General features: G+C 43.8%; 3 protein-coding genes and 1 pseudogene across 3 annotated transcripts; 2 read left to right on the top strand and 2 right to left on the bottom strand.

The window, feature by feature from the left end:
* The first annotated feature begins 33,179 nt into the window (after positions 1 to 33,179).
* LOC116914315 lies at positions 33,180 to 34,384 on the top strand (annotated as a pseudogene).
* A 6,248-nt stretch (positions 34,385 to 40,632) lies between these two features.
* Casp3 (caspase 3) lies at positions 40,633 to 59,472 on the bottom strand. The gene is made up of 7 exons (XM_032918881.1): positions 59,387 to 59,472; positions 50,613 to 50,680; positions 47,837 to 47,961; positions 45,950 to 46,078; positions 44,784 to 44,959; positions 43,901 to 44,021; positions 40,633 to 42,480 (listed from the first exon to the last, which is right to left on the bottom strand). The coding sequence occupies exons 2-7, from the start codon at positions 50,663 to 50,665 to the stop codon at positions 42,251 to 42,253; spliced, it is 834 nt and encodes a 277-aa protein (XP_032774772.1). The 5' UTR covers positions 50,666 to 50,680; positions 59,387 to 59,472; the 3' UTR covers positions 40,633 to 42,250.
* Positions 59,473 to 59,639: 167 nt separating this feature from the next.
* On the top strand, positions 59,640 to 93,975 carry Primpol (primase and DNA directed polymerase). The gene is made up of 14 exons (XM_032919155.1): positions 59,640 to 59,710; positions 63,839 to 63,875; positions 65,609 to 65,846; positions 68,420 to 68,517; positions 71,460 to 71,589; positions 76,373 to 76,520; positions 82,610 to 82,843; positions 83,512 to 83,674; positions 85,763 to 85,851; positions 87,973 to 88,062; positions 88,211 to 88,319; positions 90,701 to 90,783; positions 90,867 to 90,913; positions 93,101 to 93,975. Exons 3-14 carry the CDS (start codon positions 65,667 to 65,669, stop codon positions 93,332 to 93,334), a joined length of 1,605 nt encoding a protein of 534 aa, XP_032775046.1. The 5' UTR covers positions 59,640 to 59,710; positions 63,839 to 63,875; positions 65,609 to 65,666; the 3' UTR covers positions 93,335 to 93,975.
* On the bottom strand, positions 93,689 to 116,312 carry Cenpu (centromere protein U). Its single transcript, XM_032918551.1, has 13 exons — positions 116,272 to 116,312; positions 114,685 to 114,733; positions 112,714 to 112,825; positions 111,757 to 111,859; positions 109,402 to 109,462; positions 108,398 to 108,625; positions 102,290 to 102,359; positions 101,302 to 101,410; positions 98,843 to 98,921; positions 98,172 to 98,219; positions 97,709 to 97,770; positions 95,865 to 96,021; positions 93,689 to 94,002 (listed from the first exon to the last, which is right to left on the bottom strand). The coding sequence occupies exons 1-13, from the start codon at positions 116,310 to 116,312 to the stop codon at positions 93,889 to 93,891; spliced, it is 1,233 nt and encodes a 410-aa protein (XP_032774442.1). The 3' UTR covers positions 93,689 to 93,888.
* Positions 116,313 to 131,329: the final 15,017 nt, after the last annotated feature.

The following is a 131,329-nucleotide window of genomic DNA, read 5'->3' on the forward strand; positions in this document are numbered from 1 at the left end:
CAAGATTGGTTGAATGTCAGGTGTGAAACCTGAGCATACAGAGGGCGGCCACAGTGTAACAGTCCAATGTAATTGACACTCAGTTTACAGAGGTATCTGCTCAAAGATAGGAAATCACCAGGAAGCATGGCTGAGCCTACTGTAAGGAGCCCGTAGCTGTGTTTCACTGAGCATCATCTCCGCTGGGATAACACTGAAGCAGGGACTGGAAGGGTAACAGATAGCTCTAAATGCAACAGTTGTTTTTTTGTTTGTTTTATATTTTCTTAGAGTCATCATGGTATAAAAACTGTCTCCCATTGCTAGGCCATTGGGGGCCGTCAAAGTTCCGTGAAGGTTTCTCACTAAATGTTTTATGTTGCCACCACATCAAAGCCAAGCAACTGCAAACACTCCTCTCGCTGTTGTGAAACTGGTTCAATAGATAAATTGGTGAAATTCTGCTTCTTTAAAGTCCTGAGTCACAAAACCTTTGCTACAGTGCTCGTGAGGATGAATGGACGTGAGTGATCTATCCAAAGATTCTATCCAAGATCATGCACAGAGAGAAACATTGGTTTTCCGGTCTCTCTTATGTGTTACTACTTAACGATGCCAAGATGTCACTCTGTACAGAGTGATGTATAGAAACAGCTACTAGAGGCATATGGGCAGAGGAAGCAGAAGATGGTGAAACGGACCTTCTGTCCTCTGCAGAGTACTGACTGTCCCTGGAGGAAGACAATTAAAAGAAATGATGTTCACCCACGCCCATTTCTCTGAAGTAGCCAAGAGGCCATTGGTAGATGTGCTCAGCAGAGAGATGGGTCAGAACAGCCCATGGGCCATGGGTGTGGAGACTGAAAGAAAGTTAATGTTAGCTTTACTTGCAAAGTAGAATTTACTAACTTTTATGCGGTTCTAATTCATTTGAATTTTGTTTTGTTTCTTGTCTGTTATTTTGTTTTGTTTTGCATTATGTACCCTGACCCACCTAGAACTCAGCATATAGATTAAGTTGACTTTGAACTCACAGAGTTCTTCCTCCCAAGTTCTGAGAATAGGGTGTGAGCTACAACACTCAGCCATAACTTTTTAAAAGCAACAATTTTTTAAAAAATTTAATGGTAAAATGCATATAGCATAAAGCTAAACGTCATGATTCCTTTAAGGGTGGTGCTTGACATTAAGTAAGACCACATTGTAGTAGAATCAATGCCAACATCCATCTCCTTCCTGTTAAACAGCGCTCTTCCCAGCACCCTTGCTCCCAAGACTCTCGTGACACATTCTGCTTCTTGCCTCTTATAAACAGATTTTATACAGTAATTGTCTCTTGTATCCGCTGTTACCATAATGTCTAAGTTCACCCATAATCGCTCATGAAAGTTGTATATATTATGGCCTACCATGTGATATATGGATACATGAATACATTGTAGAGTATTCAAATCAAGACAAATATGTCCCTATTCTCAATTCAAGACTCCAAGCTACGGAACCCTGTCACGCACTATCTTAGTTAGTGTTACTATTGCTGCAATGAAGCACCATGCCCAAAAGAAACTTGGGGAGGAAAGGGTTTATTTCACTCACAGTTTCCTATAACAGTTCATCTTCAAAAGCAGTAAAGGCAGGAACTCAAGCAGGGCAGGAACCTGGAAGCAGGAGCTGATACAGAACCCATGGGGGTGGGGTGCTGCTTACTGGCTTGCTCTCCATGGCTTGCTCAACTTGCTTTCTTAAAGAACCTAGAACCATAAGGCCAGGGATCCACCACCCTCAACAGACTGAGCCCTCCCACATCCATGGCTAACTAAGAAACTACTCTACAGGCTCGCCTACAGCCTGATCTGAAGGCATTTTCTCAGTTGAGGCTCCCGCCTCTCAATGACTCTGGCTTGTGCCACGTTGACATAAAACTAGAGCACACATTTAGGGTAGGTTTTTCCACCTTGATAGACCAGTCTAGAAAGCCTCTCACAGATGAGCCAAGAAGGTTGTTCTCCTGGTGACGCTGAATCTTATCAAATTGACGATCGATTAAGTATCATATCTTTCTCACACCCCTTTTCTCAGTTCAAGGCCACATGCATCAGAATATATGACAGAACTTAACCTTTTGCCGAGATTCATATTATCTAAATAATGAGCTAAAACATCACAATAATAAATAGTTACATAAAATGTGTCCTACAAGTATGCCCCAGTCACCACCTATATAGCTGAAACTGAACTTGGAATTCTCAGCCTCCTGGCGCCTGCTCTAGAACATGATGATAGGCAGAAAACCAGCTCCCACCCCCATCTCTTCTGTCCCCTCCCTGTCATTCATGCCATGATAACCCCATGTAGACACCCTTGGTCCCGTCCAAGCTCTACCCACGCATCCTGATAACCTCTAGATATCAGCACCCTGGCACATTTTGAACAGTCACAGTGTGCCCTGTGAAGAAGAACCCAGTAGGTCAGATTGTTTAGATAGAGGACCGGATGCCTGAAGCATGAGTCAGAAGCGTGTAGACCACAGAGGGAAGAACCAGGCAGACTGGAGGGCCAGACATGCACTTTGTAAAAACCTGAGATACAGAATAGGGCTCCCTGACCTGATCTGATGACACATACAGCAGATTTCTCTAGACAGTCTATGCTTCAAATTTTTGACCTGATATCTGTGAGCACATTATTATTAGTCGGACCTTTGTCAACATTTAAGCTTCATAAAATACAGTCACCATGAAATGGTAAGCAGAGAGGGTCCTGAAGGTTCTACCCCAGACTCTGGTTGAGTGTGAATGTGTCACATCCATCACCCCTGACCCGGAGATGAATCTAGTCATTTAATATTTACATCCACATTGTAAAAACTCAAGACTCGGGATGGTGTCAGAAAATGGCTCAACCATGGGAAAACATGAGTCTCAATGCTGGGAGGAATCTTAGACCAACCCATCAATCAATAGATGAGGCCTTACCATGGAGTTATAGACTAAGGTAATCTACAGAATAATAAATGTGGGAAGTCCAATGCTAAATCGTTTGGGTATATCATAATTATTTGCCATTTAATAGTACCTTAGTGTTTAATGTAAAACAAGGGGCTATTTTTTTTTGTTATGGACATGAAGCTTAAAGTTGATTTTGTTATCTATGGCTCCCCCTAGTGGTGGAGAGAAGATGCACATCCAGGTGGGCATCACAACCTGTGTCAGGCAGCTATATATCATAATCAATAACTTTATATATCTAGACATTAGAGTGTTATCCCTATAGTACAGAGTTGTCTCTATGCGCAGAGTTGTTAAAATATGTTTTAAACATATTACACATTATTCAGTGAGAATTTATTGAAATTAATCAAGTTAACTATGAACATCATGCTGGGACATTTGTATTCAGAGATCAGCAAGGCAGGAATTTTGACGGAAGATAGTCACATTCTTAGCCAACAAATCATAAAATTTATATATTGATTAATATATAATGATATAAAGTGTGTTATAGCATTTTCATGCTCTTTTCTACCCCTCCCCCCCAGATGACAAAATTTCAAAAGTTCACACAGGGAGCAGTAACTCCTGCCCTCAACCCTGCCTCTTAAGAAGCAGGGGCAGGTGGGTTTGGATTTCAAGGCCAACCTGGACTTCATAGTAAGTTTTCAAGTTTGGGCTGCACAGTTAGATACTACCTCAAAACCGTTTTAAAAAGAAAGGAAGGAAGAAAGGGAGGGAGGGAGAGAGAGAGAAAGAAGTGGTTTCAGGACACTCCATTCTTTCTTATAACAGCTAAATCAACACCATGTCTGTCACAATTTCTTCCCCGCCCTCCTCCTCTTTTTGGATGCAAAGGCTCTTCTCCCTCAGTTTGTGGAGAGTGACTCCAGGACCTCCTCCTCCAGTGCGTCTTATCTTGGGCTGGCTTGGTTCCTCACGTAAAATGGCATGGCATTTGCACAGGACCTTGAGATATCCTCCAGATACTTTAAACCATCTCTCCATTACTTACATATTACTTACACCTAATACAGAGTCGGTGCTGCATAACTCATTGTCCTATGTTTAGAGAATGGTGCCAGTTTTTTTAAAAGCCTGTGCATGCTCAGTACAGATGCAACTTCTACTTTCAACTATGTTGGTTATGATATAGACTGAATCTTGTAACTCAGAATGTGAAAACACAGAAAGTCCCCTGAACCTTACAAAGAACGTTGTTTTTTATCAAACACACCCTCGCTTGCCTGAGGTCAGTCTGAGGTGATAAGATGTAACTGTCACTGCAAAATTGCGCCATACCCTCCAAAAGTCGTTAAATTTACTCTATGAAGAACTTTAAACACACAACAACATAACCAAGGCAAATGGCTTCATCTTATTACTTGTGTATTCTTAAGATCCTGAAATAGCATCACTTTATTCACTTTTTGATGTCAGTGTCATAACAATAATATCATTAATATCATCAAACCCAAGAGACATTAGTAAGGAAACACTAACCCAGAAATGCTAGGGTTGGTCCTGTAAAACAGCAAAAGGAGTAAACTTTGAGGAGCTGGCGAGCTGGCTCAGCAGTTAAGAGTACTTGTTGTTCATGAGAACTTGTAACTCCAGATCCAGGGGACTGGACTCCCTCTTCCAGCTTTGATGAGCACCAGGAATTCTTGTAGTTTACACACATGCATGCAACAGTCATTCCCATAAATACATTTTAAAAGGGCAGTGGGGAGATGGGGTTGGTGGAGGTGGGGGAGGGAGAGAGCAAATGCTCAGAATGCCCAAAGCCAGAGAAACTGATCAGAAGTATAATAACGAGGGAAGGACTACAAGACAATCTAGGAGACAATATTATGAAGAGAAAATGGATGGGACGGGTGAGCTTTGCAAGTCCCATACAACACAAGAAAACAAAGAGACTGTGGTCTAAGATGAACACATCAACTCAGTATTAACAATAAGTCTCCCACCCAAGCACCGCCAGACTCAGACGTGCTTAGCTTCTACTCTATTTTAATTCTGTTGCTATGACAAATGCCATAATCAAAAGCCACTTAGGGGAAAAGAGTTCTATTTTCCAATGAACTTGAAGCCAGGATTGCTTGTTATTTTACACAGCATTATCTCAGATCAGGGAACCCACTCACACCCAAGGCAGTGCAACAGAAACCACAAACACAGGGTCACCCATAGTTAGATAAGGCCTTAGTTAGTAAGGGCTTCCTTACACAGCCCAGAACCACCTGCCCAGGGATTGATGCTGCCCACAGTGGGCTGAGCTCTCCTGGCTTAAAGAACAATCAAGATAATCCCTCAAAGACATGCTCTTAGGGCAATCTGACCCGAGCAACCCCTCAGCAGAGACTCCTTTGTCAGATGACTCCAGGCAGTGTCAAGGTGACAGTGAGTTTATGAGGACAACTGAGATCAGGTAAGATTGGGCATGTTCAGAGTGGCATGGGCGCAGATTCTAATAAGTTATCCAAAGCACTCGCATCTCTTGGGGATGCTGAAAAGGAAGAAAGTTTTGATTCCAGCAGCTTTGGTTAGGACGGTGGAAATAATTCAGAGCCTTTTAAGAAGAAACTAACTTGAACCTCACTGATCCCGGTCCACAGCTCCCTGCTCCCAAACCCCGTGGTAGAAAGAGCATCCAGAAGTGCAGGCAATCCCAAGGCTGCAGAGCAGGACAGACTGCTACTTCTGCCCACCTTTGCCCACATCCCTGGCCTGAGAGGAAACTGCATAGTGCTTCTGGACACAGGAATAAAGGAGCAGTCACGCTGCAGGAGCCCTGCAGTCCACACTGCACCTGGATCTGAACTAATCTAGTCAAATAGCTCCCGGCACCCAAATCCCATGGTGGGGAGAGCTAGACCTTCAGAGGGGCAGACACTCTTAGGAAACCAGAGGAGACTACTCTCTGCCCACATTCCTGACTCAAGAGGAAAATGCCTTGTGCCATCTGTGCCCCCTGTGCACAGGGACCTAGGAGAAGTAGGGGCAGGACCCTTCTGGTTCCTGCCCACATGGAGAGCTGAAAGCCAGCCAACAGGAATGACTACACACCTGAAAGCAGAACACTCTGTTCCCATAACTGGCTGAAAGAAAACAGAAAAACAGGTTTACAGCAGTGCTGACACACAGGCCTACAGGATGGTCAAGCCACTGTCAGAAACAGCAAGACAAGCTAACACCAGAGACAACCTGATGGTGAGAGGCAAGCACAGGAATCCAAGCAACAGAAACCAAGACTACTTGGCATCATCAGAACACAATTCTCCCACCAAAGCAAACACTAGACATCCAAACACACCAGAAAAGCATGATCTAGATTTAAAATCACATTTTATCATGATGGTAGAGGACTTTAAGAAGGTCATAAATAACTCCCTTAAGGAAATACAGGACAACACAAGTAAACAACTAGAAGTACTTAAAGAGGAAACACAAAAATCCCTTAAAGAATTACTGGAACAAAACAACAAAACAGGAAAAGGAAATGAACAAACCATCCAGGAGTTAAAATGGAAATAGAAACAATAAAGAATGCACAAAGGGAGACAACCCTGGAGATAGAAAACTTAGAGAAGAGATCAGGAGTCACAGATGCGAGCATCACCAACAGAATACAAGAGATAGAAGAGAGAATCTCAGGAGCAGAAGATTCCATAGAAAACGTTGACACAACTGTCAAAGATAATGTAAAACGGAAAAACTCCTAGCCCAAAACATACAGGAGATCCAGAACGCAATGAGAAGATCAAACCTAAGGATAGTAGGTATGGAAAAGAGTGAAGACTCCCAACTTAAAGGGCCAGTAAATATCTTCAACAAAATCATAGAAGAAAACGTCCCTAACCTAAAGAAAGAGATGCCCATAAACATACAAGAAGCCTACAGAACTCCAAATAGATTGGACCAGAAAAGAAACTCCTCCCGTCACATAATAGTCAAAACACCAAATGCACAAAACAAAGAAAGACTATTAAAAACAGTAAGGGAAAAAGGTCAAGTAACATATAAAGTCAGACCTATCAGAATTACACCAGACTTCTCACCAGAGACTATGAAAGCCAGAAGATCCTGGACAGATGACATCATAAGGTACAGACCCTAAGAGAACACAAATGCTAGCCCAGGTTACTGTATCCAGCAAAACTCTCAATTAACATAAATGGAGAAACCAAGATATTCCATGACAAAACCAAATTTACACAATATCTTTCTACAAATCCAGCCCTACAAAGGATAATAAATGCAAAGTCCAAAACATACAGGCAAGCTACACCCTAGAAAAAGCAAGAAACTAATCTTTTCTGCAACAAAACCAAACGAAGAGAAACACACAAACATAATCTCACCTCCAAATACAAAAATAACAGGAAGCAACAGTCACTATTCCTTAATATCTCTCAACATCAATGGACTCAATTCCCCAATAAAAAAGACACAGATTAACAGACTGGATATGTAATGAGGACCCAGCATTTTGTTGCCTACAGGAAACACACCTCAGAGACAAAGACAGACACGACCTCAGAGTGAAAGGCTGGAAATCAACTTTCCAAGCAAATGGTCGGAAGAAGCAAGCTGGAGTAGCCATTCTAATATCGAATAAAATCAATTTTCAACCAAAAGTCATCAAAAAAGATAAGGAAGTATACTTCATATTCATCAAATGAAAAATCCACCAAGATGAACTCTCAATCCTAAATATATATGCTCCAAATACAATGGCACCTACATACATAAAAGAAACCTTACTAAAGCTCAAAGCACACATTGCACCTCACACAATAATAGTAGGAGATTTCAACACCCCACTCTCATCAATGGACAGATCATGGAAACAGAAATTAAACAGAGACATAGACTAACAGAAGTTATGAACCAAATGGACTTAAATATTTATAGAATATTCTATACAAAAGGATATACCTTCTTCTCACCACCTCATGGTACTTTCTCCAAAATTGACCATATAATCGGTCACAAAACAGTCCTCAACAGATACAAAAAGATAGAAATAAACCCATGTGTCTTATCAGACCACCACAGACTAAGGCTGGTCTTCAATAAAAATAAGGAAAGAACGCCCACATATACATGGAAGCTGAACAATGCTCTACTCAATAATAACCTGGTCAAGGAAGAAATAAAGAAAGAAATTAAAAACTTCTTAGAATTTAATGAAAATGAAGGTACAACATACCCAAACTTATGGGACACAATAAAAGCTGTGCTAAGAGGAAAATTCATAGCTCTGAGTGCCTGCAGAAAGAAACAGGAGAGAGCATATATCAGCAGCTTGACAGCCCACCTAAAAGCTCTAGAACAAAAAGAAGCAAACACACCCAGGAGGAGTAGAAGGCAGGAAATAATCAAACTTAGGGCTGAAATCAACCAAGAGGAAACAAAAAGGACCATTGAAAGAATCAACAGAAGCAAAAGCTGATTCTTTAAGAAAATCAACAAGATAGATAAACCCTTAGCCAGACTAACCAGAGGGCACAGAGAGTGTGTTCAAATTAACAAAATCAGAAATGAAAAGGGAGACATAACAACAGAATCAGAGGAAATTAAAAAAATCATCAGATCCTACTACAAAAGCCTATATTCAACAAAACTTGAAAATCTGGAGGAAATGGACAATTTCCTAGACAGATACCAGGTAAATGAAGTTAAATCAGGAACAGATAAACCATTTAAACAACCCCATAACTCCTAAGGAAATAGAAGCAGTCATTAAAAGTCTCCCAACCAAAAAGAGCCCAGGTCCAGATGGGTTCAGTGCAGAATTCTATCAGACCTTCCTAGAAGACCTCATACCAATACTATCCAAACTATTCCACAAAAATTGAAACAGATGGAGCACTATCAAATTCCTTCTATGAAGCCACAATTACTCTTATACCTAAACCACACAAAGACCCAACAAAGTAAAAACTTCAGACCAATTTCCCTTATGAATAGTGACACAAAAATACTCAATAAAATTCTGGCAAATCGAATCCAAGAAGACATCAAAACCATCATCCACCATGATCAAGTAGTCTTCATCCCAGGCATGCAGGGATGATTTAATATATGGAAAACCATCAACGTAATCCACTATATAAACAAACTCAAAGATAAAAACCACATGATCATTTCATTAGATGTTGAGAAAGCATTTGACAAAATTTAACACCCCTTCATGATAAAAGTCCTGGAAAGAACAGGAATTCAAGGCCCATACTTAAACATAGTAAAAGTCATATACAGCAAACCAGTAGCAAACATCAAACTAAATGGAGAGAAACTTGAAGCAATCCCACTAAAATCAGGCAGTAGACAAGGCTGCCCACTCTCTCCCTACTTATTCAATATAGTTCTCGAAGTCCTAGCCAGAGCAGTCAGACAACAAAAGGAGATCAAAGGGATACAAATTGGAAAGGAAGAAGTCAAAATATCACTATTTGCAGATGATATGATAGTACACTTAAGTGACCCCAAAAGTTCCACCAGAGAACTACTAAGCCTGATAAACAGCTTCAGCAAAGTGGCTGGGTATAAAATTAACTCAAACAAATCAGTAGCCTTCCTCTACACAAAAGAGAAACAAGCCGAGAAAGAAATTAGGGAAACGACACCCTTCATAATAGTCCCAAGTAATATAAAATACCTTGGTGAGACTTTAAACAAGCAAATAAAAGATCTGTGTGATAAGAACTTCAAGTCTCTGAAGAAAGAAATTGAAGAAGATCTCAGAAGATGGAAAGATCTCCTGTGCTCATGGATTGGCAGAATTAATATAGTAAAAATGGCCATTTTACCAAAAGTGATCTACAGATTCAGTGCAATTCCCATCAAAATTCCAATCCAATTCTTCATAGAGTTAGACAGACCAATCTGCAAATTCATCTGGAATAACAAAAAAAAAAAAAACCCAGGATAGCAAAAACTATCCTCAACAATAAAAGGACTTCCGGGAGAATCACCATCCTTGACCTCAAGCAGTATTACAGAGCAATAGTGATAAAAACTGCATGGTATTGGTACAGAGACAGGCAGATAGACCAGTGGAATAGAATTGAAGACCCAGAAATGAACCCACACACCTATGGTCACTTGATTTTTGACAAAGGAGCCAAAACCATCAAATGGAAACAAGATAGCATTTTTAGTAAATGGTGCTGGATCACCTGGAGGTCAGTATGTAGAAGAATGCAGATCGATCCATGCTTATTACCCTGTACAAAGCTTAAGTCCAAGTGGGTCAAGGACCTCCACATCAAACCAGATACACTCAAACTAATAGAAGAAAAAGTGGGGAAGAATCTTGAATACATGGGCACTGGAGAAAATTTCCTGAACAGAACACCAATAGCTTATGCTCTAAAATCAAGAATCGACAAATGGGATCTCATAAAACTACAAAGCTTCTGTAAGGCAAAGGACACTGTCATTAGGACAAAACAGCAACCAACAGATTGGGAAAAGATCTTTACGAATCCTACAACTGATAGAGGGTTTATATCCAAAATATACAAAGAACTCAAGAAGTTAGACCACAGGGAGACAAATAACCCTATTAAGAAATGGGGTACAGAGCCAAACGAAGAATTCCCAGCTGAGGAATATTGAATGGCTGAGAAACACCTAAAGAAATGTTCAACATCTTTAGTCATAAGGGAAATGCAAATCAAAACAACCGTGAGATTCCACCTCACACCAGTCAGAATGGCTAAGATCAAAAACTCAGGTGATAGCAGATGCTGCCGAGGATGTGGAGAAAGAGTAACAGTCCTCCATTGTTGGTGGGATTGCAGACTGGTTCAACCACTCTGGAAATTAATCTGGAGGTTCCTCAGAAAATTGGACATTGAACTACCTGAGGACCCAGCTATACTTCTCTTGGGCATATACCCAAAAGATGTTCCAACATACAACAAAGACACATGCCCCACTATGTTCATAGCAGTCTTATTTATAATAGTCAGAAGCTTGAAAGATCCCAGATGCCCTTCAACAGAGGAATGGATATAGAAAATGTGGTACATCTATACAATGGAGTACTACTCAGCTATCAAAAGCAATGACTTCATGAAATTCATAGGCAAATGGATGGAACTGGAAAATATCATCCTGAGTGAGGTAACCCAATCACAGAAAAACACACATGGTATGCACTCATTGATAAGTGGATATTAGCCCAAATGTTCGAATTACCCAAGATGCACAGACCATATGAAACTCAAGAAGGATGACCAAAATGTGGATGCTTCATTCCTTCTTTAAAAGGGGAACAAAAATACCCATAAGAGGGGATAGGGAGGCAAAGTTTAGAACAGAGACTGAAGGAACGCCCATTCAGAGCCTGCCCCACATGTGGCCCATACATATACAGCCACCAAACTAGATAAGATGGATGAAGCTAAGAATTGCAGGCTGACAGGAACCGGATATAGACCTCTCCTGAGAGACACAGCCAGAATACAGAAAATACAGAAGCGAATGCCAGCAGCAAACACTGAACTGAGAATGGGAACCCCATTGGAGGAATCAGAAAAAGGACTGAAAGAGCTGAAGAGGCTTGAGACCCCATATGGACAACAATGCCAACCAACCAGAGCTTCCAAGGACTAAGCCACTACCCAAAGACTGACCCTGGGCTCCAACCTCATAGGTAGCAATGAATAATCTAGTAAGAGCACCAGTGGAAGGGGAAGCCCTTAGCCCTGCCAAGGCTCGACCCCCCAGTGTACAGGATTGTTGGAGGGAGGGCGGTAATGGGGGGAGGGTGGTGAGGGAAACACCCATAGACAAGGGGAGGGGGAGGGATTAGGTGGATGATCGCCTGGAAACCTGGAAAGGGAATAACATTTGAAATGTAAATAAGAAATACCCAATTTAATAAAAATGGAAGAAAAAGAAGAAACTCACTGAAATGAAAGATTATATTTAATTTGGCATTATTTAGAGAGTGATGACCAAAGGCTGGGGATATTCCTCTGTGGGAAAGCCCTTGCTTGGCATACACACAAGCCTCCTTGACTCTGAAAAATCATGTAGGGAAATTGTATTTAATGTGCTGTGTTTCATAACTTATATTTATGTGTTAAGGAGTAGAGGGTGGGTGTCTAGAAACATGAGCATTCTTGGCACACCATTAAATACTTTAAACAGTCTTTTTAATAATCACCGTGTTAAATAAAACTGTTACTCTGTAAATTTATCTTGTCGTGGAGCGAAGGGAAATGGAAAAGGCCACCAAAGAAGAAAAACAATAGTTTCTTAAAATAGCCACAAAGTATGCCTTGGTTTAAACGGACATCCCTGAGGAACCACTGAAGCGATAAAATGATATTTTATACTTTTTTAAATGTTAGGATTTTTTTGTAGTGTAGCTGATTGAAGAATAAAAATGACAGAAATAAAATAAAGGTGGAGAACAACTTCAGGAATTCCTGTCTTGATCATCAACCTCTACATACATGTACACCCAAATGCTCATGAGCACACATCCTGACTAACAAATATGTGTAGTGCATACACGTGTGCATGTGCACGCACACACACATACAATTATTTAGGGAAATTTTACTTGATATGGAATGTTTTGTCATTTTAATGTATTCGATATAATAAGAAGCATGAGAGGGTCTAAAAAGTATCTATAAGTGCATCGGGCCTACCATTAAATAATACAAATAATTCCAATAATTCCTGTCCTGGGAATTATTGAAAAGGAATTCTGGGAAGATTTGTCCTTCACAAAGTAAAATGAAAGAAAATCCCTGAAATAATGTCACCATTTATTGCATTTTTACTTATTTCATTTAAGTTGAACCTCTCACAGAAACAGATGTGCTTAATTATGCTGAATATATATATATATATATATATATATATATATATATATATATATATATATATATATCCTGTGGTTTAGGCAATTTGCTTTATAAAGGGACACAAATTCAACCAGATCTCAAGTGTGTGTGTGTGTGTGTGTGTGTGTGTGTGTGTAATTGAGTCAACTCCTCGTTTGAACAAAGGAGAGTGCCCCATCCATTTTCAGGGCCCATAATTGCTGGTGTTTGGAAGTGCAGCAGCCTTGGGCTGGCTCGCTTTGTGACAAACTAAAGTCATCTGGGGGACGGGGACTCTCAATTAAGAAAATGCCTCCATAGTATCCTGCTGTAGGGCATTTTCTTAACTAGTTATTGATGTGGGAAGGTCCAGCCCAGTGTGGGTGGTGCCATCCCTGGGCACTCTTGGCTTGCCCGGAAATCAACATGTAGGCTGGCTTGACTTTGAACTCAGAGAGAACCTTCTGTTCTTCCTCCCAAGTGCTGGGATTAAAGGTGTGAGCCACCACATTGCGCTCTAACTTTTTAAAAAATTATTTATTTATTTTACTTACTCACTTTACATCCCACTCACTGCCCCCTCCTGGCCACCCCCTCTCACAACCCTTACCCCATCCCCCATCCCCTCTTCTCTGAGCAGGTGCCCCCCACACCAACCTCCAGGTATCCCTCCACCCTGGCACTTCAAGTCTCTGTGAGACTAGGTGCTTCTTCTCCCACTGAGGCCAGACAAGGCAGCCCAGCTAGAACATATCCCATGTAGAGACAACAGCTTTTGGGATAGCCCCCACTCCCCAGTTGTTTGGGACTCACATGAAAACCAAGCTGCTCATCTGCTACATGTGTGCAGCGAGGCCTAGGTCCAGCCCGTGTATGTTCTTTGGTTGGTGGTTCAGTCTCTGAGAACACCAAGGGTCTAGGTTAGTTGACTCTTCTCTGTTGGTCTTTCTGGGGAGTTCCTATCCCCTCCAGGGCCAACAATCTTCCTCCTACTCTTCCATGAGAGTTCCCAAGCTCTATCCACTGTTTGGCTGTGGGTGTCTGTATCTGTCTGAGCTGGATGGAGCCTCTGAGAGGACAGCCATGTTAGACTCCTGTCTGCAAGCATAGCAGGGTATCATTAATAGAGTCAGGGACTGGTGCTTGCTCATGGGGTGGGTCTCAAGTTGGGCCGGTTATTGGTTACCCATTCCCTCGTCTCTGCTCCATCCACCATCCCTGCATTTTTTTTTAATTGGATATTTTGTTTATTTACATTTCATATGTTATCCCATTTCCTTGTTTCCTCTCTGGAAACCTCCATCCCATCTTCCCTCCTCCCTGCTTCTATGAAGGTGCTCCCACACCCACCCACTCACTTCCACCTCCCTGCCCTGGCACTCCCCTACACCAGGGTATCGAGCCTTCCCAGGACCAAGGAACTCTCCTCCTATTGACACCATCCTTTGCTACATATGTGGCAGGAGCCATGGGTCCCTCCATGTGTACTCTTTGGTTAATGGAGTCCCTGGGAGCTCTGGTTGGTTGATACTATTGTTCTTCCTATGGGTTGCAAACCCCTTCAGCTCCTTCAATCCTTTCTCTAACTCCTCCATTGGAACCCAGTGCTCAGTTCAATGGTTGGCTGTGAGCATCCACCTCTGTATTTGTCAGACTTTGGCAGAGCCTCTCAGGAGACAGCTATATCAGGCTCCTGTCAGCAAGCACTTCCTGGCATCAGCAATAGTGTCTGGGTTTGGTATTTGTATATGGGATGGATCCCCAGATGGGGCAGGCTCTGAAGAGTCTTCCCTTCAGTCTCTGCTCCACACTTTATTTCCTCCTGGGAGTATTTTGTTCCCCTTTCTAAGAAGGACTGAAGCATCCATGCTTTGGTCTTCCTTCTTTTTGAGCTTCATGCAGCCTACAAATTGTATTTTGGGTATTCTGAGCTTTTGAGCTAATATCCACTTACCAGTGAGTACATACCATGTACCTGCGTTTCTTATAGACAGGATAAATTTTGGATCAAAAGTTTTGTGTGTGGGTTGGTGTCTCTATTGCTCTTGCCTTGTTACAGGAAGACAACTCTAACATTTTAAAAATATAATTTAAAAAAGCTTATACTGCCTTTCAGAACTCCAGATTCTGGTCCACACCTCTCCCTGAAATCATGGATCTGCATTCCAATCCTCAGCCCACAGTTCTGCCTCCCTCCCAGGAGGTCTGCTGCCACATAGAACAACCAGGATCCAGGTGAGACACATATACTTCAATGCCCAGCAAACCCAGCAGCCATGAGGTCTTCCCAGTCCTTTATAAGTTCCAGTTTCACATCCAGACCTCTACCTGCAATTTTGCATCTACACTCCATTCTCCAGCCCACAGATCTGCCTACCTCCCTGGAAGCCTGCTGTCATCTGAGACAACCAGTCTCAGAGTTCTACTCCCAGAGATTACCATGCCAGCCAACACCAAAGACAACCACATGCCTAACGGCAAGCATAAGAACACAGTCAACAAAAGCCAGTCAACCAACCAGAACTCCCAGGGACTAAACCACCAACCAAAGAGTACACATGGAGGGACCCATGGCTCCAGCCACATATGTAGCAGAGGATGGTGTCAATATAACACCATCGGAGCCCAGCTCTCTTACTGTAGCAAGCCCTGGATATCCTATGACACCTAAAGAGTATGACTGTGACCTTAAAGCTCATCTTATGAATATGATAGAGGTCTTTAAAGTAGACATGAATAAATTCCTTATAGAAATACAGGAAAACACAAACAGGTAAAGAAAATAAAGAAAACTGTTTAAGATGTGAAAATGGAAATAGAAGAACTAAAGAAAACACAACAGGAAGGAACCCTGAAGGTGGAAAACCTAGGAAAGAGAACAGGAACTACAGATGCATGCATCATCAACAGAACACAGGAGATGGAAGAGAGAATCTCAGGCATAGGAGATAAAACAGAATAAATTGATGCATTGGTCAAAGAAACTGAAAATCTAAAAAGTACCTAATTCAATATATCCAGGAAATTTGGGACACTATATAAAGACCAAACCTAAGAATAAGAAGAGACGAGGGAGAAAGATTCCTCTCTTCAAAGGCCCAAAAAATATCTTCAACAAATCATAGAATAAAACTTCCCTAAAGAAAGAGATGGCTATAAACATACAAGAAGCTTACAGAACAGCAATCAGATTGGACCAGGCAAGAAAATTCTCCCACCACCTAATAATCAAAACACTGCATGTACAGAACAAAGAATAGTAAAAGCTGCAATGGGAAAAAGCCGAATAACAAATAAAGACAGACCTAGGAGAATTACAACTGATTTCTCAACAGAAACTCTGAAAGCCTAGGAGAACAGATGTCAGCATTGACTACTATTCTGAGCAAAACTTGATAGAGAAACCAAGATATTCCATGACAAGACCCGATTTGAACAATATCTTTTTACTAATCCAGCCCTAAGGAGGATAATAGAAGGAAAACTCCAACACAAAGAAGATAACTACACCCAAGAAAACACAAGAAATCAAACATCTCACAACAAAACTAGAAAGGTAACACACACACACACACACACACACACACACACACACAAAGTACCACCACCAACACCAAAATAACAGGAAATAACAATCATTGGTCATTAATAGCTCTCAACATCAGTGGACTCAATTCATCAATAAAAAGACACAGAGTAACAGAGTGAATGCAAAAACAAGATCCACCATTCTGCTGTATACAAGAAACACACCTCAGCAACAAAAATAGACCCGACCTCAGAATAAAAGACTGGAAAAAGATTTTCAAGCAAACAGACTAACGAAGCAAGCTGGAGTAGCCATTCTAATGTCTCATAAAATAGACTTCCAACCATAAGTAATCAAAAGTGGTGGGGAAGGATACATTATACTCATCAAAGGAAAAATCCACTAACATGACATCTCAGTTCTGAACATCTATGCCCCAAATGCACCCACATTCATAAACAAACAAACAAACAAAAAATCATTACCAAAGCTTAAATCTCACATCGAACCTCACACAATAATAGTGGAAGACTTCAACACTCCACTCTCACCAATGAACTAGTCATCAAAACAGAAACTAAACAAAGAAATAATGAAACGTATATAGATGTTATTAACCAAATGGACCTAGCAAATCTACAGAACCTTTCATCCAAACACAAAAGAACATACCTTCTCATCACTTCATGGACCCTTCTCCAAAATTGACCATATACTCGCTCACAAAGAAGAAAGCCTCAACAAACACAAGAAGATTGAAATAACCCCTTGCATCTTATCAGACCACACTGGATTAATGCTGGAGTTCAGCAACAGCAGAAATAGCAGAAACCCCACACTCATGACACTGAACAACTCTAACCAATGATCACTTGGTCATGGAAGAAATAAAGAAACAAATCAAAGACTCTGTACAATTCAATGACAATGAAGGCACAACATACCCAAATTTATGGGACACAATGAAAACAGTGCTAAGAGGAAAGTTCATGGCACTAAGTGCCTTCATAAAGAAATTGGAGAGATCTCACACTAGCAGCTTAACAGCACATCTGGAAGCTCTAGAACAAAATAAAGCAAACACACAACAGGAGTACACAGCAGAAAACAGTCAAATTTAGGGATGAAATCAGTCAATTAGAAACAAAGAATAATTCGAAGGATCGACAAGAACCAAGAACTGGTTCTTTGAGAAAATCAACAAGATACACAATCCCTTAGCCAAACTGACTAAAAGGCACAGAGACAGTATCCAAATTAACAATATAAGAAATTAATATAAAAACAGAACCTGGGAAAATTTAAAAAAATTCATTAGGTCTTACTTAAAAAACCTCTACTCCACAAAACTGGAAAATCTAAGCGAAATGGATGATTTTCTAGTCAGATACCACTTACCAAAGTTAAATCAAGATTAGGTAAACAATCTAAACAGTTCCATAACCCCTAAGGAAGTAAAAACAATCATTAAAATTCTCCCAACCTGTGATGGTTTGCATATGCTCGTCCTAGGGAGTGTCCTATTAGGAGGTATAGCCTTGTTGGAAGTGTGTCACTGTGGGGGTGGGCTTGGAGATCTTCCTCCTAGCTGCCTAAGGATGCTCAGTCTGTTCCTGGCTTCCTTTGGATGAAGATGTAGAACTCTCAGCTCCTTCTGCACCATTCCTGCCTAGATGCTGCCACGCTCCTGCCTTGATGATAATGGACTGAATCTCCAAACTTGTAAGCCAGCCCCAATTAAATGTTGTCCTTAGAAGAGTTACCTTGGTCATGGTATATATTCACAGCAGTAAACGCTAACTAAGACACCCAATGTTTGTTCTGTCTACAAGAAATGCAAGAACAAACATGGAGCAGAGACTGGGGAAATGGCCAACCAATAACCAACCGAACTTGAGACGCATCCCATGGGCAAGCCCCAATCCCTGACCATATTAATGATACTCTGTTATGCTTGCAGACAGGATTGTATTGTTCTCTGAGAGGCTCCACCCAGCAGCTGACTGAAACAAATGCAGAGACCCATAGCTGTTACCATAGTGTCTAGGTTCACCCATAACTGATACTGAAAAGTGTACATATTATGGGTTACTCTGTGATACTTTGACACATGAATACATTGTATAGTATTCAAATCAAAACAAATGTGTCCATGTTCTCAACTCAAGACTCCAACCTATGGAACCCTGTCACCCATTGTCTTAGTGTTACTATTGCTGTGATGAAGCACCATGCCCAAAAGAAACTTGGGGAGGAAAGGGTTTATTTCACTCACAGTTCCATATAACTGTCCACCTTCAGTGAGGGCAGGAGCTCACACAGGGCAAAGAACCTGTACACAGAAACTGAGGCAGAGGTCACGATTGGGTGCAGCTTACTGGTTTGCTCAGCCTGCTTTCTTATACTATTCAGGGCCATAAACCCAGGGATGGTACCACCCACAATAGGCTGAACTCTCCCACATCAATTAACTAATTAAGAAAATTCCCTACAACTGGATATTATGGAGGCATTTTCTTTATTGAGATTTCCTCCTCTCAGATGACTTTAGCGCATGTCAAGTTGACATAAAGCCAGCCAGGCCAGGGCTGCAGCACTTCCACAGACCAGCCAATTGTGAGGCACCAGAAAATGTATTCTCCTTTGTCCAAATGAGGAGCAGAATCAATGATATATATCTCAGAAGTATATATATCCATGCTTGAGATCTTTTAATGACTTCCTTTGAATGAACTGTGTTATGATTTGGATGTGCATGGCCCACGGGAAGTAGCACTATTAGGTGTGGCCCTGTTGGAAGAATTGTATCACTGTGGGGGTGGGCTCCGAAGCTCCACCCAGGACAGTTTCTCTTGCAGTCAGGTCAAGAAGCAGAACCCTCAGCTCCTTCTCCAGCACCATGTCTGCCTGGATGCTACCATGTTTCCTGCCTTGATGATAATGGACTGAACCTCTGAACCTGTAAGCCAGCCCCAATTAAATGTTGTCCCTACAAGAATTGCCGTGGTTATGGTCTGTCTTCACAAGAATGGAAACCCTAACTAAAAATAATCTAAACACACTGTGGTGTGGAATCATAAACTGAATAAACCCTTCACCCTTGACCTTCATTTGGTCATGGTGTTTCGGTGCAGCAATAGAAGTCGTGACTAAGACAAGCCCTCAGTCATCAAAGGAGCTCCTTGGAGGATCGGAGAGCATGGGAACCACTGGTCATTCACCGCTAGCTACAAGGATCATTGTTTCTTCCCATCAGTCATAGAAACTGTTTCCTTGCACACTATATTCTGAATGAAAAGGGCCAGGAATCGGGGTAGGGTTCCTATGTCTATGCAGAAGTCATGCTCTTAAAGCTCTCAGAAATACTCCTTGTGGGACCTAGAGGTGCCAATTCCAATATTATGAAACAGTCAAACAATTACTGAGAAAGTTGAATGGCAGTATTGTAGGATTCTGTTGCATTTTATAGACTAACGTTTCATAGCAATAATAATAAATGTATCTGTGTTGAAATGTCATAGAAGTTATGTCAAAATTAATGCCAAATTAGTACCATTGCAGTTGTCATCTAGAACCAATGTATGTTTACAGTCTGAACATCCTTGGTCCCGTCTCTTATACAGCTTAGCATTAAGGCTGTGTCGCTTTCCAGCTACATGGAAATGTCAGTTCCATTAGTACACTAAGATGTGCACTAATGTTTGTCTCTACTTTTTTCCACTGAGTTAGTTAGAAAGGAAAAGTATAACCTTTGTGAGTTGGTTGTTATACTCCCTAGTACACAAGGGGGATACTTGTGCATTTCTACCCAATATACTCCCTAATACTTGGGGAGGGTTGGGGTTCCGTTCGTTTTTGTTTTTAACTTTGGACTGTTTAACTGTCACACATAACACCTCAGGTGAAGGACGTATGTGTGAGGGAGGGTTTCCTTTGGGGACTGTCACACATAGAGCAGAGTCCCACTCAGAAGCCCTTAAGTACTTTGTAAATCAACACAACAATTAAAGGGACCAACGAGGTTTCCTTCCTGAAGTCAAGGCCCAGGGAGAGTGTGTAGGTTCGGAGATAAGTACAGAAAAGTCTGGTTTGGACCTGGAAAGGAAATCCCCTTCCTCTCAGTGTTGTGTGTGACTCATTGCCTAAACCTGAGAGCCCACGTCCTGATGTTGCTATGATCAAACACTGTTGGCAGCTGTGGTGGTTGACGCATCTGTCTTCTGGATCAGAACAGGTGGGTAGGCAAGTGCCTCCTGGGAGATTTCTGGTACTTTCCTACTTGCTTGGGGTGCTGAGGAAGATGACTGAGCAGGCCAGGAGGAGGAATAGAATCCCAGTGAGGAAGCAAATCTGTTATGACCCCTGACTTAGTAATGATGTGTGCGTGTGCATGTGCGTGCCTGTGCATGTGTATTAGATCAGCTTGAGCAATGTATTTGAAATAACAACAATGAGAGGCCAAGAACCTGATAGTTGCCTTGTGGCTCTGGGAATTGAGTCTCAGAGCTTGTCCATGCTAGGTAGGTGCTCTACCATTGAGCGCTATCTTCAGCCTTGTAATCCCTCTTGGGACACATTGATGGGTTGTGGTGGCCACTTTTGTATCAACTTGATACAAGCGGGGGCCATTTGGTAAGTCAATTGAGAAAAAATGCCTCCATAGAATTGATCTAGAGGAAAGTCTGTGGGGCATTTTCTTCCTTAGAGGTTGATATCCCATTGTGGATAGTGCCATCCTTTGGTGGTATTTGATGCTATTAGAAAGCAGGGGAGCAAGTCAGGAGAGAGCGAGATAGGAAGCAGCAATCCTCATGACCTCTGCACTGGTTCCTGCCTCCAGATTCCTGTCCTGGCTTTCCTTGGGCTTCTAAGTTATAGGGTGAAACAAACCCTTTCTCCCCAAACTACATTTGGTCTTATGTTTTTATCACAGCAACAGAAACAGTAGCCAAGATATAACTCATCACTGTTTTAGAATGTGGTAGAGAATCAATCACTAATCCCTGGTCTAGGACTAAAAGAAACAATAGCAAAAAGTAACAATATGAATAGGGTTGACACCCCGGTTAGGGAAGACAAGAGTTAAGAGTCAAGTATCTTAGTACTTGATAGCCATCTTAGCAGTTAGCAGGCCTTGAACAAATTCCCTCTCCAGTGAGTTGACCAAGCCAGCTCAGGGTCTCAAGGGAGGGAGGGAGGATTGAAAAGGAAGAAAAATAATCAGACAAAAGTATAGCATGACTTTAGCTCGTGCTGAGGCTAAAGCAGCTTTATTTCTCTCCAGCCTACTTTTATATCATTCTAGGTACATCCAAAAACCATGGTCAGGTCTTAGATCAAAGACAAAGTAATCAAGCGAAGTAGTAAACAAGGAGATCACACAAGATAGTAATTAAATAAAGTAGTAATCAAAGAAATCACACAACGTAATAATTCAGCAAAGTAGTAAACAAAGCCCCATGGTCACGGTTTCTGATATTCTTATCTGGGCCTACTTCCTTGACCGAACCCAGTGACAAAGAAGCAGCACCCAACGCTCTTAACAGTAAGTGAAGCAGACCTTTCCGTGAATAGTCTCCATATTCAACCACCTTATTTGATGATTATGCAGGTCCACTAGAAGAAACTATCACACTTGTAAACAAAACATCACACTCTGCATCACAACCCAACCTGATATTCCTTAGCTCATGCGTCTTCTTCCAAAACTACCCAGAGGACCGAACGTGCTACGGACTAATAATCCCTATGCAAAGATTGCCAGTCTTATAAGCTGTGTGGATTTGGTGCTATAAGCAGGGCTGCTGTTTTGTCTGATCGGCTGGCTGGTTTGCGTTCATCTTGGTTTACTGGGTTTTCACTGAGACAGAGTCTGCCTATGGTATCCCAAGCTGGCCTAGAACTTAGACTCTTCCTACTCCCTCCTCAAGCCGGAAGGTGTCCTACCATGGTCAAGCTTGGTGATTTTTAATAACACCATAAGTTTCTTTTTTCTGGATGACATTTTTATATCTTGTCATTCCTGTTAAGTTTAAAAATTGTGGGGTTGGGGATTTAGTTCAGTGGTAGAGCGCTTGCCTAGAAAGTGCAAGGCCCTGGGTTCGGTCCTCAGCTCCGAAAAAAAAGAAAGAAAAAAAAATGTGGGTAGAAGAAGCATTGTTGATAGGAAAGGCTCTGACAAATCTGTCCCCACTGTCCTGAAAAGCCCACTTATTGGACAAGGCATTTATAAAAGTTTTATTTATTAACGTATTTCTTTATTTAATGTGTGGATATGATTTATGTGGGTGGTGTGTGTCTGTGTGTGCGTGCGTGTGTGTGTGTGTGTGTGTGTGTGTGTGTGTGCGTGCGTGTGTGCATGTGTGTGTTGTGTCCATGGAGGCCAAGGGAAGGGATCTCTTGGACCCAGTGCTATAGGCAGTTGCAAACTGCTCACTGTGGGTGCTAGGAAGTGAGACATGACTTAAACGACGTCTTTTCCAATGTCTGCTGCCAATTATCTGTCTGAGATGCTTCTCTCTGACCTGAAAAGATGCAACTACTACGGCATAGGTTTACATCCACGGCCACAACTGAGACAAATCAAGTCCGAATAGCTATAAATACCTTTCAAGAGGAAGCAACTGTCTTTGTTTTCTGACTTTTTTCTCGTCTTAAGTTGGGAAAACAGGGCAGTTCTGAGACACTGGTGTACCACCCTGCAGTCACGGGAGCGTGTGACTCACATCCCAGTCATTGTTCTTGGAATACATCTCTGATCTCTGTGACAGGGCGTGCGTGAGTCGAGTGATTGGAAATGGAAACAAGTCATTGGCAAAGCCGAGTGGCCATCCAAGCAGTGCCGAAGACAAACTGGGTGCTGGTGCTTCTGATATTTCGCTAAGTATTTTTCCTACTGCATTTGGGACTGTCAGAAGATTGCTTTTGCTTTTTAAAAACAAGGGTTGAGGGCTGGTGAAGAACCTCACTCAGTTGCTGGGCTTAGTGCTAGTCTGGTCTGGTCTGGCCAAAACCCTGGACCATATAACCTGGATACAGTGGTGTATGTCTGTAATCCCAGCACTGAAGGGCTAAAGGAAGGAAGATCAGAAGTTCAAAGTCATTGTCAGCTACATAGAGAGGAGTTTGAGGATAGCCTGAGCTGCATGAGACCTTTTCTCAAAAAATTAAGCACCCCTTTGATCCCAGCATTCAGAGGCAGTGGTAATGGGTTGAAGGCCAGCCTGGTCTACAGATCAAGTTCCAGGATAGCCAAGGCTACACAGAGAACCCTTGTGACAAAAAAACAAAATAAAACAAAAGACAAAGAATACATAAATATTAAATTAAGATTAAAATCAAGGGTACAGTCTAAGAACGAGGATAAGCAAAGGATAGCGTTACAGAGCCAAGAATATCATAGTAGTTGCAGAAGACAGATGTTTTGATATGTCATCTCTTCTAGGAAGAACCACCCTTAATATTTTGTAATTGCCATTAGTCATCAATTGTCCCAAAGAAGAGTCAGCATTCCTGAACACATAGCGGTTTTTCCTTTTGTTTTGAAGAAACAATGTCCAGTTGAAGATGAGCAAATATTCAGCCGAGGAATGCCTTTGCTGACACAGCAGGGTCCGGTGGCTGTCTGATGCTGTTTGCCTGGGTAACTGTTGTCTACAAATTCCTGTCTTGCTAGACCATCTCATTCTGGGTCCTTTGACTAGACACAGGCTTTCCATGGAGGGTCAGCAAAGACACACTGCAGTCTTTGTCCATTGACATAGGTTGCTGGCTTCCCCAAAATTTACTCCAACACGGGAGGCAAAAAGAAAGCTAGGTTGGGGTTGGCGCAGTGAGACAATTAAGTTAGTAATGTGCTTGTCTTGCAAGCAGAAGTACCTGCGCTCAATCCTTAGAATTCAAGGAGAAGCCAGGCATGTCGGCCAGAGTTTATAATCCCAGATCTAAGGGAGCAGACATAGGCAGATCCCTGGGGTTCACTCCCACAAAGCCTACCTAAGTAAGCGAGCCCCAGGCCAGTGAGAGAGACCCTGTCTCAAAAACAAGGTGAGTGGCACCTGAGAAACAACAGCCAAGGTTGTCCTCTGGAAGTGCATGTGTATGGGTGTGCATGTGGGCACACACACACACACACACACACACACACACACACACACACACACGCACACGCACGCACACGCGCACACGAACGCACGCGCGCACACGCGCGCACACGCGCGCACACGCACGCACACGCACGCACACGCACGCACACGCACGCACACGCACAAAATAAGGGATGGAGGAAGGAAGGGAAAGAAGGAGGAAAGTAGGAGGAAGGGAAGAAAGAAAAGCCAAGAGGCGACCCACTGCCAGCCCATTTCCGGTGCTGCTTTCGCCCTGTCAGGCTGGTCTTCCTTGGCACTCTTTCGGAGTCTTAGGATCCCTTTAGGTCTGGAGAGATGGCCCGCCTGGATTGAATGGGAGGCGTCTCCCTTCGGCTCTCAAACCTGTGACCCAGAGTTGGTGCAGCTGTTTGCCAGGCTGTGAGACCTTTGGGAAGTAGGGCAAAACCGAAGGATAGGAGTCGCTGGGTGGGGTGGGGGTGGGGGAGAGGTTGGGAAGGCAAATTACCTGCCTCTGGTTACAGCTCCAAGTCCCTTGCTTCCTAGGCTGCCTCGATGTAACAAACTGCTTCCCATACGCTGCTTCCCCCACCGTGCGGATCTGGCCTGCATCCACTGAGGCATGAGCTGAATAAACTTCTCATCCCCTTAGGTCACTGCGTCAGGCATTTTGTCACAGCAGTGAAAAAGTCTACTAATAGACAGCTCCCCCAGAGGCTGCCAAAGTTTGCATTTTTTAGGGAGGGCAAGTGGAAAGTCTGATGACCACGTTCTTCGGCTCACAGTTCTGATCCCAGCGCCGGGGCTGCTCCCTCTGAGCCACTATCAGGTTCCACAGAGGCTTTTCTAACAGCCCGATGCTCACAGCGGTTCAGCTCTTCAAACCTCCTGGCACTGGAAGACCAGGTCAGGACAAACACCAAAAGTCTGGAGTTCGAATTCTGCACATATCTCTTAAGCTTAACCTTGCCTTTTTGTGTTTACAAATCACCTTTTATTTTTATAGTTTTTTTGAGGATTTCATGTGCACATACTGTAGGTACATCACATCCAACTCTTTCTCACTTCTACAAGCCCTCCTGGGTCTCTCAGACTCCCTCTGAAATTCATGACCTATTCTTCTTCAATTATTACTGTTACACATCTGTGTGTGTAGACAGGTAAGGACAACCAGCCGAGTCCATTTAGTACTGCTCTCCTGGGCTCTGTATTTAGGGATTGCCATGTGGAACTGAAGAACGTATCAGGAGACTTGACCCTGAGAGGATTCATCTCCTGCTATTAGCATTTGTTAATTGCTATGACTTATCATCCAGGCTTGGGCCCTTGTGCGATTCCTCTGCCTGCATCAGGATATCAACTAGCGGTGCCATTGTATAGGTGTTGTTTAGACAGCCATATTGTGGTGATTTCACGAATGCAGCTCCCTGTCATATAGAGAAGGCAACTATCTCACAGCAAACATTCTGTCCTCTGGCTCTTCCAACCGTTACACACACACACACACACACACACACACACACACACACCACACACACACACACCACACACACACACACACACACACACACACACCACCACCACCACACACACACACACACACCACACACACACACACACACACACACCACACACACACCACACACACACACACCACCACCACACACACCACACACCACACACACACACACACACACAAACACACAACACATACACACCACACACACACACACACACACCACCACCACCACAAACACACACACACACACACACACACACACACACACACACACCACACACACACACCACACACACACACACAACACATACACACACACACACACACACACATACACACACACACACACACACACACACACACACACACACCACACACACACACACACACACACACACACACACACAGACACACACACACACACACAGACACACACACACACACACACACACACACACACACACACACACACACCACACACACCACACACACACACACACACACACACACACACACACACCACACACCACACACACACCACACACACACACACCACACACACACAAACACACACACACACACACACACACACACACACACACACACACACACACCACACACACACACCTTTATGATGCTCTCTGGGTCTTAGATGTAGGAGCTGTGATAAAGATACATCTATTGGAGTTGGGTGGTGGTGGCCTTTGTTTTTAATCCCAGCACTAAGGAGTTAGAGGCAGGTGGTTCGTTGTGAGTTTGTGGCCAGCCTAGTCTACAGAGTGAGTTCCAGGGCAGCCAGGGCTACACAGAGAAACCCTGTCTCAAATAAAATAAAATAAAATAAAATATAAAAATCCACTGGGGCTGGGAACCCCAGGGTCAGTTGTTCTTTGCATCTGGACCATTTGTGGATTTCTGTAAAAGTCTCTCCCTGCTACAAACACACACACACACACACACACACACACACACACACACACAGGAGACTATGCTGGTGAGGGGTGAGAACCGCAGTTTCCTTATGGATAAGGGTTTAGAACAGTTACAAATTATGCAGATGTGAGAAAGTAGCAGTGTAGGTTCTCCTCTGGGCTCCAAGACCTCACCAGCCATGGATAGTTCGCTAGGTTTTCAGTGCACCAGGCATGGATTCCCTCCTATTCTGTTAGTTCCTTCCAAGACCTAAGTCCCACCATTGCACCCTTCAGGATATGCTGCCCTCCTGGTCGTTGTCATGGTCTGTATGCTTTATAGCTGGATAATTTAAATTGCTTTTTCCTTTGGCATCTTTCGTAATATCCTTGAGTGCCAAGAGAGGTATTCCTCAGGGAGGGGTTCACCTCACATTTTGTCACCGTGAGAAGTCCTTCAGGGAGAACTAGCAATGCCCCATGTTATTTTTAAAACTTCTTTGAAGAGAGGTGAGCTGTACGCTGTCTCCCCACACCCCCAGCTCCATTGCCTTCTCTCCTGAGGAGGTCTGCTGATCCCCAGGAACACTCAAGCCTGCGGGGCCCCAGTACTACTCAGGTTAGACCTGGACCTGATTTCCCCTTACCTGCCCGGTCCATCTGGGGCACAGCTACCAGAAATGAGCTCCACATTGTCCCCCAATAACATGACTTTTCCTCCTGAAGAGGCCTGCTAAGCCCCAGGAACATCCAGGCCTGTGGGACCCCAGGAATACCCAGACAGGATCCTAGCACAACTGTCTCCTGAGAGGTTTCATTCAGTAGCTGATAGAAACAGATTCAGAGACCCACAGATAAACATCAGGCAGAATTCGGGGAGTCTTAAAGAAGAACCTGGAGAAGAATTGAGGGAGTTGGAGGGGTCATGGACACCACAGGAAGACCTACAGAGCCAACTAGCCTAGGCCTATGGGAGCTCTCAGAGACTGAACCACCAACCAAAGAGTACGCATGGGCTGGACCTAAGCCCCTGACATATACATAGCAGATGTGCAGCTTGGTCTTCATGTGGGTCCCTAACAACTGCAGTGAGGATGTCTCTGACTCAGACTCTGTTGCCTGCCTTTAGATCCCATTCCTCTAACTGGGCTGCCTTGTCTGGCCTCAGTGGGAGAGGATGCACTTAGTCCTGATGAGGCTTAATGTGCCAGGGGCTGTTGGTAGCAAGGATCAGAGTGGGAGAAGGGGAGAGGGGAATAGGAGAATGGAAGTGGGGGTGGGACTGGGAGGAGAGAAAGGAGAGAGCTGTGATTAGGAAATGAAAAAGAATTTTTAAACTATTTTTTAAAATTCTTGGGGCCGGAGAGATGTCTCAGCAGTTGAGCACTCTTGCATAGGATCCAAGTTCAATTCCTCAGCACCCAGCAGTCTGTAACTTCAGTCCTACCAGGGTTCTGACGAACCACAGGTCCCAGGCATGGCATAGATACACACATGCAAGCAAAACACATATACACATGAAATAATAAAATCAGTAAATCTATTAAAAACCTTTTACAACATTCTTTATGTGAACGGGTATGAGACTGTGTGTATGTGCCTCTGAGGACAGTACTCACAGGAGCCAGCAGATGGCGCTGGGTCTCCTGGAGCTGGAGTTGAGAAACCACTGAAGCTGAGTGCGGCGCACTGAACTGAGGTCTCCTGCAAGCACAGCATGGGTTTAAATGAATGAGCAGATTCTATAGATGCAGTTGCCAGGTGTTCTTAGGAAGCTCAACCTGAAAGAGATGAGAAGGCCACTAGGAGCGTGGGGACCAGTGGTCCAGGCAGGTGTCAGCAGCCTGGAGGAAAACAACCAAGATGGCATGCAGGTATTTTAACCCTAACAGACTTGAGAGACTGTCAGTTACTGACTTTCAAACGTATAGTACATTTTAAGGAGGCTATGAAGATGGATACAAAAGCTTCGTGGTTTTGTTTGGTTTTCTTTCTTATTAAAATGAGGGGGGAGAGATGTTTTTATTTAACAGTTACTCCTTGACTCAGGCAATCAGTTCAACCTCAACGACCTAAAGCCATGCTTTTATCTGTCTGTGTACAGTAATATTTACTCAGGAATTAAAACCTTCCATGGAAAATGGTCCAACCCAATCACACTGGCTAGTATTTTTCCATTTTTGACCTGTTGCTCCTACTTTAGACTTCTGACTAAGAATTACAGTCAGTTGATAAATCTCTCACTGGAAAGCTAGGCCCAACCCCTTGGCAATCTGTCAAGACAGCCCTACAGCAGGATGGACGTGTTTGGCTCCTGTCTGACCTTTAGTTTAAATTGAAACTATTTCCAATCTTGAACCCCTTATGTTCCCATAGCTACGCTAAGATGCACTGAAAGAAATTTTAAAAAAAACTGAAAGAGGGGCTTGGAAAGACATATAAGTGGTTGGGAGTGGAAACTCACAACCATCTCAGTATAGTTCAGGGGCTCCAACACCCTCTCTGGCCCTTACATGCACCAGGCACGCCCGTGATCTACCATCAGACGTGCAAGCAGAAATGCAGTTTCTAGAAAGACTAAAAGGAGTCTGCGATGACAAAAGAAGATTCCTCCCCGGCACGGCATCGGGTCATCGAGAATCTTTGCTGAAATGCTGTAGAATACATAAGTGTGCGATGGCCCCAATTCACCTGGCCAATGCCCCAGGGAGACCCAGAGCCGAGTCACAAGGTATCGCTTGTTACTCATTGCTTGCCCAGACTCGGTCCTCGGTATCCTTCGGGGCTTGGTATAAAACAGTAAGCAGACAAAACAGACTGCCTTTAAGCTGCTCCGTCTACACATGTGACCTATAATCAATCTGTGATTGCTAATATCAGAGCACACAGCGACGATGACATCTCATGCCTGTGGTTCTTGTGTACCCTCACCGTAGCTACCGTGAAGTGATTTTGCAGGTGTAACTAAGGGCTCCCACTGACTGGACCAAAGAGGAAAGTATTCTAAGTGAGCATCAGAGAACTTCCCTAGGAATCCAGGAGATCCCTGAGAGGTAGTGTGAGCACCCCTGCTGGCCTTCCAGAAGCAAATAGCCACGTTCTGAGTGGCTGCAGAGCAGAACTCAAGGCAAAGGTGAAAGTGGCCAAGGATGCCAAGTGTCAGTCCTGCTGGGCAGACAGCTGCTTAGATGCAGGCCTAATTAGAAGCTAATACCTATAGTAATAACTGCAAGGTGTCCTTTCCTTTAAAAATATTTATTAATTCTTATTTGTATGTGTATGTGTGAGCACACCTGCGAGAGTCTATGTGCACCACATGCAGGAAGGGGTCTTTGGAAGCCAGAAAAGGGTACCAGGTTTTTGTAGGATGCCGTGTGAGTGCTTGAAACTGAACCCAGGTCCTTTGCAAGAATAGCAAGTCCTCTACACCACTGCGCCATCTTCCCTTTTATAAGATGAGATCTTATGATGAAAGCAGAGAAGCTTTTATGGTGTGGAGCATTTGCACTTGTGTCACTCAAGCTGAGTGTTCCCTCAAGTGTTCCTGTCTACCGTTTCAACCTCACGTGTTCGTTGAGCTAAGCATGTCAAAATTGGATTGGATCTTTAACTAAGGCCTTAAACTGACCGTGTTCAGAAACATGCCTGAACCTAAAATGGGTTTCTACAGGCATATTTATGGGCTCGGAGAATAAAATTCCCATGATTCCTTTGTTCAAGGAAGGCATTGCTTTGGAAATACTGCTCATGTTATCTTTACCTGCTACAGATAATAAATCTTTCCTTAGTGGATTTTTTTTCATTCTTATATTGGCCTTGCATTCATCATGATATTGTGATTGGTTATACTACAACTACAAAGAAATGAGTTAACCAATAAACTCCCCAGTTCCTTCATTAGAGCCCCAAATAAGAACATAGCCCAGCCACTACTTTGATTTCAGCTTGGCAAGGTCCTGAGCCCTTCTAAAAACACAACAATATGAAGGTGGCACACTGCTTTGTTGTTGTTTTTAGGAAATGAATCTTGGCTTTGGTGTTTTAGCAAAGGGTATAGGCAAAAAAAGGGGGGGGGAGATTACAAGGCTTCAGTAAACATAGGACAGGAAGCTTAAGTATCTCAGAGCACTGTTTGAGCTGAACCCGCTCTCATGACTGCTATGCCTTGGGGAAGGGTAGAGGGAGGGAGGGTGAGAGTGAGCTTCGCATTGGTATTTTCCTCTCTCTGCTTCTTAGTTGGTACCCGGGATCCAGCTGCTCTGGTCCTATGCCCTCCGAGATGAACTTTATGTCTCTGAACTGTGGCTAAAATAAACCTCTCTTCCCTGGTACTGCTTATTGTAAAGTACGGTGTCACAAGAAGACAGGTAGCTAATATGCTAGCCAGATCATTTAATATTGCATCGTGCCTGTGTCAGTAGATTACTTTAGTTCCTCTTCTGTAAACTGGCACTGGCTCATAAGATGGATAAGAGAATTACATTATTTGAAATCCCTTAGCATAGAAAGTTGGCACATAATTGACAGCAAAATATATGTTGATATGAGTTTCCCTTCGTCCTAACATTTTCAGTGGTGGCAAATTTCAGTGCATGTTTAGAACAACCTACTGTAGTTATATAATACTTTTTCATTCTATTTTCCATTATTTTATTTTAAAAACTTCATTTCTCTAATACTTGAAAAAATATATCACTTAAATTTATGGGAGGCTATTGTTTTGAACAGAGGTCATGCCTTAGGCTCAACAGGAAAAAACCAAAACACAATGGAGGGCCTCAAGCTAAGTACCATATCATCAAATTGAATTTTGAAACTGACCAGTTTTCAAAACAGTACAAATGTCAGAGCAGCCCACCATAAGGGGTCAGGCTTACCTGAGCCAACGTGATAAAGAATGCCCCTCTGTGATAACCCCATAGGGAGAGTTAAGTTTGCAAACAACCATTTCCCACTTTGGTCTCTATTTCTGTTTTCATTGGTCCTTTCCAGCTTTTAAAGCCAACCTCCATGTAGACAACCCTCCCAGGGTGACCATCACAGATGAAACACTTCATTATTCATAAACGACCCATCAAATCACATTGATCTTTAGACTTTCTTGAAATGAAATTTTGTCTTCAGACTATATCACTGGCCCCATTTCAGAGATAGAAACTAGAATTCAGGTCTTAGAAGTCACCACTTCTAAGTAGCCCAGTAGGGGATTCCAAACCTGGTATTACCCAAACCACATGAAATGCAGAGAAAGGGGAGGAGAGCTGAAGACATTTCATATGTGAGTCAAAATGAACCCTGTGTTTTATTTCTTAGTAATGGTTTTTCTGTTAGTTTCACATGCTGAAAATAGCTTGTCTGACAAACAGTAGAGACTAAGAAGATACATGCATGGATGGATGGATGGATGGATGGATGGATGGATGGATGGATGGATGGATGGATGAATGGGTGGGTAGATGGGTGGGTGGATGGATGGAGGGATGGATAAAGGGATGGATGGATGGAGGGATGGATGGATGGGTGAATGGGTGGGTAGATGGGTAGATGGATGGGCGAATGGGTGGGTAGATGGGTAGATGGATGGGCGAATGGATGGAGGGTGGGTAGGTGGATGGATGGGTGGGTGGGTAGCAGATGAATGGGTGGATGATGGATGGATGAATGGGTAGATAGATGGGAGGTTGGATGGACAGACAGACAATGTGATGGTTAGTTGCAATCATCAACTTGGCAAGATCTGGAAGTCTCAATGTCTGGATTGATCTGGCATGTGGCACAACTATGGAATATTTTCTTGATTAGAATTGTTAAGGTGGAAAGAACTAACCTAAATGTGAGTAGCACTGTTTCATGAGCTGGGTCCTGGGTTGAATGAAGAGGAGAGAGAGCAGTGAGTACACATTCATGGTTCTCTGTGTCTGACTGTGGACGAAGTGTGACCAGCTACCTCCTTAAGTTCCCGTCACAGTGACTTCCCTGACATGATGGAGTGTAACCTTCAACTGTGAACTGAGATAAACCTCTCCCCTTACATTGCCTTTTGTCAGAGTAGTTTTATCATAGTGATTTAAAAAGCTAAGATAGATACATTGATAGATGATAGACAGACAGACAGACAGACAGACAGACAGATAGATAGATAGATAGATAGACAGACAGATAGATGGCATCAAGAAATTTCTTAGAATTAACTTACTGCAAGTCATGCCTCTCTCCAAGGAAGCTTCATGATAGAGCTGAATTAGGAGCAGCCAGGTAGAGAGGAGCGTGGCTTTCTCCTCTCCCCATCATGGCTTGTGCCTGTTCCCTCACATCAGTGTACTCCGAAAAGGGGAAGTTATCTGGTAAGAATGTCACTTTGCCAGCTGTGTTCAAAGCTCCCATTCAACCGGATATTGTGAACTTTGTTCACACCAACTTGAGGAAAAACAACAGACAGCCCTAGGCCATCGGTGAATTAGCAGGTCATCAGACCAGTGCTGAGTCTCAGGGCACTGGCAGAGCTGTGGCTTGAATTCCAAGGGTTCAAGGTGGTGGGAGCCACCATTCTGGTCACGGTGCTTTGGAAGTATGTGTTGTGGGGGCGTGTGTTTGCATCAACCAAAACCTGGCATCATTGGCACCGCAGAGTGAACACAACCCCAAACGGTATGTCATCTGTCCTGCCCTGGCTGCCTCAGCCTTTCCAGCTTTGGTGATGGCTAAAGGTCATCGTGTTGAGGAAGTTCCTGAACTGCCTTTGGTGGTTGAAGATAAAGTTGAAAGTTACAAGAAGACCAAGGAGGCTCTTCAGCTGCTTAAGAAACTTAAAGTTTGGAATGACATCAAAAAGGTCTATGCCTCCCAGAGAATGAGAGCTGACAAGGCCAAAATGAGAAACTGACAGAGGATTCAGCACAGGGGGACCCTGCATCATCGATAATGAAGATAGTGGTATTGCTCTGCCTAATGTAAGCAAGTTCGTTCCTGCATTCGGACTGGAGGTGCTTTCCAGAAGTCGGATGGGTTGTATGGCACTTGGCATAAGGCTGCCTCCCTCAAGAGTAACCATAACCTCCCCACGCACAAGATGATGAACACAGACCCTAGCAGAATCTGGAAAAGAGATCCAAAGAGCCCTCCGAGCACCACACAAGAAGATTCAGCGCAGAGTCTTGAAGAAGAATCCACTGACGAACCTGAGGATCACCGTGAAGCTGAACCCTGACGCAAAGACTATGCTCAGGAAAACCATTCTCCGCCAGGCCAGAAATCACAAACTTCAGGTGAAAAAGCTGGAAGCCTCGGCTGCTGCACTGGCAGCCAAATCTGAGAAGATTGTTCCAGAGAAGGGGGCTGCAGACAAGAAGCCTGCAGTAGACAAGAAAGGAAAGAAGCCTGTGGATGTCAAGAAGCTGAAGAAACCTGCAGGGAAAAGGTGGTTACAAGAAACCAGCAGAGAAGAACCCTACCACAGAAAGAAAGCCTGCTGCAGAAACTATTAAAATTTGTTAAATTCCAGAGAGCAAATAGATTCAGCCTATTTGAATAAATCAAAGATGCAGTGAGAAAGAAAAAAAAAAGAAGGGAGATTTATATCCTGGCTTATGCAGAAGGGAGAGAGGGGCTGATGGCCCCTACATAGACATTAGCAATAACCCTCTACCTGTGTCTTGTTGAGTTTTTAGAAGGTTATGAAGAGAAGCCATGAATAACCTTTAGATTTTAGCAGGGTACCTTTAAGAATCTGTATGGAGTCACAGGGCACCGAGTTTGTAACAGTGGCCACCCCCTTTGAAAGCTGTCTTTCGCAAGGTTATGTCTTTCTTTTTGCCCAGAAATCTAAATTCAAAAGAAAACCCATGTCTAAATGAGTAAGGTGGCAAAATGCAACTCTAAGTATTCTTTCCTTAGCTTTTCGGGGCCCAGAATGTCTGCCGACCTTCAGGTACCACGAGGAAATGCAAATGCCCTTCTCAGTGTTCAGGTCCGTACACCAAGGAACGCAAAGCATCAGTGGAATTAGATCCAGCAGGCCCGGGTTCATTATTGTGTTCTAGATGGAAAGGAAAAAAGGCACATTACAGAACTCAGCACTTACCTTCTCACGCATGTTCTCTGCTCCTTATTGTAACGGCAAAGGCTTTGGCACCCTCACATTTCTCAAGATAGAGCTTAGGGGTTGACAGTCTGCCCGTTCTTCCAGGGTTCTGCCCCTTGAGGAAAACTGATTCCCACCCACCAACTGTCATCTCCCAAGTATTGGGTTTTTAGAGGTAGGTGGGTAGACCTGGGCATGGTGACAGGTTTAGTCCACGCGCGCGTGTGTGTGTCTGTGTCCGTGTGTGTGTGTGTGTGTGTGTGTGTCCGTGTGTGTGTGTGTGTGTGTGTGTGTGTCCGTGTGTGTGTGTCCGTGTGTGTGTGTCCGTGTGTGTGTGTGTGTGTGTGTGTGTGTGTGTGTGTGTGTGGGTTCATCAATTGGATAAAACAAAATGCTGTTTTGGGTCAACTATTTCAACTTTTCTATTCTGCTCTGTGTTTGATGTCATAAGAAGGGATCAACTGGAATGGAAAGAGGAAATGGACAAAGCAGGTTACAGTTTGCATTATACTGGACATTCAAATGAAATACAAGAATATTTGAATAGAGTGAACATCAGCAATGTTACCTGACAGTTGATATAAATTATTTTCTCTTTTCCTCTCTTCTCTCTTTTTTTTTTTCTTCTTTTTTTTCCCTCCATTTTTATTAACTTGGGTATTTCTTATTTACATTTCAATCGTTATTCCTTTTCCCGGTTTCTGGACCAACATCCCCCTAACCCCTTCCCCTCCCCTTCCATATGGGTGTTCCCCTCCCCAACCTCCCCCCATTACCGCCCCCCCCCCAACAATCACGTTCACTTCACTTGGCAGGACCAAGGGCTTCTCCTTCCACTGGTGCTCTTACTAGGATATTCATTGCTACCTATGAGGTCAGAGTCCAGGGTCAGTCCATGTATAGTCTTTAGGTAGTGGCTTAGTCCCTGGAAGCTCTGGTTGGCTGGCATTGTTGTTCATATGGGGTCTCGAGTCCCTCCTCTCTTCTCTCTTATTTGTTTGTTTTCTAAAAGTCTTTCTATGTAGCTCAAGATGGCCTTGGCCTTGTAAGCCCCCTGCCCTAGAGTCTTTTTATTAGAAGTATGCCTAGCTATTCCTAGCTAGCTTCATCCTAAATTTCTTATGTATAAAGAAACAATATTGGAAAACATTTTTTGGATATATACAAAAGTGGATCAATATTGATAAAATGGCAGAAAATAAAATTGGAAAATGGAATAATTCTGTATGTGAAAAGACTTAAATATTTAAATCATTTCATTTTTAAAGCAGACTTGGTTGGACCACTGTGATATGCCCACATCAGGAAATAATTTTCCATCCCATGGTCTCAAATTTATGACAGGAGATTGAGAGTCGAGGACAGGAGGGGAAAATAAGAGGTGAGGAAGTAAGGCAAGATGGTGCAGAAATACAGCACCGTTCTCGTGTACACACTGTGTTCAGCATCACGCCAGGACCCGGGCAACTCATCCTCACAGCTGATAACTCTACACAAACCACTCTGCAAATCGAGTTCTTGGCCCTTTCCTTTGGCTTTGCATCAGGGCATGGTTACTCTTCATTGCCAGCTGGGCTGGATCTAGACACCTAGGAGAAATACCTTTGGATGTGGTATCCTTCCAGAAAGGATTGAGTGAGGAGAGACACACCTTCAACATGAGTAGCATCATCCCATAACTGGGGAGCCCAGACTGAATAAAAGGGGGAAAGGGGACAGATACTTAAGCGTTGGCATTCCCGTGTGTGTTCTAGTCTGCTGGTAGGAGGAATCCTAGACACACACTCTGCCATGCCCTCCCCACGTGATGGGTTGTATCCTTTCAAATCATGAGTCAAAATAAATTACTCCTTCCTCAAGTCGCCGGGCATTTTGTCACAGCAATGGGAACGATAACAAACAAAATAACTAACAATAGCTCTGAGAGCAATGTTTAGGGTAAAGGAACAGCAGTCATGAGCAAGGGGCTATTTTTACATGGTGCTTTAGGCCGTATCAGTGGTTCTCAATCTTCTTAGGACCCCAATCTTAGGACCTCAATCTGCTGTGACCCCTTTACATATAGTTCCTCATGCTGAGGTGACCCCCCCATGAGAAAATTATTTTGTTGCTATTTTACAACTAAAATTTTGCTACTGTTATCAACCGTATGTAAATATCTGATTTGCAGATGGTCTTAGGTGACCCCTGTAAACAAATTGTTTGACTCTAAAAGGGTCATGGCCCATAGGTTGAGAATCGCTTTGGTTGATGCTTTGATGAAAATGGAGAAACAAAAGCATATTTTGTATTTTGAGTTGAATCAATCACTTTCTAAGTCCCTTGTGCAACTGTCTTTGTGACCAGGACAGTCCAAGAAACTAGACACTATAAATGCAAATAGGGCATGGGTATGGAGTGGACTCACTGAGGAGACCTCAGGATAGCAGGAGACTGGTGCTTTCTAGAATATTAGGTCTTATCGGCTTCTTGTCATCACCCTTGCCACCATTGTTCAACTTTCCAAATCTGTTAATCTCGCCATCTCTCATATGGCTTCCTCCTCCTCTGTCTTCTACCTCTGCTCTAGCTGGGCTTCACCTACTAAAGATAAGCAACGTCTACACAGCCTAAGTCCTAGTCACAAGACTTGGATATATGTCTGGTATATTTAAGTTATGGGGACAGCAGGCGTGGGCTTTCACATTCCTAGTCTGTAAGTTGTCACCCAGCTTCACTTCTTTAACGCAATGTATGGAACCTATCTACACAATGTATGGGACCTATCTACACAATGTATGGGACCTATCTATACAGTGTATGGGACCTATCTATACAATATATGGATCCTATCTACACAATGTATAGGACCTATCTACACAGTGTATGGGACCTATCTATACAGTGTATGGGACCTATCTATACAATGTATGGATCCTATCTACACAATGTATGGGACCTATCTATACAGTGTATGGGACCTATCTACACAATGTATGGATCCTATCTACACAATGTATGGGACCTATCTATACAGTGTATGGGACCTATCTACACAATGTATGGGCCATATCTATACAATGTATGGGACCTATCTACACAATGTATGGGACCTATCTACACAATGTATGGGACCTATCTATACAATGTATGGGACCTATCTACACAATGTATGGGACCTATCTACACAATGTATGGGACCTATCTATACAATGTATGGGACCTATCTACACAATGTATGGGGCCTATCTACACAATGTATGGGACCTATCTATACAATGTATGGGACCTATCTATACAATGCATGGAACCTATCTATACAATGTATGGGACCTATCTACACAATGTATGGGACCTATCTACACAATGTATGGGACCTATCTACACAATGTATGGGACCTATCTACACAATGTATGGGACCTATCTACACAATGTATGGGACCTATCTACACAATGTATGGGACCTAGCTACACAATGTATGGGACCTAGCTACACAATGTATGGGGCCTATCTACACAATGTATGGGACCTATCTACACAATGTATGCAACCTGTCTCAACAATGTATGGAACCTATTTATACAATGTATGGCCTGTCCTGGTCTCCCTTTATCTCATCACAAGACCCCACCAGGTACAAGGTAATGTTAAAATGTCTCCAGGGGGGGTTGGGGATTTAGCTCAGTGGTTAGAGTGCTTGCCTAGGAAGCGCAAGGCCCTGGGTTCGGTCCCCAGCTCCGAAAAAAAGAACCAAAAAAAAAAAAAAAAAATGTCTCCAGGGACAATCTGGTTATTGCTCTATTATCTTAAATGGGAAAAATTCCCATAAGCCAGAAGAGGACAATGCCATTCTCATGATTAATACTCTAGATCCCACAATGAACCCAATAACACGCCAGCTCTTTCCTGTCACCAGGCAGCCTGTGTGTCCTGAAACACGCCATGTACCATTTTCAACTCTTCTTGCCAAGTAAATCTATAATTACAAATTCCCTCAAGTCCAGGACGAGAAACATACGATCGTCCCCCTACTTCCTGCATACAGAAGTCTTAAACTGCTTAGAATTTCCAGAGAGAGAGGGGTGACTTTTGATATTAATAGCAAGCCCCTTTAGCTGACACATAAGTTTATGCTAGTGGGTAGGCTGCTCGGACTGGCCCACCCTCGCCTTACTCCCGAGGAAGTAGAGTTGCTGTGGCCTGAGTTCTAGAAGTTCTGATGAGATTCAGTTTCCAAGTGGTTGAACAGATCAGGGGATGGGGCACTCCAAAAAAACCCAAGGAGAATCTGTAGCCCTCCCCACCATGCCTTGCCCTGTGTTTCCACATTCTTCAATTGTATTCGCTAACAAACTGGGACATAGCACTAAAGAATGCCCCTGAGTTCTGAGAGGGATTCTTATATTTTCAGATGTGAGCCTAGACTTTAACGGCTGAGCCATCTCTCCAACCCTCTGGTAGGGAGTCTAACAGATTATTGATGCTGGGAAGGAAGTGGGTATCATGCATTGAATGGGAGGAAAATACCCTATCTACCTCGTCGAAGCTCATGTCTCTTCACTGTAAAACCTGCTTCCCCTCTGACTCAGACAAGCCATTTCTGACCACAGACTCAGTTGGGTCTTACTGTTCCACAACTCCCACCAAGGATCGGAGGGCGAGGTGTTAGATATGAGGTAGCCACGGAACACTCACTATATCAGTTTCTTGGTAGCTGTGTTTCCAGGGTTTTGAAATGACCCTTAGTGGTTTACTCCATCTTTTAAGCTGCATTTGGATTCTTCTCCACAAAGTAGAAACTAAGAACCAGGGAACCTCACCAAATTACCACCCATCTCTATTAAGACAAAGGGGTCGACAACCTTAGGAAACCTCAATTTTTGGGGGAGTTTGCTTCTCTTTTTAAAGAGGATCATGGGAATGAGCCAAGAGATCTGGTTCACCATGATTTGGAAGGGTTAAAATGGTCACCTTACTCCCATGAATATGCCATCCATCTCATGAATATTCATGCAACATGTCTTAAGCCACAGGGCAAGCTTGGCCTAGTGATGAATGCCTGTAAGTCCAGCACTTGGGCAGTACTGGCTGGTTGGTAGGTGATCTCATTCTTTAGATTCAGCTTATTACAATGGAAGGGTTTGGGTTACCTTAAAAGATATGGGCTAGGGTTGGGGATTTAGCTCAGTGGTAGAGCGCTTGCCTAGCAAGCGCAAGGCCCTGGGTTCGGTCCCCAGCTCCGGAAAAAAAAAAAAAAAAAAAAAAAAGATATGGGCTTTGTTTTCACTTACTCTGTTCACATCAGGGGCCAATTTTTCTACTGGGTTGATAGTTTTTATCTTGTGTATGTGTAGGCCAGCCAATGCTCTTAACCACTGAGCCGTCTCTCTACCACCCCTCTCCCCGGGTTAAAAAAAGGCTGGACAAAAACGTTCATGCCACTCTCATCCTTGGAAATGGGAGTTCCTTGATCCACTTTTGACCTTGGGCTTATAGAAGCTATGGTTATTATGTAAACATTGGAGGGCATGAGTCCCCACCCCTTCCTATATTCGTCTTCTGGGTTTAAATCATATCCATCTTCTCAGAGGTTTTCCACTTGCCAACACCTTAAAATACTAGATTAAGCCCTGCTGCACCCTCTTTGACTCTCCCAAATTAAACTGTGGGTTAAAATTTTCTTAACTTTCATTTACTTATCACAGCATCCAAAGTATCATCGATGACGACAACAACAACAACAAAATCCCTCAAATTCACTGATAATTTTAAATCTGAATTTATGTTTTGAAAGAAAAATGCAAGATACATGACTTTTACAAAATTGTCACATGGGAACACACTTTAAAATACCACCACATGCTGTATTTACTTAGAAAAGAGTTAACAGTAAATCCAGTCTAAACAAGAACCTACTATCAGTTAATGTGAGTTCCTTCCTTTCTTTGTGCAAAAAGGAGGCTTATGGGAAATGCTGGACCCAACGCGATGACTCAGCACCTCCATGATTAAGGAAGCCTGGAGCACAGACCTCCTGATGGGGGGCGGGGTGGACTCCAGTCTGCAGCTCCTCCACTGGGCTGCAGGGTCTATTGCTGGATGCTTTCCAAGTCCAGTGTGCCAGGGCCCTTCATTTCTAGTGACGATACAAATATCACCATTATTTTCCTTTCATTGTAAACTCAACAGAAAAGGCAGCATGCTACAGACTCTGTACATGGAGTCCAGTGAACTTTCTTGAGACGCTCAGCACTCTGGGAAAGCCTTTTTGCAGGAGCTTCTGATCTGGTTCAGTCTCATGTGGTAACTTGGACATCATCCATACAGACCAGTGCTCACAAGGTGGGTCCAACTAGCAGGCCTTTTCTGAAGATGTGCCCATGGCTCTGCTCTGGCTCAAACCATCTTCTTTCCAATTACTCCTTTCCTTACGCTCTGCTTGACAACTGGTATTATGGTATGTTCCTGTAGAATTTCTTTATTCCATTCTAATAGTCAACAATTTGAGGCTGTTGCGTAATCGCGCTTTAGATATTTTGCTGGTCTGTAAAATTAGGCTGATTTGCATAAGAATAAGTAAGAAACAAATGCTGGTGGATCGTAGCACCCTGTCGTCATGTCCACCACTGAAGGATGGCAGCCTTCATCAACAAACCAACCAAGTTCGCACATGGTTTTCCTCTCATATAAAGTTATTTTTGTTCCAATAATAAAACACAACTTTTGTCTTAAATAATAAATATGTGACCTGGTCAACTGTCACAAAACCAGTAGCTATAATGTGTGCTACAGTGCTCCAACTCTTCATTTCCACAGATCAGTTCCAAAACCAGGGTTCGAGCCTTTGACTGTGCTCATGGATTCAAGTTCTAAGACATACCACTTGACATTATCGTCCATATGCTTAACGAAAACTAAAGTGACATTCTATACGTGAGGAGGGGGTATAAAATCATCACTGCTTCATGATTTCAAATTCATAGTGGCACCAAATCTCGCTAATTACCAAAGTGTGACTTTGCAATTTCTTCTATGATGACAGTACCATTATTGACATTTATTTGTTCCTAATTAAATTTCAACTACCTGATATCAAAGCTGAGGTAGCTGTATTGTGGCTGCATTGCAGGCAGTGGTATTGTTCAATGACGACCTGGAACATCGGATTTGATTTAATGAGAGGGGAAAAAAAAGGTCTCCCTGACAGTTTTCTCATTTGGCATTCAAATAAAAAAAAAAAACCAAAAAACCAAAAAAACAAAACTGAAACATGCCCCCACCCCACTCCCAGTCATTCCTTTAGTGATAAAAGTACAGTTCTTTTGTGAGCATTGACACAATACACGGGATCTGTTTCTTTGCGTGGAAAGTGGCGTCCAGGGAGAAGGACTCAAATTCCATGGCCACCTTCCGGTTAACACGAGTGAGGATGTGCATGAATTCCAACTTGTGCGCGTACAGTTTCAGCATGGCGCAAAGTGACTGGATGAACCACGACCCGTCCCTTGAATTTCTCCAGGAATAGTAACCTACGAGGCAAGACACGAAGGACCATATCTGTCATTACATCACAGCATCACTTTGGAGGAGAGGATGCACTTTTATATAACCATAATGATCAAGATAAACATAAGCTTCCTCAGTCTCATAAGCCACGCAAAGCAAAGAGAATCAACACCCTTGGTCTCAGACCTCACTGCTCTCAGCTGGAAAAGAAAAGGCAACGTTGACCACCGTTGATATCCTCAGTTCTGCTTTCTGGTCTCTTTCCCACAGGACGGAACAGGTCAGGGTGAGGAAGAGGAAGATATGACCATATAAAAGCAAAGCTATCTGAAAGGGACCAGGTCGATAACATGGTGTTTCAGTCAGAACACCTGACATTAATCCTACTTAGGCAGGAAATAAACTGCTTACATACACGCACTTTAAAAATGTTTCTCTACTTATTTATTTTATGTGTCTGATTTCTTTGATTTATTTTCTGTATCTGACTTCTTTGCCTGCATGTATGTGAGTGTAGCACACGAGTGGCCTATGCCCATGAGGGAGTCAGAACCCCTGTGGTTGTGATCTACCATGCAGATGTGAGCATCTGAAGTCCTCCGCATGAGTAACAGTGCCCTTAACTACTAAGCTGACTACTCAGCCCCTTATAGACGCACGCTTTTCAAAAACGACATTAGCTTGCCTATGGGGCATCTGGACGAATATAATAAATAATATTCAAAAAGCCCCAAAAGAAGAAAATGGTGGTTTTGTATTTATTTTCAGAATAACTATTGAACTCATTCAGTGTACTTAGAAGTACACTGCTTGGAAAGATACCCACTGCATAAAACAAACAAGTGAGTATATTTTATTTATTTTTAATTAATTAATTGTGTAGTGTGTGTGTGTGTGTGTGTGTGTGTGTGTGTGTGTGGTCGTTTATATGACAATGGCCCCCAGAGGCTCATATGTTCGAATCCTTGGTCCAGAGTTGGTGGAACTATTTGGGAAGAATTGGGAAGTATGGCCTTGATGAAAGTGGTGGTCAGATGACTTTGAGGACTCAAAAGCCCATATCGTTCCCAGTTAGTTCTCTACCTTGTGCTGTGCCTGTAGATGGGGATATGAGTCTACCTGTCTACTGCCATGCCTGCCCCCCACCTCCACCCGCACCCCCTTTTCCTGCCACAATGGTCCATGGAATTTAACCTCTGCAATCATGAGCTGCAAATTAAACATTTTCTTTTGTAAGTTACCTCGGTCATGGTGTTCTGTTACAGCAACAGAAAAGTAACTAAGATGGTGGTTAGTTACTTTAGGGACATAAGGGCACCATTGTGAAGGGAATATAAACATCTTGAATAGCCTTTGGAACACTCTCCACTGCTGAGCTTTATAATGTGTCCCAATATAATTCACCTAAAACCCACACATAACACCCCTTTGATGTTTCCTCACCGGGTGCAGTAGAGTAAGCATACAGGAAGTCGGCCTCCACTGGTATCTTCTGGCATGCCATATCATCGTCAGTTCCACTGTCTGTCTCAATGCCGCAGTCCAGCTCCGTACCCCGGCAGGCCTGTGTGTTGGAAGACATACACTTTTTTTTTTTTTTTTTTTTTTTTGGTTCTTTTTTCCAGCTGGGGACCCGAACCCAGGGCCTGTGTTTGGCAAGTGCTCTACCACTGAGCTAAATCCCCAACCCCCAAGACATACACTTCTTATAAAACATACACATGAACACATGACTTATGTCTAAAGACTGTAAGAGCGGTCTGAGAACTAGGGAGTTTTTCTGATATAAAAGCAACACTGTACTGGTTTTGTGTGTCAACTTGACGCAAGCTGGAGTGATCACAGAGAAAGGAGCCTCCCTTGGGAAATGCCTCCATGAGACCCAGCTGTAAGGCACTTTCTCAATTAGTGATCAAGTGGAGAGGACCCAGCCCACTGTGGGTGGTGCCGTCCCTGGGCTGGTGGTCCTGGGTTCTATAAGACAGCAAGCTGAGCAAGCCAGGGGAAGCAAGCCAGTAAGTAACATCCCTCCATGGCCTCTGCATCAGCTCCTGACCTGCTTGAGTTCCAGTCCTGACTTCCTTTGTTGATGAACAACATGGAAGTGTAAGCTGGATAAACCCTTTCCTCCTCAACTTGCTTCTTGGTCATAATGTTTTGTTCAGGAATACAAACCCTGACTAAGACAAACACTCCAAATTCCATAAATGGTTGTTCAAATAAATAAAAAATATAACAGTTCTGTAGCCCCAGAGCCAAAAGTAAATTCTGATATTTAAGTATGAAATCCCTTTAAGTGAGCACCAGGCTGCTCTCAACGAGCCACCTGAATGATGAAGAGTTTCGGCTTTCCAGTCAGACTCCGGCAGTAGTCGCCTCTGAAGAAACTAGTTAGTTTTTTCAGGTCCACAGGTCCGTTCGTTCCAAAAATTACTCCTTCATCGCCATGGCTTAGAATCACACACACAAAACTGCTCCTTTTGCTGTGATCTTCCTTAGAAACTGAAAGAAATAACACGAATCAGGACAGAGGCAGGAAGGCACTCGGCAGCTTCACAACTGTCCGGGAGGACAGTGAAGAACCCGTGGCTGGCTGGTTTGTATCTGGCTTTCTCATCGGACTAAGATGGCTTTGACGTCATAGTCTTGGCTTTCTGAGCTCTAGGGTTACCGTTACACCATGACCGCAAGATGACGAAGCTGAGACTAGAAGTTCAAGATCATCTAAGACTAACATAAGCCGGGCGCATTTGGAACCACTTTTAGAGAATGGCACCACTAACTTATTTTTTTTTTTTTTACTTTTTACTAGAATATTTAAGCATCTGGGTGTGGTAGCGCATGCCTTTAGTGCCAACACACAGGGAGCAGAGGCAGGTGGAGGTGAGCCTGTCTAGATAGTGAGACTGTATCTCAGAAACAAAGCAATCAGAATAATGTACAGTATAATTCTATAATTTTCATACTTCCCTATCTCTCTATAATTATAGCTAGACCTTAAAGCAAAATGACTCAATGAAGGTCATTGTTAGAGAACTCCACACATGCAATTTTGATCATATTCACACACGCATATCCCCAACTCCTCCCAATTTTATGCCCCCCTCCCTTTAATAACACAGGGTTCAATCTGTGCTGGCCATATATAGACATTGGAGCACAGTCAACCAATCAGGGGCCACACCCTTAAATAAAGTGAACTCTCCCTCCTCCAGCAGCCCTTAAGTGCTGTCAATGGCTCCCGAGGCTCCCTTCTGTGTAAGAATGCAGACTGCTGTGAGTTCCTGCTTGCAGCGATGCTGTCTTGCTCTTACACTCTCCCTGCTCGTGTTCTGCAATGGTGCCTTGGGTTTCTGTGTGGGCTGGGATATGGGTGTCTACTCTGACTGAGCTCCGCAGACACTTAATCTCTGTCCTTCGACCAGCTCTGAGTTGCCGTCCACCTCACACAGAAGCTTCCAAAGGACACGATTTGAATTGGTGATTTCTTACCACTATCCATCAATTCCATAATTTCTTCACGAGTAAGGTCATTTTTATTCCTGACTTCGTATTTCAGGGCCATGAATGTCTCTCTGAGGTTAGCTGCATCGACATCGGTACCATTGCGAGCTGACATTCCTTGGAACAGAAAGAGCTCTTAGTTGCATGTTACAAGAACAACTCCTTTGAGAATAAATGAACTGTGCAGCCATTCACACAGCCAATAAACTCTTCCTTTTAAATGCTGACCTTCTTATTTTGATCATGGTGACAGTTTATACCCTGCTAGCATATAAGACTCTATTGTATTAGCTGCTGCAAGCGGTCATGTCAGGGAAATCCTCTACAGTAGCTTAAACACTGAAAATAAGAGGGGACTTAGATGCCCGGCAATAGAGGTTTGCTTGATAAACTGTGATTCATTTATATGATGGAGCACTCTTTTGCTTTCTCATTCATTCATTCACTCATTCACTTACAAGCAAAGCCTCTCGTGTAGCTCAACCTGGTCTTGAACTCACAATAACCCTCCCAAGGGCCTAGATTTCAGGCATGGGTAACCATGCCAGTTCATGTTGAAGATTTTCAAAGACCATGGGGAAATGGTCATTGTTTTTCTAAAAACTTGCTAATTTATTTCATGTAATATGACAATATCTACTAAATAATTCTAGAAGATAGAAAAAAAGTATGTGGCCTAAGTTTGGTTTTTGTAGTTTGCTCAGAGACACTCTGTTTGCTCAGCGTTGAATCAGCTGTAAGACATGGTACTGCTTATACATTGTACAAGGAAAGAAATCTACAACTATTGTCAGATTAGCATTGATCATCAGGTATGCTGCTGTGTGGGTAACATTCAGTCTTTCCAACCATCACACCAAGCTTATTACCAGCCTCATGTGTACCCACAAGGGATGCTGAGCATGAATGGGCTTAAAATTCTGCTCTTGGCATACTGTATGCTTAGCCTGAGAGAAACTTGGTTTTAAAAGAAGGAAGGAAGGAAAGCCAGGTGATAGCACAGGCCTTTAATCCCAGCACTCAGGAGGCTGGGGCAAGTAGATCCCAAGTTCGAGGCCAGCCTGGTCTATAGAGTGAATTCCAGGACTACACAAGAGAAACCTCTGTCTCGAAAAAACACAATAACAAAATAAAACATCAAAACAATGACGACAACAACAAAACCTCTCAGGTCCACTTCCTGCTGCCCATATACTCCTGGAGGTGTAGCCTTCCACTAGAGTGTGGGAGATCTACAGTACGAGCTCTGAGTCATAGCCTAACACTACTAGTAGAGTTAATTTAAACACCATTGCTTTCACCAAACTCTCGTTCTCGGGTTGGGGTGGAGGCCTCAGTCAAACAGTAGCTGTAAACACAGAAGCACACTTTGCCTGAAGCAGGACACATATCGATGCAAACTGGAAACATGGCAGGGGGTGGGGACAGCTCAGTAACCTGAGATCAGAGGCTCTAACTTGTATTCTAGAACTGGCTCAGGAATGACACTTGCCTCAGGCTGTGAGTTAGAGGCTGAGATCATTAGATACTTTCTAAGCTGCCCCAGGGCAGACAACCTCAGATGCCAGTCATTCATCTTCATCCCTGCTAGCTTGTTGCTTATAAAACCTTTTCTTCTCTTCACTCAGCCCCGGGGAACTGGCTCTGTTGGGCAGCAGCAGAACCCCGCCTTTCGCAGTCACAGGAGAGGCAGAGATGTTCAACAAGGAAGAAGAGTTCATACTGACTATGGGACCTGTAAGGTTCCAGGGCATCTCCACTTTGCGGTTTCTGTATCAGTTTCCTGACTCAAAATTACTCACTGCGTGTCATATTATATCCAATGTAAATGGCATATATGTTTGAAATGTCTAAAAAGTTACATTAGATACATACCAGTGCTTTTATGGAAGTTCTTATTATTAATTATTATACATAAGCCCATTTCAGGGTAATCCATTTTGTAACTGCTGTCCAGATATATTCCAGAGTCCATTGACTTGCTTCCATGGATAGTCTTTCTGCGTGGAAATCAAAGACGGTTACAAACATGGAAACGAGGATTTTCATTAATACAACTTGTATGACTCATAAGAAGAACAGTTAGCATGTGTTTAGTAAGGCTATCAATGTATCAACTTCATGTTACATCCTTCCTTCATTCAAATTTCACAGCATGTGGGTTTGATTCCAATCACCAAGGAGAAAAAAAAGCATAAACCCGCTCTCAACAACGCATTTAACTGACGAGGAAATGACCTAGCAAAGCTAAGTGAAGTGCTGGAGGGCGCTCAGATCTTATGATGGAATTAAGGTAGAAGGCTTTCCTATAAAGTCCAAAAAAATTTTACCAACTACATCCTTATAAACAATTGATATTGTGTGAAATAATCTCTCCTTCATGATAAAAGCGCAATTTTTTTTTTTTTTTTTTTTTTTTTTTAAGATTTTTGGTTTTTGGGGTGGAGTTTTGCTATAGGTAGCCTAGGCTGGTTCTGGGCAGTCCGCTATCTAAGACAGCCCCCTCACCACCATCCTCCCCCACCTCCCATCCCCCACCCCCGCACTAAAACAACCCTTAAACTGTATGAGCTGAACCATTGAATAACTTATTAATACACAGCTGAACCATTATAAATCCTTGAAAATACTTGGGTGAAAGTCACTTATATAAACATGTTAGCTAGGTAGGTCAGAGGTCAGAAACCATTTCCTTAAAAGTCTTGATAGGCTCAAAGGCTATCCTCTAGTAGAGCCTCAGTGTGGCTGGGTGAAACTAGCCCAGGGCAATATGCTTATAAAGGCGTGGCAGCGTTCCAAGAAATGTGACACAGACTGAGCACAAGCCTGACCCAAATCTAGGAGGACTCTAGGAACAGCTAATCATCAACACTGTGAAGGGCACATACTCAGCCATACGTTTTACACAATTCTAAAAATAATGGTAGAAAGAGTAAAAGAAGTCAAAGGCAGACAAAAAAGAACCATTATATTTAGTTGGAGGTAAAGACTCCACATTTTACAGAGAAAATTAGGTCACATAAACTATACATTGCTAGTCCAGAAATCTACAATTGGAAATGCTGTAAAATTGGCAAGTTTTTGAATGTTAATATAATGCCACAAGCGGAAAATTCCACACCAAGCCCCATGTAATGGTTCACTTTCAAAACACAGGTACTCTAAAAATATATAAAATTAGCTTTGGTGTGCATGTATATAATTTATATGAAACAGCAATGAATTCATAGTATTTAGAATTTATAGGCCAGGGAGACAACTCAGAAGGTAATAGTGCTTTCTAAGCAGTTCTAACAGCCCCGAGTTCAATCCCTGGAAACTATATAAAACTCTCTAAGTCAGAGAGGTTCTCAATTTGTGGGTCATAAGTCCCTTGGAAGTCAAATGACTTTTTCGTAAGGGTCACATATCAGCAGATATCCTGTATATCAGGTATTTAAATTACAATTTTTTTTTTAAGATTTATTTATTATATATAAGTATACTGTAGCTGTCTTCAGGCACAACTGAAGAAGGCATCGAATCTCATTACAGATGGTTGTGAGCCACCATGTGGTTGCTGGGATTTGAACTCAGGACCTCTGGAAGAGCAGTTGGTGCTCTTAATCACTGTGCCATCTCTCCAGCCCTTAAATTACAATTCTTAACAGCAGCAAAATTACAGTTCTGTAGTAGCAAGGAAAATAATTTTATGGTTGGGGGTGGGGTTCCCCAGAACCTGAGGAACTGTATTAAAGACCTGCAGCGTTAGGAAGGTTGAGACCACTGCTCTACCTGGTGGCACACATCTGCATTCACAGTACCCCTGCCACCAGATGGGAGGTGGAGACAGGAAGTAGGCCAGAGCCTGACTAATAGCCTAGGGTATTTCTGCTGCAGAAACAAGGACAAGTTGGCCTCTAACCTCCACACGTGCCTTGCCATACATACACACCTGTACACACACACACACACACACACACACACACACACACACACACACACACACACACACACACACACTTGGCATGGGTCCCAGCTCTAATGCATTTATGCTGTATACATGTGAATATGTTCCAATCTGAGAGTCCGAAGTCTAAATTATCCTAGGTTCTGTCATTTTGGATAAGGGCTGAAAAACTTGTAACCCTTGACCACTTGTAATTGAACTGTAATTCCCACCACCTAAAGCTGATTCTTCCTCGTCTTCTGTTGCCTCCTTTATGAGCCAGCACCAGACTAAGACGGGATATACGTTAGTTAATAAAGAACAGAGACTCCCAAGCCAGAAATATAAGGGCACTTAACATAGGACCTAAACAGCCACCCTGTCCTCAAGAGGAGAATCAGAGACGAGAGTTTACATAAGCTGCACAGCTCTTGGGGCAAGAGGTAGCCTGGTCTCTTTGTTTTGAAAGCCCCTTTCTCTCTGCTTCCCTACTCCTCAGAGTGAGCTGTACTGTGCTAACCCATCTGTCTTTGACTATACGGGATTATATTTATACCAAGTTCAGGCACAGTATCTCTTGCCCATTTGTCTAGCATTTAGACAACAGAAATCGGAGAACCATCACAAGTTTAAAGCCAGTCTGGACTACAGCGCTCCAGGTTAACCTGGAGTAAGTGAGGAACCTGCCTTAAACAACAACAACAAATAAAAATAAATACTCACGTTTCGAAATTATTAATGGATTTTGAATCCACGGAGGTTTTGTTGTTGTCCATGGTCACTTTTCTTCGATAGAATAGAGGGGGGAAAAGGAGAAGTTACTCATGATGAATTGCTAGAGAGGAACTGTTGGGTATTAGCAATGCCACGCTGATTTCTCCCAATTTTTTTGTCTTATATCGAACGCTATTGGCCCCATAAGTCAGATGTGTGGAGAACGATCCTTTGCAATGGCACCACAGCATGGGCCCTACGTGCTTTCTTAACTAAGAATTACATCAAGAAAAGAGAGTGTGCAGCTCAATCAGTTTTGTTTTTTTGTTTGTTTGTTTGTTTTTTTCCATTTGTTTGTCCCTGGAAATCAAAACCGATACCTTCTTTCCTGGTCGCCCAACAACTCAAGTTATGTACTAGAACTTGGCTCCCAGCTCAATATAACTAAAACAGAACTCAAACACTAGCCTCAACAGTCAAGCTCACACAACACCATACCACATCGGTGAAGATCCAGATTCTTCTACCCAGAAACTTGACTCTTGATACTAAGTGACTCCATCCTAAAACAAGGCACGGGCGCCTCTCCTCATCTGCTACGCTAAGGAAGCCAGCTGCCTTTCTAGAGTTCTCCAAAAGGAAAGACATTTGGGTGTGGTAGTGTACCTCCCCAGATAAAGAAGACAGACAAACAGAAAAGGGACATAAAACAAGGACTAAAGATCTCGAATGACTGTCCAGACTCTAGAATCCCTGGCCATGACAAATATTTCAAACAAAATACAACTTTTAACCTTAGCCCGATGCTGAGGTCAGAAATGCTACATCCCCACTAACTGATGGCTCCAACGATAGGTGTGCTGTTGGGAACACAGAGGAAGACGCTAGGAAGAGGAAGTGACAGCTCTTCAGCCTGACCACAGAAGAGGAGGCCAGTGCCTCACAGGCCTCCAAGAGCCAGTCAGTGGTTTGCATTCCTATGAAGGCTTTTCGCTTTCTAGAAAACCACAGGATGTGGGCCCTACTGGGATGCCCCATGTTTTTAAGTTGGCAATCAAGTATTTAGAGAGCACAGACTTTGCGTCAAATTCCTGCCTTCAGGAAACTTGAAGTCTAGAAAGAAAACAGAACTGGGTGGATGTGCGGCAAGTATCAGCTAGATCAAAGGCTTGGAAACAATCTGTTCTCCTCAAAGTACACGAAGACCAGTTTGACAGTGCTGGGCCAGGGCGCTACTCAGGGAAGGCCACTCGGCCAGTGAGAAGTCCTCTGGAAAAGTCCCAGGAGGAGATGATGGAGGCCTGAACTACAGCTGAACAGTTGACAGTCTGGGCATCCTGCTGTTTACCAGTCGACCTGAGAGCAAAGCAGACTGGGTAGACGTGGTGTGCCAAGACTTGAAGAAGCCTGAAGGGACGTTCACCTTTCCAACCTTGTCAGAAGGCCAATTTAAATGAAGGAGGAAGGCCACTGGCTTTATGAAAAATGTCACAGCTACAGTGGGGATTGTTGGTTACAGCAGGGACTGTTAGGAGAAACGATCCAAGTCAAAAATGACTATCAAGCCAAAATGACTAGACACTATCTTAGTGGCATGTTGGGTTCTCCAGGGCATAACCTTTTGTATAACTGACCATTGGTTGGGCTAGTTTACAACTTTGTAGGAAATCAAGCCATAACAAGTAGCTACATACGTGATTCTTGTCTGTAGCCAAAAGTAAATGTCTTACAATGAAACAATTGATTTTCACTTGATCGATCCTTCTGTATTGTAGTGATTGCCTTTCAGGAAGATGATTGAGGCCTGAACTGTAGCTGAATAGTTGACAGTCTGGACATCCTGCTCTTTACCAGTCGATTAGAGGAAGTGAAGCCAGCAGACGACCCGAGAGCAAAGTTCACTGGTATCTCATAACTACTAGTGAACTGCTCTGCACAGACTCACCCTTTACATCTGCTTGGTCTTCTAGTTCTCCTCTGAACTGGACTTAAGATCTTCCCATGCCATTAATCAACTAGCAGTTGAATAAGTCTTGACACCACTTTCTTTTCTATTCGAGCAGTTACGTTTTTAATTTTTTTTTGAAAATTGTACTTTAAAGGAACCAATGGTTGTCCTGGGCTGAGAAAAATCTCACAATATAAACATCTCTACCCATCATAGGAAAACGCTCTTTCCTGCTTGGCTGTGAATGGGAGGAGATGGAGCAGTAGTTGGTTGGGAGTGAGGGCCGAAGAAGACTCTGGGTCCTCCTTGTTAAGGCACAGTCCTTAGGTCAGTGAGAAAGGCATGGGGAGATGGGAAATTAATAATGCTGGAACTGAAGAAGCCAGGGGTCTCTGAAGTGATGCTAAGAGATGTGCGGCATACATACGAAATTTAAGGTAAGACGAGAGCCAACATCCTCGGTAAAGGAAACAAAAGCAAAATATTTTACGGATTTGTTAGGCGGTCCTGGGGATTTAATCCAGGGACATAAGTAAGTGCCTACCACTGAGTCACAGCTCCAGTACAAACTAAGAGGAGGTAGCAGAGAGGCAGAAGGTGATTGATATGAGGACTTGGTGCTTCTCACAGGATGGCACCCATTTCCTTTAGACTTAGAAGCTAAACTGTGAGACAAGAAAGTCTAATAAACACCTCCTTTAGCATCCTGTGGCCATACTTCTAAATTCTACCAGGTAACACCAAAACAGAATCAGATGCCAAGCTGGCAAATCTGCGTGAGAGGTAGCTGGGAGAGACATAAACTGAGAAGACCTCCTGAGAGTGTTTTGGGAGGATCCCCTCATCTGCTCATAGAAACTGTGAAGTTTGATGTGGTAAGCTGACTAGTTAGAGTGTGTATAAACACCTTGGGGGAATGGAGGAAGTAAGGAAATTGAAGAACACGCATTATTTAAAAACAGAGAGTGTGAGTACAGAGAAATGACTGACTTAGTAACTCCATACAAGCTATTGCAGCTATCGTCTTTTGAGGTGTTTTGAATCCCTTATCGGTGACATAAATGCTAACACAAGGTTAAGTGGAAAGATTATAGAAATCTAGCACCCTCTCTTTTTACAAATTACTATATTAGCAGCAGCTCTTTGAGTGGTAGGTTTGCTGACAAGTTAATTACTTTGTAACATTCTTTTATCTCATCTAGTTTTTCTATAATACACTGTTTCTATGTTAGAAAGTAGTATCAAATGTTATTTATAAAATACTGTCAGCATAGCAGGCCATGTCACCAGGATTGTGCTAGACAAATACCCAGGCCTATTGAGAGAGAGAGAGACAGAGAGAGACACAGAGAGAGAGAGAGACAGAGACAGAGAGACAGAGAAAGGGTTTCTTGTGTAACAGCCCTGGCTGTCCTAGAACTCACTTTGTAGACCAAAATAGCCTCAAACTCTAAAGATCTGCTTGCTTCTGCCTCCCGGGTACTGGGATTAAAGGTCCATAACATCATGCCTGGCCCTGGAAAATTGAGTTTTAATAACCTTTTGTGTCATAACAGCAATAAAGCTGTGAAATAAAACTATTCCCTCCTACCGACTGGCACACCCAGATATAAGGTTCATAGCACTCAGCTTTCAGAACCTTACATCATTTGCTTCCTGGCTCAGACCGATGGAAGACCTAAACTGTACTTAAAAAATAATTTAGTGTGTGTATGCAGGCGTGTGGGTATGGAGATCAGGGGGCAAAACCTTCAGAGATGTTTCTGGCTCTCTCTGTCCACCAGGTGGATCTTGGGGAACAAACTCAGGTCGTCAGGTTTTGTAGAAAGCATCTTTACTTGATGAGCCATCTTGCTGGTCCCCAATGGTAGATTTTAACTAAATATGAGGTGACTTTTTTTTTTAGATTTATTTATTTTATATGAGTATGCTATCTTCAGACACACCAGAAGAGGGCATCAGATCTCATTACAGATGGTTGTGAGCCACCATGTGGTTGCTGGGAATTGAACTCATGACCTCTGGAAGAGCAGTCAGTGCTCTTAACCACTGAGCCATCTCTCCAGCGCCATGAGGTGACTTTTAAGTGGTCATTTCCTTTTCATATATCCAACCAATATTCTATAAGCAGTTACGGAAAGTTAAAAAAGGAACTCAGATTAGTTGTAACATAAGCAATTATAATCACTTTGATGTCAGCCCCAAGACAGCTGATTCTTTTACTAAAGTAACTGGTGGATAAAGAAAAATATATATAATTCTTTTCAGAACAAGAGTTAAAATGGTATCTCCCTGTTTAATAAGGATATCTCAGAAACAAATACCATATTATATAACGTTTTCCATTCTTAGTACTTGAACATTGTAAATTGTCTCGATCCTTTTAATACACTACTAAATTTTCATGCTAAATCAAAGTCTTTCCAGCATGAGACATAGGCACACTGACTCGATCTGTCATCGTCTGCTTTTCCCACATGAGGTACCAAATCCATACTCTTGGGAAAGACTGTTAGCATTACCTCATCCCCATTAGCTAACACCCAGCTGGCTTACAAATTATTCTAAGGGCGGTGACATCATCTCTGAAGGATTAGAAAAAAAAAAATCTCTTCAGGGATGTATAGACTGTCCCAGATGACATCAGGAGCTAAGGGCATTAAAGTAGAGAAAATAAACAAGAGAGTTTTACAATGTACTGCTGCTCGGCCAAGATCCCCACACTAGTTTAGGATTCAGAGCAGAAACGTCATGAAATCCATGTAATGGTCACCAGGGAGCTGTAAGTAACGTACTGCACCTTCCACCACAATCTGCAATTTAGGCTTCAGACTCACTTCTCTAGTTCCCTGATCACTGGGCTGGAACAACAATCAGATGGTTCAGAGGTTTAGAAATGCTGTCAGCACAAATTTGCTGTCACTCTGAAATAGAGATTTAAATGCTCCAAGCTGTGTTTTCCTTAAAGAAGCAAGGGGATGGAACTTGTTCTCTATTTACATAATTGTTTGCCAGTTTTTCCTCGAAACTGTAGAGTAAGACAGAACGAGTAACCCTCAGAATAAAAGCAGAGGAAAAGGGAAGTTATTTCTAAAACACGAAATTAGACAGTGAGGACCTCTGGAAGAGCAGCCAGTGCTTTTAACTGCCGAGCCATCTCTCCAGCCCCCTACTACTTATTACTAATAATACCTAGTGCAACATAACATTTTTATGAAGTATTGTTCAGGGGATGATAAAGTCTGTACATTTCAATACAGATTCAATTTCTATTCTCCCTGCAGTTGGTAAAGCCTACAAATACAGGTCAACACTTACTACATTTATTGCAATGAAGAAAACAGTAATAATGATTATGATGTTTCTCATCCTACCTATAAATGTAAAATATCTGGTTAAGCACATTTCCCATATGCCTACCTATCTTCCTATCAATAGGAACATGAATACACTGTAGAACGGCTTCTGGAAAGCCTACTTCCCCATCTGCTCAGAACAATTGGAGGAACACTGGGATTCTATTAACTACCTATCCGTGGGGACAAAAACTCACAAGCACTTTCATATTAAGTAAGTGAAACAGAGAGCACCCGTTTCACAATAGTTAAGAAAAAGAGTTCTCAGTGTATGTCACCAGTGGTTGCTTTTGTTTATTCTCATATCTGTTCCATCTGGTCTCAGTTCCTTTGGGGGTTCATTGAACTGGCTGGTGTCAACCTTCTAATGTTTATGAAAAGATAGCTGGAAAGGAAAAGAAAATATGGAGAACATATCATAGGAACAAATATATCATCTTGCTTTCTTGTTTCTGCAATGAGTCACACAACCAGGAAGGCAGACCAGCCTGATGAAGCCCTTTGTCCACAGCCAGACCACCCTGAACTCGATGGATCTCGTCTAAGGAAGCTCTCTGACCTTGAGGCCCAAGCTGGAAAGAATGTGGCGCTTACTATCTGCAAAGGGTCTGTCTTGTCCTCTCCCAAGCAAAACCTTTAGAGGATAAACCTATATGCTCTTAGGGATGTGTAAGAATTACTGACCTGTTTGAAAACAATTTGTTGTTGTTGTTGAAATAAAAGTAGAGTGGAAGATCCTTAATGTCTTTTATAACAATGACAGATAGCCATGTAATCTACTGAATATCAACTGTTGAACCCTCAGCGTATGAAGCAGTGGAAAAGGCAGACCCTATCCCTATACAGAGCTTATATTCTTGTTTGCTGGTATCTAAAAACAGCAGCAAGGTAGATGTTAACTAGCCCACATTTAGTCCTTATTAGATAATTTCATTGTACTTTAGCAGAATGAAGCTCTCTGGGCAATATTGAAGACCAAAACAAAGAGGTCAAAACAAGAACTATTATGGAGAATGTCACCCTTAACAAAACATTGTCACATATACTATTTCATCTGATCTTTACAAAACCCTGTGAGTTATATAGATTATGCCTTATTTATGAAGGAGCAGGTACGCACCCAGGTCCTGGCCTCAGACAGTGTTTAATCTGTTAAAAGACCATACAAAACAGTACTTAAGAATGTAAAAATTTGGCCTGGAGAGATGGCTCAGCGGTTAAGAACACTGGCTGAGCTTCCAGAGGTCCTGAGTTCAATTCCCAGCAACCACATGGTGGCTTATAGCCATCTATAATGAGATCTGGTGCCCTCTTCTGGAGTGTCTGAAGACAGTGACAGTGTACTCACATACATAAAATAAAGAAAATCTTAAAAAAAAAAAAATGTAAAAATTTCCACATCATTTTCAACCTCTATCACTGGGGTAGAACTTTAAGTATTATCTGACAGGAAGATCAGAACTAATGCAATGTGTTTGAAGAAAAGACTGTATTGTAACTTTAGAAAGCAGGTGAAGTGAATGTGTTGCTAAGTTTGAAACCATAGAGTGGCACTGGAACCACTCTGATCAGATAAAGATATAGGGTTCTTACTTAAAATGGCAGGAGACAGAATCTTTCTGCAGGACTACAAAGCAATCTGATTTAATTAGGTGCAGAATTTCACTTGTTACTTTGTACCAGTTGAACTGCTAGGCTTCAATAAACTTCCACTGATTAAAACACATTCTTACTTTGCAAAAGCCTTATTCTGCTGGACAGCAAATCAAAGCCTTTAAAGTTTCAACACTGGGTTGTGACAGGGCTCTACCATTAACACAGCCAAAGTGGCTTCCCAACGGCTGGCCACACCCCCAGTTTAGCATCTCCTCTGCTATTTTGTATACTCAAACTGTAACAACGGCCCCACATTTCCCATCCATCAAAATCTCCTAGTCCACATTTTAATCAACCATTTTGCTGTAATAAAACAAATGGTTGAGCAATCACTTGTGCAAAAAACCCAGTAAGGAAGGGCACCATGCTAAAATTAGTGCCTAGCGGTGTTTGCTCACAGTTCTGTAGGCAAACAAACAAGCAAAAGTAGAGGAAATGACAAGGCTGCTTTCAGGAAATGCCTGCCCCAAAGGAAGGAATGGGAAGATTCAACCTTGAATTGTTAACTAAGAACTGAAACCTCCATAGCAGCTCCTATTCATAGACAAATGTATCAGCGGGGAGAAAAGGGGAGAAAAGGTGAGACGGTGGACTGAGGGCGCAAAGAAAAACCAAAAGGACACGCGATTAAAGGATAAAACGGGGAAGACAGTCAAGACCCAGGGTTTGGCTTTGCCAACCCCGTTAGAGGATAGGGTTTTGCCCTTAAGCCTTAAGGGTAAACACGAACAACTAGAAAACTGATTTTGTTTATGTTTTAAGGAGTGCACCGGAGAAGAACCTTGGGGGGTGGGGGTGGGGAGGCAGAAACCTGCAAGGAGGTTGCTTCAGTTCCCTGAGATGGGTAACAATCTAGCAGACACCTAGAAAGTCCACAAGACTCAGAAGGGTCAGCCAGGTACAAATCTGTCAGATTCATGGGTCTACAAGGCTCAGTGACTAACAGCGGAAGTTGGGTCCTGAGAACGTCCCTGAGAAGGGTTTCCTGGGTGACTCAACTAAGAATGAGGTAAAGACCCTGCTGCTCAAGTCGGACTTCAGAGGAGACCAACTAATAAGTGTGAAGTAAGGACAAGCTCTCTGTGCATGGTCCAAGAGATGTCAATGCAAGCTCCTACAGTGACTTTGACCAACAAAGGAATAAGGTGGAGTATTAACGAAAGGCTTCAGAGTAAGAAAGAGAGTTAGAGGAGCAATGCTTAAAATTAGCTCTCCACAAGAACCAAAGATGCCAGAGCACTGGAAAAGACCAAAGGTAGAGACCAAATACTCTTGTAACAGGGAGGCTGGGTCCCTTAGAGCCGCCTTAAGGTCAGCATCAGCCTATTCTTCAGGCCCCAGAGCAGTACTTCCCCTACCCATCCTCTGCTCCGGAGTCCACACTTCAGCCTGCAACTCCAGGATCCCGCCACCTCCAGCCACACGGCTCCCAGGCTCACCCCAACTATGGACTCACCCCCTCCCACCCCTGAAGCTCGGTGCCCAGGGCAATCTCCCGATCCCCGGACTCCGCCTTTTGCGCCTCGGCGCGGCCCCTGCGCCATATTCGAGGGTCTGAGTCCTGCCCCGGTTCACCCAGGTTTAGGGACACCGGCTTGGCCTCCCGGGTCTGGGCTCCCAGCTCCGGACCACGCTACCGGCGCTGTTTCCAGCTTCTCTGCCTTCAGTGCTTGCCTGAGCAAGCCTGGAGGCAACACAAAGGATCCTCCGCCCAGATCGCCCGTTTCCCCCGCCTCTTCCTAGGAGCTGCAGACTGGGCGACAGAGCGCCGGCTCCCGGTGGCAACGCAGGTCCTGGAAGGCGCGAAAGCAGCAGACACTCACCGTACCGTTCCAAGCTCCGCACCGCAGGACACTAAGCTTTGATCCCACCAGCACCAACACTGCATCAGCAGCCTACCGCCGGCCCCGCCCACGCCCCGCCCCCCCTCGACCTCCTCCCCCGTCTCTTTATCCCCTCCCCCAAACCCTAATTTCCAGCGCGCCCGGACTGCAGCCGAGCCGCGGCAGCGCAGGCCCCGCCCACCGATGGCTCACCCTAGAGCCCCGCCCCCTCCGGCCCCGCCCCCTCGCGGGGGTTTCAAGTTCTGGTTCCCGCCATCTCTGCCTCCACTATCTGCCGCCTCCGGCCGACTTGCACTGCTTGAGGTAAATTTAGAGAGGTCTCTAGGCCAGGCCTGATTCCAGGGTCACAAAGATGGGCGTTCAGGGAGACGCCTCTGTCAGTCAGAGCTCCGGCAGGAGAAAATAGGGCTAAACCCCCGCACTCGCAATCTCTACTTCCTCTCAAATGAACCGAGGCCTTTCTTCCGCCTAACTCTTGCTCCCTCAAGTCAGAAGCCCTGACTACCTTACTGAAATCTCGGACTGCTTTGGGTCCTATTTCAGACTCTGACTCTGAGAAGTGTTTTTTGCAAAATATACGAAAACATGAGCAAAGCAGTCAGTATACTTCAGGGGCCCAGGATACGCTGAGGACAAATTCACTCCATAGAGCAGTAGCTTGCTTGTCTCCAACGCAATTGCTTGGTCGGATGTGAGGGACTGTAGTGTACGCAGGTACCCAAATGTCTACCATTCGCTGCGTGTGGAATTCGAGCTCTTACATTTCCATAATACATTTCTTAGTTTTTCCAGTTCCAACAGAGGCTTTAAAAGTATAAATGGTTTGTCCTTCTGAAGAACCATAGTAGTTAAATGCAGATTCCAGAAACAAATTAATCTATCATCATCCCTCTCAAAGTGAGTGAGGATCAGCCTGTTGGGAGAAACTTTCGCATAGGACACACTCAACCCTAGCGATGCTTCTTCGTGGAGGCTGTAGTTCACAGGGAAAAACTAATTGAGAAATCCCTGATCTCCTTGTTGGGCCCTGACCCATCCCTGTGCCAAACGTTCTTAACCAAATGATACCTTAGATGAAGTATCCTCAGCCGTTCTCTCCGTTATGTTGACTTCATCTTGTTAAAGCAAAACAGCTGGAGGTGGTATTTTTCATCTGAGCCCTGTAATTTCTCCTCACAGCCAGGACCCATAGGGAGCTGAAGTGGTTCTGGGCCTCAAGAGAGAAAAAAATCATGAAAAGCAATATGATGCTTTCCAGGTTGGGCAGCTGGAGTAAGAGGGCTTCTGAAGTAGTCTAGGAACAGGGAGTGGGCCTTAGCTTCCATTTGGTGACAAAACTGAACTAGAAGTATAATAGATAAACCTTTTCAGGCTACATCTGCAGGAAGATTTAGTCTGTCAAGATAAACCACATGTCAATTAAATGATAACTAAATCGTTAACGGGTATACTTTTAAGAGGCTGTAAAAATGGTGTGAATGTCATTGGTCTGGTAGAGTTGTCCTGCTTTGGGTGGGGAATCAGTGAGGAGGAAAAGAACCAACACCTGGAACAGTATATTGTTATATTGTTTCTTATCCCTTCTAATAGGTTTTAGGGACATTTAAAGTATGACTTCTGATCATAGTCAGTAACTTAAGTGGGGACAAAGAAGAAATTCAGTCTTTAATTTCTTAAGTTGTTACACATTCTAGGAAGTAAGCTTACATAGTAACATGTTTGTAAGTGAACTTTAATAGCATACTTAAGGATGACAATTTATACTTAAGTCATAGATATTGTATAGAGGGATTATAGACTACATAAGAAGATGATGAAGAAATGGTTGGGTAGTTAAGAGCTCTTGCTGTTCCAACTCAGGTAGCTGACACCACTAGTAACTCTAGCTCCAGAGGATCCAAGAACACATACCCACATCCACACAAATACACATGGGTAAGTAAATGTACCAAGAGTTCATGAATGATATCTATCATATTAAAATGTTACCGAGCTTGGGAGATGGTTCAGTTGGTAAAGTAGGAGCTGAATAAAACATGAAAACCTGAACTCACATCCCCAGCACCCATGAAAGCACCAGGCGTCATGGGACAGTAGAGACAGTAGGATCCCTGGGACTTACTGGCCAGCTAGCCTAGCCCAACTGACTAGCTCCAGGGTTAGTGAAAGACCCTGTGTTAAGAAATAAGGTGGAAGCTGGAATGGTGGTGATACAGGCCTTTAATCCTAGCACTCAGAGGCAGAGGCAGGCAGATCTCTGAGTTTGAGGCCAGCCTGGTCTACAGAGAGAGTCAGGACTTCCAGGACTACACAGACAGACAAACCCTTACTCAAACAAACAACAGCAATATACAAAACAGAGTGGCTGAGGAAAATACCCATCATTTTTTTTTTTGGCCTTCATGCATAAAAGTGCATGTATAATGTATGCACATGCGCACACATGCACATAAATATGTATATACACAGAAAATATTGTTGAGCATTTTAAAATAAAAGAACACCATAAATACCAGGACTAGAATATCTCCAGTAAACATGATACTGAGGAATTTAATCTCAGAGTAGAGGGAGAAGTTGGAGTAGGGGTTAATTGCTAATTAGACAAGAAACTAGGGTAAGTATAAGTGGCTCAGGCCTATAATACCAGCACTTGAGAGGCTGAAGCAGGAGAATCTTCAGTTTAAGGCCAGCGTGGGCAACTGTAGAAACATCTCAAAAAAAAAAAGAAGAGAGAGGGGGAGGAGAAGGAGAAGAAGGAAGAAGAGGAGGGAGAAGAAAAAGAAGAGGAGGAGGAGAAAGAAGGAGAAGGAGAGAAGGGAAGGGAGGAAGGAAGGAAGGAAGGAAAGAAAGAAAGAAAAGAAAGAAAGAAAGAAAGAAAGAGAGAGAAAGAAGGAAAGAAAGAAAGAAATCAACCAACCAACCAACCAACCAAGAAAGAACCTGGCTAAAGGAAACTTCAGGATTCCTTTACACCTGTATTAGTCAGATTTCTCATTGTGACAGAGTGGGTGCCTGGCAGAATAACGTAACGGATGAAGTATTTATTTGGACTTTTAAGTTGTCAGTCCATCTTGCCTGGGAGGGCAGGCAGGTTTGCATCATGGCAGCCAGAAAGCAGTAATTCCTCAAACTAGGCCCACTTCCTACCTTTCACCATCTCCCCATACCATAAGATGAATCCATCAGTGGGTTCATGAATCCACATGAGTTCAGAGTCCACGTGACCAAATTGCCTTTGAAGGTAACAGTACAGCTGACGAACACTCCTCTCCCCAAAGGCGTGTTTTACATGTGTGGGCATATTGAAATCCAGTCAAGTTGGCAGTGTTACGTATCACAATGTGAGAGAGCACTGACTACAAAGCACCTGGGTAATGTCATCTTCCTCCCACCCCCTCCCCTAGTCAAGTCGCTCTGGGGACCAGGCCATTCATAGCCCTTAATGGACAAGTCTAGATGTAAGCTCAGGGAGCTTGGTCATCTTTCCACTTCCATCCTACCTTCTCCCACTAATTGCTGTAAGATGACTAATCCTCTTCTGTAACTGCAACGCTTCCAACTGTAGGATTGTAGCAGATGTGCTTAAGTGCTGTTTTGGTACAGACATGGGTGGTAGAGTGAGTTCCTTACGCCTTGGCTTTAAACTGGTACAAGTATTTTCCTTTGGAACTTGTAAATCATTCCCAAAAATAGACTGAGTGAAAAAGTAGCTCTGGCATAAAATTATTTAAAAGAACAGCAGTCCTCTTTCCGCACCAGGAATTAAAAGTATTTCTAATATGGTGTCATATTCCCCCAGAGCCAGGGGATGGGAAATACGATAGACCCAAACCAGAAGGCTGGATGCTTTCTTCTCCGTTTTCTTTGCTTTTGTTAGTCAGCCCTCCTGCTCAAATAGTCCAAGCTCCAGTTGTTGTCTGACGCTCCAGCTGTCACCCATTTCTAACTGAAAATAATTCAGGGATGCTAAACATTGCTTTTCCTCTGGTTTCCTCGGCAATGTCGCCTCAACCAGCTTTGCCTTATGACTCCAAGGCTTTTGTGTATTCCCAAAGACATACCAGGCTGTTTTATAGTGTGTGTGTGTGTGTGTGTGTGTGTGTGTGTGTGTGAGAGAGAGAGAGAGAGAGAGAGCGATTGAGATTTTAGTTTCACTACGTATGAGCATGTATACACCATTCTTAGTTATTGTTTTGAATCTATGATTTAGACATAATTGTGTTCTCTTTATTGTTTTAGGGTAACATAATAAATCACATAGAATAAAATCAATTAGGTTCTTTTGAAATATAGCAGATTTTTATCTTCATGTGAATCAAATTAAAGTAAGCCTAGTATTGAGGGCTCCTATCGCAATTTTCTTTAGGCAATTTTGCTTTTCTTTTCAGGGAATATGTTATTTGCTAACAAGATTTTGTCTGTTCAAAGGTTTCTGCTAAAATTGAAGACAAAGGCATTAATATAGGTAAATAATAATTTGCTCCTAAATGCTTTGGTATTTTTTCTTATTTCACTTAAAAACTAACATATCTGTTTTCTGAATGAGTAGATAATAGCATAGATATCGACAAAGAGCCACCCTTGACCCAATTTTGTGTACAAACAAGTACAAAAAATTACTGATTTAAAAAAATTATTTGTAAGTGGTTCTTTACTTAAGCTAGGCTATCTGTAGTCTGTCCTGAATTCATTCTGTTTTAATGATGTATGATCTGAAATGTTCTAACTCACATATCTGACTGGCTTTGACTGGGATGCCTTCTTTATGTAGCCTTTCAGCCTCTGATACGTAAGTACGATGGTTCTCTTTCCCCTTCCTAGATTTATGGCACAGCAGTCTTGAGACAGGACTCCAACATAGCTAAGTCTGTTACAGAAGCACCTGATCTTACATTTGTCAATGTGACCTTGGCCCAAGCAAGTCATGTGGTTAAGCCCAAAATCAATGTGTAGTTGAACTTAAATGGCACCTCCTGCTGGGAAAAGGAGCAAAATATAAAGTTCATAATGACAGATGAATGAAGCTATGCTTGGAGCGGAATTGTCATCCCTCTGTGGTAGTGGGAGAAGAGAGGAGAACAGAAACAGAAAAGGAGCAAAGCTTCCTGAACTGAACCTGAACTGTACACTAAGAAATGATAACACAGGAGCAGGGTCCAAGGTAGTAAGCATCAGCTGAGTGATATATTAGCTGTGTTAAAGTCATAACGATACTGAAAGCATCTGCATGGGGCTTTATAATTCATAAGACATTTTCATGTGTCTAATCACAGGCCCTGCATAAACTGTGGTGATTCCCCTGCAAGCCTTTGAGCAAGCAGGGAAAAAACCAACCAGGAAGCAGGACTTCTAGAATCAGGCCCAGATCATTTTTCTTTGGCTATATTTAAGCACAGCTGTTTGGAAAAAATAGATAAGAATTAACTCAGTTCCAAGTACACAACAATACAATTGAAGACCGGCTTACACTGAGATTCTTTGCAGAATGTCTGGCTTCTTTCACAAAATGGGCACTGCTGACTAAGATAGTACAGAAAACTTAGCGTTTAGTGAGCTTGACTGAGGGAAGCACAATGCCTGTGGGTGTCAGGATTGGCCTGGCCTTAATATAGACGTCTCTTAGGCTGTTGTAAAGTACAAGCGACATCACTTATAAGATTGGGCCTTATGGCCTAAAATCAATACTCAAAGTTTTAAGGGGAAAGGGTCTGGGATACATAAATACAAAAATTCTGGAAGATGTGAACAGAGCCCGTCTCTTCAGACAGCAAAGGGTCATCAGGTTGTAAAGCTCCATCATTCTTGGAAGCACTTCAGGAGGAGCAGCTACACACCCCATTCCATGGAAGACGTGAGCTGTGTGTTTAACTTTCCTGGGTTCTCCTGGGCTTATCTGTGTGCACAAAGCCTTTTTGCCCTCTAAATAGAACATCGAAGATTCTATTGATTCCCATTTTGAAATTGACTGAACCAAGATTTCATGGAGTTTCTTAATCTCTCTGTGGTCATAAGACTGTTAGAGGGAAGAGCTAGGATCTAAGGATTTCTGATGGCCGGCCATACTCCTGTTCTACAGTGAAACTTTGTATAAAGAAAGTGTAAAACAAAACAAAAAAAAAGTCAGGAAATCAGACATTTTTAAATTAAACCAGGCAGAGTGTATTCTGAACAAGGAAATTAACACTTTTGTTTGTTTAGTAGTGATTGACAGAAAGGTCTCTGCGGTTGGGTTCCTGCTCTCCATGCTTCTGAAGCAATGATGGGGAAATGGGAGTCAATGGTGAAGCAGATTGAGGAGCGGGCATCTTACTATGAGAGGAAGCCACTGTCTTCCGTGTACAGACCAAGACTGTCCAAGCCAGAAGAACCATCCTCCATTTGGAAGATATTTCATCGTCAGAATCAGGCTTTTAATTTTGTTAAAAGCTGTAAAGAGGTAATTGTTTTGTCTTTTTTTTTAATTTTAAGTAACATTTGAGGTTAAGAAAATATATTTACTCTCATTTCAGATAAGATACTCGACAGTGAAAATGCAATAGTAATCTTGATAGCATATGACTTAGAAAAATATCCCTTTGAATTCTTTAGCCATTTATTTATTTTTAGCCATACATTTATTTTAGTAGTGAAAAATATTTTTTAATTTTATTTTTTTCTTATGAGTGTCTTATCTACATGTATGTATATGTGCCACATGTATGGAGTACCCATGGAGTTTAGAAGAGGGGGTCAGATCCCCTGGAACTGGAGTTATGGATGGTTGTGAGGTACCATGTGGGTGCTGGGAAGTGAACCTGGGGCTTCTGTAAAAGCAAGTGCTCTCAACCACAAAGCCATCTCTCTAGCCAAAGAGTGACATTTCTGGACCCCTTTATATTTAGAGATGTGGAATGTGTAACAACGTTGAAGTGCTCTGCTGGGAGGCAGGCTGAGCATGCTCCTTACACGTTAAGCCCATGAGAGGAAGTACTTAATGTGCCTCAGCCTTACCGAGAACATGGAGCTCAAACACATAATATATTGGCTATCGTTTGCTTGTTGGGATCTTATGGACTATAAAGACAAATAAATTAAAGGATAATACGTATATATAAAATATAACTTGGGTCAGATGGCGCAGTGGGTAAAGGTGCTTGCGGCCAATCCGGATGACCTGAGTTTAATCTTTGAGACCCACTTGGTAGAAGGAGAGAACGAAGTTGTCCTCTGGCCCCTACATGCATACCCTGATGAGTGCATCTCCCTAAACCCATGCACCTATACATACATACATACATACATACATACATACATACATACATACATACATCATACACATACATACATACATCATACATACATACATACATACATACATACATACATACATACATGTAACAAAAATGTTTAAATAATTTATATATTGTCATTCCGGTCATTGAGTCTATGTAAAAGTACAAAGTACTTCATATTGGAAAGAAAGGCCTTGTTTCCCTAGTAAAAAGATGCTTATTTGGATTTCAACAAAAGAGGAACCATTAGAAAACCTTCTTACTCATTTTGTGTAAACCTAACTCGGGAATCGAAAATTAAATACTGATAGAGTCATTCGAACTTGGTCTTTCCAAAGCCAGCCACCAGTGTAAAGTTTATTTCAGGAAGGTTTTTTCTTTCTATTCTGGGACTTGAACCCAGACACATGGGTCCTGACATGCTGGGCAAGTGCTCTACCCCTGAGCCACATCCTCAGCCCCCAAAGAGCTGTGATAGAGTTGAGTAGGAGTCTTTGCATGATTTCTCATTTCTGGAAGTGGAAATGGCTCCACAGCAACTTCCAGATAAATGGAAGAGGAATGTTTATGACTCTGCCTGTGCTAACAAAACAGAAGCTCCTCATGCAGCAGCCACCTACAGCCCTGTTTCACACAGGGCTATGGTAACTTCTTTCAAACATTTTATTCCTCTGCACATTTTTATAGGGAAAGAGGACTTATTAATATATTTAATTTCAAATAGTGAATAGTTAATATGGAGGTAGTTTTATAAAATGAGTCTAATTTCATAAAATAAGAACTGTCTTAGGTTAAATGAGAATAAGGGAATGGGCTTTCTTCTCTTTTAACATTATTTTTAATCTGGAGAGTTTCTACCCTACCTATATGTTATGTCCCTGACTTAACATATGGGGACTGGAGAGATGGTTCAGTGGTTAAGGGCACTGGCTGCTCTTGCAGGAGATCCACATTCAGTTCCTGGTACCCACCTGGGCAACTCATAGCCATCTGCAACTATAGTTTCATGAGATCCAGTGCCCTTGTTGGGCCCCCAAGGACTCCTTGCATGTGTTCAGTAGGCAGTATACAGACATACACGCAGGCACTTACACACACATTAAATAAAAATAATTAAAACCTTTTATTGTATGAGTATTTGCACAAAAGTACCACGTGCAGTGCTGAAGGAGGACAGAAGGGAGTGTTAGGCCTCCTGCGACTGGAGGTGCAGACAGTTATGAGGTGCCTGTGGGTGCCAGGAATTGAACCTGAATCTCTGGGAAGAGCAGCCAGTGCTCTTAGTCACTGAGCCATATCTCCAGCCAAAAAATGATAATTTTCAAAGTACGGATTAGGGCTAGAGAGATGGCTCAGGGCTACTAGCACTTGTTCCTCTTGCAGAGGACCCAGGTTTGATTCCTAAATGACGGTTTGTAGTCATCTGTAACTCTAGTTCCAGGAAACCCTGTCCCTCTTCTGACCTTCTGGGAACCAGGCACACATGTGGTAGACAGACAGACAGACAGAATATTTATACACATGAAATAAAAGGAATACATCTAAAAGAAAAATTTTAATATATATAGATTTGAGATGGCCTGGGTTTGGTGACTGTCTTATTTTTAATAATATAATTGTTCATATTCCAAATTTTGCTATCTTGAGTGACAAAGTTCTTCGTGACTATGTTTTATTTACAGCTGAACTTGTTTTCCATGTTGAAAAATTTTCAAAAACTATTTTAAATTTTTTATAGAGTGTTCACGTATTTGCTTTGGAGCACAAAATGGGAAATGGACAACGTATTTACCTTGTAACATCCTATGCTCAATTTTGGTTTTACTATAAGACCCGGTAAGTAGCAGAGTAGCTCATTAGACTAAGATTGAGTTTCTTTTTTTGTTGAAATTAATTCATGCTGAACTAACCTCCACGGTTCGTGGCCACGGGATTGGTTATTTGCCTTACGGTTACTATTGTAATGAAACACCATGACCCAAAGCAAGTTGAGGAAGAAAAAAGGGTTTATTCAGCTTACACTTCCACATCACTGTTCATCATTGGAGGAAGTCAGGACAGGAAGTCCTACAGGACAGGAACCTGAAGGCAGGAGCTGATGCAGAGGCCATGGAGGGGTGCTGCTTACTGGCTTAGTCCCTCTAGCTTGCTCAGCTGCTTTCTTATAGATCATCCCAGGGGTGGCGCTCCCCGACTGATCACTAATTAAGAAAAGGCCCTGCAGGCTTGTGTGATTCCAGCATTTTCTCCATGGAGGTTCCGTCCTTTCAGATGACAGTAGCTGTGCCAACTTGACGTAGCACCACCCAGCACATTCCTCCTTCACTATTAGAACTGAATTCTACGTTCCTGTGTGAAAAAGATGGCTGCAGTAGTCACAGAGGCTAATGACAGACAACTTTATCTTTCTGGTAACCACTGACAGAGGTTCGACATTTGACATCATTTTTATAAGACCTCACCAGGTGGCTCTGGCTGGCCTGAGACTCACTGTGTTGACCAGGTTGAACTCACAGAGGGAAGCCTGCTCTGCTCTCCTGAGTGCTGAGATTAGAGGTGCACGACACCGTACCCTGCACACGTATTCACTCTTTTAAAGGGTTTTTTTTTTTTGCAGTTATTTATTTTGCTTGTGTGTGTGTGTGTGTGTGTGTGTGTGGTGTGTTCATGTATGTGCATGTGTGTATGTGTCATGTGGACACACGTTATCATTAGCATACAGGTAGAGGTTAGAGCACAGTTTTTGGGATTTGACTTCTCATCTACCATCATGTGGGTCCTAGGGATCAAACTCAGGTCATCAGGTTTGACGGCGTGTGCCTTCACCCACTGATCCCTCAGTGTTATGTCAGGAGTGGGAATCACACACATATTTGTGTACTATAGAACATTTAGTGAAATTTGTGTCTTGTAAGGAAATATTAAACTTTACTGTTAATTATTAATGAGCACTTACCTTATTAATTATATAATAAAGGAATGCCTCCTTTTAAGTCAGTACCAGGAGGGCGTGTAGGACTGAAACCAAGAACTTCAATACTGTAACCAAAGATTGCCGTGCCATATGTTTTCAATTGGGCTATATTTTCTTCAGGTCTAAAATAGTGATATTAAAAAGTAGATATATGTTTGAAGGTAATACACATATTTAATATAACTGCTATGTTTACCTATTTCCAAGGCTTGGGTTACCCACAGAAAGGGGAGTAAATCAATATTTCTTAAAGTACTTTCATTATAATGTTATTTAAGTAGCTTCAGTTACAAAACTAGATTTAGTTATGCCACTGTACAAAATCAGCCAGAGGTTTTGGTTTTGGTTTTTTTTTTTTTTTTTTTTCCAAGACAGTTTCTCTCTGTAGCCCTGGCATCCTGGGATTCATTCTGTATATCAGGCTGGCCTTGAAATCACCGATATCCACCTGCCCTGCCTCTGAGTGCTGGAATTAAAGGCATGCAGCACCACATCTGGCCCATGAAGGTTCTTAATGTAATGTGACAGATGGTGATTAACTGAAACTAAATCTCGTCTTGGACTGTGAATGTAGTCCTGTGAGAATGCACGAGGCAGTGCCTACAGCACCACCTGTCCACGAGGATGCGCTCCCGGCTCTCTTTTTTTAACATATACGCTTTATTTTATTTTCATTTGTTTGTATGTGTGAGTACCACATGTGTACATGTGTGCAGGTACTGAGGACGCCGGAAGAGGATGTCAGTTCTGGAACTGGAGTTGAGAACTGAACTCAGGTCTGGAAGAGCAGTGTGCACTTTTAATCAGTGAGCCATCTTTCCAACTCCCACTTTCCCTTTTTAAACTTACTACAGACCTTTTCCTTATGTAGAATGTCACCTGAGCGTTATGTATTTGCATTTGAAATGAGCTCCTGCTCTTATTTACCTGTGACAGAGTCGCCTCTCCCCTGCCTGCATAAGTTGGACAATTATTAATGTCTAGAGATTCAGATATTTTTTAACTTCTTAAAAAAACATTATTTTAAAAACAAATTTATGGAGATAAGGTTTTAATAAAGATTTAAGCATGGTGGCAGAGAGACTTAGGTTAGTTAGGAAAAGGACAATTTGCACATCTAAAAGGGATAGGTGAAGGTTTCTCAAGGGAGAATTACTTTTTTAAAACATTTAAATGTATCTTCATAGTGAAAATACAGGATTTAAAAATTCCCACGGAAGATTCATGGACTCCTAAGTGTGTACGTGTGTATGATCCTAGGATAATAGTTTGGGGAAGAACATCCTTTTCTTAAGTAATATTTATTTTGCAGTGACAGCAAACCAAAAATGGAGATGTTATACAGTATCAAGACATTTGTGACTAAATGGCACTGTAACATTGACCTTATTTTCCAGTCAAATCATTTTCTGAATGCAATTGTTCACATCATTTTGTCAGAAACTCTCATACTGTGAGCCACAGACTTACTGATAGAATATTGTCTTGATCAGTTTATTCACTCATAGTTGTGGATGGAGAAAGCACAGTGGTCACTGTTCTTTCGTACAGGCCTAACTCCATGTTTTAAAAGATTTCAGATGTGTGATCTAGTGAAGTGGCTGTGTTAGTAGACCTGTTCACTATGCTAGTCTAACAATCTAGGTTCAATGCACGGAAGCCATGGTGGAGGAAGAGGCTCCTGCAAGTTGTCCTCTGACTGTCACAGCCCAGTGCCCCCTCCACTCCCCCACCCCCAACAATCAGTTAAAAACAATATGCAGTGTGAGATACAAATCTAACACTCTGGTATTACTCAATTTAGGACAACCCTCCTGCACTGCTATGAAGTCATTCCTGAGAATGCTGTGTGCAAGCTTTATTTTGATTTGGAATTTAACAAACTGGCCAATCCAGGAGCTGACGGGAAGGAGATGGTTGCACTGCTTGTACAGGTGAGCTCTACAGCCTTCCATTAGTCACTGGCTCTCCTGGGGCACACAGCTTCCAGACTTCTCCTGCTCTTTCTCTCTCTCTCTCTCTCTCTCTCTCTCTCTCTCTCTCTCTCTCTCTCTCTCTCCCTTCCTTCCTTCCTTCCTTCCTTTCTCTCTCTCTTTCTTTCTTTCTTTCTTTCTTTCTTTCTTTCTTTCTTTCTTTCTTTCTTTCTTTCTTGACAACATTGTGTCTGTGAGTAAATAATGAAACAAAGTGAAAATTCAATTCAATTAAAAATCTTACTGTAAGGGGTTGGAGATTTGGCTCAGTGGCAGAGCGCTTGCCTAGCAAGCGCAAGGCCCTGGGTTCGATCCCCAGCTCCGAAAAAAAAAAACTAGGAAAAAAAAAAAAAATCTTACTGTACTTAGTTTAAAAGCTGAACTAGATGAGCGAGAGTTTTCTATTTTTGAACTATGTTTTAATTCTCTGACTTCCAGTATGAATATTTACCTGTGGCAAAAGTGAGGTAAAGCAAATTTCACTCTTAAAAGTGGACAATGAAATTCAGGGAAATTTTGACAAAAAGTAGTATAATTTTTGAACTGGTGTGAAGTTTAGAAGTCATATCTGTGCTTTCGTGGATGAAAAATATTAAGTCTAGAAGAGACCAGTGCCTACTTAGATCTTACAGATGGAAAAATGGCCAAACCTAGTTACATCTGTTTTCATCTAAGAGAGAAGAGTGTGATTTACTTTTTTTATTTAGCTGTGTCAACAAGAAAAGAATTATATGGACTTATACATTAACACTTTTAAAAAAAGCAAACTTAAGATCGTTGTGCACAAATTACATGAAATTTGTAGTGACCATTTGGCCTCAGAGCAGGTTTTAACATTTTTTTCATTTGAATGTTAACCATATGATAATGTTATGAAAAGTAACTTTCTAACTTGAAAATATATGTAAATTCAAATGTTCTTGTAAAGGAGGTTTGCTAATTTTGTTAGCTCTTTGCATATTTGGCTTTAAGTCTAGTTGAAAAGTATTTGTAAATACTTTCTCCTGGCTTTGAAGCGAAATAAGTACACTGTAGCCGTCTTCAGACACACCAGAAGAGGGCATCAGATCCCACTACAGATGGTTGTGAGCCACCATTTGGTTGCTGGGGACTGAACTCAGGACCTCTAGAAGGGCAGTCAGTGTTCTTTTTTCCGGAGCTGGGGACCGAACCCAGGGCCTTGTGCTTGCTAGGCAAGCGCTCTACCACTGAGCTAAATCCCCAACCCCGCTAAGATAGGATTTCTTACACAGATGGGTTGCAGAGAACTAAGATTCAGAGGTTTTTCCTTTGCTGCTTAAACATATTCTTACTATCAACATGATATAATGTATTACAGCCTAGAAATATCCCTAATGTGACAAACACCAGGATACAACTCTTCTGTAACAGATTTAATAAACATGTGAGAAGGTTGTCTAAGTGTTTAAGTTTTTCCTTCTTAATTCATTATTTCTTATCTATAGAAACAGTGAAGAACTAATTTATGTCAGGAAAGTGTGGAGAACATTGTAGGAATCTAACTTCAAAATTCTGTAACAATTGTATTTAACATGTTTACCATATGATAGTGCAGTTCAATTAGTATTGTTTTAGTATAACTTCATAATTATATTGAAATCTTATTTCTTTGCATATAACCATGTTATAATCTAGTAAATATGCATTGAGTCTGATAAAGCGTAGGTTAGCTCTTTGTTCTTTTCTTTCCACAGTTTAGTGTTAACCTGATTCTTGTGTTTTGTCATGCATGTGTCACAGTTTACATGTGGCTGTGGACACCTTGCAGGACTTCATTCTCTCCTTCTAACATGTAGGTCTGGGATATCAAACATGTGACACCAAGTGCCATTATTCATTGAGCCATTCTGCTGGCCAAAGGAAGGTTGCATATAGCCCCAAAGGGCTTCCCTCACTCTGTAGCCATGGAAAACCCTGAACCTCTGACCCTCCTGCTCCTATCTCCCAATTAAGTGCTTAGATTACTGGTGTGCACCACCACACCCAACAAATTCGATTATTTCTTATCTTCAGATTAGCAGAGAGTTAATGAATAACTGTTTAATAATAACTGTTGATACCTTTGGACTCAGTGTCTTAACATGCATTTCAGTAAAGCCACTCTGACCAATGAGGATGAATTCTGGTGCTAATGCATTTTGTCATTAATGTAGATTGCTTAAGTAATCATGTGTTTTTCAACCTCCCAAGTTCTATAGTGTATGTAGTTGCATAAATAACTATAATTCTGCTTAACTTGGAAAATACAATTTAGGAATGGTTGATTACTAAAACTAAAGAACCACTAAATGTATTCTCTGTAACTTCAAAGCACAGAATTCTATTCAAACCCCAAAAGCTCCTCGGTATCTCGTGAGTGCGGGGTTTTTCCATGGACTGTAGGCATGAAACGATGAGCCACTCTGACTTCACAGACTTCTTAATCTAACAAGGAATAGGATTGACTTCGCTGCCATAGGAAAACAAATCCAACATTTAAGTAACTTAAATAAGACCAGGCCATGGCATGACTGTAATCCCAACACTTGGGAGGCAGAGGCAAGTGGATCTCTAAGTTCAAGGTCAGCTTGGTCTACAGAGCAAGTCCTAGGACAGCCATGGGTAAACAAAGAGACCCTGTCTTAAAAAACAGAAACAAAACAAGATCATAAAATAAATAAAAAGCATCTTTTTTTTTTCTTTTCTTTTTTTCAGAGCTGAGGACCGAACCCAGGGCCTTGCGCTTGCTAGGCAAGCGCTCTACCACTGAGCTAAATCCCCAACCCCAATAAAAAGCATCTTAAATAAGATAGAAATTTACCCATTGCTCATATAATATTCAGTGTGATTCTATTGTATTAAAAACTAAGTGCTTTATTTTTCCCAAATTATCTCATTTATATTGTCCAAGTTTGTTTGCACTGCTTTGTCTCCATTAGTAGAAAATGGGGCAGGCCAGGACTTGCTCCCTGTCTGCAATACAAAGGAAACAGATATCAAAATAGCGATGTAAATCAGTGTTAACTGCAGCTATGTAAGTTCTTCAAAGAGCTATCTAGGAGTAATTGGACATAGATGAACAGATTGAGGGAGGCTGCTAACAAGGTGAGAATTTACTAAAGAGAGGTAAGGTCAGATGGCAGAAACCTAGTAATGGGAAAACATTGGTAGCAGGTAGAATTTATTGTATAATTATTAGATATTTACGTGATTGGCAGGCTTCCAGAAACATGTCTGCTTATCCTGCATGTCCTCACATGGTAGTTAGTAGTTCATTTTGCCGAAGAGAAGATTGACAGCGACGGGGAGAAGCAATTCGTCTTGATGCTCCATAGAAATACTTTAAGCGGTTACCCATGTGAAGCACCATGCAAACTCCTTAATCTTATTTTCTCATTAAAAGTTAGGTGATGCTTCCTCTTCCTTCCTCACAGCTGAGGGATGTCAGGGATAGATCTGAGCAGAGCCACAGGGCCAGTAAGTGGCAGGGCTAAAACTCAATGTTCTCTCAAACCAATTCTTGGGCTCCTGAGCTATCTGCTTTCAGGCTGTATTCTTAGACATAGATTTAGATTCAAACAGAATGAGAGATTTTCCAAGAATGAAAGTTATAAAAGAACTAGAACTAGAAACCATAACCTTTAGCTACTTATGCTCAACTAGTGTTTAGTGAGCCAGAGTCATTCGGGGAAAGAATTTAACTTGAGAAGATTCCCTTTCCACATTGACCTGTGAGCCATTTTCTTGCTTTAATGATTGGTGTGGATGGGCCCAGCTCCCTGGGGGGCATGCTGCCTGTGGGCCATGGTGCTGGATGGTACAGGAAAGCAGGCTGAGCGAGCCTTACTGGGAGTAAGCCAATGGCAGCATTTCTGTGTTGCCTCTGCATCAGTTCCTGCCTCCGGATTCCTACCTTGAGTTCCTGCCCTGACTTCCTTGCATGCTGTACTACAAGCCATAAGCTGAGTAAACCCTCTCCTCCCTGAGTTGTTTTGGGATGATGTCTTACCACAATAGAAACCCCCAAGACAAGCTAGTGTTTTAGGAAGAACTTAAAAAGCTGCTTTTTAATAGTATATAAAAGTGCTTGACTTTTGACTTTTATGAGTCTTCTTCAGTCCTGAGAATCTATGATTTTTTTTAATGTGTTTGTGTATTTTGCCTACATGTATGTCTGTGCACCATATGTTAGCCTGGTGCCTACAAAGGCCAGAAGACGGAATTGGATTCCCTAGAACTGTGGTTACATGTGGTTAGTGAGCTACTATGTAGGTGCTTAGAATCAAACCTGGGTTCTCTGAAAGAGTAGCAGGTACCTTTTACTACTGAGCTATCTTTCCAGCCCTAAGAGAAATGGTATTTTTAATTATTATTTTCTGAATTTTCTGTGTATGGATGTTTTGCCTACACGCATGTCAGAGGCATGTCTGGTGCCCAGAAGATAGAAGAGGCTATTGGAGTTCCTAGCATGGAGTTACACATTGTTGTGAGCTGCCATGTGGGTACTTGAATTCAAGGACTTCTGGGAGAGCATCTTTCCAGCCCTACTGACATCTTTTTAAATAGAAATTTATAGTAATTTTAAGTGATGTGTTTAAACTTATGAGTGAATTGGTAATGCTGCTATACTGTAATGTCCTGGTGATGACTCATCTGATTTATAGTGAGGTATTTGTATATTTGTCCTGGTGACAGAGAAATGTGAAATCTAAACGGTGCATTATTTACATCTGCTTGTTTTTAGCATGTCTGTGAAGCACTGCAGGAGATTTACAGTGTTCACTGCTCAGCTGAAGATGTTCTCAACCTGGATTCCAGCACTGAGGAAAAGTTTAGCCGACACCTAATATTTCAGCTCCATGATGTGGCGTTTAAAGATAACACTCACGTTGGTGAGTACCTTGAAAAGATCCTGCTTATATTAAAGATTTGTGTTTTCCTGCTCCTTTTGACCTTTTCCAGGTATTTTCTAGGCTTTATGGTTGCTCGCCTATTCTAAAGAGATGAGTGAGTTTTCATGAGTGTCCTAAGCTCTTGACCTGTCTGTCACAGGTGGTGTAACCTACTCAGGATAGTGTGGTATTGGTGCCTCTTACCATACGTGTTGGAGCGACCATGAATGTCCTGATGCTGGTTTCTGTTTCAACAGGATGCATTTCAGCTTTCTGGAGAAGTCATAAGAGGCCTTATCTGTGATGCCTAATATCTATACTTGTGACCTTTGCTTCAGCCTTAAGTAAGCCTTAATTTGTGGGCCCTGGGTCATATCATGAAGGACTTTTATCCCAGGAAGGAGAACTTTAGAACTGGAATGAATCTGGGTGCAAAACCTTGATAATGTAAGCAGAGTAATATCAGTAGGACAAATGAAGGCCTGGGTATAAAAGGAAGTCAGTCCAGAGAAGATGAAAATAGGCCAAATGGGAACACTAAATCCAAGGTGTAAAGAAAGGCTAGAATCCCAAGTGTTCATCAGAGCCTTAGGCTTAAGGAGTGTTAGCTAGCATTCTTGTAACAGGCAGTCTATCTCAGATCTTCAGGTGTCTCTTAACTTCACAGTCACCTAGAATAAAGGTGTGGGCATAGTCACTGAGGGACTAGAGCCCTGAAGCCAAGTGCTGGAGTAGAGAAGTGCTGGGTCACAGTGAGCTAGTGCTGGTCTTATCTCCCCACTGTTAAGTTAGCTGGCTTAGCCTTCTGTCGCTTCCTCTCGCCCTTTAGATGCTAGAAACTGCAGACTTGATGCTTGAGCCTGTATTCACTCTACCATCATTTTCTCGGCCATCCACTATCATGCTTGGATCATCATCACAATTGATAATTATATTTAGCCTAGATTATTCCAGACAGCAGATCCTTGCAACTTCCTACCAATGTTTCCACCCAGACATTTTACACTCAACACGTCCTTCCCAAACTCTTTATTTTTCCCTAAGAACTTGCTCCTTCTCCTATCTGTTAGTGGGTGTCAGTCCTGGCACAAAAAAAGCTTAGGAGGATGGATGCGATGACCATGACAGGCCAATATATAGACAGTCCAAGTTTTCTGGTGTGTGTGTGTGTGTGTGTGTGTATGTGTGTGTGTGTGTGTGCATGTGCGTGCACGTGCGCAAGTATATGCACATATGTGCACAAGAGCATGTGATGCATGTATGTGGTATCAGTTATTTATTGCTGTCCAGTTTACATGTTGGTGTGATCTTCAACCACTGTAGATCTCTCCATCTGCTTAGTCAGCTAGCAAGAGCGATGTGATTGTAACACTGTGCCTCAAACTTCAGGGGTCACTCTAGGCCTTCAGGGACAAGTGTATCTACTTTAGCTTGCCCAGTGAGGCTTACTGGGTTCTAACTTCATCCCTCCTCTCTATCCTTAACTTACTTCCCACTGCTGCATGTTTCTCTAATGCTCGAGCCTTTTTACTTTCTGTTGTTGCTATCTGAGTTCTAGTTCAGATGTTCTATGGAGACTGACCTCAGGTCGGCTGAGAAGCTCTTCTGTCGCTCTAACCCTGAGGTTTAAAAGGCTGGTGTTCTTCTGGGTTTCAGCATCTAGTGTTAGTATAGGAAAGCACTTACCACTTCTAGGGTGGCTTCTGGTTTTTTTTTTATTGCTATTCTATATAGTGTACTTGTGCATGCATATACACATATGTATATGCGTCTAGATGTGCATGTGCGTGCATGCATGTATGCGTGTGTGTGTGCGTGTGCGTGTGCGTGTGCGTGTGCGTGTGCGTGTGTGTGTGTGTGTGTGTTGTAAACATATCTCTGGCAAAGGCCAGAGATGGCATGAATGAGGATGTCTTCCTCAATTACTTTTCCACTTTTTTTTTTTTAAAAACAGAATCTCTTCTTAACCTGAACGTTGCCATTTCAGCTAGGCTGGCTGGCTAGCTAGGCCCTGGTATCTGTCCGATGCCAAGCACCAACCTTGGCTTAGTCAGAGTAGTAAGGAAGGGGTGTCTGGGAGGAGAAAGAAACTACTTGAAGTCAATCTTGGGTACAAACCGACAGCTCTGTGCTCTGCTCAATCAGTCTCTCCAGACAGCTGTGTAGACAGCTTAGCCCTTGCAGACCAAAGCCTACTCTTTTTATTTACACATCCACCTCATGGATTATCACCTTTTGATTATCCCATGAATCAGCATTTTATGACCTTCGCCTCTTGATTCTTAGAAAAGACTGCAAATACATTTTTTTTTTTTTTTTAAATTTAGCAAATGAACTCAGAGATCTGCCTGCCTTTGTAAGCACAAACAATAAGCCAGCTTGGTGAGATCTCGCTCTGAGATCACCATTCCCATCAAGCCTGGGCTTAAACTCACTCTGTCCCAGGCTGACCTTGAACTCAGAAATCTGCCTGCTTTTGTAAGCGCAAACAATAAATTAGCTGGGTGGGATCTTGCCCTGCAATAACCACTCCCCAAGTCTCTTTATCTCCTTCCTTAAGATCTTTCTGACAAGCAGGCTTATAGTGAGCTGTTGTTTTAGGTCCATGAAGCCCCTCATATAATTCATACTGCATCCTTATACTTTGCACAGTTGAAAAATCATACATTCTTAAACTCATGTTTGTTTTCGGAATTCTTTCCCACCTGAAGGTCACAGCCTTTACCATTTTGCTGAGGACATTAGACATATCCTCACCCCCAGCTCGTGCTGCTTCTAATTGTCATGGAGTTATCAACCTTGGTAGGAGAACATCTCCTGAAGAAGGAACATAAAGTAAATTATGTATATTATTATACAAATAAGCTTTGCACCTAGCAACCATTAACACTGGTGGAGGCCCATACCTCCCTAGCTCTGGTCTAGGGGTAGGAACTGTGTCATCATGTGACTCAGCAGCCTGGTTCTTCTCTTCAATACCAAAGGTAGAGTTGGCATAGCCATGCTTAGCCTTTTTTATATGGTTTCTTGGAATCTGAACTCAGGGCCTCAGGTTGATGCTACAGATGCTTTCCTTATATAGGAAGATATCTGCCCAGTTCTACTTAAGCTTGCCTGCTGCCTGCCTACCTTCCTTCTTGCCTGCCTGCCTGCCTCCCTGCCTGCCTGCCTGCCTTCCTTCTTGCCTGCCTCCCTGCCTTGCCTGCCTGCCTCCTGCCTTCCTGCCTGCTGCCTGCCGCCTGCCTGCCTCCCTGCCTCCCTCCCTGCCTCCCTGCCTGCCTCCCCTGCCTGCCTGCCTCCCTTGCCTGCCTGCCTGCCTCCCTCCTCCCCCTGCCTGCCTGCCTGCCTGCCCTGCCTCCCTGCCTGCCCCTGCCTGCCTCCCCTGCCTGCCTGCCTGCCTCCCTGCCTGCCTGCCTCCCTGCCTCCCCGCCTCCTGCCTGCCTCCCCTGCCTGCCTGCCTGCCTGCCTGCCTGCCTGCCTGCCTCCTGCCTCCCTGCCCGCCTGCCTGCCTGCCTCCCTGCCTCCCTGCCTCCCTGCCTGCCTCCCTGCCTGCCGGCCTGCCTGCCTGCCTGCCTGCCTCCCTGCCTGCCTGCCTGCCTGCCTCCCTGCCTGCCTGCCTGCCTGCCTGCCTGCCTGCCTGCCTGCCTCCCTGCCTCCCTGCCTCCCTGCCTGCCTGCCTGCCTGCTGCCTGCTTTCTTTCTTGCTATCTTTGGGTTTTGGTTTTTCTCTGTGTAGCCTTGTCTGTCCTGGAACTCACTCTGTAAACTAGGCTGGCCTTGAACTCAGAGATCTGCCTGTTTCTGTGTCCTAAGTGCTGGGATTAAAAGGATGTGTCACCACAGCCTGGCTACTTAATGTTTAATTGTAGGGACTGTTGTTTATTTCCTGTTTTCAGGGTTTAGCGTATATTGATACTGTTATTAATAAACTTTAGAATATTAACAATGATAAATAGAAGTGGGCATTTAATAACTACTTGCTGAATAGACGCACCAGTGATAGGTCCTGAGGAGGACCTTCCTGTGACTGCTGTTACTCCTCACGATTTGCTCTCTGGTTGCTCACCGTGACGCTGCATGTTGAGAGTCTAGCTAGAGGGGAGGATAGATAGATAGATAGTGGCTAGTAACCAGCAGTCTCCTATAGATACCTTCAGACAGCGGATCACATTGGGTAGATTCGGCACACAGACGAGAGTAAGAAGGCTTTAAGGTCACCTCAGTACACACTCAGTCACACTTGACAAGCTGTATCTCTACAGTCAGATTCAGGGAATGCAAACTGGTCTACATTTCCACCTCATTTCTTTTTTTGTGTTCCTCCTGATAACACTTCAAGTTCCTGTTACTAGCCTTGCAGAAAGAGGAACTGAGTCCCGTGAAAGAGATTAGAGAACATTCTCTGTACTGCACTCTCCTGCTACAGATCAGAGAAGGACACAGGCTGGACGAGTGCCATCATGTTAGCTCCCTGTCAGGTCAGAGGCCTAGTCAGCCTCGTACTGTCCACGCAACCATTTCTGCAGTCCAGTCCACACTCTCCCTTTACTTGGGCCAGGTAGATGGAATCAGACACTTCCAGGAAAGTCAGCTTTATGATTTCTGTTTGTACCGTTTCGTAGTCTTGGATCTACCATATCTTGTTAACCAGTGTTCCTTGCTCTTCTTCAGTCCAGAAATAATCACGTTTAAATGTTACTGCAAGGATCAAATGCTTTTGCTTTCATTTTAATGTTTATTTATTTATATACTTATTTTTAGTGTGTGTGTGTGTGTGTGTGTGTGTGTGTGTGTGTGTGTGTGTGTATCTATGCCACATGAGGGCAGGTGCCCTTGAAGCCATAAGAAAGTGTCTCATCCCTAGAAGGTGGGGTTACAGCAGTTGCGAGCTGCCTAACATGGTACTGAGAACTGAATTCTGGTCCTCTGAATTCTGGAAGATCGGGAAGCACTCTCAACCTCTGAGCCATCTCTCCAGCCTGTATTTTATTTGTTTTGAGACAGCCTTGCTATGTAGCCGAGTCGACTTGAAACTGTCTCCTGGGTCTGTTTCTTGAGAGGTGGGATAACATGCATGTGTCTCCATATTCCGTTCCAGTTTCTTTAAAATTGCTGAACCTGTATCATCATGGTGCTGCAGGCCTGTAGTCTTAGAATTGGGGAGGCTTGAGCAGGATGACCACAAGTTCAAGGGCATCCTGGGCTGCCTCAAAAAAGCAAAGTGAAATTGTATTTGTTTCTTTGCATAAAAAAATCTTATTTAGAAAAAGGTTTTGATTATAAAGCATGTGTATATTATGACTTAAATATTTATCTATAGAATATACATATATAAAGCCTTTCTGATTTATAAAAGTGATAAATGAGCCCAAATTTACATAGTTTTTCTTATATTGTTTTGTATATGCAATATTATATATAAAACAACTTACTGGCTGAGTTGTGCCTGGTTTGTGAGACAAACAGTACATGTGACTATGAAGCAGTTCAGTTATCTCACAGTTCTCACAGTGCAGGTGGGACAACCTCAGGGCAGATGCTGCAGTACAAAGCATGTGAATTGCTTCACTTTGAGATGTAGCTCCAAAGCCATAGTTCATCTTGTCACCCATTTGAGGGTGACAGGTGGTTGGCAGCAGCCTTGAGACTACCAACATGGGGTTCTTGGGGCATGTCGTGGCTGCCGAAGGAGAGAGAGTAAGCCATCAGGGCCTGCCAACCTGCCGACTCTGGGGAGAGAGGTGGCAGACGCTTGGTGTGCTTCCTTGTCTCTGCGTTTGGTGACCTCATCCTTCAGTCACTCACCAGAAACCCTTCTGTTCCATTTGTAGCAGTGAAAGTGGACATTTCTGCTGACAGCATGTTGGGCTCAAGTCCATACTAGCAACATGGTGTGTTTACAGCTGACCCCCTCTCGTGCCAATAGAGCTGGGAAAATAAAGGGTTACACCCATGGAAGGATGTGGTAGAAGAGACATACGACAGTGTGGGGCAGTAGCTGAGGAAAGGCTGTATTTCATAAATACACACTACATTACAGTCTACAGAAAAGAAGGGTTGGACTGCAATCTTAATGCTTTTTCTCCTTAGGTAATTTTGTGAGAAAAATTTTGCAACCTGCTCTTCACTTAATCACCAAGGACGATGAAGATGAGATCCCAGAGGCAGTGGGCCATGAAGCCTCCTGTTTTTCTGTTACACCATTAAAACAAGAGATTTCAGAGGCCTGGGAGAAGCTGAGGTTGCCTAAGCAGTGTGACCCCGATCTTTCATTTTTAGTTGTGAAAAATCACATAGGAGAAAAATGTCTCTTTGTGGATCTAGGTAAGTAACACAGACACTGTTGACTGCCCTGCACCCTGTGTGAAAGGCAAATCTGTACCTGCTTAGGCTCTGCTTAGGTTCTGTCGTCCACTTGGAGGAGATTTTTGCTTCTTGAGTGAAGACGTCAAGATTCATCTTTTACTGTGATTATCCAGTCGCCCCAGCACTTTTGTTGGAAATGACGGTCATTCCCACAGCTCAGCAGTAGCTTCACCATCTCCAGAGTCTGGACGTATGTCTACTCTGGTCTGTCCTCTTATTCACTCTGGCTGTCTCATTTCCTGGGCTGGGCTGGTGCGTGATGGGCTCCCCCATTGATGAGCGTTCTCTCATTTCTTGCTGTATAGTTTTCTGGACAGAAATCTTACACACCTTTCACTAACTTTGTTGTAGATGCTCTGGTTTTTCTTGGCACCTCCCTTTGTCTGGGGTCTTGTGGCACGGTGCTTCGGCAGCTCTCAGGCTTGCTTTCCTTTGGATAGCCGCTCCAGAGTCGCTTAGTTAGCTGCCTGCCTGTGCCTTCTTTCATCTTAACGTCAGAGTATCTGAATTTATACATTGCCTTAATAACCATCATTTCCAACAACTTTGCAGAAAAATAATATCTGCTGACTATAAAACAAATTAGAGAAACATGCATTAATTTTTAAAATTAATTTTTGTTGTAGGAGTGTATACAAAAAACAGAAACTTTCGACTGTATCAATCATCAAAAATAGGAAAGCGTGTGTCTTTGGAGGTTGCAGAAGATAACAGATTTATTCCAAAACAGTCAAAAGATATTTCTGAGGAAAACCAGTATTTCCTGTCTTCCCTAGTGAGCAATGTCAGGTCTGTAGAACCAGAATCAACCCATCGTATATTTATGTAGTTAGCACTGGATATTGCTAAAATGTAAATGTATAAATTGATTCTACCTTAAGAAAAAGAAAGCTTGTTTTTAAGTCTCTTTTTTTCTGTATATGAAAAATAATAACAAGAAATGTTTCTAACCATTTAATTTCTTCTTTATATATAATGTATTTTCCAGTTATTCTAAAGTCACCACTTTATAAAGAAGAAAAAAATGATGTTCACATTGTATTTAAAAGTATAATTACTACTGTCTCATTTTCTTTCCACATATACACATATACATTTAGACTGCACACAGCTCTACTCAAGGCCCTGTATTTGATCCTCTGCACCAATCCCCGGAAAATAAGTTTTAATTGAGATCATTACTCATGATTTTGTCACCTGATTTGTTGAGTTCAATATCACATCACAAATATTTGCCAAGCTAATAGTTGGTCAGCAGTTATGAATAAAACATTTAGTGCATAAGCTTTGTACTGTAATGGCGTACTTTATCATCAGGTCTGTTGTTTCAAGTTAGGTTTCTATGTTTTGTTTCTAATCCTACCTTTGCCTGGCAATTGAGTCAGAATGTGGTTAGTAGGCCCACCCCTATCTGTAAGCCTAGCACTTGAGAGGTGGACATCATCACCCTGCCCCCCAAAACCAACAAACACAGCAAAACCCTAAAACAAACAGAAGTAGTTAAAAACTGGACTAAACCATATTACCTTGCTATGTCGTCTTTTCTGTTTACCTCCCTCAAAAGTTTTTGTTTTGGGGTTTTGGTTTGGTTTGGTATTTTTTGTTGTTTTTGGTTTTGGGTTTGTTAGTTTTTGACAGAGACTATGTAGCCCGGGTGGGCCTGGAATTCAGTATATAAACCAAGCTGGCCTCAGATTTACAGAAATATACCTGCTCTGCATCTCCCCAGATGTTTTTAAGACATTTCCATAGAAATTAGCTTTAAGAATAAATATTAAACTGGGTGTCGTAGCGCCACACTGGAGACAGGTGAGTGGATCTCTGAATTTGAAGCCGTCACAGCCAGGGCTATCAGAGAAACCTTGGCTCAATGTAATTTATTAATTAAATGTTAAAGGTATGTTTCTATAGGAAAGTTGTATGTAGTGGGAATTCCAAAACAGTCAGGGCTATCAGAGAAAGCTTGGCTCAACATTAATTAATAAATTAATTAATTAGCTAATTAATGTTTAGGGTATGCTTCTCTAGGGAAAGCTGTGTGTAATGGGGAAGTGAGATGAAAGACTGTTAAGGTGAAATACTGCCAGGGTTGTTAAGTTTAGAGCATTCGCACGACACTCGCATAGTGGCCAGCACGCATTGGCGGTGCAGTGTCTGCGTCTGTGAAGTGCAGTAGAGCTCTGGTCTTACTCTGTGTGCCTTTACCTTCTGACTACAGCAACCACAGAATACAGTTCTTCATGTTCTGACGACTCTAACTATCCAAGTGTTTTGTTGCTACTTCATAACTAGAATTTGATACTAGCCAAGTTCATTCCATCATAATGTAAATTTATGATATGCAGGATATCTAATGTGTGACTTCTATGAAAGGGACATAAGTCCCTGCAGGGGTTGCGACCCCCAAGCTGAGAACCACTGGAGTCCTGGGTAGTTTCAGTGCAGCCTCACAGAAGTGAGCGGTTCTCATCTTAAATAAGGCTCCCTCACCTGCACGTTGTATAGCCCAGTGACTGCCAGGCACTGGTCTCCCTGGTTATTAGTGTGCATTTCTGTCCCACCTTCCCGTGCTTCCGTCTTCGCTTTTGTTATTCATAGTTTTAAATCCTAGCGGAAAGTCCAGTGGTACAACTATACTCTGAATCATTCCAGCACCCTAGAGCCCTTGCATCACTCTGTGAAGTGTTTTAAACAATCCACAAATGCTGTTTAAAGGACACTGTTTTTCATTGATGAATTATTATCTTATTGTTACATGTTCTGTGGTAGGACTGGCAGCCTGGGCTGTAACAGTGGAGCAGCATGGAGCTGGCTCCTCTCTCTGGGAAGCTACTTCAGCTCTAACAGTGTACTTTATTTCTTTATAACTTTCTTTAGATTCTCAGACACTTTGCGAATTCTCTCATGTGACCCATCTCAGACCAAAAGAAAGCGGGTTGAATATTTTAACAGCGCTGGCACTTCAGGTAACTTCAACAATTTCCAATTAAAATTGAAGGGTCCAAAAACCTACTTTACCTTAAAAATCTTAAATCTGCTGGTCTTATAAAAACTAATTCTTCTAGGTTTCTAACCAGGTTGGATGTACTATAAAAGAATTTATAGGTGCTTATTAATTAAAATACCTGATTTTCATTCTGTGCTAAGAATATATTCCTTAAGGAATATATGAATATTTTATGTTACTTTTTTTTCTTTCGGAGCTGGGGACTGAACCCAGGGCCTCGTGCTTGCTAGGCAAGCGCTCTACCGCTGAGCTAAATCCCCAACCCCTATTTTATGTTACTTAAAGAATGTAGAAATAATACATTTTATATAAAATAAGCACATCAAAATATGGCTAATCTTTAAACCTATTTTTAAAAAAAATTTTTTTGTGATGGATGTTTTGACTGCATGTTTGTCTGTGTACCGTGTGCATGTCTGAGGCCTATGGAGGTCAGAAGTGGCCTCTGAGCCCTCCCCAGCCCTCGTTCACCCTTTGTTCATAGTCACAGACAGGGAGCTTGAGATGGCTCGGCAGGTAAAAGCATTCACCACCAAGCCTGACAAAGCAACTCAGTCCCCAGGCCCACGGACGTGTGCTCTGACTTACACACATACACACACACACACACACACACACACACACACACACACACACACACACACACACACAATCTTCTTTTTACAATCACAGGTAACTACTACAGAAGCTCCCCATTTAGCCTAGTACTGCAGAAGTATCTCTTTATCAGACCTTGCCCACTCCTGTACTGAAGAACATTTCCCCTACAGTTTCTTATCTAAACTCTTGATAAATACTTTTATTCACATAGGTTGATATATCAGTACTGAGGTAGGTCCACCCCTATCTGCAAGTCTAGCACTTGAGAGGTGGGCGTCATCTCTGAGTTTGAGGTCTAGACAGTGTGGAAGACACCCACTGATGATAAGAGAAAAAGTAGATTCCAGAACCACAAGTGTGGGGCAGGGGATGGAGTTTAGTGATAGAGCACTTGCCCTGGACTTAATAGATTCCCTGCTGCCATGACAGTGACACAGACACACAAAGGACATGACTGCAAGCCTATTAAAAATGTGGGCAATATTTCCTGTGTTTATTTCCCCTGATTATTTAAGATATATTTTTCAACATTGTCTGGGAGTTTTTCTCATTTCTATACTGAAATATTTTCTGAAATGTCTCCAGTTATATATCTATTTTAAGAGAAATACTGACTTTAAGAAAACTAGATTTTCCTGTCATTAGAACTAAAGGAATTTGTGAACTGGTCACTCTAAGTTATAGCGGTAGATTCTTAGATATAAAATAAAAGTTTCAGTGCCCTCCAGCGAGAGACTCAAGGAAACACAGATTGAGTTTATGATTCCCTGGGTGAAGGAAGTCCTTGGGTACCTCACTCAGTAAGAAGGAAGGGGTTGGAAAAGACTTACAGCTTTGGGCTGGCTGTGTGACTCAAGCGTAGACGAGGGAGCATGGGTCCGCTTTTACGTGAGATAGAATGATTTCCGTTGTTTATCTTACCGATTCTTATCTGGGAGGAGGCATCTGGACGGAGGTTGACACTGTAATTGCTAAAGCAGTTAACAGTTGCTATGTTAGCCAGGAGGTTTGGGCCATTTTTGTAGTTTGGTTATTTATATTTTCTCCCTGCTCAGACATGACTGCAGAGGGGTCTGGTTTAGTCTAGAATCCTTGTGACCCCAGAGTGGCCTCAGTATTGACCTACTGAAGTTTGTGGTCCTCATTTGTGTTTAATAGCAGAAATCAAGACTGAAACCGGAATGGCTAGCCCAAGGCAGCACCCAGCCTTAGCCAGGAGCCCTGCGCAGCCAGGCTGCGGGTCTACTTTTCTCCTTGTCAGAGTGAAGAAAACAGGCAAAACAGGCCTTTTATAGAATCTAGCCAACACTTCTCTAATCGATGTTTGAATCTTAACTACCTCCTCAGAGCAGTACAAGAGCCCAAGAAGCAACAGTAAGGAGAGTTGAAAAAGAGGGCCAAGACTTCACTTTCACAATTAGTAACTTGATCAGCGACTAACTTAACTGTTCTCATCTATAAATGCTTCTCTCTGTTGCAGTGGAACCCATTGAAGGCTTCCAGGGCTCCCCGTACCCTGAGGTCGACCGCTTTGTTCTTTCTTTGGTGAATAAACCTGACACCGAAGGAGGTAAGGCTCGGCTTTCCCCTGTGTCTGTTTGGTTTCAGAGGTTCTCCATGCAGCTTCAGCTGTCCTGGACTCACGTGGCAGGGTTATCCTCCACTGACTCTTGCACGGCGAGCAACGGTTCCTTGAACAGCGCGTCCTTGCATTTTAGGAATTCGGCGTTGGAACTACTTTTTCCCAGAAGAATTGCTGGTTTATGATATATGTAAATATCGCTGGTGTGAAAACATTGGAAGAGCCCACAAGAGTAATAATATCATGTAAGTAATATTGGTTGTATGGCTTGTATGCCTTTAACTGGTATATTTAAAATATTTATAATTGTAAAAGTAATGTTGACAGTATAAAGTCATTTTTATGATATATGAACTTAAACTCTGTGTTTGGTTGATGTTTTATGTTAAATTATTAGTTGTCAGATTACTTCTAGCACAAATCAGCTTTTTGTTTATTTGATATTAACCCTTACAGTATTTTCTCCCAAAATACATCCTGATAGCAGTTCCCCTCTTTCTACTCCTCCCAGTTTTCTCCACTTCCCCTCCATTCTGGATTAACCCCTTTCTGTCCCTCAGAAAACAAATGGGCACATGCTTTGAATCCCAGCACTCTGGAGGCAGAGGCAGGCAGATCACTGAGTTTGAGGCCAGCTTGGTCTACTGAGCAAGTTCTAGGACAGCCAGGGCTACCCAGAGAAACCTGACTCAAGTAAAAAGAAAAGAAAGAAAGAAACAAACAAACAAACAAAAACAGGCTTCTAAGAGATTATAATGTAACTAACAATGATAAAACAAAAACTAACACATTGGAATAGGACAAAACAAAGTAACAGAAAGAAAGGAGACAAGAAAGGGCATTGGATAGAGATACAGAAACCCACTGTTCACACACTCAGGAATCCTATAAAAACACTAAACCAGACACCATAATATATAAATATATATGTATAGGGTAAAAGGAAAGAAAAATACATGAAACAAAAGAGTGGTGATGATGATGATGGTGGTGGTGATGATGATGGTGATGATGGTAGTGGTGGTGGTGGTGGTGATGATGATGATAAAGGAGAAGTCATAATCCAACAAGGAAGCTCCACAGATGCCTTTAAGTTTGTTTTCCCTGGCCACCCTGGCCACCCTTAAGAGTGTTAGGTTCCCTTGAGAAAACTAAGCTTCCATTAGCAAGTGGTCAGCAGTCAGGGACTGCTCTGGGATTAGGGATCAGGGCTGGTGTCCACTGTTCCTTTCAGCTCCAGGATCCCATCTAGTGCAGGCCCTGCAGGCCCTGCCTTGCTAACTCAGTCTCTGTGAGTTCATATCTGTGTTAATCCTCATATAAGGCATTTAATCATTCCATGCTAATTCCTGCCCCAAATCCTACCAGGTCAGCCCCACCTTCCTACCGTCTATATTTCTGAGTTTGGGTCATCTGCTGGACTGTAGTTGAGCTGCCACCTACATACCTTAAAGGCTATGCCCTTATGGCTCTCCTCTCCTCCAGGAGCCTGCCCATATCCCTCATCTAGGGATGGGGGCTGGTGCACCTCTTCCCACTCCATGACTGAGCACTGACTAGCTTGGCTTTGTACAAATTTGTGCCAGCAACCATAACTCTGAGTTCATGAGTCTGATGGCCCCTTTGGTCCGGAAGATAATACTTTGCTGCAGTCTTCCCTGACCTCTGACTCTTACAGTCTTACCACTGTCCCCTTTCTATACCAGTCCCTGAGCTTAGGTAGGAAATGAGACACAGGCGTCCAGTTTGTGGCTGTGCATCCACTTACTCTGTACTCTGTAGATGTCATCCTTACAGTGCTGCCACTCTACTCACATATTTTGAACCTACAGTATTCCTCGGTTCCTAGAGAAACGCCTGTCACTGTGCTGTTTTCTGCTCAGAAGTCTGTTTGTACAGTCTATGCATTGATGTATCATGTGCAGGAGGCACACATGTGTGGAGGTCAGAGGACAAAGAGTTTTAAGGGCGTCTCTCATAGGCCCAGAGCTCACCAAACTAGAGAGCTGACTGGTCAGTGAGTCCCAAAGGTCTACCTGTCCATACATCCAGCATTGGGATTACAAGAGTGTGCCGCCACTCGGGGCCTCTCAAACGGTGTGCTTGTGTATTGTATTTACTGTGCCTGTATGTGCAGGTCTGTGTGCAGGGTGCATGCACATGTGCAGACTAAGACCGATACCGAGTGTCTCCCTCTATAGCCCTCCAGCATGGCTGGCTGGCAAACTCCTAGGACTTCCTGTGTTCTCCTTCGCACACCAAGGTTACAGCCGTGCCCAGTGTTCATGTGCGTTCTTGGGATCTGAACTCCAGTCCTCATGCCGGGCAGCAAGCTCTCTCCCCACTGAGCTGGCTTCCGCGTGTTTGTTCTCGTGAGGGCTCTGAGGGTTGGACTGGAGGGTTTGCAGGCACAAGAGCTTTGCTGGCGGATCCCTCTCCTCAGCCCCATGAGTGTTACATTTAGCAACCAGTTTTCTTTTGGTTAGTCATGTTTATTCTCTTCCTTTAGCTTTGTAATTTTTCTCTATCTTTTAAGTCTTAGGCACATCTTAGCACATGGCGTATGTTTAAACTTTATTTTCTACCCAGTATGAGTATTAATGCTTTCTTTCCCTTATACATTAAGGATTCTGGTTGATCTGAAAAATGAAGTTTGGTATCAGAAATGCCATGACCCTGTATGTAAAGCACAAAACTTCAAATCTACCTGTGAGTTATTAATTTTTATATTTACCACAACGTGAAAATTAGATATCCACCTAAAAATATTTGTACTTATCTTTTTGATTCAGGTTTCCCACTACCCACTGAAGTAAGTCTCCTGTTTCTTCTGAAAGATGTGAGTACAGCTCTTGGCCTGGGGTTTTGGTACATAGCATATGAACCACGAACAGCCTTTAAACACCATGCAAAGCACTCTCGCTCTCTTTGGAATGTGTTAGTGATCTTCCCACCTCAGTGCCTCTGAGAACACGAGCCACTGGGGAGTAAATTCAGTCCCAGGCATAGTGACGTTTCTGACAGTTTGCTTTAAGGGTACAGAGCCCTGTGTCGTTCTTTGGCCCACAGTGGCTGTTGGTTAGATTTCCCTCTGTAGAACAGTGTCAAAGGGAATAATACACAATTTTACTTTTGGATACCACTAGCTTGCCAAACCAACATTTAATCCAAATGATTCACATTTAGTGTTTTTAAAAAAGCAGAAAATACATAAAAAACAAAAGTGGGTTGTTCTGGACGGGACCCTAAGGGCACTTGGTGCTCTTGTAGAGTTCAGTCCCCAGGACCCACATGGTGCCTCACACTCCAGTTCCAGGGGATCTAATGCCCGTCCTTGTCTGGCTTTCACAGGCTCCTGCATGCATGTGGTGCACACACACATGTAAGAAAAAAAAAAGCAAGAAGGTAAAACATCATACATAATTTGGGCAAACTGATGCAAAGGTTATAGCATAAGCCTTCATTAGACTTGGCTGTGCTCATTTTCAGAGTCGTAATGCACAGTAGTTTTTTCCCATGAAGTATCGGAAACATTTTCATTACTAGGGATCACCAAGTTGTTCGGGGATATCCTAGGAATTGAGAGGGTACATAGGTTGACGAGAGCACCTGCTGCTAGGTTTGCCAGCGGCCGGCAGTAGACAAGTGCAATCCACCGTGCGTTTATTAATGAAGTTGTGCTCTTTGTAGGTTGTTTCTGGATCCATTTTTTTGATTATTTAGTACTTTTTGCCATGGATTAGAGTTAAGTACAAGCTGAACAAGGGCTTACATTTATATTCTAGAAAACTGTCTGACATCCTTTGACATCTGCATTTAAATCACTTTTTTATGATGTATGTTCGGGTGATTTGATTGCATGTGCATCTGTGTACCACATGTGTGTTTGGTACCCAAGGAAGCAGAATCATTTGGTCCCCTGGACCTGTGGTTAGAGGTGGTTGTGAGCCACCATGTGGGTGCTGGGGACTGAAGCTCTGGAAGGGTCCTCTGAAGAGCAGCAGTGCTGCTAACCACTGAGCCCTCTCTCCACACCCAACACCCAAGTTGAAAGTGAAAATCCCATGCTCGGAATGTTGGAGTGGGACATAACAGAACTGATATGCAGACTCTCTGGCAGACTACCAGGTTTAAAAGTAGTATCTAGGAACAGATGAAAATTTAATTATCTTTTAAAAGAGCAGTGTATCATCATTTTGAGTGGTTTAATTTTTTGCAGTGCCAGTCATTGAACCTAGGGCCTCATACATGGGAAGCAAGGGCTCTCTCTGGAGCTACCTTCCCAGCCATTGATTTATTTTGGTGACGGCTTTGGTGGAAAGTTTTTTCTTTTCGAATACCTCAAAAATGCTAAGTTAAAATATTCTTAGCATATAATATTACCATTATTTGAACAAAACTTCATTTTTTTAGAAATAACAGTATAGAACAAGTACCTTCCAAGTGAACTGCTAACATTGCCATTTCTCCTTCACACACACACACACACACACACACACACAGGCCAGAGGGACAACTTTGGTGTCATTCCTCAGGAGGGTTTTTGGTTTTTTGAGATGCAGCTTCTCACTGGGCTGGTATTCACCTGGGAAGCTTGGCTAATGGCCACTAGGGATCCATATCTCTACCTCCCTAGTGCTGGGATCGCATGCTGCCATTTTTGCGTTGGTTCTAGGATTGATTTTTGTTAATTTAGAAGTGTATCTTCCCACTTGCCTCCAGCTAGCTTATCTTCCTACTAGGAACTTACATTTGCTGTACTCCTTCTGAGGACATTGAAATGTATCTGCCATGAGCTGCAGTCAATTGCAGTCTCAGAGAAGCATGTCTGCAGAACAGAAGCAACCACTTCTGAGCTCACTTCTCCTCCCCATGGTGGCTATCCCTGACCACAGGCAGCTAGCATGCTCATTCACTGCTGAAAACTGGCTATTACGTCACACCCTGACTCAACATGTCAGTGGTGAAGTCACATGTTCTGACCTTTACTCCTCTGTCCGCCTTACTCCTTCCCTCCAAAATAAAGGAAGAAGATTTCACTTCTGGAGAAACAGATGAAGACAGCAACTCACTAACCAAGAATTTTCAAAACCCACCACCCTGCAACTTGTCTGCCGCTGACTGGGATGACGGAGATGATGCCTGTTTCTTAGAAGCGACAGAAGATGCTGAATTTGCTGACGCTGCAGATAAGAGTGTTCTTGGTTCAGTGGACGATATTCCTGATGAGCTAATTATAGAAGCTTTACAGAGCAGCTGACTGTGGATAGAACATACATCATGAGGCTACAATTTGCCTGAAGGCTGAGATTCAATAACATGAATGTTAAATTAGAGCTGGGCCTATCGCCCTATGTTAGAATACGTACCTACGCCCTGCATTTAGTCTCCTATATTTAACATCACACAAAAACCAAATTATATTACCTTATTGTTCACCTGTTTATAGCAACTATATATTACTTGGTTAGCCTAAACCAGACTTAGTACCTTTGACAGGACAGTAGATGCTTCTAATTAACCAAAGTGATTCTGTGCTAGCATTTGCACTGCTGTCATTCTAGAGTTTATTGTAGGTTAAAACTCTTGTGCCTGGTGATGACTAACGTGTCAAGAGACTGAAATTTATTAACACAATACTCAAAAATATGGCTATGCCTTCTGAGTTATTAGACAACTGGAGAGGTGCAGTTTGGTTTGAATGACAAACTGTAGTACATCCTGGTGAGCAGGCCTCACTCACTGCCAGCACAGAAGCCTGGCTGTCAGGAGCTTGGTTTCAGGAGAAGAAATGGTAGCAGGAGACTCAGTTCCTCAGTCCTGCTTAAGGAGCTTCCCCAGATGATAATTGATGGTTTTCAGGTGTTTTTCAGCTCCCAGAATGCTTCTTGCTTTAAATAACAGAGCGGGAAGGCTAGATGAATCATACTGTTGGTGAAAGAAAAGCTATTTAGACTCACAAATAGGAAAGCTTTAATATTCTTTAGTTCATAACCCTAACGACCAAGGCCGACCTTGATCGTCTTCCACTAGCTTCCTTTTGTTTCACTGGCATCATTATTGGAAACAGGTTTTAGCCCATCTCATCTCCTCAGAATATAATTGTTAATACAATGTCATAAGGAACCGCTCAACAAAGCGCTCACAGATCTCTGTACCCCAGGCAAGACCAATTGTCCCAAAGAACTATGGCATCTACATGACTTAAATAGCAAGTCATGCATTCCTCCAACTTGGATAGGCAAGTGTGTTGGTGGCATGCTGTGTTAACTTGATCTCATCTATTTTAAACAGAAATTTCTAAAGCAAGTTTCCTTTTACTTCAAGACCTAACGGAATGAGAACAACTGGCCTGTTGAAGTCTATAACAAAGTAATCTCAAAGATCTCAAAGGTATCATTTAGGAAGTTACCCATTGGGTCAGCCATGCCTTAAAGCTTGCCAATCCAAAGGTCTATGGGAAAAATTAAAACACAAAACCAACCTAAATTGGAACACAGAACCCAACTTATGACTTAGAAATAATTAACAAAACCAAACTTCCTGTTGCAAACTATCTGAAGAAAATTAAATGCTTTACCACACTTTTGACAGCTTCCTGATAAATGTGCTTCCAAGGTATTTTCCTCAGTGATGAGAACTGAGCAGAAAAGCTGTCTGACGGTGGATGTTTTCTGCCACACACGTGCCATGTTTTCAGAGAAGTCAGCCCAACACCTGTGGGACAGCCTACTCGAAAGAAACCCTAAGCACTACTCTCTGAGAGAAGTGAGACAACTTCACTTGGAGCTGCGGATTTGGCCTCATTTAGGAAGAGGGTGACATATCCAGGTGTCACAGGAGAAGTAGGGTAGGCGCTACAACAGCAGCAGTGCTCCAGGACTGGGGGCACACACCCTGGCTGGTGAGGGCAGTGCGTTCCAAAGCAGCTCCGACAGCTTGGTCTTTGGCCTGGGGTAGACCAGGGAGCACATTTGCCTAGCATGTGCAAGGAGGAACTAGGCAAGGAGGAACAAGATCTTGGCTTACCCCAGGATCAATGCTACTGTTAACTTTCACAGATTTAATAATCGAATCCCTAAAATAGACTTGAGGTACATTTTAAACATTTATATTTTAGTAGCTCTAATATATGAACAGATCTTGAGTTCTGAAAACTCAGATCATCCCATATCTTAAAATTGAATTTAGAGGCGAGGTTGAAAAACCTGATCATGAGATACACGAAGACATGGTATATAATTATATATTACATTCTACACACAATTCTATTAGTATAATTCTACACACAATTCTATTAGTACAATTCTATACACAATTCTATTAGTATTTTTCTAGTCCTATTAGTTTTATAAATTTATAATTTTTTAGCTAACATTTTTATTATGGCCACAGAAAAGTTTCAGAGGCAACTTCAAAGTGTTAAAATAATAAACTACATTTCCCAACTGTCACTCCTGCCATTTCAGTGAAACAGCTTCTAAAGCATGAACACGGGCTAGACAGAGGTGGTTGGTCTTTCTAACACGTCTGAGTGAGCTGAGTATGGATGGAAACTGTAATCAAGCAGAGTGTGCTTGTTCAAAAGAGTGTTGTGCACAGTACACAGTGCTCAGGGGAACTCAGGAGAACAGATTCCTCTCTTCACTAAGTAGCTAGAAGGTGCCTTACAGTGCTGTGCTCTCACGGACTTTCGATAATGCTGCTGCTTGTTACCTTTCTTCAAAACTACTGATGTTCTACAAGCAAATGCCTGTGTCACCTTCTGATGCACAGTGCACAGAACTCACCTTTTCCTTTTCCTTTGGTTCTTCCTCTCGAACACTGGAATAATCTTGATACAGCTGTTTTAAATTAGATAAGAAATGCTTGGAATTCTTAAGTGCTGACTTTCTCTTCTTAAGGTCGTCATGTTTTGTTTGTAGTTGTTTCAGTTGTGGTTCTAATCTAGATTAAAACAAATTTATTTTTTAAAATCTCAAAAACAAATTGTACCTCTTCCAGAGGTCCTGAGTTCAAATTCCAGCAACCATATGGTGGCTCACAACCATCTGTAATGAGATCTGATGCCCTCCTCTGGTGTGTCTGAGGACAGTTACAGTGTACTTATATAATAAATAAAAAAATCTTAAAAAAACCAAATTGTACAAAATATAAACTAATAGGAATATATATTGTTTATGGACTGGAAATACTAAGATGCCCATATTATAAAGAACAAAAACCCAAACCAAACATAACGAAAACATTTCTCCCACACAAATGACATATAATATGGTTCAGCAGGCTACAGTGTATGAGCATGAACTTCCTGGGTGAGAAAAGAAAAGAGCAGAAATGAGGTAGGTGGTCTGGCTTGCGTGTCAAATTATGAACGTGTAAACAATTCTAGGTGTCCGTTCATCTCAACTATGCTACACAATGAGCAGTGACAGCCATGAGAACATGCCTCACAGGTGCGAACATTTACCAAGTTATTCAAGTCCTGGCAACTACTGGATTCAATATAAATTTGGCTAACGTTTTCTGGACATAGGCAGCAGTAGACAGCTTGATGGCTTAACGAGGAAGTCATGCAGGAAGTTCCTCGTTTAAATCTCCATTGGCTTGGGCCAATGAATACAATTTCTAGTGTCAACCCACAGACTAAATTTGTAAATAATGGATAAACAACTAACCTGTCTTTCTCAAAATCCTGTGGAAGTCACTTTAAAACCTAGTACTTAGCCAGCCCAGGTCGTGCCCACCTTTATTCCCAGGACTTGGGAAGCAGAGGCTGGTGTATCTACAAGAGTTCCAGGCCAGCCTGGTCTACAAATGAAGTTCCAGATCAGCCAGAGCTATACAGAGAAACTGTCTTAAAAAACAAAACAAAGACCTAGTACTTAATTACAGTATTTCAAGTGTTTGCTGACAAATCTTCATTCTGCTCAAGCTTCCTGCTATCACACCCCATGTGGTCCTAGAAATGAAACCCACTGCCTTCCTTGTTCATGCCAGGCAGCTGCTCTCCCGCTGAGCCACATCCTCGGCCTGTCCACACACTTTCAAAGCATCTTCAGAGTAGAGAGCACAGCAAATCCTACTACATTCAAGCCTCTGACTCATGCTCCATACTTCAGAAGGCCAACGCGTACAGTGAGGCTACCACGCTCTGTGTGCACTAGTCCCAGGGCATAGGGACTGTCCCCAACCCTAGACCTCAGAATATGGACTGCTGTGTATTTCAACAGTCACTGAAGAGCCACTGACTTACATAGCAAGACTATAAAGTCAAATAAGCAAGCAAGCAACATGAACAGACTCTGCCCAAGACCAGCGACAGCCCTGCCTAGGCTTACTCAGTGATCACACAACACCCTCTAAGGAACAGGTACAAATGCACAGGAGGGGCTGAGGCCCTGATAGTCAGAAACTCTCCTAAGTCTGCAGTCAGTGGTAGAGCCTGACTCAAGCTCCAGGCAGTGTAATCCTGTGGTCTACTCACTGAGGCTGCAGGCAGGCGGTCTACTCACTGAGGCTGCAGTCGGCTGCCTGAGGCCAGACCAGGTGCTAACGGTCCTTACAGCACTTGCCTAGGTGACAAACTCTCGCCCTTTAGGTGAGTCCTCAGCGGAGCAGGGTATTATCTTACCGAATCAGTTCATCCTGGACGTCAATTAAACGCTGTCTTTTCTTTTCCATGTTGGAGATTATCTGAGCAATGCAATAACACACTTAGGTTAACACTGGAGACGTCTCAGCACTTAGCTCACATGACTAGGCCCTGAGAGCAGAGAGACAGGCAGAAGTGCAGCTTAGTGGGCGTCTCTGAAAACTCTGGGCCCTCTGAGCCCCTCTTGCCTCCTGGTCTGTTTAGCAGTTTCCTTCACTACAGGCCCAGAAGTAACCTTTTCTCTCCACAAGCTGTCTCAGGGGCTAACTTAGAACAACAAAAAGCTAACATAGATCCCCATTCCTCATGTCCATTAATGTTACAAAAGCAACTGAAAACCTGACCAAACCCGCCAAAAACTGCAGCTCACAAAACTAAAAGCAAGTGTCTCCTTGCTCCCCTGGTTCCTAACCCATGACTCACTAAGAGACTTAGTGATTACCTTGGTGTTCTTCCTTTTCAGGGCTTTTAGCATCTGGACTTCTTTAAGCTACAACGACAACAAAATAAAGTATATCTAATTTTCCAAAATTAACAGTTTAAAGTTCCACATAGTAAGGTGCTGGGAAGATACCAGTTGGTAAACTGCCTGTCACAAAAGCAAGAGGACCCAAGTTTGGATCCCCAGCTGGCATTTGGCTTTTGCAAGGTGCTGTTGGAGACGAGCAGGTCCTTGCAGCTCACTGACTGGCCAAACTAGAGAAGCCACTGATCTTCAAGTTCAGTGAGACCTCGTCTCAAGCAGTAAGGGGTAGAGCAATTGATGAAGATACTCAGCGTGGGCCTCTGGCTTCCACATACATGCACATGCATGATCCATCATCCACACACCCACAGTAGGCAATAAAGAGTAGTTCTCACATGTTTCTTGTCATAGAGCCAGCAAATGCAAGCTTTTCTACAACCACAGGATAATGTCCAAACCTCAGTTTAAAAAATTTTAGAGTGGCCAGGCGTATTGGTATTTGCCTTTAATCCCAGCACTTAGGAAGCAGAGGCAGGCAGATCTCTGTGAGTTTGAGACCACCCTGGTCTACAGAGTGAGTTCCAGGACAGCCAGGGATACACACAAAGACCCTGTCTCAAACAAACAAACAGTGATAACAAACTTACCATTCTGATGAGTTCTCCTTTAATTTTAAAATAAAATTTGCTGATGGCTTGATTACAACTTTCAGATTCAACTCTTTGCCTGTAAATTGTTAAAAAAAAAAGACAGAAATGACCAGCATGTACAGAGATACTCAGCCACACTAATGAGGGAAACATGAAAACTACAGAGCAAGCCTATATCCACATCCACACATGTGTGCACTAAATATGCACAAGGTGGAGAGGCTGCAGTGTGGTGGGGGAGGGGTAATGTATGAACCCATGTCTGGGCTTTCACAGAGGCCTGGGGAGACAACCAGAGTCCCGCTCCCTCACTCTCCATCTGAATCCTTTGAGACTGGGTTTCCCATGAAACCAGGACTTAGGCTGGAGGCCTCCCAGCTGTCCTCCTGTCTGCTCTGCACAGCACTGAGTTACAGCTGTGCAGAGCCAAGCCTACCTTCTCATGTGGACTCAGATCCACACGTGGGCTCTTATGCTTGCACAGCAAACCCCCTTACCTACTGAGCCACTTTCCCAGTTACTGAGGGGAGAACTAGAAAATGGTGTCAAGTTCTCAGAAAAACATGAGAGGTGGCTAAAAAAAATTAAAATGAATGTCATGTAGTTGAGCAATTCAACTTCTGGCTGTATACACAGAAAGAACGGACAGGAGGGACCAAAGGACATAGATACTTATAAAAGTATCTGCTGTGGAGGGGAGAAAGTGGTCGACTGTTTTAATGGCTACAGATCTTCAGTTCTGCAAGCTGAGAAAGTTCTAGAGGTATGCTGCCGAAAGCTAGCCATTCTGCAGCTTAAAAATGGTCCTTGGTACGTTCTGTTACATGTTTTCACAATAAAAAAACCTACTTGTTCTGTTAAGTGTTTTCACAATAAAAAAACTTACTGTGTACTTGACAACTATCAGGATGGCTAAAAGAGTACTCTTCCAGGGGTGACTGAGCAATCATCTGCTCCTGGGTGGGCAGACAGCACAGGACCAACATCTTCAGAGTGTATGCACCAGAGAACGAAGGGCAGAGGACAAAGTCTAGGATGGGGAAGGTCTGCAGACATGATGGGATACTTGGTTTTGTCAAAACTCAATCTAGACTCTCCAGGGAGGAGTCTCACGGGAGAGTCTAGATCACAATGTCCTGGGCTGCACTATTCCCCAGGTGGGGCCCTGGACTGGACAAAGCCAGCAGAATTAGCAAGTTTGTCCGCATTCATTCGGTCTGCGTGGTCTGTGGATGTGACCACCTGCTTCAAGTGCCTGGGCCTTGATTGCCTCAGTGGTGGACCACAAGCTGGAACTGACCTAAAATCAATCTCCTTTCCTCCTGAGCTGCTCCTTGGGATATCTTACCACAGCAACAGAAAGGTAGCCAGACAGTGAGGCAGAGACGCTTCAGGCGTCCACTGGCATTCTATAGCAACGATGAGAATTTCACCCAGCTCCCTTACAGCTACCCTTAAACCCCTCAATAAGCTGCTAGGTCCAAGGCATGGATGCCAGTAGTGGGGCCCCATACTGTAGTTCACGGCAGGAAGGGGCATCCTTCATTGGACGTAAGGTGCCTTCCTAAAATTTTCACAGCACCCTTTCTTTCCCTTCAGGGGACAAGAGTTGGGCAAACACCCACAGCAGCATGAGAGGAACTCATCTGATCTTGGGGCAGAATTGAGGAGAATCATTGGTCTAGATGCAGAGTGACTTGGAGAAGATGAGACGTTTCCATTGTCCCGTGCCTCTGCTCCCCACAATCCCTCCAGCACTGCGGCCCCTGCGTAAGCCACTCCGCCTGCATTCTGCGGACTCCACTTCCCCGTGGAGGCTCCCAGTCTCTGACTCCCTGACTACCATCCCAGTGGATCCTGTTCTCAGACAAGCCAGATGCACTCACAGCTGTGCGTGACTAGTCCACGTCTCTAAGACCCACTTTGCCAGCTGCGTTTTAAAAATATATCTGTTTAATATCCTAAATTTTATGAATCACTCTTTCGGGATTTGTGCTGGTGGAAGATAGGTCAAGCCTTTGTGCTGCTTCTTCAACTTTCCCCACCCGAGACTAGACCAGACAACTGGAGGTGTGTGTGTGCCTAGCACAAGAGAAGCCCTGACGTGGTGGCTGCTCTCTGACGTGAGTGACGCAGGCTGTGCAGCTGCAGGGTCTTCCCTATCGTTGCTCGCATGGGAGCTGGCAGGGACTGGAGTGGGCCATACTTGCCACATACTGCCTGACTGAGAAAAGCCACAGCACAGGAGAAACCCACCTCTAGAATAAAGCCAATGAGGAACATCGAGAACAGATGAGCCAACATCTTGAAGTAGCATCATAATAAATGTATGGAGAGGGACTCTAATGAAAATGTACAATCATCTGAAGTGTGACAGCGCTGGAAACTGGGACGGACACAGCGCCACTCCGAGCACAGCTGACCAGGCCCACCGATGCCACCATCAAAGGACTTACTTATAGTCCAGGAAGGTTTTCTCAAATGCAGACAAAACAACATCCAACTCCATGACGTCACTCTGTCTCTTTCCTTCCAGACACAAAATATGCATGCTTTCAGAAGCATCTGGAATATCAAGCACATCTCAGTTATACACTCGATATCTGTAAACTGACTCAAAGGTAGTCCTACCGGCGTGTAAAGCCAGCTAGAGCCATAGTCATTTCTTCCTGCCTACTCACCGTGGCTTGCTTTCTGGGACAGGGTCCACATGCCATGTGCTGCAGTGGGGCCTCTTCTCAGCAATATTAAACATTATTACACTATTTCTGTTTCAGTACCATTTTAAACTGTATAGCACACAGTAAGGGTTTATAATGACTTGGGAAGTTGGGAGATGTTTATTTTATGACTTGACATCTTGACTATCCCTCCAAGAAAAATAAAAACACGTTGATAAAATTGTCCATAAAAATGTTCACAGGGTAGGGGGCAGTTCATAAAGACGCTGGAGATGTAGCTCAGTGCACCTTCCCAGGATGGGCAACACAGGAGCTCAACCCCTAGCACGGCAAGGGGAAGGAAAAGGAAAGGGAAGAGAAAGCCAAAGGGGGTGGGGTGGGTCGTCCAGGCCAGAACCTGAACTCAGTCCCCACAGCACAGAGAGTAGTGAGCACAGACTGCAGCACGGAAGCCCGTCTTTAAATAACTCATTTTTTAATGTTCACCATAAAATGATAAAAATGATATTCTAAAGTCATAATTCCTTAGTCAAGTGGCGTTTTTGGCCAGAGTGGTGGTGTGTGCACTTAGTCCCAGCACTCTGAGGTGAAGGCGGATGGATGTCTGTGAGTTCAAGGCCAGATGGTCTACACATCGAGTTCCAAGTCACCCCCTCCCCCCAAAGAAAACCTGTTTGCTATTTCTACAACTAAGACAACTTAAAAATAGCCATCTTCCTGAGATGTCCTGTACAAGTGACAAGTGACAAAGTGCCATCTGTACCTGAGTGTGTGGATCCACGCCTTGGTCTCTTCCTCCTGCCAGGAGATGGCCTGACTTTCTTCTGAGTTTTCTACCAAAAACAAACAATATAGCCTTTTAACTTAGGAAAAATTCTCTTCCTTGAAATGTAAGGATTAGGATGATGTCATCAAGCCATGACTTTAGCTGTGGTGCTTACTTAGGACTTACAGAAGATTAGTCAGCAATCTCAGGCCAGGCAGGTCCTGGTGCACGAAGCAACAACAGCCAGCACACTGGGGTGGTGAAGTCTATGCCTATGGGGCTGCCTAGGAGAGGACACCAATGCAACTCTGAGAGACTCCCTGGCTGGCTGGAGGCCTGATTGAGATCCAATTCCTAATGAAGCCTAAAACCAACCCCTGACAGAATCCACCAAGACCACGGGGTTGTGCTAAGAATTCCAAGATGGCTGGTAGGCAGAATTCCCTCACTGTTGGCTAAGTGGTGCCTGTAAACAGGGCAGAATCTGCTCCCTGGGCTGTAATGTGTGAGAAAGAACACGTCTGTAACCTGGAGCGTCTGGCAGGCTTTGTTGGCACCATAGTTAACGAACCCCGTGATTAGTACCTGCAGGGATGGAGAGCAACCCCAGCCTCCACAGAGAGACAAAACAGACACCTTAGTTTTAAAGCCTCAATGAATTGAGTTCTATCAGCATTTGAAAACTCCAGGCCTCACGTGACATGTCACGCCTGGATAGCTTGTGATTCCAGCTCTGAGCAGAGAAGCCAGCTAAACTGAAGCTGGACTCTCGGCCTACAGAAAGGGTGATGCTAAGTGTATATGGTTAAGTAACCAACTTTGTGGTAATTAGTCATAAAGCAGTTATAAACAGATAGACAAGTTGAGTCCCACTAAATCAGATACTGGCAAAGTGTCTTAGGCATTCTACACTCACCCTAGCAGAGGGCAAAAGCAAACCTGGGACATCAAAACACCGGGCCAAAAGGCAGGCTGTCTGCTGGGGCAGCAGTTGACATTACTCACACAAAGATGGGACACAGAGCTCAACACCTCACAACACCATGGACTAGAATGTAAAGTTCTAGACTAAAACTGACACATGAGAAAGTGTGGGACACAAGAAAATATGGCCGAGAAGCAAGACAAAAACAGACCAAAGAGAAATTGACCCAAAGAAGATCCAGACAATGGCTGGATCCAAACAAAGGCTGAAGCAGCTGTCACCATGTCTAGGAAGGGAAGGGAAGGGACAGTCTTAATGGAGATCCTCCCTGTGGAACTGAATGACTAAATGAAGATACAGTCCACACAGCCCTCCTGCAGCAAGGGCTGGGGTGAAGCCATTCTCTGTCGGTTCCAGCTGCTGCTGGCTGTGACTGGTGTCATAGCTGTTTCATCCATCTTGACATCACCCACTGTGTCTAATCTCTCTCACAAGAATACCTATGGTGACATTTGTGGCTACCCATATAATTTGTATGTTGGCATATCTTTGGCTACCCATATGAGGAGAGTGGATGACCTTTGGGGTGTAATTAAACCAGTCCACGTGGGCTTAAATCTCAAGTATAAATGGCAACCAATGTTGAGGGCTTGAATGTGGCTTAATTTGTATAGAGTGAAGCTCTGAGTTCCACCCACAGCACCACATAAACTTAGCACAGTGATACACGTCTGTCATGCCAATGCAGTGGTCCAAATGAGAATGGCCCCTAAGTTATATATTTGAATGTTTGCTTCTCAGTGGACTGTTCAGGAAGGATCAGAAAGTGCGGCCCTGTTGGAGAGAGCCTCGTTGGGGAGGGTGTGGCCTTGGAGTGGGTGACACTGGGGCTTTTCTATTGCTGTGAAGAGACACTAAGACCCTGGAAACTTATAAAAGAAAGCATTTAACTGAAGACTTGCTCCCAGTTTCAGAAAGTAACACAGCCATTTGGCAGGGACCATGGCAGCAAACTAGCCGGCAGGTATGGATGGTGTTGGAGCAGTAGCTGAGAACTGACATTTGATTCAAAAGTATGTGACAGAGAGACAGACTGGATCTGGTGTAAGCCCACCTCCAGTGGCAACCTCCCCCAAGGCCATACCTCCTCCAACAAGGCCACACCTCCTAACCCTTCCTAAACAGTCCACCAACTGGGAACCAAATATTCAAATATATGAGTCTATGCGGGCCATTCTCTTAGAAAGCTCCATATCGGCCCTCGGTAGATAGACGCAGAAGATCTTAAATTTGAGGTCATCTCAAACTTACACAGCAAGTCTAAGAACAGCCTCAGCTACGTGAGACCCTGACTCAAAGACAAAGCAGAGCGGCTGCAGACATGGCTTAGTTGGCAGCATGTATGTAGCGTGCACAAAGCCTGGGTTCATTCCCCATCACACATATAGGCAAAGTGGCAAAGGCCTATGACCCCAGCACTCACTCTCAGAAGTGAAGGCACAAAGATCAGACCTTCAGGGTAATCCTTGGCTAAAAAGAGAGCTCGGTGCTACCCTGCGCTATCTGAGACCATTTTCAAATAAGTACACAACTCCCGAAACACAAACAACAACACATTGAACAACACTCAGTGAGATTTAAAACAGCAATAAAAATCATATCCAGTACATAGGGACTATCAGACGTGTTAGACAGCATTAGTCTTGGCATCCAAAGTACAGCATTTTATGAAACATTTTATAAAATATGTACAATAAAAGTTCAAGAAGAGGGCCTGGAGAGATGGCTTGGTGATGAAGTGTACTGGTTGACCTTCCAGAGGACCCAGGTTCAATTCCCAGCACTGGATGATGGCTCACAACTGTCTGAAACCCCAGTTCCAAAAGACCTCACAACCTGCCCTGGCCTCTGTGGGTCCAGGCATGCACATGGTGTATAGACACACATGCAGGCAAAACACCCAGACAAATGAAAACGTTGACCAAGAGTGAGGACTGGACAGAAGTTTGTATTTGCACAATGACTACAGTTTCCATGACGTGGAGGGGTGAGAAGCTCACCAGGCTGTACTCAAGCTAAATCCAGCATGATCCACCAAAGCAATGTCCCGCAGCTCACCTATGAGCTAAGAGGAAGGGAAAACCCGATGCCAGCGGGGACAAGGAGCACCAGAAGTACCTGGGCCATGAGAAACCTTCAGCAGGACGGAGGGAAGTCAGGGGTGGGGGTGGGGCTGGGGTTGCAGTGACATCCTTCAAGAGCTGGCGAGGGTGAGGGGTGGGTTGTCAACTCAAAATTCTGTACTTACATAAGTATCCTTGGAAGGCAGTGGTGAATTAGATACCTGACTGCAGGAAAGAAAGTGGGGTGCTCTGTAGGCTGAGAGGAAGGAATCAGGCAGGAAGTGGACAAAAGAAGTGGAAAGGAAACATGGGAAAACAAAACACAATGGGATCTTTTTCCGGTTTCAAGGAAAATGGCAACCCAGTAAGGTCAGAACACAGGTACAATAAGAGATATCAAGGTCACAGAAGACAGGGATGGGAAAACGGAGGTTGACACTGTTACTTAGTTACATGCCCCTGAGGAGAAGTAGCTTGCAGGTAGAAAGTAGGAGGGGACAGACAGACAGACAGATATATATATATAGATGTGTATGTATATGTATATATGTATATATATTCCCATCACAAATCTAAAAAGACTTTGCTCAGTGAAAGATGTATCATCTTAATCCAGGGCAATCACAACAAATAAACCACAGCAACTACGTCACAGAAAGAGAACTAAATACCCTAAATATTCAGTTACTTTAGAATTACCAACAGAGGAACGAACACCCCCCCCTACACACACACACACACACACACACCTCTCTCCACCAGGGAGGTAAGACAGTCTACTTGAGCCTAAATACACTTAGAAGTATACACACAACAGAGGCACCTTGTGATGTCTCTATTAGACAACACAAGAACAAAACCCAGAAGGAAGGGAGGATAATAAATAACAAGACTGCATCTCATCACATCAACACTGACAGAAAAGTAATTTAACCAAAAGATGCAATTATGAGGCTGAGACTGTCAGAGTGGACAAGGAAATGGTGTCTATGAGATGGGACCCAGGGTAGAGCAAAGATGTTGTTTAATGTTAAAAGCACCAAGTTTCATTTAGGAAGAAGAAGTTTTTGAGATCCAAACTGTTACTAATGGAGGACCAAGTAGTCAGATGCCAGAGCATAGGGAGGGCGCCTCATTCAGACTACCACACCACAAGAAAGGGAAGCTAAAGTAATGGATATATTAGCTTGACATTATCATTCTACATAGCCCACCCCATGGAGACACCCGATGATGATCTGCTGATCTGTAATGGTAACAGTATTTAAAAATCTCCAGGAAACAGACAGCTTAAATTCTCAAGGAGGAGGCATGGCGCTCAAGCCTGCAGCCCTGGCTACTCAGGAGGCCAAGCAGCACAAGGTCACTAAAGCCACAAATTCAGGAGCAGCCCGAGTACCACGATAAGACCTGATCTCAAAAACGCCAAATCAGAACAAAAAAATTCAAAAACTAAATAAAATCTGTAAAGTTGTGATGCTAAAGAAAAAGAGAAAAAGAAAAAAAGCCATCCAATCTCCTTCACATAACTGATAGGCCAAAGAGCCCACCACCCCGTTCAGCACAGCACCAGCAAAACAAACACCTGAACTGTGCTGCTGGTCACGTCACGTGGAAACACTACAGCCAACAGCAGCTTCAAGCACACAGCGAGCACTTCCTGTGAAAGACCCTGAGGGAGAACAACAGACAACCTGTGTTAAGAAGAGAAACACAGGTTTATAGGAGAGAGCTGACAGGAAATTACCCTTCAGATGATGAGCATTCAGAAGAGCAGGTCTCAGTGACAGACCACCATGATCAGTCCTGAGAGGGACAGACACCACAGCATGGGCAACATGAAGGGGAGATGCAGGGAACAAGGCCTCTGACCCCACAGCCTCATCCCCAGAAGCTGCCTTAGGAGGGAGGGAGAGAGGGAGGGAGGGAGGGAGCGCCATGGTATAGGACAGGACAGGGGTCATGAAGCTTAGAGCATCAGATCTTTCAGGTTCTGAAAAGGGGTTTCTGGTTCTTACAGGTTTTCAGGGGGATGAGCAGACTTCATTTTATGACCTGGTCTGGCCACTGTGTTCAAGGAGCATGGAGGTGGTCCAAGGACCAGACTTACCTCAGCTGCCAAGGGAGGGGTACAAGGACACAGCCGTGCTTCCTCACCAACTCTGTCCCAGAGCTCTCTCTGCTAGCGCTCTCACAGGGACCATGGCCTGACTTCTCAGGAAAGAGGCAGGCAGCCAGAGGGTCTGTCTATAACCTACGTGTCTGCTCATGCAGCAGATGCTAATAAATGTAAGAAAATACTGTTCTGTCTATGTATACAGAAGGAACCCTGGGAGACTGGACAAGAAAAAGCCCCATAAGTCTTCCGTCTGTTTCATGGTTAGGAGGGAAGAAAGGTGAGGCGGAAGGAACAAGGACTTTGCTGTACTGAAAATGTTTTCAAAGACAAGAATGAATTACTGATCTAAAATATTCAACCAAGTGAATTAATGAAACAATATATAAGAACATGAACCAAGATATATACTTCAATTACCTTGAAAACAAATATGACCCATAGTATTTTTTCTAAGGAAAGACACACACACACACACACACACCCTAAGAATTAGTGAAAAAAGAGGCTAAGTACTTGAAAAAGAGCAATGGGGGTGGGTATATAGGAAGATTTAGAGGGAAGAAAGGGAGAAATGGAGTGATTATAATAAAAGAAATAATTTTAAAAAGAAACTCATCAATGCACCAAGATTGTAATTTTCACCAACAGACACAATGGGCATCCATGAATGGTTAATTAGAAGGATTCTGCAGGATTCTTAGTGACCAGCAGAGGATGAGGAGAGTGCAGGGAAGAACTGTGGAGCGCGCCCAGGACAGACGCTCTTCTGTATGGGACGGTAGGTAACGTATCTTCCTTTCTAGCCTCCCAGGTTTTTCTAACAGAAACACTGCTTTCTGTGACAAAGGCTCTAAACTTATTTTTAAAATAAGAACTCTTTTTTCCTTGCTAATCTTTTTGGTAAACTTCTCTCCGAGGCAGAGGCAAACACCGCTCACCAGCTGACTCTGTGCTGCTGGAGTCTCCTCCACAGCAGAGGGCTGAGGGACGCTCGTCTTCCGAGGAGTGACCTGCTCTGCTGGCCTCTCAGACGGTGACGACGAGGACGCTGCTGCAGGAGCAGCCGGGGGCTTGCGTGCCCTTGGTCGTTCTATAGACACCGATCTCCTTCCGTTGTCTTCAGAGCTGTCCGACTCATCGCTGATGGGCTCCAGCTTTCTCCTTGGCTATGAAGGGAACAGCATGCCAGTTTAGAAAACGCTGACCCCATCATTCTAACATCAGGGGACTCAGTAGTTCCCATTTCTCCTTTGTAAACATCACTGAACATGACATGTAGAAGACAGCGTGACCAAGACGCCTCCTAACTCTGCCTTTGTAAACCACAAACTGAACGCATTATCAGACACTACAGAAACTGACTAGGGAAAGAGAGATCTGAGAATTCCTTCTTTTTTTTTTTTTTTTAAAGTTTTTATTTATTCATTTTATATATGATGAATACACTGTCACTGTCTTCAGACACACCAGAAGAGGGCATCAGATCTCGTTACAGATGGTTGTGAGCCACCATGTGGTTGCTGGGATTTGAACTCAGGAGTCAGTGCTCTTAACCACTGAGCCATCTCTCCAGCCCTGAGAATTCCTTCTTAACACTTCAGATAGAAAACTATTTTTTCTGGGCCGGTCTGATATGCTGCAGGGAAAGGCACCTGCCACCAAGACAGATGGTCTGAGTCAATACTAAGACCTGTAGGCTGGAGTGGAGAATGGCTCCCATAGGCTCCTTCACCACCACACAGTTCCATATATGTGTCCACAAACGTGAACATACACACATACACAAAATAAGTGAGCATAACCTACTTTTAAAACTTCCTCTACTTCTCAGGTATTTCTGTATTAACACATGCTGCTACAGGACATTTTTCTCTGTCTGCATCTACCCAGTGAAATACTAAGTACCTTACCATGAGGACAGAAGACGGGACGCTCCCCATACCTTTTTTGCACTGAGCTTTATCGAATCATTTCCACTTGCTTCATTTTCAGAAGGGTTCAAGCTGTGCCAAACAACAAGCCATCAGTATCTCACTCAGAACGTTTGCTACACACCGCCTCTGCATGAAAACAAGCTGAAGGGTCTTCTACCTCATGGGCGGGTCCGTCACCTTTGATTGACAGCCCCTTTCCCCAGGGGTGCACCTATCTGTTTTTCCTAGGTTCCAGAGTGCTCAAGTCTGAGAACTGGGCTTCATCCACAGCACTGCCCCCACCGCTGTGGGGCATCCCTGGGCCCACCGTTGGGAGAATACAGGAGACCCTGTGCTAACTTAGAGCCTTGGGTAGGTAGACACAGGCAGACTGGAGAGTGGAAGACTTAAGAACAAGCAAAGCTAGATGCTTCGGATCCAGCAGAGATGGCCTCAGATGCAGGCTGTCTTAGTCAGGGTTTCTAATCCTACACAAACATCATAACCAAGAAGCAAGTTGGGGAGGAAAGGGTTTACCCAGCTTACTCTTCCACACTGCTGTTCATTACCAAAGGAAGTCAGGACTGGAACTCACACAGGTCAGGAAGCAGGAGCTGATGCAGAGGCCATGGAGGGATGTTACTTACTGGCTTGCTTCCCCTGGCTTGCTCAGCTTGCTGTCTTATAGAACCCAGGACCACCAGCCCAGGGACGGCACCACCCACAATGGGCTGGTCCTCCCCCATTGATCACTAATTGAGAAAATGCCTTACAGCTGGGTCTCATGGAGGCATTTCCTCAAGGGAGGCTCCTGTTTCTGTGATAACTCCAGCTTGTGTCAAGTTGACACACAAAACCAGCCAGTACACAGGGCTTCTCCATGACAGACCAGCTAAAGGAAGCTGGGGAGGGACAGAGGAAGGAAGGAAGGGAAAGAGGGAGTGCGCAAGAATAAGACAGTTGAACACCCCGGGGCAAAGGTGCCAACTGTCACTGAGACCTAGTGTCCTGGGACATGCTAAGCTCTCCCCACCTCTCCCTCAGCCCCGACTTTCTTCTGTACTTCTATGCAAACCCTGCCTTACTTTGCTAAGGCCTTCCTTTGGTGCCATTAACCCCATCAATCGCTGACCATGAAGCAGCCCCAGAGCAGCCCAGATGAGGCTCTTCTCCAGCATCGCCCGACCTGCTGGTGAGCATCTCGACTACGCCTCACGCCCATTCACTTCCCTTCGTCCCTGAGACACCTGCCCGCCCTCCCTGCCCTAATCATGCAAACATGTTGCCACTGGTCTCTCAAGTGGCCCTCTCCCTCCTACCCATGGAAAAAGCTGGCTGTAATCCCAGTGCCGAATGGGGTGGAGAGAGGAAGCTCCCAGGGACTCTGGTCAGCCAATCTGGCTGAATTTATGAGGCCCAGGTTCAGTTAGAGACTGTGTCTCACAAAATTAAGGTAGAAAGGGATAGAGGACACCCAGGGCCATCCTCTGTCCTCTACCCTCACCCCATCCAAACACCCCTGCACCCCCCCACACACAGAGAGCTTAATGTAAGAAACTTACACTCTCACATATATAATTTACTACATCAGATAAAATTAAAGGCCCATTTGTTTGTTTTGTAATAATTACCAAACAAACAAAAATATTGATAAATAACCTAGGAATAAACCCAAGAAAGATTTAAAATCTACATAATTTCATACCTTAGGATATCACTAAAGGACATGGCGCCTTTGCGCCCATGAACAGATACTGGCTCATCACCACTAGCCCCTCTAGATTCAATTAAAGAACTGCAGAGCTGAACAGATGGCTCAGTGGTTAAGAGCACTGACTGCTCTTCCAGAGGTCCTGAGTTCAATTCCCAACACCCACATGGTGGCTCGACCATCTCTAATGGGATCCGATGCTGTCTTCTAGTGTGTCTGAAGACAGCTATAGTGTATTCATACATAAAATAAATAAATCTTGAAAAAAAAAAACTGTAACCCAACTAAAGAGGCAGCATGCTGATAACGAGGTGCCAATCATAATTATGATAAGTAATAACAATTAAAGAAAACTACGTTGCTGTGTAGCAGTTAGACCTTTTGAGGACAATCATAACAGTTTGACTCAAAAGATCCTGAGATGACTTTAGTTTTCTTACTGTCTATAAAAAAACTTAAGGGCTGGAGATGGCTCAGTGGTTACAAGCCCTTGCTCTTCCTGAAGACCAGAGTTCCGTTCCAAGCTCTCAGGTGACTTGGCACCACCTGTAACTCAGGGGATCCGCCACCTCCGGGTTCCTCAGGTACCTGTACTCACTTGCGCACACCCACACACAACCCTCTCAAAGAAGCGAACAAACAGAACCCCCAGCTGCTTGAGATGCAGCCCTACTTCCTGCTCTCCTTTCCTCTGTGGGTGGCTGGGGAGGTGGAGGACACACAGTGCCTGTAGAGCTCATCATCTGTGTAGATAGCAGTGCTGTGCAGAGGGGGGTCTGCAAAGACAAGAACAGTGTATTTAAAACTGCTGTCTGGGTCCTAGGTTATACTCCCTGACAGCAGGATACAAGGCAATCTTTGTTTAAATGGCCGAAAAAGCCAAAGTCAGTTACATAGGCTACTTCCAAATATTTTTTATCTTATACCTCGGTAATAGAAAACCTTACTGGCAATAAAAGCCATGTTTTCAGGGCTAGAGAGGTGGCTCAGGGGTTGAGAGCACTTGCTCTTGCCAAGGACCTTGGCTTGATTCCCAGAATCCACATGGCAGCTTACAGTGTTCTGTAACTCCAATTCCAGGACATCCAATGCCCTCTCCTGGCCTCCATGGACACCATGCATACAATGCTACAGACATATCTGCAAGCAAAATCCTCATACCCTCAAAATAAATCTAAGCAACACTTTTTAAAGAAATGGTTTCAGATCATTTCTCTGTATCCTCATGTATATTAGAAATGTTTAGGAACACAAATGAACACTAATGGGACCTAACATGGCCTTTCCTCACTGCCATGATATCATACCTGGGTAGCCACTGCACTAGTTAGTAAAACCATCCAATGGAAAAAAGAGAGCATTTTCAACAAATGGTGCTGGTTCAACTGGAGGTCAGCATGTAGAAGAATGCAATCGATCCATTCTTACCACCCTGTACAAAGCTTAAGTCCAAGTGGGTCAAGGACCTCCACAGAAACTGGAAGTGAATTTATGATCCAGGGATCAAGGCAAGGGAGGTAGGGTGACTGGTGTCAGGAGGTTCTGGAATTAGATAGTGGAGATGACCACATGACTCTCGTGAACTAAGTGCGGTTGTTTCCAGTCATGGAAAGGGACTTAGAACACTGACCGAAGGTTTCGTAAGGTTCCTCTTCTTCCTCGAGTTCTCTCAGCATGCTTGAGACATCGGATGTATTAGGAAAGTCGAACACATCCTTGCGCTTGGACTTCTGACCAGCTTTCTAAAAGTTAATAAACACAATCACTGAAACAGCAACTGTTTTACTGTTTAAACTCACCTCCTAAGGACGGGCACTCTAGCTAGTCCTACAATCCGTGGAGACACCTGAACCCAGACTGCTCTGATGATCGGAGGCAGGGAGTGGGGAACCATTTCAATGGAGACCAGAGAGCAGACATCTTGGCTCTGTGGACCACTAGGCTTCTGTGCTGTTGCATACGGAAGCAGACATTGACAAGACAGGAAGGAATGACCGTGACTATGTTTCAACTGAACTTGACTGAGAGTTTCCTATCATTTTCACTGCTCATTCTAAGTCAGCGTTTGTTTTGTTTTGTTTTTGTTTTGTTGTTTTCATTTTTGAGACAGGGTCTCACTATGCATGCAGACTGGCCTTGAACTCAACTCCCGGAAGTCTTCCCAAGTGCTAGGATTATAAATAGGTAGGAGCCTTCACTTCCACCTATTCAAATCATTTTAGAATGCAAACAAAACAAACAAACAAAACCCCCAACATTCTTGGTTCACAAGGCTGCACAAAGACAGACGGCAGGCTACATTTGGCCCTCAGGGTATCGTTTACCCAATTCCTCGATATAGGAGAACCTGGGATTCCCCTCCCCAGAAAAAGGACACGTGCCCAAAAGCTCATAAGCAGTTTTAAATGCACGCCGGGGTACAGCCTCCTACCTACAGGCCAGAGACCAGGGCTCACAGTTCAATCTCATTCAGTACACAGATTAACCCTAAATCCTGACGAAAGACCAAGACAAGAAAATCTTCTATGGTGGCTCACGAACTACAAAAGGATATTATTACTAGCAGATAAGGAAAGTCTGGAAGACATGAAGGATATGCAATAGCTCTGGCAAACAAAACTCCGAGCCTCGGGGAAGTCATCGTTCCCAGAGAGCTAGCTCTACGGAGAGATGCCAAGGCACAGCAGAAGGTTTACTCTCAAGCCAAAGAGGCAGCCATCACCTCGAGTTGACTGCCTCCCAGGCGGAGGACCTGAAAGCCATGAAAAACCACTCTAGACAACAGCATGGAGAAAGCCCCCAGGGCACAGTGGATTCTAGCCACTCTGAGCAGTGGTGGGCAGGAGAAAGGAACAAGATCCCCCTGGGGACCCACCGCAATGCTAGCGCCAGTTCAGCAGAGCAGGGAACCTACCAGAGATGGAGTAAGCCAGGGGCAAATAAGAACCCCAAAAGCGCTCTGACGAGCTAACCCCAAACCCGAAAAGTAAGCGCCCTCATCACACTGACTTGAAATGAATGGATAATATTTTACCCATTACTAATTATTAGCATATTATTAGTTAATTATTAATACTGTAGCATGGAGAAATTGCTGATAAGTGAAAAAATGACATCTCAGGGCATTATAAAGCTTTACGTGATGTCAATTATCTGAATAAAAATAATGTTTAACTAGCTTCAGAAGAGAAGATGGCTCTAGAATGTTAACGAAGTTCCTTTTCTCCACCACGCTGGATAAAACGCTTTTTAAAGCTGCTATAAAAAACGTTTGTCAAGTGTGGAGGCAGAGGCTAAGGTGGTGATGGTGGCCCAGCACTCAGGAGACAGATACAGGTGGATTTCTGTGAGTTCAAGGCCTAGACCAGTCTACACAGTGAGTTCCAGGAGAGCCAAGGCTATAGAGAAACCTTGTCTAAAGAGAGAGAGAGAGAGAGAGAGAGAGAGAGAGAGAGAGAGAGAGAGAGAGAGAGAGGGGAAGGAGGAGGAGGAGGAGGAGGAGGAAGAAGGAAGGAAGGCAAGTTTAAGAAAAGTCTATAAAAATGAAAACTTTTTGCTTTCAATGGCTTAAGAAAAAAACACATTAACAAAGATTACTTACCTGTTTCCTGGAATTTGTGCTTCTCAATGTGTTCCTTGAACGTTTTGCACTATTAAAACACAGATGACAAAAATTTAAAAGGGAAACTAGGAGGCATTTTAAGTAAGTGGGAATAAACTGTGATCCTTCCCAGACAAGCCTTTCCAAATTATCTTCCTTAATGCTCACCCAGCAGAGTGGAAGCCATTACAATAAATCACTGGGGATAGGGGGTGGAGACACCTATCACTTTGTAAACCATCTCAGTTGTATTAGGTTACAATATAAAAGATTTATCAGCGCCACGCTCCCAGCATATAATACCCCAGTAACTCTGGATGGGCGGGGGGGACGACAAGATTTCTCATTTCTAACCAACTCCAGCTTTAATTGATTCTCAGACCCTTACAGCATTTGCTTTGTGATAACCAACAGACTGTGATTCTGGGTTCAGAAAGCTCATGTGACTTCAGGATGGGCCCTGGAGACAGAAGTAGGCGGGAAAACCTGGAGGCATAAACTGCTTAGCCTCAACTCTTTCCATCTGTATCTTGTGTGCACTCCAAAAACGAAGAAATTTCCTTCTGCCTTTGGGCTGGAGTCCTGGAGCAGCTTCCAAAGGAAGGAAATCTCTATGGTAACCATTTATATAATCTCGCTGTATGCACCCGTGTGTTTTAGGAGTGATGGATGGACAGATTTCATAAATTTCAAACTTCAAGATGTTGAAACAAACAAACAAAACCTTGGTTTAGCAGATCTAGTTTTAAGCTCCTTTCCCTTGCCCAGCGGTGGTGGCTCACGCCTTTAATCTCAGCACTTGGGAGGCAGAGGCAGGTGATCTCTGAGTTTATGGCCAGCCTAGTACAGTGTGAGCTCCAGGACAACCAGGGCTACACGGAGAAATTTTGTCTCAAATAACCAAAAATTAAAAGCACAAACCAGCATCCCCTGATAAGCTCCTTTGCCCTCTCGCTACATTTCTTTTTTAATCTTCCTCCCCACTGCTCCCTGAGTGTGGATCCCCCACCAACTCTGTCCTGTGGTTAGCTACAAGCACCATCTTCCACAAGTAATCTTCCTACACAAGACCCGCTACGCAGGGGAGACCTTTCTATCCAGATCTCTACCAGGCTTTGGACACCAGACACGCCCAGAAGATCCTTCGCCAGGAGCTGGTCCAACTAATCTTTCGAAGCGACTTAGTCACCTCTTTTCAGCGCACTTCTCTTTATAATAAAAAGATTCACGCCGCACCCTGAATATCCTTTTAGGAATTAGGCAAGGCCAGTCCAAGCTCTAAAGAAACGGCTGCTTGGTCCCTCACTAGAGATTTGGTTTGGCATCAGAGGCCATGTTTTCTATTATGAAAACAGCTGGGTCTTGAAAATAAAAAGCAATGACGACAGGCCGGAGATGATTACTATTTAATATTTGTCACATGAAGCGACGCTGGTGTCTGAGTTCCTCTACCACACTGCTTGACTCATGGAACTGTATCTCCTCCCCACGGTTCTAGGACCCGGGGCTGGGGGGAATCGAGGCAGGGTCAGCAATCTCTGAACAGGTCAAGCCTATCCTGGAGGATTTCAGGGCGGCAGCACTTACCTGGGGTCCCCTGAGTATCTCAAACTTCTCCGAGCCGCCATCCTACCATTCCCAAAACCCGGGATACCAAAACTCGCGCCTAGCCTGCCTTGCTCTGAACAGCCAATCAGAGCCTAGTCCTCTCTATGCTCCGCCTCTTCCGGGGCTGTCCCAGAGAGCCTTCTGGGCGAGAGCAGAATAAAACCTAGGCCTGGATAACACCCTGAAGCGGAGCGGAGTCCAAAGCAACCGGCTTAGCTGCCCCGGCTGTCCCTCCTGCCCGATCTCCTGGTCACAGTTCCGGAAATTTAGAACTCCTCGGCCTCAAGCGCGGGGAATGACCCCGAGCCGGAGTGGTTTTGGGTGGACCCGAGCCAGCCGCCCGCATATCCGAACTCCTGGGCTTCCGGGTGGCTTGTTAGCTGCTGGCTAACTGTCAAATCCTTCCCATTGCTAAATGGAGAAGCTGATTTTAGCTCCCTGTAGCAGCGGTTGAATGTGACACGCTATTTGTCCTCCATTCCAGGTTCTTTGTAAAACGGGAAGGTCCCTTCTGGATCCATACTCATGATTTTGTTTTTAAAAATTTCTCGTGATACAAAAAAGAGTGAAAATTTGATTTAAAGAGGTCGAAGATTTAAGAGGTAAAACGGGAAACTCAGAAGAAAACTGAGTCAAAACGTTGGACTTGGCAATGATTCTTTTTTAAGATTTATGTGTATGAATGTTTTGCATATATTTGCAAAAATGTTATATATTTATATATTATATACATTCATATATACACGTTGTGTGCATGCTTGGTCCCTGTGGAGGTCAGAAGACCGCATCGGATACCCGGAAACTGGAGTTACAGATGGTTGTCAGCCTAGGAATGGAACTCAGGGTCTTTGGCAAGAGGCTCCAAATGGCTGAGTCATGTCTCCAGCCCCAACAATGATTTCTTGGTTAACCTAAAGCACAGTGGTGGTAAATGCTAGAGATGGGGTGATGGGAGAGATGGGTGGTTGTGCACAAAGCTGGATGTGTTTAAACACTTAAAAATGCTTAGAATGAAATATGGAAATTTTATGCTAAACATCTTAGCACAATAAAAATATGCATGCAATCTAGTCTGGTGACGCATGCCTTTAGTCCCTGCAGAGGCAGAAGCAGGTGGCCTGGTCTACAGAGTGACTTCCAGGATAGCCAGGGCTACACAAACAAACTGTCCCAAACAAAGGTTATTTAACACTGTAAAAATAAAACACACACACATTACTGAATTAGGACATAAACTATTATAGTTCTCAGATTCTCCCATGAACGGTCCTCCCAACCTTAACTAGATTTTTTTATTTGTTTTTAGCATTTTTATGCTTTTCCGTTTTGATATGCTCCTGTGTATAATCATTGTTTATTTCTATCTCTATAAATAACTTTTAGCAGGTTTTCTGCAAGTACCCTTACCAAAGCCATAATTTTAAAGTGTTACTTCTGCAAGCAGCTTTAGTTCATTAAGTAAGTATTTGTATCACGTTTGTACTATGGTGCTATGGACATATCAGTTAGTTTACTATTCCCAAGAGCACATCTACACACTCTTGTGTACATCTTCCAGGGCACGTGTCTGTGAGTGTCTAGAGACAGTCGGTAGAGATACCACTATGTAAGATGTGGTCCTGGTTTTGTGAACTGTACACTGTTTCAACTCACCTCTCCCTCAACTCTGCATACTTGATGCATTTTAAAGAGTTTTACTCAGCTGTCTACTGAGATGAAAAGCTTGTGTTTATGATTTGCATTTCCCCTCAAGGTTATTCCTGTTTCCTTGTCAGTGAACTGTGTATCCACAATTACCCAGAAATCATTTGGGTGACTGCCATAGAAGGATAAATCACCTTGAGGGTATTGAAGGAAGTTCCTCACGGATGGGTAGAAATGGGCTTCCTGGAAGCACGGAAAACTGGCATGCTTTGGAGAGTGGAGGCAACTCCATTTTCTGGGAAGGGGGATGTGGATAATGAACTTTTTATGCTTTGTACTTATAGCAGAAAGAAACCACTCAGTTACTAGAACAGGAAGGGATTCCTCCCTCAGGGGAAACAAGCAACACTCATCCAAACAGGTTTAAATCATTGAAGTTCTGAGTTTGTGTCACCAAAAATCCAAGGGTAGGATGTATGTCACACTGCTTTCTCAGTTTGATCCCAAGATGTGAGAGGTCACCGGAGCTCTGAGGACGTTTTCTTGACTTCTTATCAACCTTAACCTCAGGCTGGGTTCTATACCACCACCACCAGCACCTCCAGCTGGATTTACTATGACCCAGGCATTGTTCTAAGTTTAATTCCTATCAGTTCATTGACTGCTCTAAATAACCCTCTGTGGTGGGCACTATAACCCCATTTTACATCTGTCAACACAAAGGAATAGCCCTGCCAATAGTTAATGGTTCTGCCTGCCTTTGCTTGACCCAGGGGTCTGGACCAGGTCTGTAACTGGCAGCTATGCTGAATCTCAGCTTTGAATCTCACCATTCATTCTTTCAGTGTGAAAGCCCAGAATTCTCAGGAAAAGGCCTGACACACATGTGCCTATCTGTGCTGCTCAAGTTTTTTCACAGGGCCTGGCTGCATGCTAGGCAAACACTCTACAGTGGTGTTACCTCCCAGGCCCCCTTTTTTCCTTTTAATTTGAAGCATTTCATATTCTCACTTAAGTTGCTCAGGCTGCCTTGTGCTCCTTCTGCCTCTGTCTCCTGACTAGCTGGGATCACCAGGCCAAGTCAGAATATTAATTGGCATGTTAGCCATAAACAAATAGCATTTATGGGCATAGACATGTAAACATTAACAACCACGTTAGTCAAAGCGAATACTTGTGGCTGGGAATAGACAATCTACTCCTTAACCTCCTGGAATCACATAGATCCCTACAGGACCCGGGTGCTAGGTATGAAATGGGGAAATAGATGCTTTGAGACAGACAATTCAAACCCACTGCTTCCAAAGCTAAGACAGACAATTCAAGCTGGTCACTAAAACTAAAGGAAAACTAAAATTCCCATCTATGTGTCTGAACACCTGGCCTCAGCTTTTCTCCACTCTGTGATGCTAATTTTCTTCAACACCCACAGAGTGCAGTGCATCTTGGGTTGAAGGAGAGGAGGTCAGAGGGCAGGAGCTCTTAGGTGATGTCTAAGGTGGTCATGGCATCACTAAAGCAAGCCACTGTATAACAGACTCCTCCTGGTTAGCTCTAGCCGATTGTATGGGAGAGCAGGCGTAGCGATTCAACCTGGAAACTTGGCTGTTTGTGTTGATGGTGGAAACCAGAGTGCCTTCCTGACCTTCCCAAGAGGTAAAGGCAGGGGACAGCCCAGCTTAGGGTAGGAAGAGTACAGAAGAGCTCACCTGTCCTAAGGCATTAGCAGAAATGTAGATGCTACAAGATGGCCGGTTAGCCGAAGGGTCAGGAGATGGGGGAAGGCGCTACAGTCAAGGAGGGTCCAACCACGAGAAAGGACTCAACCGTGTGAACTATCCCATGAAGGGAATGGCGGCTGTATTGTAGGGAGGTCAAGGCAGTGGTTTCTAGCTCAAGATGGAAGCTGTGTTGGGTTGTGCCTTTCCCACCACTGTCTGCCTCTGTAAATGTTGGCTGAATTTACCAGCCTGGATGCATAGGAGCTCATGGGCAATGGAAGTTCATATTCGGTGGGTGCAGGGGGATAGGAGTGGAAAGGGGGTAGAGGATGCAAAGTGGAGACAGTAGTGTTGCCTCTCAGTCCAGGGTGACCTGGAACAATGGGGGCAGGCTTTAATGACATCCGAGAACAGATCACTGTAGGACAGGCAGTGGGTGTTTAAATCATATACATCCACGGTTAGAAAACTGAAGGAAAGGCTATTGCTATTATAATACAAAGGAGAGTAAGTCGAGTCTCCTAGTGTGTGCTTGTTAATGCTAACACTTGAGAGACTGACACTCTCAAGCCTTATGCGGGCCTGAGCCACGTAGCAAGGCCGTCTCACAAAACAGTCAGTCAGGCCAGGTGAGGCACACCTTTAATCCCAGCGCTCAGGAGGCAGAGGCAGACGGATCTCTGTGAGCTCAAGGCCAACCTGATCCACATAGTAAGTTCCAGGTCACCGGAGGAGATATGTATTAAGATCCTACCAATAAGAAGAAAGGAAAACCTAAAAACAATGAAAAGCGAAACAACAGACACCATAAAGCCCCTTAAATGCTTGGGGAAAACTGAGTGGGGTAGGGGGTACTTCCCCATGAAAACTCGTCTTCTGGGTAGTTTGATCTATACATTGGTCCATATCCTGAATTTGTAGCCAGTGTCTAAGTGGGGGTTACTATGAGGATGATAAGAACATGGGGACACTAGGCAGGACACTTAGGGTGAAAACAGTTGTCGCAGTTTCCGCTCAGCAGTGTCCACTAGAGGGCAGAGAAAGGAAGGAACTGGAGACTTCCAGCTGTAACTGGGGACCTGAGGGCTTCCACCATCATTTCAGTTAAGATTAAGGGCTGATGTTAACCCTTTCTCCTCCTCTATGAACTCTATTCTTCTTGTTACTATTCCTATAAAAGTCTGATCTCCTTTTTTTCTTTCATCACACACACACACATACATAAAAATACTTTATTTATAGGTGTAATATAACCCATGCTGGCCTTGACCTCACTGCCATAGCTGGAGATGACTTTGAGGTCCTGAGCCTCTGGCCTGGACCATGCCAAGGTGCAGAGTCTGGTTTTATACCATGGAAAGGAAGAGAAGACACCAAATTCCCTGATCTCACGACTAAAGGCCGTTATCTGTTTCAAACAGACCAACTGCTGACCATGACATTGCAAAACAAATTGCAGTCCTCAGGAGAGCCAGGGAGGGAGGGGCACTTTCTTGCCCATGGATGTTCCCTTTAAGAGGCAAGGAAGAGGTAACATTCAGTGTATTAAAATTAGAGGGCAGAAAGATGCTTCCATTACTCCTAACAGCCGGGGGAGGGGGATCCTAGACGCATTCATGTGTAACATGCTTCCAGGAGCCGCCCCCCCTTCCCCAAGCATTAACCTCACTTGCTGTGTACTAATATGGGCCTGGTTTTTCCAGATCTAACTGGCACCGTGCCAGCCCACATGGCTAAATTAATCAGACAAGCAGTTTGCAATCTCACGTGTTTCAGATTCCATTCCCAGCACCCTGGAGGGTTGGAGGGGACTGCAGATGGAACCCTGGTGCGAGAAACTCCACTCAAATCCACAGTTTCTCTACCCTCAGAGTAGGCTACTCTCTGGTTTCAGACCATTGTATTATAATCCAAACTGATATAAAAGAAGGAAGTACAGAAGACAAAAGAGAGAAAGGGAAGGCTAAGACTTTGCTGGGATATAAGGTGAGAAAAGCAAATAAAATAAGGATGAAACGAAAATCTCTCCAGTGGAGGGGTCTCCACTGCCAGCCGGGAGATGCACCTCACCAAGAAAGCACTTGCCTGGCATGTTCGAGGCCCTGGGCTCAATCTGTGGCACTTCCACTTAGTAGGAAACTAAATATTTAACATTTTAGCCTTGCTCGTTGTGACATGACTTTTGATTAGCCTGAGATTGTGCAGAGTCGAGAAGCTGGCCCTGATCAAATAGATCCTGGCAATGTCCCTCAGTAACTGCAGTCAGACCTGCTGGTGCTCCTCTGTGCTGCCAACACTGGGAAGGCAGAGGCAGGTAGATCTCAGTGAGGTCCAGGCTAGCCTGTTCTATCAGTGAGTTCCAGGTCATCTAGAGGTGCATGGGGTAAGACCCTGTCTCAAACATAAACAAACAAATAAAACATACAACCCTACTCTGTTCAACCCATTGTGAATAGCCGGAATGACCCAAGGTACCATCAGCAAAGCATCCAGCAAATGGCTTCCTGGTTGACACATGACACCCTCTGTTTTTCAGTGGGAGGATGTGGCTTCTTCCCCTGCTGTGTTAGGCCCCTCATGGCCTGCACCTCACAACCCTTTAACCTTGTGGCTTAATATAAAAGACCACAGTGCCCTTCCTACACTCTCTGTTGGCATGACACAAGCAGTCCTTTCTCTGGGCTTTCAAAACTGCAGCTCTCCTGGAGGAAGGGACACCCACTCTCTGAATGCTAAACAAACCAGCGAACACATAGGAAAGGACTTGACTGCTCCTGGGTATGGTGGAGGAGAAAGTTTATTGTAGATAAAAGGGAGAGCATCCCAAGACAGCTCAGAGTAAATGTGACCAGACTGACAGGCCAGGCCTTGTTGGGAGAAGGGAAGGGGAGGGGAAAGGAGAGAAAGGGGAACCAGGTATAGCAGCCAAGAGGCAAAGGTACAAAAAGGGCAGGCCCCTAAAATGTCTGGATTATATAGGGAAGAGTTTCCGGGAAATGGAAGCCCAGCTCTGGGCTGGAAATTCAGGGTAAGGAGTGAAGGAAGTGTGTTAACCATACCCATAACTAGTAGGGACTGAGGGATGCTGGGAGAACTTGGAGGCCAGGTCTGCTTTGATATGTTAAATCGGCCCTAGTACGGGGTTTGCAACTTAATACAGTCCTATGTAACCAATGAAATAGGTGTCCGCTAGGCCAAGGATACAGCAAAGGCTGTGCTGGAAACAACAGTGTAATGCATTTTGGGAACTGAAGTAAGTTCAGCACTGCCAGAGCAGAGCTGACTAGGTGGCAAAAGATGAGGCTGGAGACAAGTGTCCTTGATTTCTTTACTTCTACAAGACAGGGCAGCGACTAGTAACAGTATCACCCAAACTCCCCAGAAGCGCAGAACTGTCAGCCCAGCTCCTGACCTGAGACAAATGGCGGAGGCACATATTTTAACTACCAGTATAGGCCTGACCTCCAGGTTCTCCCAGCATCCCTCTACCCTGAACTTACCAGCCAAGGGGCTGGGCTTCCCTTCCCCGAGAAGCTCTTTCCTATAAAATGCAGACATCTGGGTCTCTCTCTCTCTTCTCTCTCTGTGAGCACTCCTTCCTTCTCCTCCTCCTCCTCCTCCTCTCCTCCTCCTCCTCCTCCCTCCTCCCTCCTCCTCCCTCCTTCCCCCCCCTCCCTCCTCCTCCTCCTCCCTCCTCCTCCCCCCACCTCTGCTCTGCCTCCTTCCCCATGGTGTCCTTGTTCCTTGGGACCGGGGAACCTACCTGAGAGCAAGAGAAGACCTGCCTTTATGTACTCTAATTTCGCTTGGATTGACTTATTTCACCCGTGAAGAATGACTTATGCTTCCGGACTTCATGCACCATGCACTTGAATCTTCATTTCAAGGTCATCGAGTGGTGCGATCTACTGTACAATCTGAGATGCCCTCATCTGAGGACATAGTTCAGAGTGGAGAGAGATAGGCCTCTGAAAGATTAAACAGGGAAGTCACAGAAAACTAACCATTCTTGCTACAGAGTGGGTCAGCAAAGATGCACAATGGGGACAAGGTGGGCAATGACAGACAGAGAAAAGCAGCCAGATTTAATAGATGTGATAGAGTGTATCAATACCACCTGGTAGGTGGGCTTGCCCTGGGCTGGGCCTAAATTTTTGCCAAAACGGCATGGCTTCTTTATTAGGGAGAGTTCCTAGGGCCAAAGAGCTGGCAGAGCACAGTATTAGTCCATGGAAACACAAGTGAATCAGAAGCGAAAGCCCTTCTGGTTGGCACACGTTGCCTGAAGCAGAACGTGAGCAAACTGGTTTCTATCTACACTTCACATCTGTCATGTGTGCAGCGTGCCCACCCAGCCCTGTGGCAGGGCACGGCTGCCAGGGCTACTCCCGTCACACACACCCTCCTCCGCTCCACCTTGCATAGCCAACATGTGAGGCAGGAAGCCTGCCAGACTCATCTGGAACCCAGTAGCCTGGCGGTATTGAGCGAGGATGTTCCTGATCTGTAAAATTTGGCATTCAGAAGTATTTCCCTTCTCCTGTTAAAAATACCAACACAAAAGAGCTGCTAAGACGTCCCACGCAAAATATATTTGGGGGAGGGGCTCTACTTTCAGCCAAAACCAGAACATTTCACAACTCAAGAACATGATACAGAAACAAAATCCCTCTGCCAGGGCTTCTGAGAGAGGCCGGGAGGGAGCCGGCTGAGCTGGTACAATGATCTCCACACAAGCATGAGTTCAGTTGCCGGCACCCACATCAGAAGCATGCAGTGAGCACTGTAAGGGGGTGCTTACAACCTCAGTTTGTAATTCGACAGATCTGGGCTGGTACATCTCCCCGACCTGCTGGGTTCTAATCTACCCAGAGAACCCCAAGGCCCAGTGAGAGACCCTGAGTTTGACCTCTGGCCTTCACATGCCTGGGCATACAAGTGACACACATGTACACACACACACACACACACACACACACACACACACATACACACATATACACAGACACTCATACACACACAGACACACATACACCACAGACACACATACATACACACATATACACACACACATACACATACAGACGCACATACACACACATATACTCATATACACACATATAACAGAGACACACATACATACATGCATATACACACACAGACACAATACACACACATACATACATACATGTACACATGTACACACATACACATACACACATGTACACACACATTCATATACATGCATGCACATGTACACATACATACATGCATATACACATACACACACATGCACACACATATACACACACATACACACACATACACATGTACACATATACACATACACACATGTACACACACTCATACACACACATGCACATGTATACATATATACATATACACATATACACATACACACATGCACACACACATACACAAAAACACACACTTCTTTTGAACAAGTAGAGGTGTAAAAGGGTTAAGAATCCAAAAGAAACAAAATGTAGATTGCTTTTTAGATCAAATACATGCATAATTAATGCGGCAGGCCAATGTCCCATGGACCCGGGCTAAGAAGTGTAATGGGAACCAGTGCATAGCTCAGCACTAGTCTGGGAAACAGTGGTGAACTGATAGCCATGCCGGTAGCCAAGCCGGTGAGTTGGGGAAGACGACTCCAGGGTCTCACATTCTGCATAGTCCAGGCTAACCTGCAGCCCAGGTTTCTAGCCCATGACAACCTGGAGCCCACACTGGAAGAACTGATTCTGAGCTGAGACCTACAGACTACTCCCCTGCAGGCAGACTCACAGCTGTGGGCAGGTGAGGAGGGGCTGCTGACTGAAGGACAGGAGAGGTGCCCCAGGTCTGGGCAGTTTAGACCTGTAGCCGTCACCAGCCCAAAGGCTAAGGGACTGTCTTCCCTCCACCCTCTGCTCAGTCAGGGGACAGGCTGATAACTCATTCCACTGTGAAAGGAACCAGCATCCATGGCGTTTATGTTCCTTCGGGTGACAGTTGTCCCTAATAAAACTGAAAACACGTGTACTGGCGTGAGTTCATGGTTCCCAAAGAAGAACTGTAACTAGGACCCAGATGTTCAAGGCTCCGGTACTCATACCTAGAGAGGGACAGCGGGCAGGTGATATGGGCCCAGAGAGGCCCTCTTGCTGGGTTTCTCCACCCTGGACTCACGAGCCAATCTCTCCCAGCCTTACATTCTTATGAGGAATTGGAATTTATCCTTAACTGATAAAGAAATAAATCTTGTTACCCAACCACCATGAAGCTGCTCTGTGTAGCACATGTTACCTCACTGATGGCCGATGAGTAATAACTACTCTTAGTCATTTCCTCTGGTCCATTCTTCTGCCCAGGCAGCTAACTTTCCTCCATACTAAAAGCATCCCTTTCTTCTCTTTCTCGGGTCACTTCCACTCATGCCGCCATCTTCTAGTACAATGGTTCTCACCCTCCCTCATGCTGCCACCCTTTAACTCAGTTCCTCATGTTGTGGTGACCCCGCCCCCAACCATACATGTATTTTATTGCTCCTTTATAACTGTAATTTGGCTAGTTGTGATGAATCTTAATGTAAATATCTGATATACAAGATATCTGACCTGTGACCCCTGTCAGGGGGTCATTCAACCCCCAAAGAGGTCAAGACCCAGGGGCTGAGAACCATCGATGTAGCAGCTCCCGCCTGAAGGCCAGCTACCACTTGTATGTGAAATCAGACCTCTCTCTCACCTGCATAGCTCTGTTCACCACCATCATTTTATCTGATGTCCTTCCCAGAAACAAAACAAACAGAACCAGACATCTACTCCTCCTGCCCTGAGACTGCACCTCAATGCCACCCCACCCTGCCTCTTTCCTGTAGCCCTACCTTGTTCTGCCTTTCGAAGGTGTAGGAAGAGCTAATCTTTCACCTCCCTGAAGGGCTTTCTTTCTTGGCTTCCAGGACACATATCCATCTTCTACCTTCCTCCCTCATACGTGATCCTCTCCATTCCTGTTCCTCCCTTAGTCCCCTTTGAGATCAGTTGGAGACCTTTCTCTATTTTCTGTCTACCCATCACCCCCAGGTTCTCTAGGATTACTCATGGCTCTAACTCCCTGCACCAGCTGTGACCACCAGTTCCACATCTGGCTACGCCTCATCTGTACCCTCAATTGTTTAATAGCCTCAAGTGAGACGACTTCAATCAAAGCCCAAAGTTACTGCCCACCAGGACAGTGGTTCTCAACCTGTGAGTCAAGAACCAACCCCCACCCCACTCGCAGTCCAAAGACCTGACCCATGGGGTTCAGATATTAACGTTTCAATTCTTAACAGCTGCAGAATTAATTATGAAGTAGCAACAAGCAGAATTTTATGGTTGGAGGTGACCACATGAGGAACTGTATTAAAGGGTCACAGCGTTAGGAAGGTTGAAAACCACTGTGATAATACTTTAAAGATCAGATCAATACAACTGATTTTTGTTGTTGTTGTTTGTTCGTTTGTTTTTGTTTTTGTTTTGTTTTTGCTTAAAGTCTATCGCAATGTGAACTACTCCTTTGCTTTCTTGCCTTTTGCCGGCCTCTCCTGGAGCACCTCGTGGCAAGGATCTTGTCATCAGGGAGGACTGCTCTATCCCAACAGGATGTAGCAAGTCTGGCGTGGAGTGACGGCAAATAGTCAGTTACACATTATCACGCACCAAACAGCACTTTAAGGAGATGACATCACGATACAAAGAGCCCTGTGTAGACTCGGCCCACAGCGGGTTCCCAGTAGATGTGGTTATTGCCATCCACATGGTTGGTGAGTCTCACTGAGACATGTCATTGTCACAGCATATCTGGAACCCAGCTTTATGCATATTTTTCCTCACATACAGTGGCTGCTTCCTTCAAGCTGCTGGCTCCCAGTGGATTTGGGGTTGGCCAATCGAGCGTAACTTTTGATGTCATAAAAATAGAATAAGACTCAGGTGGCATTAGCTTGTGTATGATGTGGAAAAATCCACTCTCTAGAACCCAAGGCCACCGGTACCAAAGCAAAACCAATGCCAACTCCTGAAACTCGCTGCTGAAGCACACAATTTATTTTGTTAGCTTTGGTCTTTGGGGGCCAGACTGCCAACTCCAGCGTGGAACACTGTTTTAATCACGTTTGCTTTAGTCAAATCTGTAACCTGGGGACAAGTGCTAAAAAGGAGTCAATCTGTGGCAGAACCCTGTAGGTTCTAGTCATTAGTCTATGCGGATCAAAAGGTAGGGCAAGCCAAAATATTTACTAAATGCTAGCTATCCTTTAAAGACAGCCTGCCTTCTGGGGGTTAGATATTAAGTGAGGGTGTGTCCTGGCTGGCCTGGAAGAGGGGCTGACGAGATTCCAGGGCAGTGGGGTGGCACACAGCCAGACTGGCCCGCCCTGCAGTGAAACTCTGGGGTTCCTGGCTCCCGGCCTAGGCTCAGTGTCTATTGGAAGCCCAGCTGTTCTGGCAGTTGCGAGGATGCTTCATAGGCAGTGAGCCTGGAGGCAGGACGGAAGTGCCGTATGGTTGGGCAGACATACCCTGAAGTCACTTGTCTCTCAGGAGAGGCGAGGGACAGAGTCCTGTGGGCTTCTGAGATGCAGGCGTAGTTTGTGGGAAGAAAGAGCACTCAGTTGTAGGGCCAGTGCTGCGGTGCCAGTGCCCGTCTTCAGCAGATGGCCTTAAAGAATCCAAAGTGGTACTCAGGAACCGACAGCCTGACTGAAGAACTCCCTCAGTGCAGTAACACAAACCCCAAAGAACCCAATTGTCACTCTTTTTTACTCTACGCATATGACGGTTTGCCTGCATTAAATGTAGGAGTGCCACCTGTGCCTGCTGCCCACAGAGGACGGAAGTCAGAGTTAGATCCCTCCATGTGGAGTTCCAGACAGTTGTGTGCTTACATGGGAGTGCTGGGGACCGAGCGTGGGTCCTCTGTAAGAGCAGCAAGGGCTTCTGACTGCAGCCCTGTCTCTCTTGAACTTCAGGGACTCAGTTTTTAAAAGGGGCAAAGGATTTCAGACAACCTCTCTGCAGATGTATAAATGGCCTGGGAGCAGGAGCAGAGAGGCTGGGTCTCAGTGGTTGCCTTGGAAATAAAAATGGAAACCATAGCCACCCAGTCAGTTATAAAAACAAAGGACACTGCTGTTCAAAAAGTACAACGGTGTAGTCACTGCGGAAAACATTGCAGTTCGAAAAAAATATATATGCACACAATTATCATATGGTCTGACAAATCCACTTCTGGGTATACACAGAAGTGTTAAAAGCAGGGACTCAGGGCTGGAGAGATGATGGCTCAGTGGTTAAGAGCACTGACTGTTCTTCCAAAGGTCCTGAGTTCAATTCCCAGCAACTGCATCTGTAATGGAATCAGATGCCCTCTTCTGGTGTGTCTGAAAACAGCAACAGTGTACTCACATAAAAAAAATAAATCTTAAAAAAACAAAACAAAAAAACAAAACAGGGACTCAAAACAAGTTGTACACCACGGCTCACACAGTTAGTTATTCACAGCAGATGGCGGGTAGGAGCATCTCAAATGAGCGTCCATAGTCAAACAGGCCAAATATTCTACAGTGGACTACCGTTCGGCCTGAAAGGGAAGAAGCTGTGTGCGGGGGCATAGACCTTTAATCCACAGCAAAAAAGTCCGAGGGTGGGGGATGTGTGGTGAATTGCGACACATGGGGAATACAGATGAACCTTGTAACATGCTAAGACTTGAAAGGAACAATGTTCCCTGATGCCACTTACAAAAGACACATTCAAATTCACAGACAGGAATTTTCTAACAGACACAAAGTTTGTGCTTTACAAGATGAAGTTCTGCTTGTGGAAGCCAGGGGCCCCACAGGGATGTATACATGGAGCCTCTCGGAGCCAGATGCTTAAATTGGTTAAGATACCCGGATGAGCACGGCACCAGGACAAATCAAACCACCTGTTTGTTACTGTCACTGCTACAACTTTGCTCTGAATTTAAGACTCATTGACTATTCACTAGCTCCTAAGTCCCTGGTTTGGGGCTAGAAGTAATGTGTTCTCAAGACCTTATGTTATGCTCCAGTCAGAGGAAGAGAGGAAGGGGAAGGCAAGATGGGATTTTTAAAACAAAGGTAGTCTGGACTAGAAGCCACAAATGCATTAGAAATGTAACTCCCAATATCCTATGGATTTGGAGAGGTGATCGGCTCTGTTGTCATGAATGGGTTAATTCATCTGCATTTACTGGGTTATCAAAGGAATAAATTGTTTTCACAGGTAGGTCTGTTAAAAAACCAAGCTTGGGAGCTGCAGAGATGGCTCAGTGTTTAAGAGGACTAGAGTTCGATTCCCAGCTCCTATATGGTGGCTAACAACAGTCAGTTTCAGGGATTTAACACCCCCTTCTGGTCTCCTTGGGCACTGCATGCATGTGGTGCTGCATGGAGGCAAAACCACATCTACATAAAATAATTTAATAAAATCAAGCCTAGCTTGCAGCTCTCAGGAGAGTAGCCCTGCACCTCACCCAGGTTGCACCTTAGAGCTTGTCCTGATGACGTGAGCGCAGGCAGAGCCCTTCCCAAGACTTGCCAGCTGTGCCAGCAGAACTGGCCTTGCCCCTCACCTGGGCAAAGCCCACGAGCTGGCCGTGGTGGCACGGGTGCAGGAGAGCAGGCAGGTTGATAACTCAGTTTCCACCCAGACCCAGGCTCTGAGTCGGCTCCGCCAGCATCTCCCCAGCTGTGAGCCGCTGGAGCGTGTGAAGGAGCCAGTCCTGCACAGCCAGAGCTGCAGGATCTCCGTGACACAGGGCAACAACAGGGCGTCTGGGAGGAGCTCTGAAGATCTAACACGGTAGAAGCCAAGAGGCCTTGAACCAGACCAATGACTCACTGCAACGAACATTCACAACCACAGCTTCCCTGGTGAGATGCCAACATATTTATTGATTTATTTATTTAATTTATTTTTCTTTTGCCAGGAGTTGCAAGGACTACTGTGGTGGGATGGGGAGATGAGGGAGATTGGGGGCTCATCATGTGAAATTTACAAAAAATGAATAAGGGTTGGAGAGATGGCTCAGTGGTTAAGAGCACGGACTGCTCTTCCAGAGGTCTTGAGTTCAATTCCCAGCAACCACATGGTGGCTCACAACCATCTACAATGGGGTCCGATGCCCTCTTCTGGTGTGTCTAAAGACAGTGACTGTGTACTAAAATAAACAAACAAATCTTAAAAAAAATGAATGAGAAGTTTAGAAAAAAGAAAGCTTGTCCATCTCTCATAGGCCCATCATAGTTTGTATATGCTCAACCCAAGGAGTGGCACTATTAGAAGGTGTGGCCCTGTTGTAGGTGTGTCACTGTGGGTGTGGTCTATAAGACCCTCACCCTAGCTGCCTGGACATCAGCCTTTCAGTAGCAGCCTTCAGATGAAGATGTAGACCTCTTAGCTCCTCCTGTACCATGCCTTCCTTGATGCTGTCATGTCCCGCCTTGATGATGGACTGAACCTATGGGCCTGTAAACCTGTAAGCCAGCTCCAATTAAATGCTGTTCTTATAAGTGTTGCTTTGGTCATGGTGACTCTTCACAGCAGTAAAACCCTAACTAAGACACTTATGTTTGCCACGTAATAACCTGTACC

The sequence above is a fragment of the Rattus rattus genome, chromosome 13 (assembly GCF_011064425.1).
Source record: "Rattus rattus isolate New Zealand chromosome 13, Rrattus_CSIRO_v1, whole genome shotgun sequence".
In the NCBI taxonomy this organism is placed as follows: Eukaryota; Metazoa; Chordata; class Mammalia; order Rodentia; family Muridae; genus Rattus; species Rattus rattus.

What these genes read in the sequence shown, in the direction of transcription:
- Casp3 (XM_032918881.1), bottom strand. Translation starts at nt 50,665, where the DNA reads ATGGACAACAACAAAACCTCCGTGGATTCAAAATCCATTAATAATTTC. An exon ending in TATGGAATTGATGGATAGTG is followed by an intron (nt 44,960 to 45,949) that starts GTAAGAAATCAC and finishes TATTTCTTTCAG; the next exon opens with TTTCTAAGGAAGATCACAGC. An exon ending in TGCTTACTCTACTGCACCCG is followed by an intron (nt 42,481 to 43,900) that starts GTGAGGAAACAT and finishes CTTGCCTCGTAG; the next exon opens with GTTACTATTCCTGGAGAAAT.
- Cenpu (XM_032918551.1), bottom strand. Translation starts at nt 116,312, where the DNA reads ATGGCGGCTCGGAGAAGTTTGAGATACTCAGGGGACCCCAG. An exon ending in AGATACTCAGGGGACCCCAG is followed by an intron (nt 114,734 to 116,271) that starts GTAAGTGCTGCC and finishes GTGTTTTAATAG; the next exon opens with TGCAAAACGTTCAAGGAACA. An exon ending in GCACAAATTCCAGGAAACAG is followed by an intron (nt 112,826 to 114,684) that starts GTAAGTAATCTT and finishes ATTAACTTTTAG; the next exon opens with AAAGCTGGTCAGAAGTCCAA.
- Primpol (XM_032919155.1), top strand. Translation starts at nt 65,667, where the DNA reads ATGATGGGGAAATGGGAGTCAATGGTGAAGCAGATTGAGGAGCGGGCA. An exon ending in TGGTTTTACTATAAGACCCG is followed by an intron (nt 68,518 to 71,459) that starts GTAAGTAGCAGA and finishes TACTCAATTTAG; the next exon opens with GACAACCCTCCTGCACTGCT. An exon ending in ACAAAACTTCAAATCTACCT is followed by an intron (nt 90,784 to 90,866) that starts GTGAGTTATTAA and finishes TTTTTGATTCAG; the next exon opens with GTTTCCCACTACCCACTGAA.